The sequence below is a fragment of the Clarias gariepinus genome, chromosome 9 (genome assembly GCF_024256425.1).
Source record: "Clarias gariepinus isolate MV-2021 ecotype Netherlands chromosome 9, CGAR_prim_01v2, whole genome shotgun sequence".
Taxonomy (NCBI): Eukaryota; Metazoa; Chordata; class Actinopteri; order Siluriformes; family Clariidae; genus Clarias; species Clarias gariepinus.
Genome location: NC_071108.1, coordinates 10,346,497 through 10,490,675, shown reverse-complemented (window position 1 = coordinate 10,490,675; position 144,179 = coordinate 10,346,497). Strand labels below are relative to the sequence as shown.

Sequence of the window (144,179 nt, the reverse complement as noted above, 5' to 3'; positions counted from 1 at the left end):
ACAACTGAGGTATGCAGCAAAGCATTTGTGAAGCCACAACACGCACAACCTTGAGGCAGGTGGGCTACAACAGCAGAAGACCCCACCGGGTACCACTCATCTCCACTACAAATAGGAAAAAGAGGCCACAATTTGCACGAGCTCACCAAAATTGGACAGTTAATAACTGGAAAAATGTTGCCTGGTCTGATGAGTCTTGTTTTCTGTTGAGATGTTCAAATGCTAGAGTCAGAATTTGGCGTAAACAGAATGAGAACATGGATCCATCATGCCTTGTTACCACTGTGCAGGCTGGTGGTGGTGGTGTAATGGTGTGGGGGATGTTTTCTTGGCACACTTTAGGCCCCTTAATGCCAATTGGGCATCGTTTAAATGCCACAGGCTACCTGAGCATTGTTTCTAACCATGTCCATCTCTTTATGACCACCATGTACCCATCCTCTGATGGCTACTTCCAGCAGGTAATGCATCAAGTCACAAAGCTTGAATCATTTCAAATTGTTTTCTTGAACATGACAATGAGTTTACTGTACTAAAATGGCCCCCACAGTCACCAGATCTCAACCCAATAGAGCATCTTTGGGATGTGGTAAATCGGGAGCTTCGTGCTCTGGATGTCTGAAATCTCCATCAACTGCAAGATGCTAACCTATCAATATGGGCCAACATTTCTAAAGAATGCTTTTAGCATCTTGTTAAATCAATGCCTCGTAGAATTAAGGCAGTTCTGAAGGCGAAAATATATATATAGTGTATATATATATCATAAATACACTCAAAGCATGCCCCATTTTATGTTAAGTTCTCAACCCCAGGTGTGTGCTTTTACACTGTGGTGATGATTGAGTCCATGTGTCTTAGACTAATAATTGAGTAAAATAGTAGGTGGAGTGTGTGCTGGCAAAGGAAATGGAGGTCAGCACTGAATTTAACATTGATATGGCCTTTTAATTTAATTATTCTAATTCAGATTCACTACTAATAATTTTCTGACTGTTGACTAGCTGAAGGGGATTAGCTGAGGATCTGGGTTGCTAAGGGTTTGAGACCTACCCCTGACAGTTCACGCCTTTTAGGCCCTACACCCATACAAAAATATCCACCATCGCCAGGTTCCAAAGCCTGGGTAAGAAAGGAGCTGGATTGGGCGTTGGGACATAAAAATTGGCAATTGTAAATGGCAATAACTGTATTTAGATTTTACAATTTATTGAAAGTACTCCAAAATCCATCCATCATCTACTGTATAAAGGTTATCCTATAGTACGGTTGCAAAAGGGCCTATCCTAGGGATCTTTGGGCACGAGGCAAGGTACACCCTGGATTCAGTGCCAAGCCTAATCATACACAATGGACAAAAGGGAAACATCAATGTGCAAAGATTGGAGGTGGATTTGAACCCCCAACATGGAGGTGCAAGGAAAAAAGTGCCAACCGCTCCATGCTACATGTACTCCAAAATGTATAAAGTTTTTGCAGTTGATGTCATTGCTTGGCCTTGATACATTTCATGCACTCTGTTTTCTGCACCAACACCATTTTATTCATCACTGGAGTTGATCTTGGAGTTGAATCCCAGAAAGTGTTTTGCAAATTGATGTTCCCGGCAGAAGGCCAAAAAAAATGAACATCTCAATACCTCAGTAAGATGTAGAACAAAAATTACAAACTGCTAAACCTTGACATCTAGTACTGTAGGTTCATAGATACTTCTCACATGCCAATGCAATTACAGCACAATCATCCGTATCGGGAGTCTTTCTCCTGATAAACAAGTCGAACGGCATTTGGCAGGCAGTGTGGGTGAAAATTTAATTGAAGGGAGCTGTAAAACAATGATGCGGAAGGCTGAATATTAACCGAGACCACAGGCTTCATAATCACTGTTATCATCTTGCAATAACACAGCTATTCGCTTATCAGTAATGCTTGATAAAGTTCTCAATCAATATGCAGATGAGTGATGGTTTGAATTGCACCACTTCATTTCTAGCCTACCGTTATGGCTTTCGAAGGCAAGATCAGAAGTGCTAGAATTATTATTTTAGTAAGATCTTTTCATTTAAGCATTTATATTGTACCCTATATTATGTGAGTTGCTGTCATTTTTTCTTTCAAAAGTCAATAGAAGTGCTTCATAGCAGCTGCAACCAGATTTCACCGGTCTTTAATTGCTTAAATTTTTTATATGATTTCAGTATTTTAAAAGGCTTACCACTGGCTGCATTGAATCCATAGAAAACTTGGGAGCGTCTTGGATGCAAATAATCTTTGTAAGTTATTAAACTAACTTAAGTTAGCAAAGGACCAGACACGAATCATGTGCATATTTTGGTAAAATACACAAAAAAGTGTCATTGTTATGCAGGAAGAAAAAATAAGACAAAGTAATGGGGTCAAATATCAAACCATACAGTAGAAAGAAAGTCAAGGGTGAGCAAACTGGACATACAGTAGAGACTATAACTTACACAACCAAAGAGAAATGCAAGATTTGTAATTACAGGTGTAACTACTGTAATGCACAACATCTGCTTAATACTGGTTTAGCTACATTGGAATATATAGTTCAATCAAAACATAAAGTTATACATGCCTTGCTAAGGATTTAACGAAAAAGAAAAAACAGACTAAGACATATTTTTTTTAAAGCTGGGTTTAACTCCAAGAATAAATTTATGCTGTCCCAAACCGTGCACAGGAATGTCATACTGCCAGACAGTGCCAATAGAGTTTTCACATTATATATCATTCTGAAAGAATGACTTTAATAAGGACTTTTTGTACTGTGAGCTCATTAATAATGATATGATGCCTTTCTATTACCTCTTGAACCCCTGGCTTTGGTCCATTAAATTTAGCCCAAAGTCACATAACCTGCCCGGACCTGTAAAAATTGTTAAACAGTTTAAAGAGAATCATTAAGGACATTATAATGTGCCATATTACAGTACATGTTTATACCTTGGAGTTTTATATTCTTAAAACATCCTACAATGTGCCTTTTTTGGCTGCAGTTGACATCAGTATGCAGCTTTTTTATTATTATAATTTTATAGGCGCACAATAAACAAGGAGGCGAGTCTATTACAACATTATATATCCTCTCCTGACATTTGCTTTATGATCGGTGTCCCTGTAGGGCAACAGTGTGCACCTCAGACGGAGTGGGGGATTACCTGGAGACCGCAAAAATAATATTACCGCTTTATGTCTGTGCAGGAAAACTCAGGCAGAAGTTACACAAAGCTCCCTCCAGTACTTCTGTTGTGCATGTGTTAGAAGACAGTTATCTCACAAATCAGCCACCAGCACCACCAAAGTTGTCAGTGATGGAAAATAACTGCATTCAGTTTTGTACATTATAACGATGTTATATCACTCAACTGGTTTTCTCTTGCAAAAGGATACATGAAACTCCTGCTCTTGCATCCAAATTACAACCTTCACCATAATTAAGTTTTTCAACTTGACAGCTTGACAGACTTGTGAGGCGCAATCAATCCATTTTGTTAGTGTTTGTATGTTCATCAAAATATGATTGATTGATTGATTGATTGATTGATTGATTGATCTGAGGCACTGTGGCATATAGGTTAGCACTGTGGCCTTGCACCTCAAGTGTTTGAGTCCAGCCCCCGTGTGTTTGCATGAAATATGCATGTTCTTCCAGTGTTTGGCAGGTTTCTTCTCAGTACAGTACGGCACAAGAGCAGTTTCTTCCCCCAGGTAAATCTATGCCATTAACAGTTAAATGTTCTCCCCATTATGCAATAAAAATAAGTGCAATATTATTATGTGCAATACTGTGCAATACCAATAATATGTATTTAATAATACCCTACATCTTATTCCATTTCTTGTTAATTGTATTACATGCAAAGTGGGCTAATTGGTGTTCCCAAATTGCTCATATGTGTGAATTAGTGCGTGCATGTGCTCCCTGACCAGGGTGTACCCCGCCTAATGCCCAAAGTCTTGTGGGATAGGCTTCATGCCTCTGGTGGCCCTGTACAGGACAAGTGGTATGAAAAATGAATTCTAAAACTTTTCAGATTAATAAACCTTTATAGATTTACAGTATTTGCTTACAAATTTCAATGCTTAAATTTGACCCTTTTTCACGTTTTCTCAATAAGTCATCTAGATAAGCACATCTGCTGAATTAATAAATGTAACTGTTTAAATGATCTCCATGGAATAACAATTTAAATAAGTTCTCACTAATTTCCAGTAATCCACTTTTACTCATTCCAATTGCTATGGATTGTGCATGAAATCAAGAGATTTATTGTGATTGGACTTAATCATTTTTGTTCTTAATATTGATATCTTCGGTATTATCTTGGGTAAGAGAAAATCCCTGCTTTATAGAAATAGTTTCAATAGAATAAGCTGATTGTCTGTAAAACTAAGAAGCGTTTAAGTAACTTGAGAGAACAAAAACTTATTCTTCAAACTTTTTAGCTATAAAAAAAGCTAAAATAAAGCTGGAATTTCATCCCAGTTTAGCAGGACAAATATCTACAGTACATGCTTATTACTGCATTCATACATTTTAAAAATTAATATTTAAAATAATTGTTTTAAATATATTTTAGGAAAAATACTCTACATATATAAAATATTAATGTTTAAAGCATATTGATTCTGCAAAACAGCAGCGGTCGGAGAGAAATTTAACTGTACGATAATACAAGTGATAAAATGTATTATTCATGGATTACTTCCTTCTAGAAACTTATTTTAGCAGAATAGCAAAAGTTAGCATATCAGCTGACTTTTTGAAATGCACATTTAAATGCAATGTTTGTATAACATGAACTGAAAAATTTACACATCTAAAGAACTGGTTCTTAAATTACTTTTTTCTCCTTTATACCAGAGAACTGCTAAAGCTTTGCATTGCTGACTGGCTGGAGTAAAGTGACTGCTCCATCTCACTGGCATATAAACTTAGTAAGCTTTATTAATACCTGCTCAATTCATCTGAATTGACCAATCTCATCCAAGAGAGGTGCAATTGGGCGAGCAAGCTCTGAAATTGGGGTAAAAAACATCAAGACACTGTTTCGACAAGATAGTGGTTTAGTTATTAAGGAACTGACTTTCTAATTTGGTTCATGGACAGAGCAAACACAAAGGCCTTGAGTCAGTAAGTATTGTCACATGAATGACCAAAGCTATGACTTATTCCTTCCGATGTTGTCATTGTAATAAATCAATACAATTAACAGTCCTGGGTAATCAGTGCAACCCCATTGTGGCCATAAAGACGTGCAATTGACGTTACTGAAGGGTTCTCCACACACACACTACTCATCTGACTGGATCTTCTGTCTCAGATGAATGGGTTGCTGTGGCACAGATTTGTGGTTTATTGCAGGAAGCACATAAATAAATTTAAATATTAATTTTGCACACTCAGACCAATTATACACTATGGAAGCAGCAATCAGCCTACACCACTTTGTACAGTAAAAGGAAACCAGAGTACCCAGAGGAGCCAGGGGAAAAAATGCATACTCATGAACAAGAATTCTTTGCCTGCCCTTATTTCTAGTGATCTAGTTCACCTGCAATTCCTATCCTCAGTAAAATACGTCGGTGCCAACTATTTTACTATGGTACTATTTTACAATTGTTGGTATATTTATTGATGATCAGCATAGGGTAATGGTTGCTAGGTGACTTTTTTACTGGTACTTTTCCAGCTAATAATCAATTGTAAAAGGTCTAATAGTTTCAAGGAAATTGCATCAGCAGGCATGTTTTAACAAAAAAACGTCGGCCCACCAAGTAAAATTCTTTCCTAATATGGGCCCATTTCTCACATTTCATATTGAAAACCTTAATGGTATTTCAGTGGTATTTGCTGGGATTTTTGTGAATTATTATTGCACAATAAAAATTAAAAAAATTTTTTTTTGTTTGTTTTCTTAGATTTTTCCTGTTTTGATCATTGCGTGTACTATTTTACAAGTAAAACCCTTCACTCATACACAATTAATCAATTTGATTGAAACCAAGGATAAATTTTTATATCTGTATTTGTTTGAATATGTGTATATTTCAAAAGTGATTGGTATTTACAGAGATGATTGTAAGTTAATATTGCACATATGTTCAAGTTTTGATGCATGATAAAAGAGAAAGAAGCTGAAAGTAGAATGTGAATAACATAGCAGATGTTTTTTTTGTGCTGATTTTTTTGTACTTGTGCCAGATGAATTCACTCTGTTGAATAATTAAGCTTCAGGGGGGAAAAGAGCCAGGGATTTTTTCTTGTGGCATATGTGATATGTTTGTCAGCCAGAGTTAGATTGTGAGAATCTGATTAGTCATTTCCTGTTAAAACAAAAAAGTTGCTGAAGAGTGAATTTCTCAGAATAATTTGTTAATTTTAATAATTTTATGACTTGGAAATAGAAACCACAGATATTTGGATTGAAGAGCAATGTTTATTTATTAGGAATGGTTTTAATTGACTGAAAATAAAAGCAAACAATACTGTAGGTATGGATCCAGACGTACCAACTGACAGAACTAGACTTCATGTTACAAAGAGAAGTAAATTAAAAGAAACCTGAACAAAAATATTTAAATAATCAATATACTGTACTAAGTACTAATTTTTCAGTGTAAAAGGTCACAAAGGTTAAATATAGCTATTTCTTTTTCTAAGGGCATCAGCAGTGGCAAAATAACATCAATCAAAGGTTAGTTCACTTGGTTTGAAGAACCATCCAGACACTATTTATTGGTCAATCCCCAAACAGCATATATTAGAATTTCTATTTACTAGTTTCCCATAAACCACCAGTCACCAGTGCATTTGATCCCAACACTCCAGCACTGACAGTGCAGACATACACTCAGCACTGATTTAGCACAAATAAGGATGAGCCAATATTTCATCCTTGGATTAAAATAGGGATAGTACAGTACATTGATTCATTATTTTATAATTTAAAAAAATTCCATCCTACTCATCCTGTGGCAGGTTTGGTGGAAAGGGCTTGGGGAGTATTTCAGGATGCCAACCCACTGCAGGGCACACACGCACACATGCAACAATTTTGAAAACAATCAGCCTACATCACACATTTTTTACTTTAGGCCCCTGGAGAAACTCACAAAAATCACCCACAAAAAAATAGGAGAAAGATGTCAATTAAAACTCTGCAGCTGTGAAGAGTTGTAACAATGCTAACCACTGAACCAAGACGGGTCCCATACATACATACTTGATCATTTATATAGCCACCCATCCAACCATCTAGGAACCTCTAGTACAACTTGTGGAGGCCAATAGTGACCATTGTATTTATTCCCACTGTGGTAGGACCACCGGTCAACTTCACACACTGTCCATTTGGGGATGCCAATTAGTTTTGTCTGCATGTCTTTCGACTGTGGGAGGAAACCAGAGTACCCAGAGGAAACCCACCAAGCATGGTGAGAACATACAAACTCCACTTAATAATTAAAAGCACTGACACCACAGATTTTTTTTCCATAACAATATTCTAATAAATTTTTAGGCTTAGGCAGTGTGGAGTGTTCAAGTTCTCTATGCACACAGACACTAGGTGGGAAGCAAAACCAGATCCTGGAGGTGCGAGGACAGTGCTAACCATTAATTCAATGTGCTGCCAATTTGTATAGCAGATTTAACAATATTGCTAAGCTGGTATAACAAATTGAAAATAGTTCAATAGTCTCCAATGACCTTTTTAGTTATACAATTTAGAGAGGTAAAAAGCAATCCTATCAACAAACAAAATAAAAAAAAATAAAAAATAAAAAAAATAGGTAAAAGCTCCTGTGCATATTGTTGTGCAAAATCAGTGGTTTTGTGCATATAGTGAGGATGTTATGATACTGCCTGACTGGACTGCCTGACATGGCAGGACTCTGAGTTGTACTGGAAGTCTGACGTCTACAGGGTGAACAAGACTGGAGAAAGCACAGTCCCTTGCGGCGCTCCTGTACTGCTGATCACTGTGTCAGACCTGCAGTCCCCCAGCCGCACATACTGAGGCCTGTCTGTCAAGTATTTATTCATGTAATACCTTGATCAACTTGCTTTTAAATTATAACACAAGATGTTTCAATATCTCAGCATTATTAAATGCCTTGGGATAGATTTTAATGCTTATGAATAATATTTACACTTTTTAAACTATCTTTTTTTTTTTTTTTACAATTTAGCTTGAAGGTTTATGGCCATGATAACAGTGTCACTAAAGAGACATGCTCAGAATTGCACCAACTGATCAAAACAGTTGAAAGTGTGGATCACTTGTGGAAGGTTTTATTATGATGGGGACCTGATAAATTAATAAATCATTAACATTATATAATGACATAACACATATTAGACGGATAAATAATTAGGTTAGTGAAAGATTCTCATAAGGACAGAAAGGTGTGTGGGATGAAGTATTGATGTGAAGTATATGCATTAGTAGGTATTATGGCTTTCTATCATTTCTTTCTTTCAATCACCTGTTCATTTATTCGTCTTCAGTAACAGCCTCTCTCTTTTCAAGGGTGCAGTTGACCTTGAGCCCATCTATTGCGTTAGTTATATTTGATTAAGACTTTTGACACAACTTTAACTTTCTAAAAGAATCAGGAAAGATGTACAATAGTAATGAGAACATTTTAGAGAAATGCCAAAAACCCTTTAATTAAACTAATGAACATATAGTATTGACGCAGGAGGTACATTTCTGTGAAGAGAAAAAAAAAAAAAGAAAACACAATATGGGCTCAGTAAATTTCAAAAACCTCTTCACACCACTTCTGCCTTTTGACTGCTCTCCTGATCTCTCCCAATCAGTTTCAACCGTTTTCCAGAAAGTGTTCCTCAACCATGAAGACCTTTTAAAACTTTTAGAAGACATAATCACAGATGTTGATTGTCTCTCTTGTTTGATTGCCACACACTCTTTTTGATTGTCACGCACTCTCCAGTTCACTCAGACAGATCTGAAGTTGCAATTTCAGCCTGGATTTAATGAAGCTTTCTGAATTTTGTTTTGCCTTACCCTTGCAAAAAAAAAAAAAAAAAAAAACAAGTCTGCTTTTTCCAGAAGTTTGAACATAAGTCACATTAGGTTACTTGTGCTGATGGTACCAAGGAAAGTTTCAAAGAAAGTGTTCATTGATCATTAGGAAATATCTTCATTTGCTTCAGGTCAGAATGGACCAGCTTGCAAAGGAGTCACTACACTACTGACTTTTCATAACTGTATCAATAGACCAAAAAAATATTAATATGTCTGCTGAAAAAAAGAAAATCTTTATTTTGAATTTTTTAGTGGTAAAATATTAAACAGGGTAATAGGCTTTGAGATTTATTCTATGCACAAAAAGCCCATAACACTGAAGTGTGAGTTCTTGATTGCTTCCCTAATCCCCATCTTTGAAAATTTCAAAAAGTGATTCGAAAACAGATCCATTAATTAAGACACCTAGGATGAGGCATTCAGTCATTTTATTCATTTATCTTCTATACAGATTTATCCTGTATACAAGGTTGTGTGTGAGTGTGAGTGTGTTAAACGCTGGATGGAGTGCCACGCATCTCAGGGCACACATGCATATTCACACGCTTATTTACACACTACGGGCAATTTGATGAGGCCAAATAGGGTCAATCTGCATGTCTGTGGGATGTGGGAGGAAACAAGACAAAAAATTGTGGACTACTGTATGATTGTCACATGAATGCAATTACAATTTTATGTTACTTAAATAAGTAAATGAGTTTTTACTGTCTGGCCAGTCTAACAAGTTATTTAATTGGACTGATTTTAGCTTTGATATATACACAATATATATATATATATATATATATATATATATATATATACAGTATATATATATACAATATTGCAATGTCACAATATTTATTAATGCAGAAAATTTTACTCCAACAAAAAGTTTTCTTAAACACATCTCACAGACTTTAAATGGGGTCAAGGCCAGAACTCAGTGATCACCATTTCATCTGTAAAAAAAAAAAAAAAAAAAAAAAAGTTCCTTCTGCTCCCAGAATATGGAACCTGATTGTGCCATCAAGGCATAAAAATGTATAGATGTGATAACTTGGTCATTCAGTACATTAAGTGAGCCACCTGACTTCATTTCATGGTCAAATAACATTGTTGAGCCAAGACCTGAGCAACTGAAGCAACCAGAGATCATAACACTGCCTCTAGAAGCTTTTACAGTGAGCACCATCACTTTGTGCACTTTCCTTCCTACTCTGATGCAACCATCACTCTGGAATAGGGTTAATCTGGACACATCAGACCAAATGACATTTTTCCATTGATTCATAGTCCAATCATTGCACTCTGTAGAAAATTATTGCCTTCATTTCTGTTTATCCTCACTTACAAGAGATTTTCTTATGGCTAAATGCTGTTCAGTTACAATCCAGTTCTCAACACATTGTGTGTGTGTGTGTGTGTGTGTGTGTGTGTGTGTGTGTGTGTGTGTGTGTGTGTGTGTGTGTGTGTGTGTGTGTCTTGTTATTAAACCAGGCTTAAATTTTTTACTCCAAGTTTGTTATCATGCAACTTTATCAAGCATTTAAGTATTTTTCAGTTTGGCCCTTCATGATTTTTTTTTTCCACAAAGTTGACAGTTTACCCCTACACTTTAAGGCTTTAATAGTGCATTGGACAGGACTTATTCCAGTAATTTTAGCAAACTGTGAGACTCAGCAAAATGTTTGATACAAGCCAATAAAACAGGTGAAAGTCCAACGGAGCGAGATCAGGACTATAGAGAAGATGCTTTAACATCTCAAAACAAAGTTCTTGCAGAGTGTCGACAGTGTTACTGTAGATATCAGTCCCCTGCATTTAATCCAAAGTTTAGGCTTCAGCTATTTAATAAGCATCTTGCTGTAACAAGCACTGTTGGTTGTTGAGGCTTTTTTCCTGATGATGTTCCGGTACTGGCCCTTGAAAATCCCAGAAAACTGTGAGCATAAATTTTCCAGCTGATTGATGACTTTGGACTTTTTTATTGGTCGGTGATTAAGAATGTTTCCATTCAATACTCTGTTGTTTACTCTCAGGATTGTAGTGATCACCCCATGTCTCATCACCAGTAATAATTCTCTTTAAAAAACTTCCCTAGAGTATTGGTCTAGTTTTGTTAGCAGATACCCAAATACCTTTTACTGTATTTAGAAGTGGGGCTACTGTAAAGTTCAGCCTTTATTCGTCACATATACATTACTGCACAGTGAAATTATTTATTCTTTACATACACCTGCTACAAGTCATGATACATACATACAATAATAATAATAATAGTAAAATAATAATAATACCAATACTAATAATAGTAAAATATAAATAAAATAAGTAAAAAAAATATATATATATATATATATTAGGTGCCCACAACAATCTTAAACTATTTGTATACCTTTTTGCTCAAGAAATTGTATAAAAGGGTTCCACACACTTGCAAACTCTGCTGCCTTTCCCTTAACTATGTAAGTTAGTTTTTCTTGTTTTAAAGACATATCCATTTTCCAAGAAAGGGCTATCATTCTTCTGACCTGCAGAAGTCCAAAATCAATTAAAAGTGACTGTTTTGGACTAACAATAAAGTCATGTGGATATATAGCTAAAATACACAGGTTCTCATTAACCATTTGTGTTGTAATAATTTCATTCTAGTATTAATTGTTTGGTTTTAAGCTTTTAGACACGCCGTTTTTCAGTTAATTTCTTCTACTTGTAAGTCTAATTTCCATGCCTCCAACCTATCAATAGAAGATAGGTTATTAGTAGACATCAAAACTGTATAGAAAATAGAAATCTGGCCTTTCCCCTTAATATTTAGCCATTTAAGGTTTTCCAGATGAGACAATTGTGGTTCAGTTAACAGATTCAGCAGCCCTAATAGGGATGGTCTATGGGAATATGAAAGCTTGTTGACTTTTGCTTGCACTGCAGTTCAAAATGAACTGATGTAACAGGATTTACACCTGCACAGCAGTGACCGGGGAGACAGTAGTCTTAAAGGGAAAATGCTGATAGGAAAACTTTTAATGTAACAGGAGTGCATATAATTTTTGACTAACCCTCATGTTTAGTTGTTCTAACAGTAGGAATTTGGTTATTTTATATCAAAACAGAGACTTTTCCTTTTGCAGTTTATTATAAGGTATTTTGTGTGGATTCATTACATGAATTCATTGACGTCAATTTCAGATTGAGGTTGCAATGGTACAAAATGTAAAAGTTCAATCGACAAATACTTATAAAAGACAGCATCTGCAGTGCTCTGGTGTATGCTCATCTTGTTTTTATTTGGTTTCCACTCGAATCTTTCTGCATTTACCGTCAATACCTACAGAACCTACTGTGATTAAATCCGACCCATTTCTGCTGTAGTCTTTGCTAATACTGTATCTGCTCTCTGTGTTAATGACAATGACCCATGAATTAACTCATCATGAATTACTCTGTGATTCATCTGGCATGTTTTGAAGCAGTTTACAAGGTTACAGCTCTGTGTTTCTAGGCTTTAGTAAGAAAGACAATCTGGCAGCTGTTGTGTATTCGAAGAGTCGCTGGGGACTTTGGTGATGTAAAGAGGGTTGCCAGATCCATTATTTGACCAGATGGAGTGGGAATATACATGCGAAAGGGAAAGAGAGTACTTTCTTTGCTGTTGTTTAGACTGAAAGGGCAAAAACGTATCATTATGTTTCACTTACAGTATTATATGTATGTGAGAACATCAAGGTAAATCTCTTATTAAAGATTATGCCTTAAAATAGACTGCTAAGATGAGCTGACAAGCCGAAACTGCTTACTGTACAAAAAAGTCAGGTCTTGTTTTTCAGATGGCTGACTTCAAATGACAGCATTTTTCTCCACAGTACAAATTAAAAATGCTAAGAATGACAGACAAAAACAATGAAGAAAACATTGACATTCAGGCTAAGGTCATTTGTTAAACTGCCTACATGAGAACAATTACACGGCAGTAGTTCATAACATTGTAACTGTAGACAGAAACAAATTAATTAAATTGATTGATTGATCTATATCTCTAGAGCTTCTATTTATATTACAGAACTACTCTTCTAATCAAGCATTCACCCTTTATAAATCATTCTGCCTCCAATTTATCGACCAAAATGCTTTAGTGTGCTGTTAGGGGATAAGATGAACAGGGAATGTCCCCGTTTTAAATAAATAAAAGTATGCGGTATGACATCCGTACATGTCTGCTCCAATTATGCCCAATAGTTGTGTATATTGCTGTAAGTGTGCACACTAAATCTCACGGAGGCTAACGTCATGACAGTTGTAGTGCCCATCAATCATTCTGCTTTGACAGTCAGTTAATTTTAGAGATGAAAATGGGCATGTGAATGAGCCATTCACTTTGTACATACTGTAGGAACTGTATTCTAGAGTTGACTTTGGTTCAAATCATTTTCAACACCAAAGCACATTGCCCTCTCTCTTTCCCTCTTTTTCTCTCTCTCAATACACACACGGATCAGTCATAACATTATGACCACCTGCCTAATATTGAGTAGGTACCTTCTTTTGCCACCGTAACAATTATGCACTGACACAATTATAACCAAAACAATTATGCACTGACAGATCCCTTTCTATCACAACCAACATTAAAATTTTCATCAATTTGATCTACACTTGCACTTCTACTACGCAGGCCAGCTTTCGCCTCCAATGTGCATCCATAAGCCTTGACCCTGTCACGAGTTCATAATTTTTCCTTCTTTAGATCACTTTTGGTATGTCCTGACTACTGCAGACCAGGAATATCCCACAAGAGCTGCTGTTATAAAGTCACTCAAATCCATAGGCTTTAACTCATTAACTTTAAGGGAAAAAAGTTCACCCGCTTAATATACCAATCCACGTTAAGCCACCATTTTACTGAGATATTGAAAATGTAGCTACTGTGAGAAAGTAATGGTTAGACAACTGAGTCAGAGCAACTTCAAAACTACAGCTCTAGTGGGATGTTCCCAGGCTGCAGAGGGTCAGGACATACCAAAGGTCATCCAAAGAAGAAAAACCGGTGAACTTGCAACAAGGTCATGGGTGGCCAAGGCTCAATGATGCACATAAAGATTGAAAGCTGGCCCATGTAATCTGAACCAATAGAAGCACTAATGTAGCTTAAATTGACGAAAAGATTAAAGTTGGTTCTGATAGAAAAAGGTCAGAACACACAGGTCGCTACTGTTTTGGAGGAAAGGGGGCAATCTACTCAATATTAGGCATGTGGTCATAATGTTATGGCTGATCAGTATACACTATTTACCATTAAAATGTACTTTTTACTTTATACTATATATACTACAAACTTCTATAACTATACTATAGAAGACAATTCACTGTGCTCCATTTCAGGCTAAAACCCTGGCCCCTCAGATAACAGCAGCACACAATCCATTGTATCATGCTGTTACTCCTTAAATAATGGCCTGCAGGATTTATTATTTCATGTTGCACTCAGGATACAAATCTCACAGGTGTTTAGGCAGTTTTCCATCAGCAATGAAAAGACCAGCTAGTTCGTGGCACAGTCTTGACACTTAACATCCTTTTCTTTCAGATGGTCAGTGATTGCAGCCGCAGACTCCCTCACGATTCAGACTCCCAGAGGAGGTTCTGCTTTGATTCAGAGATGGACTGAGGCCATGGCAGGAGCAGAATAGGTCTATCATCAGATGTCTGAGCCAGACAGTGAATCCCCCTGATTAAACTCACCTGGGCTCAGTGTCAGGCCATTAGCTTCTGTCCAGATGGATTAGGTGGTGGTGATTTGTTGGCTCTATTTCTCTTTTACATCACTCCTGTGTGTCATTTCCTCCAATAAAGGTCCAAGTTCTCCCTCTGTCCTTCTCTGTTCAGTGACTCCTCACTGTATTTCACAGAGGATCATGCAATGTATTCGGACACCCTGAATAAGTGACCATTCGTTCTGAGTGGCATGACGTTTTGTTTTTAAATGAATTATTTTTGAACATTCTATTAAAACTGGATTTTGTTCTGTCCCTGTATGACATATTGGAGAAAATTAAGAGTTTTTAGGAGGTGTATCAAAGCTCATAAGTTTTAATGTGCATGTGGTCAGGAGTACAGGGTGACTTGTTCATTTCAATGATGTCGCTGCACATCATAACTGTGATGGCAGGGTAGCAAGGTAATTGGGTGTCTGATGGACTGAAAAGGGAGCCATTGATATGCTCCATAAAGCAATCACTCACTATTTCTTCTTTTCTTTCTTTTCCTGTCTCCCTCCAACTGCGCTGTGCTGCAAATGTGTCATGTATCCAGCTGTTCTGGGATCAGTGGAAACAGCTAATTAGCATGACAGCAGTTCAGTTTGATGTTAGTAATTATCCAGGGAGTATATAGGTGTCATAGCTGCAGATAAAATCTGCAATAATGATGCTGTTAAAATTTGACTGCTGTCATGATGGCAATCTTTCTACTTTACATATACAGTACAGTTCAGGCAAAGTGTGCTTGTCAATACATACTTTACAGCAAAGGTTGCATTTTTGGGTTGTTTTTGATAATTCAGCATTCTAATGAGTAATTCATAGCTTTCTGCTTGAAAGAAGTACACACGATGTGAGTCCACCAGTGAACAGCTTGCAAAGAACTACAGGAATAAACAGCTATCCAGCTACTGATAAATTTTCCAAGACAGTAATGTGATACGATGTGAAGATGGCACTTTTATGAATGCTTCATGACAAATAACACAATGTTTATAAAGGTCAATTCCAACAGTCGTCATTTTTCATAAGGAATGCTCGTATCAATTTTGATGTCAGTTTGACATCCAAGTTGAATTATATTATTATATATTATTATTATTTATTATATTTCACATTTCAACAATTTGACAGCAAAATGAGTTATCTATATTTCTGCAGTTTTGAGAGAATTTATTTATTTTTTAATGAAAAAAGAAGTTCTGCAAACTGATGGAAAATATTTTAAGTATCTTTTCTTTCAAAGGTGTTAAAAAGCACAATATACGGTAAGTGGGTGATATACTGTAGGAGTGAACAGTGACAGCTTACGATCATAGCATACAGTAGGTAAGAGTGGTACAATCATCGGCAACTTCTCATGTACACAAATTGCTTGTTAGGCAAGTCATACGTGTCTACGTGTACTACTACTACTACTACTAATAATAATAATAATAATAATAATAATAATAATTTGTAGTATATTAATAACTAAATTATTTTGGTTAATTAAATTGAAAGTCTGGAGAATGGGATTTTGATCAAAAATCTAAATGCTACATATTATGGTTTGCTCAAAATTTGAAGGAGTAAGGCTTCTAAAATCAATTAAAGGTTCTGATTTAGACAACCTTGTGTGTCAGAGCAGATGAATTTGTATAGTTAAGTAATATACATACAGTATAAATGATATACTGTAAGTGAGATATTTCTGTCATTATTAGCAAACTTGAAAACTGATTTTGTAGCTCATGATCCTTTAAATCTTTCACATAATAGTAATGTAGTACACTGTATGGACAAAGATCTGTAGACGTTCGGCCATTAAATCCTCATGTGCTTTTTTGGCTAACACATTTCAGATTTAGTCTGCTGGCTTCATGGATTTGCTTTGTTACCAGGAGCATTTCATGGTGGAAGGTTTGGGCTCAACCCTTACAGTATGCACCAGTCAAAATAAACTTTAATGCTATGGCAGACCCAATAATCCGAGACAAATTTAGTTTGACCAACTTTTTTTCCCTCCGTAGGCTTAGACATAAACATCCTTATGCAAATCCATTGTCATGACATTCTTATGTTAGTCATAAATGTCAACCAAACATATATGAAATTGAATTCACGTAATCAGCACAACTAAAAAAAACACATTCTTTCTAAAGATTTTAATGGAAGCCAAAATAATGTATCATAAAAAAGCTTACATGTAAACCATGTTTTACCAAATTCGATAACTCAAACCTAACTTGATTCAGGGTTACTACCTGAAATACTATATAATCATTTCTTCTAACTCTGATGGAAAGATCAATAAGGCAACCTTTAAAAAAAGTAAAAATTTGCATTAGAAATGAAACAACATGAAGCTAGTGCTGACATTTAAAAATGGAGGTGTGCTATTAGTGAGCAGTGTCTTGCTGGCTTTTACATAAGTGTGCCTATTACCTTTATGTTGTTATAATAAAGGCTGTATGAATTGGCACTCTGTAAAATTGCTTATGTTGTTCCATTTTGATAGCTGACTGGCCCACTTCTTTTTTATGCCACGCTATTTATAGCCTTCCACAGCACATTCATCATGGCTGACCAGCGTGCCCATAATCTCACCAGTAATGAAACATCTGGGTTTAGAGGAGTGAGCCTGGAGACCACTCCATGCCCCTTACCACTCAAACACACACACATGCACATGCACACGCATGCACACACACATTCAGGCCCAGAGATGGGCGCTATTCCAGAAGGGAGGTAACAATCAACACTGCCTATATCATTAGCCTCTTTTTTCCCCACGAGTCAGGAACAGAAAATAACTTTCCCTTTCTCGCTGTCTCTCTCTCTGTTGCCCTGCCATCTGCAGATACTCTGGTAAATGAAGACATACGGCCCCCAGGTTCTCTCGCCTGCTCAAGGTTACCTCTACTGTCACCATGCATTTACTAATGCTGGCCCGCAGCACTTCTCACAAATAATATGCCATTGAAGCGATGCCTGGCCAGCACCAAAAGAAATAATAAATAAAGCAGATTCATCTTGATGAGTGAATCTATAAAAGGTGGATTAATCTTTTGGGTCTTACCCAATTTGTTTCTGCCTACTGCATCAATTTAAGTGTTTCAGGTAGTCCACACTGTATCATAACATAGCTTGTGAAACAATAGGAGTGCCAGGATATAAAACTCCATTGGTGTCCATTTATATGCATCCTCTATTAGCTCATTTTTTTATTTATTATTAATTTATTTATTTTTATGCAGCTTAAGCCAAGTCTTGGGCTAAATTACACATCCACTAGGGGTTTCCCATTGAAAATCCATTTTTACACATGGCATAGACTCCATCTATGTTTAGGACAAACACCCCCATAAGCTTTACAGAACAATATTTCACACTACTCCGGTCATGCTTAGACACCGAAATGAGAAAACAACACCTAGCTATTTAACACTGTTGCATAAGCCAGCACATCACAACCGCAGTTCCAACTGCGTGAGAGCGTGAGGAAGTCTGGTGTCTGGTGATTGTCAGTGAGTGAGGCAGAGAGACTGTGGAGAGTGTGGGAGTGTAGTTAAACATTTTAATGAACTGCGAAAGATTTTTCGTCACAGGTGGCACATGCCATTCCAGTAACCTGAACTCATACTGCAGCCATGTTTATACTTTGTCTATAGGCAAAATTTATAGAAAGTTGGAACATTTCTGAAAGTAGGGATATACCATAAACAAAATATAAATCTATTGCTATGAAACATTTCTTAATCTCCCCATATTATTCATCACTAATATACAGTAATGTGCAAAAGTCTTGACCCAGCACTAATTTTTATTTTTTCACATTTTTCTTCCAAACAGTGAAACTGTCTTGTATTTTTAATGTACTCTTGAGGAACAGTTCCAGGCTTCCTGGAGAACCTTTTTGGCTCTCATCTTTGGCAACTTATCTGGCTCTTATTTCCAGGACAGTCCCTGTACCTGACCAGGTCCAAAGGAAAATTTTTGTTTGTTAAGCCACATACTGTAGTGACCACTGACTCATTCAAGCATAAAAGAAGATCTAACTTAAAGCACCTCCAGAGTCCGGGTTCGATTCCCGGCCAGGTTCAATTCCCATCTCTGTGTGCATGGAGTTTGCATGTTCTCTTAGTTCTTGGGGAGTTTCCTCTGGGTAATCCGGTTTTCTTCCACAGTCCAAAGATGTGTACTGTAGGTTAGCATTACCAAATTGCCCATAATGTGTGAGTGAGTGTGTGTATACTGTATGTGTGCCCTATGATGGATTGGCACCCTGTCCAGGGTGTACCCCGCCTCGTGCCCTAAGTCTCCTGGGATAGGCTCCAGGCCCCCGTGACCCTGAATACAGGATTAAGTGGTATAGAAGATGAGTAAGTAAGTGGTGTAGACGGTGTAACTTTAAGCAGGTGAAGGTGAAGACATTGAGAATTGAGGAGTGAGTTGTGCTATTTAGTGCTATACAGTACATAACAAGTAATATTCCGCTTTGTTAAAATGCCGTCAATTAAAATAATAATTTTAAGGATAAGAATTATTTTTCCGACTATCAATTTGTTAAACACTATCGCTCTTTCAGGTTAGAGAGAGGCTTAGAAAGAATATATAAATCTGTTCAGTCTCAAGGTTCTGTGGGAAGTGAAGCCCATATAGTGGAATACTACTTTCAGCCAGAACTGCTGTCATAAAAATAAAAATAATTATAAAAAATTGACAGGGTTGACTTTAATCAGAAAAAGGGACCTGTGCTGTTTTATAAATAATGTTAGCTAAGGGAATGTTTCGATTTTAAGAAAACCTGTTCTTTTTTTTAAAGACCACAATAATATTCTGATCATGATAACTCTACCAAGGTATATGACCTCTTTAACTTTTCCCCTGGGTAGGATTATGCAGCATACACACTGGACTGAAACTAATTCAGGCACTACTAGTACTGTATGCTACTCTATCAAAAACGAAACACAAGAGGTTTGGCAAGGATGAATGACTTCATTGTATTTCCCTGTCAGCATGCATTAGTGCCTGGGTCTTTATCAGAGCACATTCTTAAAAAGCTCATTGGAGAAGAGTATGTGTCTTGTGGTGATGTCAGCATTCGCCCAACAAAATGCCAGGAGAGGGTTCCTATGCCATTTTCATTTAAATCCTTTTATGAAAATGTATTTTTCTTTGAGAGATAAATAGGGAAAGCATAACTGAGATGCAGCTGTCATTTAGAGAAGCTACCGCAAACATGTTTCTCAACACCTTTACAACACACATTACAGAAAAATAGAACAAAAAAGGAGGAGATGATTGGACAAAGGAGGCTGGATAAGGGCACAAATTATTTTTAATCATGAAGAGAAGAACATAAAACTATTAAAACATTGTAGTAAAACAATTGGCTGGCATGGTGGCTTGTCTTTAATGTTGTCGACTTACACCTACTGTACAGGGTTGATAGTTCGAATCCTGGTGGGTGTTCTGGTTTAGTCCCACAGTCCAAAAACATGCTGATTGCTAATGGATGTTTCTAAATTGCCAATAGCGTGTGTGTGTGTGTGTGTGTGTGTGTGTAGCTGTGTCCTGTGATGGACTGGCACCCTATTCAGGGTATACCCTACCTAGTGCCTATAGGCTCCAGGCCTCCTGTGGACATGGATAAGCTGCATAGAGGTTGAGTGAATGAGAATGTGAGTAAAACAATGAAAGCGTAGAGCTTTAAAGATTTTTTGGAAAATAAGGTCAACGTATCAGGAGGAAGCAGGACACAAGCAACGCTTTTTATGTTGGTACTCATTCATGGTCACCACGACAATGTTAAACAGCCTTTGGCTTAACAATCTAAAAAACATTTCTAGACTTTCTAAGAACCAGTGATTTAGTAGACTAAATTGGTCTTTTTAATTTTTCAGCCATAATATTAAAACCATTTACATTAAATTCAACTACATTTTGGAATTTCTTTTTAATGCTCTAGTTTTTACGCATATCATAAAATGTACTTGCTGTTGATTTGTAAGTATGTAAACCACAAAACTGCTTTGCATGTAAAATGACCTGAAGTAAAATCCTGATCAATCCCCTTAGGTTAACAAAGCAGGTCCTAATATTGGCAGGGAAGCTAAAGGGCATAATGTCAGCTTTATTAATACTTTGTTCTCGTTTTGTAGTATTAGAGACATACTGTATTTTATTAGAGCAGTTGTGCTTACTGGAAAAGTCATATACTATTTCACATATGATATTTTCAATTAAAATGTATATGCAGTTTATTGAGCAGGAAATGCTTTTGTTACAGTACGTATCCATCCGTTGAGCAGAGAGCTAGTTATTCACCACTTCCAGACTGCTGCTGCTTGTTTTACGCATTCTGTCGCTTTTAGATCACCCCATATGAAGATCAGCAGATCAGAAATCTGATTCTAAGCCTGATGAGCAGGACCACCAACATCCAATCAATCAGGTCTTGAAGGTGTCCCTAATTACCTGTCATTCACACCACCGGTTAATTTACTGCAAATAGCTGCCCCCTCTCTTGGACTAGCGTTTGGTAGCGGTGGGAATTTAGGGCAGTGAGACAGAGCAATCCATTCCTTTCTCTAAAGCAATTTCTTACATTGTTGATCCTGGTTTATTTGTGCTTTTAGTATGAATAGTTTTTTAGCATTTAAAAATAAATAAATTAATTAATAAATGGGTACCTCCATGGTCTGGGTTCAATTTCCACCTCGGATATGTGTGCATGGAGTTTGCATGTTCTCCCTACAGTATGCTTAGTGGGTTTTCCACCAACAGTCAGAAGACATGCAGATTTTGCTAATTGCGTTCCCAAATTGCCCATAGTGTGTAAATGAGCATGTGTGTGTGTGTGTGTGTGTATGTGTGTGTGTGTGTGCCCTGTGATGGATTAGCACCCAGGGTGTACCCTGCTCATGCCCTAAGTTTCCTGGGATAGGCTCCAGGCCCCTGCAACCCTGTAAAGATAACAACTAGGTGTTTTGTTTTTTTTCTTTTTTTTTTTAATGAAAAATAAATGTAGACAATGTACATGGTCTGCTTTGTATGTATTATTTCACAATCAGTGATAATCCTTTTAACAGATCAAAGATGCCAAGGAGAATTGGTGCTGCACATAACAAAGAGGTGTAATATCTCACCTCATGATCATTATGTTTACACACCTAAAGTGCATGTGAAAGTGCATGTGAAAAGGTGAGGTGTACCAAAACATCCAATATGAACCTTGCAAACCGCCACTTCAATCTCCTCACCGCTCAGGTCAGAGCAGCATTGATTTTCTAAAGATAGCAATGACGTTATTGTTGACCCAATAGTACTCATCCAGAAACAAATACAAAGAGGCTTCGAGAGTTTGGGGCAGAGAGCAGTCTCTGACAAGGACAGGCTAAAGCCAGAGTGTGTGTGTGTGTATATGTGTGTGTACTTGTGTATGTGTGTATGTGTGCACAAGTGTGATTAATGTTTTGCCATCTTTCTTGTCATCGTGTCTTCATGATGCAAGGCTGCCATGGTTGATGTATTGAAGTTTTAAGCCTATATCCATTCTGCTAGCTGACAGAGGGTGGTAACAGTATTGAGGAGAGTCAAGAGATGATTCAGTAAGTGTTTGCACATTGGCAGTATCAGGGCTATACTGCATACTCACTTGACATAACACTACTTTTTTCGGTGATTTGTGCTGCATCGGCTTTTCTCTGGGATCGGACCTCGGGTCCCTCTTGGCCTGGGTAAACCCTGGATGCCCATCATCCTGTCACCAGTTTCACATGATCAATGTTGTTCAGTTCACCTACTGTAGCAGTGCTGTTGATGGTATGATGTTGATCAGTGTACAATATGAACAGAAAAAAGACTGAGGCCACATCAGAGCTAAAGCGGATCAAAAAGAGACATGAGTCATCTTTTGGCTGCTCCCATTAAGGGTGCCCACAGTGGACCATTTGTCTTCAACTCGGTCTACCACGTCTTCTCTTGTCACTCTAATCTCCTGCATGTCCTCCCTCACTACAGTACATCCAATAAACCTCTCTTGGGCCTTCCTTTTTCCTCCTGCCTGGCCATTGAAACATTTACAACTTAGCCATTGCGTAGTCTTAGTGTCGGTCCCAAGCCCAAATAAATGAGGAAGGTTGCATCAGGAAAGGCATCCGGTAAAAAAAACAAAAAAAACAAGCCAAATCAATATGCAAATCGAATGAGCACACAGCATGAACACAAAAGGTCTCTTTTCTGTTGTTTAGCAATAGATTTCTTTAAAATATTTTTTTTTAAATAGGAATGAACTTGATTTGTTTGAAACGATCCATATGTGAAAAGTCACCTTTAACCTGCGCAAATTCCTTTATTTTTTCTTTTAGACTTACTGGTTATAATTTGATATTTACCTATTTGAAGTTTTGACAATCTTTTTTTTTCTCACAGTGACTGGCAGTTACTCAACTACTCTCATAATTAACAGACAAAATGAGACACCAATAGGCCCATTTTTTACAGTGGAATGAAGTGTGTGAACATTTCACAGCACCTCATGCTGTGCGAAAAGCATTCACACTTCACTAAGAAACAGACAGACAGACAGAGAAAGCGGGCATTTAAGAACTTTTTGGAGCTTCCAGATTAAACTCAGCAGCCCAGAACAGGAGGAGAACATTTTGTTTTACAGCCATGCAAATTTTCTAGAAATAACATTTTGGTGAAAGACAGGTGGAGGAAAGGCTACATTTTGTGACTTTAGGTGCTCTGAGTTCTTGTTATTTGTCATTTGCTATATACAGCATTTAGGTGCCAACACTAGAGGACACATAATTACGGTACAGGAGTGTATCATCAGTCATGATGCATGGAAGTAGTTTAGCCTGCACAAGGTTACATTTTTACTGATGCATCAGTCACGAGTGAAGAAAATAATGAATTCAAAACCACGGCATCGGCAAAAACATAAATGTCTATACTCTGGCTATGTAAATCTCAATCTTGCTTACTTGATATAAAATCTGGGACATATTATGTTGTTCATATTAAAGTAAAAATTAATACACTGGAGTTTTGACTACATTTAACATTTACTGACTTTACTTAACAATTAACTTATAGTATTTTACATTATGATAAAGTAACCGTACAGTAAATTTAAGTAGTATAGTAGCCCTTTTATTGGATCGGACTACACGGGCCAGCCTTCACTCCCCATGTGCATTAGTAAGCCTTAGCCACCCATGACCCTGTTGGTAGTTTATCCTTTTTTATTTTTTTTTCTTGGACCACTTTTGGTATGTTCTGACCACTGGAGACCGGAAACATCCCACAAGAGCTGCAGTTTTGAAGTTCCTAAGATCCAGTGAACTAGCCATCATAATTTATTCTTACTCAAAAATTCTTACTCAAATCCTTATGCTTTCAACACAACAACTTCAGGGACAAAATGTTTACCTTGCTGCATAACATATCCCTCTTCCAGGTGCAACCGTAATGAGATATTGTAATTGTAGGTATTGTGACAAGGGACAGATTGTAATGGGTGATGTAATGGATTAGAGCAACTATAAAACTGCAGTCTTATGGTATGTTTCTGGTCTGCAGGGGTCAGGACTTACCAAATACGGCACAGTCATGGGGAGCCAGACTCATTGATGCATATAAATAAATGTGTTCATGTAAAGATGACCTCAAAGTGAATGTAATTATTATTTTTGAGCCCTTTGGAAGGTTTTCCAGAGGTTTTTAAAAAAGGGCAGGAAACTAACAGCAAACAATTGTATGCGTGTATTTTGGTGAAACAAACTAAACACCACTGATTTGGAGAATAACATATAATGTATTTTCCTTATTATAACCATTGTCACTCAATTGACTCCATTGTAACCATTGGCAAGAACATGTCAAACCTGTAGAGAAGAAGGGTTTATGGAAACACCTGGGAAGAGGTAGACCCGGTGAATATTGAAGCCTACATGAATGTGTTGATTTTGTGTTGTGTCTACAGATCCCAGAACAAATCTGCATCCAGTTTATGGGATGGTGACACTGATCAGGCAATAATAGGTGATAATATATGTATTATTGTGGATTGATAATAAAATAAAATGATCTGATTAAAAGTGACCAGGAACATTAGGAGTGTGAGCCAAAAACGAACACAACATGAGGGCTAAGCTTGAAATGCATTGTGGGAAGTTTAAAGAAGATTCCAAAGAAGTCATGACTCAGGCTACATAAACCAATTTTTATCCCCTTATCCACAGTGACCCACATGAATTATGTTTTTTTTATACATGCAATACCAAGTGTTTTACTTGAACATCAGAGCCTGAATATTTGTGAACATCTACATTTACATTTACATTCAGGCATTTGGCAGACGCTCTTATCCAGAGCGACTTACATTTTAATCTCATTACACATCTGAGCAGTTGAGGGTTAAGGGCCTTGCTCAAGGGCCCAACAGTGGCAACTTGGTGGTTGTGGGGTTTGAACCTGAGATCTTCCGAACCGTAGTCCAATGCCTTAACCACTGAGCTACCCCTGTCCCCAGTCTACAGTAGGTGGGATAGGGTATATTTGCCATTCTACAACATGAAATGAAAGGAAACAAAATGAGGTACTTAGACTGTGGTTCAAATACAGTAAAAGCAACAATAAAAGCAAAATCAATCACAGAATAACACATATTGAAAATAAAAATAAAATAAAAAGTAGTGTAAAAATGGATAATAGTACTATTAGCCTTTTTCTTTTTTTTATTGTGAGGATGTTCAGTAAAAACTCAATAATGTCAAGTCATAAAGTGCAAAATGATCAGTCCTAAATTGCAGTATTGCCTTGGTATGCAGTAATAGCGATGATAACAGCAGTTATTGTATTTAGGAAGATGCAGAATTTGTCAGACTCAAAGCATCAAAGAAAAGGTTGTTTCTCAGGCTAGAGGTTTTGGCCCTGCTTTAGCAAATTGCATTGCATTGTTGGTAGAGTAACTGTTCCTCTATACAATTGTACTACTCAACATAGTCTTCATTACAAGTTATACATTTGTGCCATCACTAAACCTAATTTCTAAAACCCTCTTTTTAAAAAATCGGGTGTGAGACCATTAGCCGACCACTGTCATGAAAGGCAGTATCTACTACAGTATACCATTGCACTGCATATATATATATATATATATATATATATATATATATATATATATATATATATATACTATACTATTGCACAGTATCTACTATACCATTGCACTGCCTATATATATATATATATATATATATATATATATATATATATATATATACTGTATATATATATACACTATAGAGAAAGAGTTACTGTACTAAAATGTTTCATTTGAAGGGCATAGGCAGATATGGGTAATGTAGCCAAAAATTGTACTCAAGTAAGAGTAGCGATACTTTAAAATAATATTACTCAAATAGAAGTAAAAAGTAGTCATCCAAAATATTACTCAGGTAAGAGTAAAAAAGTATTTAGTTAAAACACTACTCAAGTACTGAGTAAGTGTTTCAATGGTAATGTCCGATTGTGTGGTGTCTACAGATCCTGGAACACATCTGCATCCAGCTTATGCGATGTGGTCAGGCAATGTGTCACGCTACAATGTCTTTGCAGACCTACCATATCCTGTCACGTGTGATTCACTTTAATGGCCACCACACAAGAGCAGCCCAAAGTCAACGAGACAAGCTGGGCAGTTTGGCAAAAATGGGCAGAGCGCCTGCCAATCATTGCAGGGATAGTTTGAAATTGTAGATATGTTCATACAGTGTATGGGTCAAGCATTATATTTGTAGTATAGTTTTCCCTGTGAACATTTGGGCTTTTGTTTTTAACAAATAAATCGTACCGGTCAGTTTTTTTTTTTTTTCAACACACATTGTATTACACTAATTATATCTAATTTTTGGGTTATAGGTCTAAAGTAGAGTTCACTTTGTGTTAATTTAGCACTTGCTATAGTCAGTGACTTCACTCAAGCTTGTGGAATGGATAGACCTACTAACCCATTTACCTAGATATACTTTAAACTCAATTGACTGAACATGTTAACACATTTTCAAATGAATTGGCATATAAATTTAAGGCCAGATTCCTTGCTGGACTGATGGTCGACCTGAGAGCTCCATAGGCCAGGTGACATAAAGGAGAGGAAGTAGAAGCTGCCAGTACTGTGCGCCATGTGAGCCATTAGAGAGGCCTGGTGAGTGGCAGACAGCTCTCGTGGGCAGCTCCCAGTGCTTAATTTCACCACGCTGAATGTGCCAGGCTTCCTGCTCTTGGCAGCTGCTGCCTTCCTCAATAACAAAAAATAAGGACCTGAGCCCAGGCTTGCATAATGCCAGCTAATAGATTAACAGACTGGTGAGGTGTCTGTGTGGTATTATAACGAATGAAATGTAGAGTGCAATGTGTATGCATTATTCATGTGGGATATTTTCAAAGTGAATAGCGGTGCTTGAAGCTCAATAAAGGTGTTTGAAGCTCAATAAATGTGCTTGAAGCTACATAGCTATTAACAAAGAGACAGAAAGCTGGAATCTCTTAATGCAGGGTTAGTGAGAGCAATGAGAGGGATAGTATTTAGAGTAATTTGTCAGGGCTCATATTAATACCATGTGGCAAGGTTTCTAAATTCCTGGGATCAATAGGGAGGTGGATAGGTAGAGAGAGAGAGAGAGAGAAAGTGAGAGAGAGAGAGAGAGAGAGAGAGAGAGAGAGAGAATACTTTTTAAATTGAGCATTGCTACTTTCACTTTGCAAATTGTCTATCACTCAGCTTCTTCTGGAGGGTTAAACATGTCCCTGCTCTGGTATGAGCAGGTCAGAAAAATAATGAGCTGTGACAGCTATGGCTTCATCTCTCTCTCTCTCTCTCTCTCTCTCTCTCTACCCTCAGTTTGGGAATGCATCCCATAAAGGAAAAGCTTTATCAATGTGATTCCTAAAATTACATTGTTCTATTAAGAATAGAGTAGCCATGAGATGACAGCTCTAGTTTGGTCTTTGCCATCTCAAATACATGCATAAATGCATCATCACTAACCACTTTATCCTGAGCAGGGTGCTATTAAAGCTGATGCTTATCTCACAAATACCTGGCACGAAATTGGAATATACACTAGGTGAAATGATGTACTGTACAAGAGGTGTAGTCAAAACTCACATGATTAGTCAAGGGTTTAAGAGACAGTGAACCAAGGCTGAAAACCACTGATTCTGTTTGTTTGATTGCTTGTTTTTTTTTATTGACTTTATTTGTGCATTACACTAATGATTTTATTCCAAAAAAATGTGTATTTTCGAATTTTTAAGAAAAAAAGCATATTTAGCAAATGCATTGGCCAAGATTGAGATGTCTAATTACAAATGCCAAACCTAACACATCTCTACTGTAAGTCAATATAAAAGAAAAAAATAGTGATACTGCACTCCAACAGCTCATACCTTCACACATGTTGGGCGGTTCAGCCATGTACTGTACCTACCAGCATGGCAGGGAGAATATTCCCAATTTAATATCTAATAAATTATTCAACCAATATTACAAGACAAGTAAGAATTTTAAGAGTAAGAGAATATTAACCAAATCATATTTCTTTATAACCCCATCCCTAAATGCTAGCATTTTGCCTTTCATGCTTTTTAAACTGTCCTTAAGGATTTTAATCTTGTCTTTGCCTTCACCAAAGTAATTCATACCACTAATTGACCAGCCAAGCCTGCAGGTGTTCTGGTTTGAGTCAAATCAAATGAATCAAAACGTCTTGGGTTACTTTGCTGTAACCCAGTTCCCTGAAAAAGTGGGAACGAGATGCTGCGTGAAAACAGAATGGAAAAAAGGTCTCCGTTGACCAGTTGTTGAAGCATGTGTGTCAAACACGCCAAGAACTTGGCTTACTGTATATAACCTTGGGCAGATGATGTCATCTGATCAGGTACACCTGGAGGTTATAAATAGGTCTGAACATGAAACATCCTTAGGTCAATTTTGTCTAATAGGACGTCCAGTCACGCCATTCAGTGCGGCAATGGAGCGCAGCATCTTGTTCCCACTTTTTCAGGGAACAAGGTTACAGCAAAGTAACCCGAGACATTCCTCTTCAAAAGCTACACTCGATGCTGCATGAAAATGGTATGGAAACAAGAATACCAACACCGGCGAACTGGAAGTGTCTGGACCCCAGGGTTGTGCAGCGTGTGCGCACAATCATTAAAGAGGTCTAGACCTGATTGTGGGATGCTGACTCTAGGACCCATGAGCCTGGAGTAGCATGGACATCCAAACTATAAAATCTGACAAATGTGTGCAGATAGGACCAACCTAACCTGGATGTAAATCTGTAGAGCACGTACTGGACACAGTAGGTTAAGTATTTCCTGCTCCGAAGCATTAATAGGGCGGAGGACAAAAGCCTTTGAAAACAACTGCTTGCATCGTCGAGAATGGAACTTTCGGAAGATAATTCAGGTGAGGATGCAGAATAGTTATGACCAGCCCAGGGGCAAAGTCTGGGCAGGATGACGAGATTGACAGAGCCTGCAAATCCCAAATTCTCTACAGAGAAGTAATGGTAAATTAGAAAAACCATCTTACAGTAAGGGTTAAAAGCCTAACAGGCACAGATTCTAGAGGTTTGAAAGGGGTCTCAGCCAAGTCTTTAAGCACATTAGCTAGGTCCCATGAGGGGCTGTTGTTCTAGTGGGCGGCCTCAACCGTTTAGCTCAACGAAAAAAGTGGGCAAGTAACGAGTAATTTCCCACAGAAACCCCCACAATCAAAACATGGTAAGTCCGAAATAGCGGCCACATACAGTACATTCTGAGAGTGCTAGGACATATGCCTGAGGACAGTTTCTCCTGCAGAAACTCCAGCACTGAAACAATCTGGCAGTGGACTGGGTCTACATTGTTTGCCATACACCAATTTTCAAAACCATTTCATCTGAGGTTCTTCTATTAAAGGAGCCCTAGAACTTAAAATAGTTTATATTACCTAGGCTGGAAGACCAGGGTCTCTTAATTTGCCCCCTACAGGGGCCAAGTGTGAAGGTCCCAAAGCTCAGGCCTGCGATGAAACATTATTCCCATTGCCTGAGACAGAAATTGAGCCATCAAGGAGGGCTATAAGATCTAAGAATCATACTTTGGTCAGCCAACGGGGTGCTATTAATAAAAGGTGGAATCCCTGTTGACAGACTTTCGCTTGGACTCCAGGGAGCAGAGCTTTTGGAGGAATTGCACCTTTGCTACCTAAATTCTCTCCCTGATTGAATGACCACTTCGGGATGGGGTTTCCACTCCCATGTGTCACAGCTTGTCTGGACAGCAAGTCTGCTCCCACATCCATATGCCCTGGAATGTAAATCACCTTAAGGGACAAGATCTTGTCCTATGCCCAAAGCAGAATCTGCTGCACTAGCTCGTTCAGGCAGCACGGATGCAATTCGCCGTGGCGATTTATATAAGAGACTACCATATTGTTGTCCACCCATACTAGGATATGGTAGCCTATCAGCTGGAGGAAGTATTTCAGGGCCAAAAATAAAGCCATCATTTTAAGGCAAATGGTGTGCCATGCGAGAAGATGACCTTTCCAGATTCTTTGAGCTGGACTATTATTTAAGACCGCACTCCAACCCAAAGGAGAGCGCCTGTCGTTAGCATCTTGTGATGACAACAGAGACCTAGAGTGGGACCCAAAATCAGAAACCGGGGGTCTAAACCACATAGAAAGGGTACAAAGCCCCTGGCGCATACTCTGTTTGTCTCAGGGGATTGGTCCTTGAATGAAATCCCATGGCTCTCAGCCACAACAGAAAGGGTCACATATGCGAAGGGCCCAAGGGTATCACCATGGATGAACCTGCCACGAGACCTTGGAGTTTCTGAAAGTAATAAAATGTACAGGAGACAGTTGTGCCTGTATTCTGATCAAATCTCATATGACACCCAAATACGTTGTCCTGTAAGCGGGAGAGACTCAACCCTAGAGATTTGAGGTGAGCTAGGACGACATGCCGAAGTCAAAGCGCTAGCTCCCGAGACTGAGCCAAGTCATTTATAAAATTCTAATTACGGATGCCCTGGAACCATATAGGAACCAAAGCTGCATCCATATCTCTTGTATATGTGTGGGTTGCTAGGCCAAATGGAAGGACCCGATACAGGTAAGCTTTGCCCCCGAAAGCGAACCTCAGGAACCTCCTGTGTTGTGGCAATATTTCTATATTAAATATGCATCCTTCAGGTCTGATCAGGTACACCTGGAGGTTATAAATAGGTCTGAACATGAAACATCAGTCTTTTTGACTGTCAACATTTTAAACTTGTTCGTCATCCTGAAAACATGGCAGGAGGCAACTGAACACCTAACATTTCGTTTGTCACCACTAGCAAAGATGTTAGTCTACAGTGGGGAGTGTGGGCTTCTTCAATGAAGATGAGCACCCAGGAGAGAGAGAGCCTGCAAGTGTCTCTTTAATCTGGGGCATCATCATGTAGCCCCATGTCTTTGCATCAACGATCGTCAAATAAATCGGCGTTGATGGCACAAAGATACGGGACGAATAAGGTTTATTCCATGAACGAGTTGAGTGAATCTCGTCATGGAGGTCACCAAAGAAGGGGAGAGACCTTCGTTAAGGTCCCTCACCCCGGCCACCTGACAGAAACCTGTCGTGCAATCTTGAGTGTTTGGGGTCTCCTGTTCCTGGGGCCAGTAGAAATGTAAGCATTTGACTGCCCTAGTTACCACCTCAAGTAATCAACTGAAAGAAGGGAGGAGGTCTCCTGAAACTGATCAGAAGACGAGCTTGAGAAGAGGACGGCAAAAGCGCAAGAGAAAAGGGCAAAGTCGTCAATTGCGCTTCCGTCAGATCAACACGAGATCCCCAAGAGTGAAGCATGGCTTGTGATTTATGTTTAAAGAATGTGAGCCGGGTGCGAAGCGCTTTGATCGGAAGAAGATGTCCCTCGAGCCAGAGTATAGCATCCTCTTCACCCAAACATTCAAAACAGAAAGAATGGCAATCATCATCGGAGAGAACTCCTTTACAGGTAGGTAAACATCTCTTTTTTAACTCAGCCATTTTATTTTCACTTTCTATTTCTTTTTAACCGTCGCGCAGTATCGTTTTAGACACACACACACACGCAAACACAATGCAGTCCTTAAAGACAAAAGACCAAAAGACAAAAAGGTCTTTGTGGGCATTTGTTATACAGTTTTCTTACCCATAATCTTGTGTAAGTTATGTTAAATTCGTATACCATTGTTTCTAAAATGTTTTGTATTACCAAGGGACTTGTCTCTTTAAGGACCATTTCTAACCCAAGACCATTTCTTCACATTGCACATTTATAAAACAAGTTAAATCTGAGTATTTTAAAATTGTGATTAATTGTGAACAATTAGTAATGACTGTAATTAACTAGAAAATTTTTAATTGATTGACAGCACAAACATAAATTACAAAAATTAAATAACTTGTATATAAGTTGGAGCCTTAAGTTTAGTTCTAGTTACAGTATAGCATGTTGAAGGTTATTACTGGTCTTTCTGTATTCACAGGGTAAAAATTTTAAATACACATATACTCTATGAGGCAGATTAATTTTAATTAGAAAACAGTTTAAAACTTTCTTTATACAAACAAATGTAGCATAATATTTATTTTAAAATATGACTTCATTAAAGTTCCAATAATACTGTAGATTAAACCGGTGACAAACAAATAAGCCAACAAACAAAATAAATAAATAAATACATAAATTAATAGTCAACAATATACCTTGGGGGGAAAAAAGCAACGTTTGTTTTTAAATAACTTTTATTTTCAGTATCACTCCATCATCATTTTACAAACATTTGATCATTGTTTTTTAGAAATACAGCCCATAATGTTGAACATTTTAGTAATAGCAACATGAGACTACTTAATGTACAGAGTCTCTGTGGTGAGAGATGCATTTACAGTGGCTGAAACACAGAGAGCTTAAGAACAAGAGGAATTAAAACCAGTATCACCTGGAAATATACCTTTACCAATAACTGTGTGTGTGTGTGTGTGTGTGTGTGTGTGTGTGTGTGTGTGAGAGAGAGAGAGAGAGAGAGAGAGAAATAAAAAATAATTACATCATACTGAGTTTTGACACAGTCCCTGTGTGTGCATGTGTTTTCCGAGCTATTTATAGAACTTGTACAAAGGAAAAAAGAGGTACTCATCAATATAGTAAACACAAATATAAAAAGATGCACAAAGTACAATTTTCTTCAGTTTTATGGCAAGAATATTGGGATATGGGGTCTGGCTGTTTTATGTGTTGTTAGAGCATGATTTAAAAAAAAAAAAAAAAAAAGAAAGAATATGAAGACTTCATTCCTTAATCCTCAGAAGAATCACATGATTTGGGGTTTGTTTGCTCAAACAGAGCAATGTCCTCTTATACTGCAATTCTGGGGAAAAGTCTGTCACAGTGTACTTTTTACTGGACATGTAGTTAAGTGACATGATGCTTTCTGAGGGAAGATCAGTCTTATAAACTTATTGTTGAAAAAAATGTTATCGTGATGTAAGTACAGTATGTTTGTTAAAATAAACTTCTCAGATGGAAGAAACCCTCAATCTACTATAATATTTGTCGGGAATGTTTACACTGCCAGTTGACCATTTTGAACACCCAGTGATGGTTACTATTATTGTGTCAGTTGCTTTCAGGTCCTAATGATACTGCATTTAAATGCTTTATCAAAACCAGGCACTGTCTGAGGATAAACTGCATAATAATAATAATAATAATAATAATAATAATAATAATGTGATGTGTTACTAAATAGATGAATAAAAAAAAAAGTTGACCTTTTTACATTTAGCAGATCTATTTTCTTCCAATAAATTAAATTTAATTAACATTACTTGAACAGTTTCAACATAAGGTAAATTTTTAACATCACTTTTAGTGTTCAATAACTTTTTCACTTGCAGTGTAGGATCATGTGTACATTATCAGATGAAAGCAGCATAGCAATATACTTTGAAATAAACTTGGCACCTTAAATAAAAACATACACATATACCAAAATCACCTTTGCTATAACCGTTAAGATGAGTTCATTAGGCAATGCTTTGCTGAAATGCATTGCTGATATGCTGAACATTTGCTTCCCATCTATCTCAAATATGAACGTATTCGCAATCTACCGAGTGGGAAGTCTCTGCATTGGCAGTCAGCCATTAGCAGTTAGGACACGACTGGAAATTAAACTGACTGCATGGAAGTAGATCTGTTTGGCAGTGTTTTTAATCCACTCAGGTGCTGTCTTGAATGATAAAATCCTATAATTCCTGCTAGAGTAATGTAAATCATATGTAAGTTTCATCGAGGGACTAAAGCTCTTATGGCTCAGTGTAAGCATTTACTATTTAGTCCATTTCAACTTTTCAGTGTAGGAATTTTGTCTTGCATGTTAAGTGCTGATACTTGTGCTAATACAAGAAATGAAAAGGGCTATAAAAGGCTGAATATGTTTAGAGCACAGATGCACTAATTCCACTTGAAAGCTCAGAGTAACATTCGATACTTCATTCTTGTCCAATACCCTCTGAGTAAGCAGGTGCTTTGAAGGATTCTATTGCACATGTACACAAAAAATCAAACACATGATGAAGGTACAGTATGTTTTCAGACAAGAACTGTCTTGAGGTGACATTAGTGCAAAATAAAACATAACAGGCAAGTCAATATAGGAAAACATCATAGATCCAGATGTGATAGATCCAGATGGGAAGCTTAAGTAATTTTTTTTCCTATAACAGCACAACCCAACGTGCTTTATTTCTCTTATACAACAGCAATTTTGCAATCAATGATTACAATATTAAATTTATTAAAGAGTAACATGTCTTACTTGTAGAATTTTGTAGTTGCATTTATTGTTTTGGTCATCAGTGTGAGATGTTTGTTATATCAGTTGCAGCATTAAAGCAGCCATAAACAGTCAAGCGGGATGGTGGCATAGTGGGTAACACTGTCAACATCAGGTTTAATTCCTGCCTTGGGTCTGTGTGTGTGGAGTTTGCATGTTCCCCCTGTGCTTGGTGGGTTTCCTCCAAGTACTCCGGTTTCCTCCCATACTCCAACAACATGCAGATTAGGCTAACTGCCATTTTTAAATTTCAGATCCCAAGGCAAGAATCGAACCCTGGAGGTGCAAGGCGACAGTGCTAACCATTAAACCACCGTGCCGCTGTATTTATTGTTTGGCTTCATTTATTCGATGATGTGTCTGCTCTACAAGACTCATTAGTAATTACTAAATGAGTAAACAGAATATAATTAATATAAACCTGCACTGTGAATTACAGCCACGCCACCATAAGACCTGGCGTTATAAAAAATTATTCGACACCTCCAGCCCAGTCAGATTAACGATTACAGTACCGCTGTGGTATGAGTCAACAAAATCAACAAAGACATTAAATGCATGAGAGGATTAAAAAAAAAAGAAAGAAAGAAAGTAAATCCAATCAGATACCAGTTCAGCATTTAAGGATGGATTTGTCCCTGATAATGTGTGCTAGTATTCCATTCCGCTCTGATTCCCAACTGTGCTACTGTAAATGTGATATTTCCTGAAACTTTTTTCCAACCTATGCAAATTAGTAAGTGAACTCAGTTTCCATAGAATGATGTCTCAGCAGGCATCTGTTTAGGTATTGCACTGCAAACTGAAATGTCTGTATTTTACACACACATACACACGCACACAAGCACGCACGCACATACACACTACAAAGCAGTGTCAGAGCTGCCACAGTTGTTTTTGCTCTGTGATCATTATATATATATATATATATATAAAAAAAAACTAAATAAATAAATACAATAAAAGATCAATCACAACAATGCCATGCAGTCTAGTCAAAAAGACATGATTTAAAACTATATAGAATAAAATTGAACCAAAATACAAAAATAAAAAGGTGTGACTACAAAAGGAATTTCTGTATGTATGTTGCCAGTACATGAATAAATGCATGCGTGATTTTTCTATACTACAGTGACATATTCACATGGAGCCTGCTGTCGAAAAGGTCAATTAAAATTATGGGCTGTGACATTTTAATAAAATAAATTATTCATAACTAAGCTCTTTGTTTCATGAGATGCAATCAGTGATATAAACACACAATCAGGCAGGCATTATCCTTCTCATACCACAGCAGAATATAAGCTAGCAGAGCTTTTATTGACTGGGCGCAGTGTTTCAGTGTTTACTTGTGTCCAGCTGCGCCTATATAAGTATCTAGATTTTAATAGGACACTGGGGACTTTTGTTGTTTACCACGTTGTATGCTTTTTGCGGCTATAAAATCCGAATACACAACGTAATCCTGCATTCAGCACTGATTGTCAGTCTCTACAATCTCAGAGAAAAAAGAAATTTTGATTTATTTCCTGAAACAACAGGTCATCTATCCGGTATCTCCAGCCTTTCCTCTATGCAACACACCTTCACATTTACTGCACAAATAAACCATAAGCTTCAGGTTTTAAACTGTAACTGCACACTATTGCTTTGCATCTCTGTGCAGAGTCAATGTCTACAGTAAACTAAACATGTATACACAGTATTCACTTACTGTCCAATTCATTATGAACATTGATGTTCAATTATGTGGAAGCAGTGCACGTCAAGGATACAAATGCAGGTCAAGGATTTTTAATAAATGTTAACTTCAAACATCAAAGTGGGGAAAATAAGATCTCAGTGACTGAGTGACTATGGAATTGTTGTTGGCACCAGACAGGCTGGTTTGAGTATTTCAGAAATCAATGATCTTCTTACACACAGGAGTCATCAGAGTTTACACTAAATAATGCAAAAACAACATTAAAAAACATGATGTAAATTAAGTGGCATTTCTATAGACAAAACCATATTATTGATGGCAGAAGGTTGAGAAGAATGCTTTGAGCTGACAGGAAAGCCATGATACCCTAAACAATCACACTTTTCAAACAACAGGAGATCCTGTTGAACCTTGGGGTGAATGGGCTACCGGAGAACAACTAAAAATCATACAAGGATCCACTTTTACTGTACTGTATAATCAGAAAACTAGAATCTGAGACCAAAGTGGGCAAAAGCTCAGTGAATTTATGTACATGTGTGTACATTGCCACGCACCCTATTAAATGTACAATTACGTCACCTACTGCACAGAGCCTTATCGGGAATCTCCTTGAGTTATCAACTATAAGTTGGTCACCATCTGACACCACAGGACTCGATAAGAGTGTAAAACAGACCGCTCGCTCCAAAACTAGGATGTAAACTGCATCAAACTAAATTGGTAATATTTTAAAAACCGTGGAAGAACAGCTCTTAGGACTGCCAGATCAACGTATTGTTCCAGTCTTATGAAAGATGACAAAAAATAATGCTAAATTCTTATTTAATACTGTAAGAAAAAAAGGACTAGGAATAAGACCACACATGCACTCCAATAACAAGTAGTAGTGAGGACTTTTTTTTCACTAACGAAATTCAGACTTTAAACAGACAAATAAATTATGATATAGGTGATAATCTAACTAAATTAGATTAGTAGTTATTTATTTATTTACTTCCCTTCAAGATGCTAAACTACTTTAGCAGAATCATCAGCTTGAGGACTAGATCTTGTATTAAGGGTCGCAGGTGTCCTAGAGCCCATCCCAGAAGAGTAGGAGCACGAGGCAGGGTACAATCCATCGCAGGGCACATACACATACACAGTCACACACTACGGGCAATATGGGAACACCAATTAGCCTAATCTGCATGTCTTTGGACTGTGGGAGGAAACTGGAGTACCTGGAGGAAAGCCACCACGATTGAGGAGAACATGCAAACTCCATGCATACACAGACGGACGAGTAATGAACCCGGATCCTTAAGGTGCAAGGTGACAGTGCTTACCACTAAACCTCTATTCTAACAGTATTACAAATACTCAATTCTTCCCTCAGGAATGGCTATGAACCTAAGTAATTTAAACTAGCCGATAAAGAAACACAACCTTTCAGCTGTCCAACTATAGACCAATATCAAATGTCCTCTTGAGTTCCTAAAAATAAGTTTACCACAGCAGTGGAACTCATGAACTGTATGAGCCAGGTTTTAGGCCTAATCATAACACAGAGACAGCGCTGGTTACAGTGGTAAATGACCTACTACTGGTATCTATTTTATTCTCCATATGGTTCCTCTGGGTAATCTCTTTTGAAATCATGATATTAGTTCCCACTGTTAAGCTGATGACACACAGTACAGTATGTTCCAACAAAGCCAGCATAATAAAGTTAAAGAATGTGTAAAGGACATTAGACATTGGATTCTTATTAACATCTTTTTGCTCACTTCTGACGAAAGTACTGGTACCACAACCACATGCAGCTAGTGAGCTTTTTGGTCACATATTAACACTGGATGGCCTTTTTGTTTTAATATTTTCATCAGAAAAAGACCTTGATGTGATTATTGTTTCAAGTCTTTCATTTAAAGCTCATGTAGACAATATCACTAGGATAGCCTTATTTCATTTCAGAAATATTGCTGAGATAAGGAATATAATGTCAATACATGATGCAGAAAAAGTTAACTCTAGATTGGATTACTGCAATGCTTTACTATCTGGATGTTCCACTAGATGCATCAAGCTCCAGTTTGTTTAGAATGCAGCAGCCAGAGCCCTTACTAGAACTGTTTATTTCTGTCATAGTTAGTCCTGCCAAAGTCCCTGCTTTCACTCTGCACAAAATCATTGTCTATTCTATCTTTCTCTCACTATACAAATGTCAATTTTAATCTATATAGTCGAAAATTGGTAAAAGATAATGAATTGTTTTTCATCTTCGACAGTCCAGTTTGAGTAAGTCTGTGCACATTGTAGTTTAAGATTTTTCTTCTTAGCATGCAGGCAACCTTGCATAGTCTTCGGCTGTTATAGCCCATCCACTACGATTGTAAAGAGTTGTTAGGTCAGTTACTGAAGCCTTCATGTCAGCTCAAACCAGTCTGTGCACTATCCTTGAAATTCTCCCACCAAAAAGGCATTTCTACCTACAGAACTGATGCTCAGAAGATGCTCACTGAGATGACCATGAGATTTTTTTTTCCTCATTTTGAAAGTCTGATGTAAAGATGAACTGAAATTTTTGACCAATGAGTGTGTACATGCTGCTGTTGCCACACAATGACATGACCTGGTGTAAAAGCATCGCTTTTAAAAAAGCGGAAGGACAAATGACAAATTAGAACGCCCACGGGCCAAGTTAAAACTAAATGATGCTCTCAAATTGTCTAAAAATGGTCCTTAATGGAACATAACATGTATTGCCAGCTAGTTTGCTAGTTTTAAAATAAGGAATTAATTTTTACTTGATGTTATTTGGCAAGTAAGATGTTAAGGGTTTGATTTCTCTGGATGTTCAGCCTACTTGCCGACTTAGCAGCTACAACATATACTAAATTTTAACATGTTGTTAAGAACCTCACAGGATTGACTTAATATTTTAACTCATCCAGTGCCTCCAGGTCCTACACATATAAAATGAATTCAGAAAATGTTTTTTGATTATTAATATCCACATATTTTGCAGACGATATGTTGATATGCAGTGGAAATGGAGGTACTTAAATCTATCATTATGTTCATTTTTCAGTGTGATGGATTTTTACATCTATATGCTTTTGCAAATGTTTGCTTTTGCACAAAGACTTCTACAGTATATAGAAATTGTAGGACCAGTAATGCATTTTATATCACAATTTAATTGTATTCTATTATATTGATATGGACTCTATCCTGTGTTATTATTTTGTCTAGTCAAATAATAATAATTATTATTTTTTTATTTTCCTTTTTTTTTTTTTGCAAAATTACCCAAATAAATTAGTCATCAATTATAATTCTTTGGCCTTGTATTCGTTTGCAGTGATTTGTGAAATGAAAAACACACAGACACAGAAAGACACACACACACACACACACACACACACACACACACATACACACACTTTCACATTTCAAGTGCTACCCTGGTTCATTTCTATCCTTTTCACTATTTGGATAATAAATGAATTTTATTTACCACTGTTCAACCAGAATAATATTTGAGAAGAAGAACAAAGTGAAAGAAAACCTTAACAGCAGTACCGTTTTAAATGAAAATTACATCAGTATCACACCGGGTGACATTTCTGCATTTCATACATACGTTTCCTGAAGCACACTGATAAATAATATAAATGTTATGAATTTGTCTTTAAATGATACAAATGACATAGACTTGGCACTCAACAACGACTTGGCACAAAATAAAGCATGTAATGTTTCTGATATTAAGCCCTAGAATACTGATAACTGTACACTGTTTCTGTAAAAAAAAAAAAAAAAAAAAAAGTAGTCTTTTAAATTCTGATGCACAAAGCATGAAAATGTATTGCGTACCATTGTGGAAAAATTAGACCAACCCATGACTAAGGCTCTTTGACAGTATAGATATAATACACACACTGTGACCATAGCCACACAACAAATCAACTGTCATTTTTAAGTAATGGCACCCCGTAGCAATTAAAATGGCTTCTATGGATGAACAATCATCAGGAACGATGATTACTGAATCATCAATAATAATGACGAGGGTCTTAAAAATGTATCTTCCCCCCGACTGAATATCATATTAACAGTTCCAAGAGTTGATGCACCACAATGTGATGTGTGTATGTGTGTGTGCGTGTGTGCGCGTATGTGTGCGTGTGTGTGTGTACAAAAATAGAGAAGACTATTCTATTTAAAACAAGGCCTAATAACAATACATTAAACACAAAAGTTGGCCAAGGTTCTTGTTGTTTTGTTTCTTTTACCTAATCAAACTCAAATAGTGCTCCTTATAAATATTTTTGGACGTCTGCAACACATTTTTGTTCAACTATTTCAAAACATAGTTCAAATACATATTTATACTTTCTATACAAAAAAAGAACAGGTTAATATAGAATAACTGTCACAGAAATTACTTGTCACTGTGTCTGTAGTTTTTCAGGAAACTCCCAGACGCGTCCCATCTGTACATATTGGCACATATTGGCGTTATTGGCACATAGTTCTGAAAAGTCTGTTCATCCTTTTCACAGAAAGCAGCCCATCGGGAAACAGCATTCCAAAACGTCTGTGGCGGTGATCTTCCTGTGATACTTCTACACATACAGTAATATATGTATATAATATATTAGCTTTAAGTATATCGGTATCATTTCTAAATGGCCCGAAGTCTTTATGGAAAATAATCTAGAGAGGGATCCATAGAACGACTCTCATCTGTGGTCGGCTTAGAAAAATAAACATCTTCACTCCATGTCCAGGAAATCCATTGCTTGTTAAAAGAAAAAGAAAAAAAATGGGTACGTTCTTCTTTCTGAAATACATGGGCTTTTGTTTGTTTTTTGTTTTGCATTTTCCTAACTTGAGAATTCAAGGTGTTCCAATGGGATTCTGAAATTTTAGAAATTGGGAAAAAGTTAGAATTAGGATGTAACATTACCAGTACTTTGCAGCACAGCAATTGTTTCATAAAATCTATTAAAGCTACTAATTACCATGAGCCAAAAACTTCTAGAAAATACCATGTAATTATGGGATGCTTTTTTCTAGTCGTAAACCCTACTTCGACTGCGAGTGATCTCTGGAAATTGTTCATTTGCTTTGACTTTATAATTACAGTTTAAGTGAAGTAGTGTATGCCATAACTAGTAGTTCTCCCACTAAATATCTGCATGGTGTTAAACAAAAAAGAAACATTCCCTGTTTAAAGCATTATGACTCTGTGGTAAGCCACAGACCACATCTTTAGCTGGGTAGAATTGTAAAACAGCTGAGAAATACCATGAGACATACCAGGGTCCATAATTGAGAAAGCTGCAGTTACCCATGGGTACTAAAAGGTCCTCAGCAGGAGATCTCGAACCATTTCTCCGACACAAAGGCCACAGGGATTAGCTGCCGTTCTGTTGGCGATGGTCTGGAAAAAACACAATTATCCCTAAGAAATCATTTACCTCTTATTATTGTTTTAAAAAAAATGCTAGAGTTCAATAACTACACACAAGACGCTAAGAGACATTCAAATACACTTTTTACTGTATATTGAAACGCTTTCAAGTGCTTATCACATATCCTCCCAGGGTCATTTATTCGGCAGCTAAACACTTTACAAGTTTTAAGCACCCATAAGCACCCATTCATATCAGTTTGAACCATTAACATAATATATATATACTGGATATGCAGCAGCATGGCACAACCATTCACCTGGTGACATTTTTATATTTTCTATTATATGCAGTTTGGAAAAATAGAGGCTTAGCTAAACTGAGTGGAAAAAACAAACACACATCCAAACGAAGAGAACAAAAAATTGCATTTAAAGATTCCATTCTGACTCCACTCCACTCACACAAATTCAATGTTTAACTAAAAGCAATGGCTCTGCATTGGATTCATTTAAATGTAATTGAACATGCAGTAAACATTAAATGTATACCCCATGTAAATAGTACTGTAAATGTGTTTATCGAAGACTTTATTCATAGCGTGTAGAATATTAGTGAAATTTCAAAACAGTAAGTCCCCCAATAACAAACATTTGAAAATATGATTGGATCACGTGCAGCATACATTATCACGTGCATGCAACCAAGGATGTCCGAAAGGAAGATTAAGGAACATGTTACAGAAGTTTTATTATGTTTAAAGCCAATTGTGTTAGTATTTTAGAACCTAGACAATTTTTGTTGAGCTTATGGACAAACTAGACTTAAGAACAAGCTCTTGAAATGGAACTTATTTGTATGTTGGGAACTTACTGTATGTGAGATTTTATCATTTTTAGTGATTTATTTTTAACAGGAGCAATATGTTTTGTGCTTATAACTGTCAGGGAGTTTCTACAGGCAGGAGGTGCATACAAGTGCAAAGTTTATTTCAAAGTACAAACAAAAAAAATGTGAAAACAACAAGCAGAATCTATGAATAATCAAAATCTTTGAACTATGCTATAACTAGACATGCTATATATGATAATGTTCATTACAGTACAGTTCAGTACAGTCATGTGATGTATCATCTTGCAAAAGAGCAAAGCTAATGGGAACTGTAATCAATAATAGCTAGAGATGGTACTCAAGTGTTATTCTGGTTTTACCGCTGCACCTCACTGGTTTTACGTATATACAGTATATATACACCGTACTGTGCAAAAGTCTTAAAGCACCCCTTATTTCTTTATATTTATTCAATGAAATTATGTTCAAATAAAAAAAAGAAGCAAATGTTATACAAATGTTCTGCAAAGTGCCTAAATATACTATTTAAAAACTGGTTGTTTATGTATCAACCTCATTTCCCTTCTCATAGGTTCCAACCACTCAGCATTCAGCGTCACGAATATACTAATGACAGGCCTGATCACAAGTCATCATTTGCACCTGTTTCTTATTGTTATTTCTCACTTGTTTCTATATGTTATAAAAAAAATTTTTTTTTTGAATCCTTGAAAGATTCATACTGTACTGTAGATCACACTGTGGCTTGGCAAACAAAACCATGTGTCTAAAACTTATCACTGAAAATAAGAGTTAAAAGCTCGTAGAACTCACAAAAAAAAGTGTTGGCTCTTGGAAAAAAATAAAAGAGGTTGGTTTTAGCACTGTAGTTAGCAGAGAGATTAATAAGTTCCCATGTGTTTGTGAGCTTAGATGTATTGTTCTATCAAAAATACTGTTTACTGGATGGGTGAACAAGATACCATATGAAGTTAAATCACATCTGCTTGTGCTACCTACTGTATATACAGTAGTTGCTTTAAACAGTAGTTGTTATGATGCAAGATTAGTATTCCCACCTTGCAGCCAGCTATACATAAAACATGATATGAGACAGAGAAACAATGCTCATTTAAAAATTACATTTTGGCACAGAGAAATTAAGAACCTTACATTTTTCCATTTTTACAGATGTACAGATATGCCTTGGGTTATTAAATGTGCATCTGAGCTGTAAATTGGAGAGCATGAAATCAACACACTGTTTCACAATGTCTGCTCAATCCACCTCGAAATGAAACAAGACGACCCTCCAAGCCGGGCCATCCAGGTCAGACAAGAGCTGAATGCTGAGAGTGGAGGAGTGAGTAAAGGAAAGTAAACTCTGAAATGAGTTTTGTTCCATTATATGTAGCAAGTTTTCTTCATACCTTTTCTCGACTGTTTCATTTTTGCTGTGCAATATAGTGCATCAAAGTAAATGACACTATTCCACACCCACCTTTGAATGGATTTTACTAGTCTAATGTCCTTTATATACAGTAATATAGTAACGTCAAAACTAATAAATGTTTAGTTGTTGTTCAAAATGTCACACCTTTTCATGCATTTGAACTAATTGCTAAGTAAAACATAATATTCTTTAGGGTATGTTTGAGTCTCAGGCTTTTCAAATAACTGAAGGGTAAAAAGCAACCAAGCTTTTACATAACCAGCACACACAATTAAAACTTTGAAATTTAACCTTATAAAAAAGTCCAAAGAAAAGTTGTTGTCAAGCAAATACAAGTATGTACTGTTGGAAAACAACGTTACAATGCTTGAGGCAAGATTTACTGTTCGGAAATAGAGAATGAAACCCATCATGCACTACTCAGTCTACTCAGCCTATGTTTTTATACTGTATTTAAAGGCTAAGTTTTATAGGCAAAATAGAATAATAATAAAAAGAACATATAGGTGTGTGTGTGTGTGTGTGTGTGTATATATATATATATATATATGCACAGACAGATAGATAAATGATAGATTATAGATAAATACATTTAAGCAATTACAAAATTGACATTTAAAAGTTCAGTCAATTTTGTCTAAAAGTGTGAATGCCTGTTTGTGCAACACAATGTTACTACAATGTTTTTTTTTTCTTTTTGTTTTTTTTCCTCCAAAAATATTTCTGTTAAATTTTTATTCGAATTTAGTTGGGCGTAAAACTGCATTACAGTTGGAATTGCATTTATAACATTATATGGAAATATTTTACAAATGTTTTCTTTAATTAAATGTGATATTAAACATGATAATCTATTCTGATAAAATTGTATTCTATTATATTACATTCTTTTCCATTACATTCTATACTATTCTATCCGGAAACAATCAAATAGCATCTGCCATGTTTAAAAAAAAATGTTGGCCATTTTTATATGTGCTGGAATGAATTTGACATGTTATAATGTCTAAATTTCTACAGCAGTCTAGTCAGACAAATTAAGCATAATTAAGCTTTTAAGCATAAAGTATACCATGCTCAAATAAGTTTTGGAAGTGCAAGCAAGCGCTCGTGTCAAGAAATTTTCAGGCACTGTTCAATATGCATAGGCATTTTGTGCAGGATGTGTCTCTCACCTGCTCCCGTTGTAGGTGGTCTTGTAAATTGGTGTGTGTTGGATCATCTCGTCTGTGTAGACGGGCACAGCGGTGCGCACACACTCATGGGAGCACTGTAAACTGTCATTGTAGGCGGTAAAGATGTCCACCTTGCTGGGCACGCGTGCTGGCGTGAAATCAGTCAGGTTCTGGCAGCTCTCTTCCTGCTGGTTGATCTTCCTCTGATGGCTAGTGTGGCGGCCATTCCCCGACTGTGCACAGCTACAAAAACACGCACCAAATTCACAAAGCCAACATAAAATCATACCTTGAACCCCTGTGCCTGTTTGACACTTAACATATATATAGGGGTAACATAGAGAAAAAGCTTGATCTGATGTAAACAAAGATATGAGAATGATAGCGAGACAGACTGAAGGACAAGGACAAGGAGAGGCAGACAGACAGAGAACACTTAATTGCAAATATGCTAGAAAAGAATCTTTCCTACCAGTTTTTAAGGACTAGTGTTGTTATCAAGGCGGCAACGACCATGATGAGAGAAACAGTGATAGTGATGATCTGATGCAGTGCCAAACCTGCAAGTAGAAACACAAGGATCAATGTCAGATCAATGTCATTGAACTGTGGTCAGAAGTGCATCTACACCACATGTACAGTAACAGTTAAAAGTTTGTGAGGGTAGAGATGCATTTGTTTCCAGTCCACTTTAATCTGATACCCCTAACTAAAATCCAGTGGAACCTATTGCCTTTAAAGGTCATCTAATTTAAAAATACATTTTACCTGTGTGTTATTTAATTTCAGTATAAATACAGATGTTCTGAGAAGCCCTCAGAGGTTTGTTAGAGAACATTAGTAAACAAACAGCATCATGAATTACAAAGAACACAGCAGACAGGTCAGGGATTAAGCTGTGGAGAAGTTTAAAGTATAATAAATCTGAAGCTTTAAACATCTTACAGAGATAACTGTTCATAATCCAAAAAGGAAAGTGTATAGCACAATTGTAAACCTATCAAGACATGGCCGTCCACCTAAACGGACAGACCGGGCAAGAAGAACATTTATCAGAGAAGCAATGAGGAGACCCATGGTAGCTCGGGAGGAGCTCCAAAGATCCAAAGCTCAGGTAGGAGAATTTGTTCACAGGAACATTTGACATGCACTGCACAAATCTGGCCTTTATGGAAGAGTGGCATGAAGAAAGGCATTGTTAAAAGAAAGCCATAAGAAGTCCAGTCTAAAATGGCATTAAATTATTTTGTCTACACAAAGTTCTAATAAACACCTAAACCCCTGAAGAAGCATTTCTGTCTTGATGATGACTGCGACCCCATCCAGGGGTTAAAAGGGCTCACTAAATGTCTACTAGCAAGTAGAAAAAATGATGGGGAAAAAAATGCCATGTCCTTCACATTTACCAGACATTTATGCAATTAAAAATGTATGTGAGACTCTGGAGTGTAAGATATTTATAAGACACTGGTCTCCAACAGCATCATTAACATTAATAAAATACTGTATGTTTTGGTAAAAAGGGCATTCATCATACCACAGAAAGGAAGTCAAAGAAAAGAAAAAAGTTAAACTCCACCATGATCTGCTGCTATTACCCAACAAAATTTTCTGCAGTTATAGCCAAGTATACCAAAAATGACAGTGAAGGTTATTATTATAGCAAACTACACACACTAAACAGCCAGAACCGCAGCTATGATATTTATACCTAGAGCCCCAATCCCTGTACCTGACATGAAAAAAAGCTTTATGATTCAATCATTTTAGCAAACTCATGAAATCTCGTGGTAGAACTCAGTACATCAACCTATTTCACTCCTGGTAACAGATACACCATAATGTAAGGTCCTGAGGCTTTTAGAGCTAAGCTATACAAACCTTGATCTGTCGTGTCCTTTTTGGGCAAATACTGTACGCATGGCTAGCACCTGAGAGCATCTTCAGCCCCATTGAATGATTAGGCAGTGATCTTCTAAACAAGGCAATCTTCCACCAGCTTGAAATAATTGTCCTACACATTAGCAGAAGTGGGGTGATGCTGAGCGATATGGGCTGCCATGGAGGGCCACGGCTTCATAAAGTCCTGCTTCCGAAGCAATAACACACGTCATGACCTAAAGACACCTGGAATGGACACTTCACTTGGCAAAGAGGCAAATTGAGCATGGAGGCCAGCAGGAGTTCACTGACAGAATATCATCAGTAACACTTGCACATTCTTTACATAGTCATCTCATTTGTATAGTTTATGTGATATTCCTTGCACTGGCAAAGATACAAAAGGAGACAATGCTTTGTAGGCTAAATCGATACATTTTCTTGTGCAAACATAACCTTTTAAACGTGTTTGAACATGTCATATTATGAAAGATTGAGGCTTTGAAATGCCATAGCCAATTGTCATTCACTGGCAGTTCTCTGGAATGCAGAGCAGACAACAGGTCACAGACTCAGCTTGTAGTGATGTGACTCAAACTCAGATGAGTGGGATAGAAAGAGCAGTGGGCCTTGAACTCTGTGTTTATTATACGATAGAGGTTATGGGCACAGCAGGAGAAAAATAACAAAGGTTTGCAATCCAGGGTGCTGAAAACTTGGTCTTGGCTGAAATACCTCCTATCACTGACTTCCTGTTGTGTTATGAAAGCCTCAATTCAATTTTCTTCAAACATGAGTAAAAAACTGAGGTTCTTTAAACTAAGTTATGTGCTAGACACACAGTGCTTCACAATACACAAGTACCAATGCCTCAGGTTATGGTTTCTTTTCCGAAAGACAACTTGATCAAATTCATGGAACATTTTAGCCCAGCACATGCCAAAATACCAGCGTTATTTAATATACTTTAACAAAAGGTTTAGGTCAACTGTGGAACAGGGTCCAACATTGTTGCAGAAGCATCAGTTCAAATAAATGCAATCAATCGCCACTATCTTGCAGTTTTCACTACTTCTACACAAGAAGTAACAAATTCCTCCCAAACTTGTGTGTCTAGCTTCTAGGTACTCTGACTTCTGGTTTATCTGTGCATCAAAACTGATTCTCACATTCCAGTTCCTCCTAGGGATCCCCAAAGGTTTCCATGCTAACTGCGAGATACAATCTGTCCTGCACATCTAGGGTCTGCTTCACAGGTCTCAATATGTTGGAATGTGCTCAATGCACTCTTGGAGGTATGCTTCTACTGTAAGTTGAACAAACCACCTCAAATGGCTTCTGTCAGGGGCAAAAGCTCTGCTCCAATTCTCTAATAAATTGTTAAGCTTCTTAATCTATCATGAAGAATAAGCCCAGGAACCCTGTGCAGAAACACCTGTTCCAACTACATGTAATTGAGGCTACCCTCAACTTATGACTAAATGTGCAGACAGGGATGTAGACTGACCAGCTATTATTTAATGAGAAAAAAAAAAAAACATTTTGTAAACAGTTTTGGATGATCAGTATGCCATTTAGAATGTCGTTTTAAAGGGAACTGCTTTAAGCCTGATTTGAAGATGATTAATTGAGCAGTAAATTCTAATTAGAGGAAAAAGAATCCATAAATCCTGGCATCATAAAAAAGCTCTGTTGGAATGACTTGAAAGAATTAAACATCACCACGAGGACACTACCATCCTGGAGAGATTCTGGGCACCTTGAAATCCTAGCATGCTGGGCCCAAAACCATGATGAAGCCAACACTTTTTAATTGCCATAGCATAATATGGGCCCTAGATAGAGAAGAGAAACTTTGGAACTTTGGGGGCCTTTGGAATCTTCCTTACTTGGCATCCCCTCTATCACCAGTAAATACATTTTCTTAACATAATCTCAAACGGTTTAATCAATCAGAAGCTAAAACAATTGTGGTCTTTATCTTTACTACAAGGTTAATAAAATAACATATTTATAATAGATTATATATACAAGCTATTTGATGTAAAAAAGGAATAAATGCATTTGAGAAGCGGTTCATGTTCCATTGCGAGGCAGAGTCATCAACGCATAAAAGTGAAGGTGATTCATGATTCAAAAAATAATAATTGTGACTCAACAACAAGCGCGTTGAACTGAAATGCTGTTTATGCTTCCTCACTACTTACAAAAATGCATGTAGTCGAATCAAAAAGAATATGTAAGACGCAGAAAATATACAATAATGCAGTTTATTATATATACCACTCACTCACTCACTCATCATCTATTTAACTTTATTCTGTATACAAGGTTGCGGGGGGCCTGGAGCCTATCCCAGGAGACCTAGGGCAAGAGGCGGGCTACATCCTGGACACGGTGCCAATCAATCACAGGGCACACACACCGACACACTTGCACACTCCATGCACACAGACCCTAAGGCGGCAATTGAACCCTCGACCCTGAAGGTGTGAGGCCACAGGGCCACCATGCCACCTGTATATACAGTATCACATTCATTAGAATACATTTTTGTCCAATGATAAATATGAACAATCAGATCTAAACAAGAAAGCTGTTATGCTTTTGGCATTTGCCATCTTAGACTTTCTAACACACAAATGTGCCTGTGCTTTTTTTATAAGCTGCTATTTTATCATTGCTGTTGTTGTTGTTGTTGTTGATGCTGTTGTGCTACTTTCTTGTTAGTGCCACGTCCTAATTTCTGTGCAAGGCTTCATCACTGTTGCTAATTAGCTTTGAGAATGTAGCATCACCATTAAATCGATTTATGTGCGTCAGTGTTTCTGATTGCAGGGTTGAATTGATAACCATATGTGGGCTGGTAGATTAAGGCAGGCATTCGGGATGTCGCAGTAAGCCAGGGCAGGCTGAGCCAAGCACCACACGATGCTGCACATGTGCGAGTGCATGTTTTGATTTCTGCGAAAACCCCCTCCGATTAAGCAGGCTTATTGCAGCAGTCTTACAAAACACAGCGCCTCAGCACAGCTGTCAACATGATGGTGACTCAAGTGGTGCATTAGTGAACACAAAACAAATGTTAGAGGCAGGGTGATGTCCAAATCATGACAAGAAAAAAACACCATCCTTTATGATTTTAGTCAAAGTAGGCCATTATGTGCTGTTTCTTTGAGGGAAGGAATAAAGCATGACAGGCATACAGTTACAGCAAAATAATCATCAGCAAAGCAGTCTGATGCGTTATTAAACACATTAGCCCAATGTGTCTAATAATCCTTTGTTAGTTTGCAAATCCTTTTTTTTTCGCCAGATTATTAGAAATCTTTCATCAGTGATATTAAGTATGCCTCAATGCTGTGTTATAATACGCTGTGTATATACTGCGGAAATCTGTGTATATACAGTACAGTACATACTGAGTATTGATGTCCTAAAGTGCTTGATACAACAGCAAAATAACAAATCACCATGCAGAATATTAGAACTGAGCCTGTGCTCGGGAACAGTAAGGTGATAAACAGTTGATTTCTACAGTCGCACAATACTATTGAGCCAATTCTGAAACACTCACAGCACTATAACCAGCCCTGACATTTCATTGACTTTATATAACAGCAGCCCAGATTGAATAAGCAGCTCTACAGAAGTTTGATTGCACCTACGAAGCAATGTTCTACAGTTTGACCGTGTAGGTAGCCCTTTGTAATGTTCTTGTTGTTGTTGTTATTTTTCGTTCTCCACTGCACTGTATTACCTGCTGTCAGGTGGGTTCAAACACTCATTTAGCCCATATCAATGTGAGCTGTCCTGATTGCTTAGCTGACACTTGGTCTGTGTGCTTCTGCATATGCATGAGGACAAGTTCACTTCCGTTGCCTCTATACAGTTCTGCGGTCACAGCAGGTTAATGTCATCTCCTTTTCACTTGCTAGAAAACATCCTGCATCCAGGATGGAATGCAATGCTACATTAAGGGTGATATACACCACCACCACACACTGAAAACTAAAACGCTATTATAAAAGGTTGTTCCGGCGTGATGTTCCACTGTGATAAAAATACATTCCTCTCAGGAAGTACAGCAACACCGAAGTAAATCCTTTTGTTTTTGCTAGACACTGAAAATATCTGGGTTCGGGATCAATAGAGGAACGACAAGTTATAGATCATAATTTCAGTTTTCATTTCCTGACAGTTACATACAGATGTGTTAATCAACCTGGAACATGACACCTTTTGGGGCAGACCACCCAATTTTTAGGTGAGCAAAAAAGTACAGATAATTCAAAACTAGGGCTGCCAATATTAACACTTTAACATGTGATTAATAAAAAAATGTTAATATGTTAAAAAAAATAAACGCAAATTAATCATATGACCAAGTTTGGCCCTAATGGCTTCCCACAATAGCTTGTTACTAAGAGTTATTCGGCAGTGCGTGATAATGGCACATTTAACGCAGATAATAAGATAACTGAGGAAACATCATAGCAAGTTTCATTATAAAAAAGCTTCTAGATGTGTGTTTAGATAAAACCAAAGTTGTATGCTCAGGCTACCTTCAACAGGAACTATTTTCACAAGAATACATTAAATGTAAGACACTGAAAAAGGTTATGAAAGTGATGCAGTGCAGAAGCTCCTTTTATTGCACTTACTGGGGACCCTGGACATCAGTAAATAACCGTAACTACCTCTGTGTAACAGGACTGCACTCATTCACTCTGGGCATGCTAAAAATAGAAAAACAACATTCTGCCGACGCTAGCCAAATGCGCAAACCAAGTTGAAAAGGAGATAACAGACATGGTCACCACTATAGGAGCAAACAGGGCTCACAGTATAATCGCTGCTGCAAGAAGTTTATTATTCGAAAGATTTTAATTTACTATTTATTAAATGTTAATATTTGAGATATTATAAAACTGTGCGTTTATAAAAAACGAGTTTCTCATGCATTTCTTTATTCCACCATTGCAAGTTTATAATACAAATAAATCTAAGTATTTTAAAATCAAGATTAATCCTGATTAATCATAGTATAGATTAACTACTGTAGATTAATTTTGAATTGATTAACAGCACTACTTAAACTAAAACAAATAGCACTTAATAGTTGGTTACTTATCCCTTGCTTGTGACCTGTTGCATTCTTCTATTGTAATGCTTTTCTTGGCTTTTCTGACTGTTTTTTTTTTTTTTAAATGTTGATTGTTTTAGGAGATTTCATTTTTTAGCTGAGAGCAAAAATTTGCATATACATGCATAAGCAATTTACATAAAAGGTTTCAGGATATTTATTGGTTACATTTTACAGATATTTCTTCATCAAAAAGAGTACAATAAAAAATTAGTACAAAAAAAAGATGTATTTTAGGTTATTAATAATGATAATAAATATTTAAAAAATTTAACTTTTAGTTTGCATTATATAATTACTTTTTAATAACCAGCATGCTCATCTGTTAACTTTATAACTGCCCTCAACTTCTGTCATATCATTCAAGAAATATGTTTTAACCTTGCCAGATTTCTTGGCTAACCATCCCCAGATCATCTTGAAATATGTCATAACCCAGCCAGATACCCTACACTGTCTCCTTCAAATCAGGTGTGGAGCCTAACAGTGTCATGGGCAAATCTTGAAGACATGGTCTGCATCAATCTTCTACCCTCTTCTCCTTCTTGTCTCCCCTCCTCTTTCATGGTCCAATGAAGGAGTAAGAGATTCTTGTTTACGATGGAATGCCAGAGTTTTTATGAGACTTACTTGTTTTGCACTCGACCTTGAACAACGCTCAAAATCTAACAGGCTGATTCACCTCTTGTTCTATATATCGATTTCTATCAGGGGACTCATTCCCCAGCCGTCATAAGTAGCCCATCACATTCATGAGACAAAGCCATATAATACCGAGAGGGACTGGTGCTAAAGGTATGTCTATTACTCCCTGGTTTACAGAATCGAAGAGAAGGGCAATGTGTCATTTCATTCATCCTGAGTCCTTAGTTTTGTAACCTGAAAGTAATTTTGAGAGAAAGTTTTCCTAGAGTTTTACATGGATGAATGAATGAATGAATGAACTTTAAGTCAACACTACAATCAATTGCTTAATAAAGTAAAGGTCGCCATCCAAAACATCTCTGACTCATCAATGCATGTACTCCAGAAGACCCAGAAAGTGGAACTCTGTCTGGCAACAAGAAAGAGCCCAGGTCAGCACCTTAAACTCTTTGCCATGTTCCACAAATCATTTCTGTACTATTTCTGTAGTGTGGAAGAGTGCAGTATACTTCTGAAAGAGACTACTGACATTAGTGAATACTGTTGCCAAGAAGGGGTGTACTTTGTCTGCAACGATGTTTAAGTAGGTGGTACAGTACATGTCATAGTAACTCAAGGTTTCCCAGCAGAACTTTGCTCAGCATCACTCTGCCTCTCCCGACTTGAATTATTCCCACAGTGCATCCTGGTGGCATAGTTTGCCCTGGCCTTCCAATTGAAGTACTCAACCTAGCCCACCTTTTTCCATTGCCCCATAATCCAGTTTTGGTGCCTATACATATGCCTATAAAGTATTAGACCTAATATACTAATGACATTTTTTTTTCATATTTGTTACACTTAAATGATTCAGATACTCAAACAATATTACAGTTAATATTACACAAAGATAACGAGTAAATGCAAAATTATTATTTTTTAAATATTGATCTTATTTATTTAGAGAAAAAAGCTTTCCAAATTTACCTGGCCCCATGTGAAAAAGCAATTGATAAATCATGAATGAATTTTAATTTTTTTTTTTTTTTTGAATGCTGAGTTAAATTTTACTTGCCACCCCCAGGCCTGATTACTGCCAGACCTGTTGAATCAAGAAATCACTATAATAAGCCATAGTCCACAAATGGCAAAAACTTGGATCAGTGGTAATTCTTCCCAGGAGTGACTGGCCGAAAAAAAGGACTTCAAGAGCACAATGACTATTCATCTATCAGCTCATAAAAGAACCCAAAACAACATCTAAAGATCTACAGGCCTCACTTGCCTCCGTTAAGGTCAGTGTTTATGATTAAAAATGGTGGTATAGTCAATGTCTGAATTTAAGTCCTACTGTGATGGCCTTAAACAGATTAAACCCTCTAGTGTGGCTAAACAAAAACAATCCTAAATAGTAGAGTGGGCCAAAATTAATTCACAGGAATGTGCAAGACATGTTTCCAGTTATCACAAATGCTTAATTGCAGTTTTTACTGCCAACGGTGGAACAACCAGTTATTAGGTTTAGTGGAAGTTCCTTTTTACATAGGGACAGGTACAGTAAGTTTGGACAGCTTATTTTCCTTTATAAACGAAACCATCTTTTAAAAACTGAATTTTGGATTTACAACTTTTATCTTTATATAATATTACAATTTGTAATATAATCTAAAGACAAATATACAAAAAAAATAGCTTTTTCATCCTCATCATTATGACATTTATGTTCACACTGTGGGTGCCCTCTGCAGTGGACAGGGGTCACCTCGGGTCAGTGAGGCCTCGCAACCAACATACACAGCAAACTTTTTTTTTTAGCAAATTTAGGCAAATCCTTCTGTGGGATTAAACAAGACACAGAAGTGTTAAACCAACTAAGTGCCAATTTAGCAACTTTTCTAAATTAACATCATCAGTTCAAAAGTGTAGCAACAAACCTAATGGCGTTTTGTTCATAAGGGCCATGCACCGATGGCCATTATCTTGACAACCAGGCACTGATAACCACTGTTCCTAACAGCTAATCATTGTTTGTCAAATTCGCATATTACGCTGTTCTTCATTTTAAACTCTCATTTCAGCTGTATTTAAAAGCAATTAAGGTAGTTATTCCATTAATAAGCATTTACTTCATGTGTATGTTATATTAATTTTAAAAATACTCAACTTTTATTTATTAATGTGTATATGATTTACACTCACTCACTTACTCATCTATCATCTTTATCCTGTATACAAGGTCTCGGGGGGGCTGGAGCCTATCCCAGGGGAGTTTGGAAGTAAGGTGGGGTACAAAATGGGGTGCCAACCATCACAGGGCACACAGACACACACACACACGCACAAACACATGCTTATTTACACACTACGGGCAATTTGGGAATACAAGTTTACCTAATCTGCACACCTTTGGACTGTAGGAGAAAACCAGTGTACACGAAGTCTACCAAGTACATGCAAACTCCATACACAAAGACTGAGGTGGAAATCGAACCCAGACTAAAAGGTGGCGCCATGTAATTTATGGTTACTTTTTTTTTTATAAAATTGCTAAGTTGTAAAAAATATCAATATGCAGCACATGGATTAAGTGTGGTTTTCATAAAAACATGTAACACTAGTTTTTGCTAAAGGCAAACTCGTTTACAGTATATTTATATTTAGCATTCATGGTGGCTATGTCTTAATAATATAAAGAGAAACATATTTTTTTTTCTAAAAGAAATCATGTACTGTATGTCCATATTTGCTATGCACAATAAAAACATGAAAATGCACGCCAATTGCTTTATAAAGACCGTTATATATCCAATGCATGCATTGCAAAATAAGCTTATTTAAATACATGTTTTCTTTTTTCGTGACAAAGTGTTGATAATGATCGTTCCCAAATGAGAATAAAGCCTGGCTCTGCAGCTCCACAGTGTCCTCCTACATCATGCAGTCACCTTGCATTTGATGTAGTGATAGTCTTCATTTCCCAGGCAGTTTTGCCAATAAACAGGACAAAAGCACTGAGGGACAGAGATACAACTCAAGGACCATTACTCGAAAATTGCGGGTGTGTGCTGCTGTCAGCTCTATAGCTAATAACAGATATGATGATGACAGACCACACCATTCCCATCATATAGTATACATACCCTAAGGGCAAGGCAAAGCTGGACCGGAATTTTAGAGAGCCGTTCAGAAAGACATTATAGGTGCAAGGCTAAAAAACACTGCCTAGTGTTGTCTATCTATAGTAACAGGCAGACACAGAAATGTCAAAAGGACAGAGTAGTTGAAATAGGACATTTAAAAAAGTAACACGTTTGTGGGACAAATACACTGCAGATATAGAGCGTACTGAGAATTTTTCATACTGTAGAGCTTACAATTTCTTCTGGCAGACCTATGCATTGCACATGGAAAGATTATAAAATGTGCCTTGTGATTGTCATGATACCTGATTTTGCCATTAGTTACTTTAAGACCTGATTTTGAAGCATTTTCATATAGCATACATAATTGCCATCCTTACCTTATACCTTCTACTACTGTGTATATGGTCAGGAGTTGCTCAGTGGTTAAGGCATTGGACTACGGTTCGAAAGATCATCTGCCAAATGCCTAAATGTACTGCTGAAAAGTTTAGGATCACTTTCTAACTCCATAGTCGTTCGTCATTTTTATTTCTTTTTAATTTATTAAGCAATGCTGAAGGCGTACAAAATATGCAATGATCTCCTTTGAACAGTTAATGTTGAGATGTATCTGCTACTCATAATCTGTAAAGCCTTTATAATGGCTCTAATCTGATGTTTGTCAATTGGTGATTTTTAAACCTGGTAACTCTAAATGAGCCTGCAGTAGAGGCAAGTTTTGGTCTTGTTTTCCTGGGGTGGTCTTCAAGAGATCCAGCTTAATCATGGTGTTCGATGGTTTTTGCAAATGCACTTGACAGTACTGTTCTTGCAAGATCTATTCCAGACAGGCTGACCTCCATGTTTTAAAATACCAAGTGACTGTTGTTGTTGTTGTTGTTGTTGTTGTTACATAATTACATAATTTCATACATTTAATTTCATCGTTTTGAAATCCCCAGAATTGTTGTAGAATGTAGAAAATGAATTGCCAAACAAAAACAAAGAAATTTGCGAGTGTTTTGCAAGATGAGCAAAATTTTTTTAATAGGTTTAAATTTGTTTAATGAGATAGGGCTTGATATACGAGTACCGTAGTACATATGTGCTTTGTCTGCCGAGCGTCACATGACCACAACTGTGCCAACGGTTCATCTCTCGTGCACGCTGTGGGATTGTGGGTAATCATCTACCATGGTTGGTCTTGCCATGGTGCGTGTGCATCACTCGTATAGTCAACATCCGTGCGCGCGTGTACTGTTTATTGTAACATTGTGACCACGTGTGTGTGCATGTGCATACAGTAAAGCATTTTGTTTTATTTTGTTCCCAAGTGTGGTGCCTGTTCCTTAGTAACTATACTGCAACAACAGCCCTCATGGAGAAAAAAAAACTTTAAAAGGCTGTAGCAGTGCGGGAGATGATTTTGTTTAGAGGAGTGATTCTGTTAGTGTGTGTTAGTTTTCATGTGTATGAAAGCCATCCTACACAGTAGCCCCCCTTCTCCTGCTTCATCTCTTGTCTAACACCAGTCACGATTCTTTTCATAGGTAAAGTGCGGGGTCTTTTTTTTTCTTTTAACTTTATAATTTGTATTAATTATTTTTATATGAATATTTTTGGGCTCAAAAAGGAATCATCAGAGTTTCTATTATTTATTTTGGGGAAATTGGCTTTGATATATGAGTGCTGTGATATACAACCATGCTTCCGCAACGAATTATGCATATACTATATATATATATATAAAAGGGCCAGGGGTAGCTCAGTGGTTAAGGCAACGGACTACGGTTCAGAAGATCACAGGTTCAAACCCCACAACCACCAAGTTGCCACTGTTGGGCCCTTGAGCAAGGCCCTTAACCCTCAACTGCTCAGATGTATAATGAGATAAAAATGTAAGTCACTCTGGATAAGAGCATCTGCCAAATGCTTAAATGTAAATATATATATATATATAGTATGTAGAAAATGCCAAGTAACTGCACAAGTTTGCTCCACAAATGTCAACCTCAAACTTGTCAATGTAAAAAAAGTTGCAGAAAATATTTTAAAACACCACAAAATTATATATTTGATTTATCCGCATCAGCTTGCAAGGTATCCTCATTTTTCTAAGCAGTGCCTTAGGTGCATTAGATCACCAATTAACAAACACATAATTAAAAATTCATGTCATGATGTTGTTACAAAAATGTTCAGTATAGGGACTAAACTAAGCCACAAATATACATGACACATGAACATGGGCAATCTGGAGCAGATAAGCAATCAGAGAATTCATCCTCCTACTCAAACAATATACTGTAAGCTCTTACTTTTGAATTTTCTTTTGTAAGCACACATGCATTTACACACCACTGTTTATGTGAGGATAATTTTATTTTATTTATGCACACAAGTAAGTGCATACGTGTATGTGTGTATGTGTGTGTGTGTGTGTGAAAGCAAGAGAAATAGAAAGCACACGACTTGAGTGACAAAGACAGCAAAGAATGAAATGCTATTGATTAGTAGCTAAGGTACAACCAAATAACGCACAAAAAAATGTTCATGACATCACCACATGCAACAAGCATGGTAGCATGTGCCCACAACCTAGATCTCTATGGCATGCACGTGATGTACATGCCAACCTCTAATATATTTATTATGATTAAAAGGATGTTTTAATATTTTGGCTGGAAACGAATGATGTCATTGCATGCGGAAAACATATTACGGTTGTAACATGCAAACACAACATGGACCTTTATGGCATGCACCATGATAATGTACAATTCTGTATATGCACATCTCATGATCTACAAAACATGCATGAATGGACATGCAATAATTTTCTGTTTTTTGTTTAAAACACATATTATATTGCATATTTGCTATCAATGTGTACATTTTCCGATTTTATTTAAAAAAATAATTATTGCAAGATGTTTTTTCATTATGATTCTACCGGCATTTAAATTGAGATGCATGCAAATGGGATCACCGGCGATCTCACTTACTCACTCATCTTCTATACCGCTTTATCCTATATTCAGGGGCGTGGGGGGCCTGGAGCCTATCCCAGGAGACTTACTGCACGAGGCAGGGTACACCCTGAACAAGGTGGCAATCCATCGCAGGGCACACACACATACACACAACAGACAATTTGGGAACGTCAATTAGCCTAATCTGCATGTCTTTGGACTGTTGGTGGAAACCAGAGTATATGAAGGAAACTCACCAAGCACGGGGAGAACATGCAAACTCCATGCACACAGAGACAGGAATCGAGCCTGGCCAGGAATCGAAGCTAGACCGTGGTGGTTCACGGCGACAGTGCTAAACACTACATTTAGGCATTTGGCACACTACAGCAGCGCGCCGCCCACTGGCGATCTCTGCGGTGTTGAAGGGTTAATTCTTGGTAACTTTGAGACCTTTTCCTTTGTCTGTTTTTAGTTAACTTCCTGTTTTAAAATGATGGATTATCCTTGTTTGATATTACCTGCTCGTGTTTTGATCTCTGTTGTAAACTCTATGAACTATGATTCTTGAAATACTCGTGTTTACACACTGGAGTTAATGCACATGCCTCTTACCTTAAGGTCTAAAAGCATTTTCACACTAGGTCCCTATACTTCTACCAGTTTTGGCTTTGTGTAGAGGAGATGCTTATAATTTCTGATTAACTTCCACAAAAATACCTTATGAAGATAACTGTACTAATCTGCACATTTTAAAAGTTACAGTATGGTAGGCATCATGTTTATCTATTTCTTTTCATGAATTTCCCTCGGGACCGACACTCATTGGTAAAAAAAAAAAACTGCAGTTTTGGAGACATAGATTACCATTGTGAAAGAATAGGTGCAAATGAGGAACCATTTTCATATACAGTAGGAAGATTTTTAGTCATGCAGGCAAAGTGCTCAAAGCACAAAGATGATCCAATTACAGTACTTATGAAAATGTGTTCATATGAAATCCTAGTTTTACATATCAATAAAGCATTCACTTCCTTTGACAATCACAGCCCTTTACCCGCCATCACACAGCTTGAAACAAAAAGGGAAGGAAAGGTTGAAACAATCACACTGCTCGGCATGAGTGGCAAGGGCAAATAACTTCCATAACTGATGCAGTCCGCACTACGGTTCAGTGGAAGCAAGCTCAGGACCACCATTTTCATGGGGAAAATTGATTGGTTCTCTGAACCACTCCTGGGCACGAAAACCGCTTTCACACTTCACCAAACGTACCAAGTTCTCAGCCCTTCTCTGGAAAAAGAGTGTCAAAATGACCTCTGTAGAGAAGATGGGTTGCAGTTTCTTTGAAAGGACTGATGTGGACAAGTCTCAATAGGCTAATTTAGCAGGACTAGCTAAGTAAAGCTCTACAAAGGCATACATAAACTTTGATCTTAAAGGTATACTATTATATAATAAGAGGTTAGATTGAGAAAAGCATACACTAAGTGACATTGAACCAAACAAACTTTAAACACTGACTCTTAAAAATGCTTACTATAGCTGTCTATTTTTGGAGCTCTCTAAAGAGAAAATTCTCTCCATAAGCTTTCGCCCTGAGCTACAAACCAAAGATTTTTTTTTTTTTTGATGTTGGATTTTCTAAATGTGTGTTGCTTAGATACAGTTATTTCTTTTAAGTTTTGATGATTGGCATAAACCTGACTAAAGCTGCATGTATATCCCTTAATCAGTTAAAAAGATACCAAGTATACAGCAATGTACCGAGATACACTGTAAAAAATGTTTGTGATTTTAACAGTGAAATACCGTATAAATGCTACAGAATGAAACCGTATTTTACAAAACTTGCAATAACTGTAATTAGTTTTACAGAGTAAGACCTTAAATTTAACAGTAAAAAACATATGAAAATATGGTTTATTGCAGTAAAATTTATGATGTACTATATTTATAAAAAGGAAACTCTCAGAGATGGTACAGTATTTGTAACTAATATCATGAAGCATCAGTTTATATTTTACTTAACCTTTGTTGATAGAGTTTAAAAATCAGAAAAATAACTGCTCTGTAAAAAATAAACCGTAAATTTTACGATAAAATATTGGCAGCTGTGGATGCCAAAAATTTACCATAAAAAATACGCTAGCAACATTATTGGTTGTACAGGATTGCACTCATTGTACTGTATATTTTAAGGATTTTAATAGTTTTTTCTACAGTTTATAGCCGTCTAATTTACATTAACCAAGGACTTCAAATTCGTGAATGGTATTCCGCCCTTTGATTACTGTGGCAAGGACAGCCGCTAGCACGCGCCACTTTGCCCGCCGCCACCGCTCACCAGCCTGTGCTCGCATGCCAGCAGGGCACTTGCTACCAGACCTGCATGTGCACACCTTTCCTTCCCTTTTTCCCTTCCTCCCTCTTCTAACCCTTTTCGAACCTAAGTAAAATTATGCCTTTTCCTTTTTTAAATTGCCCCCCTTGTGCCAAACCCATTACAACATACATGAACATATTTAACACCCCAGTGCAGTGTGCACTTAAAAATCACAATGCAGGACAGAGAACATAAACAATTTAAACATATGTGTGAAATTCTTTTTGTGTAAAGTTGTAATAAAAGCCCTTCTATAATATTATATGCTTAGATTTAGGTCTGCCCAAAACGCTTAAAAATGTCCACCCTGACATTTGTATATTTGATTTTGAAAATTTTAATATTGTTTTGCTGTTTTTATTAAAATATACATGGGACCATGCTGATGTCTGAGTCTTTTTTTGATGGGTTTTGATAATTTGATTTAGGTTTGTATTCATTAATTAGTATAAAAGTGCTCTTAATAGTTTCTTAACCTTAAAATCCGAATGCTTAGCAATGTAACTTTCTATTTTAGCTCCCAGCTAGTGTGATAAAATGATGCTATCACAGAATTGCTAAATGAATTCACTGTGGTTATTCATAATAAAAAAATTGTCCAACAAAGACAGCAATTGTGTAGCAAGCATGGTGGTGTAGTGGTTAACACTGTCGCCTTGCACGTCCAGGGTCCGGTTTCGATTCCCGGCCAGGCTCGATTCCTGTCTCTGTGTGCATGGAGTTTGTACGTTCTCCCTGTGCTTGTTGGGTTTCCTCCAGGTACACCCCCACCCCCTCCCCCCAATATACAGGATAAAGTTGTATAGACGATGAGTGAGTGAGTTCTGTAAAAAAGATGAAAATTATCCATTATTATTACAACTTTAAAATCTTTGAATTAGGCAGTTCTGAACTGTAAAAAACATGGTTATGATCCGTATTTGTTACAGTGTAAACCCTGGAATTTGACAGGAATAATTTAAATTAAAATCTGTAAAATATACAGGATAATGAGTGCAATCCCGTACAACCAAAAACTTTGCGACCATATTTTTTACGGTAAACTTCTGACAACCACAGCTGACAATTATTTTTTTACAGCGTACAGCAAGATACAGTTATCACAGTAATAATTGTTCAAGGCAGGAAATGTCTGATGTATATCAAAAACGTTCCATGCAATACTTTTTTAAAAAAGAGAGGATAAATTCTTTTTATTCTCTCTCTCTCCTTTTCTCTCTCTTTTTGAAATGTCTCATTGAGCTAAGTCTGCTTAGATGAAATTTTCTACTTAACAAACATAACATTTTTAAATTGCACTACAAGCATAAATTAATTGATTTAACAGACTTTGCTTATCCAAAGCTGGTGTGCTAGTGGTGGAGTCAAGCAAATTAATGGCCAAACTAGCTGGAAATTTTAAATTACTAGATGCCTCAAGGAGAGTTTGGCAGGAAAGTGTATAACGTTGCATCAGAGTAATATTTAAACTTGATATCTGTCTGCACATTTTGTGAAACTCGGATGTAGCTCTATTATGGTCTGACTTCAAGGCTTGAAAAATAATCTTTAAGAAATGCAGGCGGAAAAAAAAGGAATTCATCTGGTTGTAAAAAAATCAAACTTTGAATTGGAGAAACGATGGTATAAAATCCAATAACGTGGTTTGAATTACTACCAAAATTCTTTGCTTTAAAAAAAAACAATCTTAAACTATATATCACATAAAACCTAAGCAAACATATACAATGTAGTCTTAAGCAAGAGTAGCAATAATCTCTACAAAACAAAGCATGAACAAATTAGTCAATGTGAACAGTGAACATCGGAATGTGAGCTATAATTTCAAGACACACACAAAAAATTAATCCAAATTCTAATTTCATCTGATCACTGGTTTACAAAATATAGAACGAAATGACTAGGAACAAAATCTTTTTTAAATAACAGCTTAAAGTTTCTTTTTTTCCCCCCAAACAGCCAATATGATCAGTCCGCTGGGCCCAAAACCCCTATTGTTTTTATTGTTTTCTAAATTTGCTCAGCCAATTATAGATATAGACAGTTGTGCTTGATGTAAAATATACTGTACAAATTCCTTAACAATGTACCACTCTTTGTGCAGGCTTTCTCCTTGCACAAATTATCATCACAAGCCATGCTCCACTCTCTTAAATTTTCTTGGCAAAAAAAAAAAAAAAAAAAAAAAAAAGAATTTTGGAAAGTGTAAGCGGACTGTATTATCCGGCAAAGATGTTATATATTTTCGAGGAATGACGATTTTTGGCTATGTAACTTTTGGACATTTACCTAAATCATTTAATTCTATAAACAGTCCAGAATCAAAAACTGACCCAGCACATCATTGGTGAGCAGAACTTTAGCGATGACAGAACCCTTGATTACAGAAGGAGAAATGAGTAAGGCCAGAAGAGGAGCTCTCCATGGTGCTAAAAAGGGGAGAGACATCTTAATGTCAGAAGGGCGGAAAGTTTCTTTCCAAAGCAAGGGGGCAGCAATGTTCCCCGCATAAAAAGGGAGAAGGATGTACAATGAAAAAAAGCTGAGTAGGGAGGCCAAGTGACACCCAAAGTGGAGTTGGGTGGTGTGGCAATGTCCAAGAAACACAGGGATATGGACTGTTGCCCATGGTGAGCCATGAGCCAAAGCACATCCTTTGTAAGGCAGAGGGCTTGGGGATATCCTCAGTGGAGCAAAAAAGCAGGGTGACTTCCTCAGTGAAGCAAGAACGGTGTGAGATTGCTCTCTCCTGGTCAGTGGCACACTCCTCAACAAATTTCCTAAGGGGGTGCATAGTGTCAAGCCATTCCAACATGGCACTAGTCCATTCTCCTCTCCAGGTCAGACTGTTCCTTTCTATGATGGCTTGCTGGAAGTAAAAAAAAAAATGCATCCATTTATAGATCCTGCTTTGTGTCATGAACTGGAGGGGAGGGTGCAGAAGTGCAGATTGTGTTTGACTTTAAACCTCAGAACATGAACTACATAAAACATTTGAGATTAATTGGCACAAGCACATGACAATCGTATGATGTGATCCAATGTGGTACAATGGTAGATACTACCAGGACAGTACTGCTTCAGCCCCCTTCGGTCTGATCACTGTTCTCACCAGTTCTAATTGGGTTACTCCCTTATGTTGTTGTTTTCTACACCATTTTGTATAAATTTGTTGCTCTGTTGTACGTTTATGAAGCTCATTACACTTACTCATAGTATTTATTTAATTATTTGTTAAATATGGATGTAATTAATGATCAACATTGCGAATAAAAAAAAACATGGCTAAATTAAAGAAAACATCTACTGGGTTTCAGTTCAATTAAAGCTGAATTTCTGATAGCTGAAACATAATGCATGTGCAATTTGTTGTTACATAAACTCTCTGCTGTTCTGAGAAAATTCCAAGCCTTATATTCACATAAAGCTTCAAAGAAAATTACAGTTCCAATCCTGATGCATTTAATGTAACTCCATAAATGTTTAGGATGAACAGTACTGAAATGAAAGAAAATCCTGTACAAAAAGCTTCTATGCATCGGCCAGATTTGATTGGCTTTTTTTTAATACCTACTCTGATCCAAATGCATGTGACAGACATTTCAGATTCTCTCCCCAGTAATCTCCAAACTCAATTTACTTTTTAATACGAATGATGAAATTTTATAGCGCAAGAAAATATGACTCACTGTGGGAGAATAAAGTGACAGAATAATTTCTGATGAGATCTGGGGGTCTATAAAGATTTCTCTCTTACCCTCTTTCTCAGTCTCTCTGTAACTATAATAAAATTATTAGCTTGAGGAAAGTCTTACAGACTCCCCATGTGCCTGTCAAGGGCAAAAGAGTCGAAATGTGCGGTGCTTAAATGTATTTCCAAAAGCGATCATATGTGCGTTTAGGAAGCCATTTATAAAATAACTTATGTTTTAACTTTACTTCTAATGACATCTAGCAACCAATAATAAAAAAAAAAGATTGAGAAAAAGAATCCATCGACTCTTCTTTTGGCATTTATTTAGGACATTTTCTTAACGCGTCACATCATTGAAACTTATGGGAGAAATAAGAACATGAGTCTTTTCTTAAACAAACAATTCGGCTAAGCCTCTGCAGAAGCTTTAAGAAGCCACACAGATAGAGAACTATATCTTAAAGAAAATTACATCTGTCCCGGTTTTCTAACTGCATGTGGCTGAGCCTCCAGCACTCTATTCCTTATAACTGAGAGAAAGCTCACATTTTCCATCTTTATTTGGAATTGGATAGCACCGTTATCTGTCAGAGTGTGGAGGGTAACTTTTGAAAAGCTCTTTCTCCCATTTGTCTGAAAGAATAGACAAGATAGAAATCTTGCCAACCAACAGACCCTCAAAAGTAAGATAGCCAGCCATGCTTTTTTTTTTTTTTTTTTATTGCAGGAGAGCCGCAGGGGAAGGGTATTGCCCTCACTACATCTTAACCTTCACTCCTCGTTCTGCTTGAACTTTGGGTAAAAACTTTTCGTGCATGTTTCTAATTATAAGAAAAGGATGCATTCTGTCCTGTCCTTCCTTGTCAGGTACAAAGCACATTGATACTGTACAAACGCACACTTTAGCCTTTTTATGGTTGTAACGACCTTTTACTGATTAAACAGCCCTTTCACTCTATGACTGCATCCAAACCTAACCGTACCCTCAGTACCCTTTCAGCACTAACCCCGTAAATGGCTCCACAAGGTCAAGTCTATCTACAGTAATATTTCGTGCAGTCCTTGTGACCTTGTACTGTATATAAAGCATGCCCCAAGTTTCTCTCTCACTCTTATCCATCTCTTCCTTCTGCTTTCTTGAGGGCCACATCAGATGTTCCTCTTTCTGCCTTTTTTGATAGTGAGACTGTCAGCACTAAATCATAATCTGTATCTGCTTGTATCTTACACAGTGCTCATTACAAATTACAAATAATATGCTCTCGCCAATCCATACCCTTTACTTTAAAGCTGATATCAATCAAATACATTAGTCTAATCTTAAATTCCCACCTGACTCATTGCAGCTATGATACAGAAGTGCTTTGTCACATTTGTCCCTTAAAATGACTAAATAAAAACGTCGTTATTTGGTTATTCATAAACATCATTACTACACGACCTCTACTGGTGATTCTACTGGTTGCAGTTAGGTCTTATTTACAGTTAATTATTTAAAATTAAGTTATTAATATGTTGAAAGTGTGCTTGATATGTGCGAATGGAAAAAAAATACACAGATCAGCCATAACATTATGACCACCTGGCTAATATTGAGTAGGTCCGCCCCTTTTGACACCATAATAGTAATGTACTGTGTGTTCTGATACCTGATACCCCACAACCAGCATTGACCATATTATCAGTTTGATCTGTGCTAGCAGACACGGGCCAGCCTTCGGGCTACACGCGCCAGCCTGTGCCGCTCATGAGCCCATTGCCAGTTCACAGGTTTTCCTTCCTTGGATCACTTTTAGTATGTCCTGACCACCGTAGACCAGGAGCAGTCTTCTAGAAATTACAATTTGGCCTTTGTTGAAGTCACTTAAATCCTTATGCTTGGCCATTGTTTTATGGTTCCTACACATCAACTTCAGGAACAAAACGTTTACTTGCTGCCTAATATACCCACCATTGTAACAAGGTATTGAAAATGTAGCCATTCTGTGAGAAGGGGCAAATGTTTCTAAAAAGAGGTTCAGTGCATCCTCAGCATAACAAGCCCCCCAATATAAAAACTGAAATTTTGTGTTCATTTACCTGAAACATTTAAGGCATACAAGCACATGAAGCAAGCCTTTCAGGAGGCGTTTTTTTTTTTTTTTTTTTGCAAGAATTAGTAAAGAGTTAGCACCAAGATTGTCAGCAAGGACCACAGCAGGAAGAAAAACGGAGCCACTCTCAGTTTAATTCTTAAAGCAGCCAGTGCCAAGAGGTTACGTGAGGTCTACTAAATATAATTATAGTGTAGGAAATTGGTAATGTTGGTAATATTTTTTTGATATCACATTGAAGTGGAAAACAGAGTAAGTTTGGTATCACTGTATTTTAATTCTTGATCCTCGAGTTAATATATGTAAACACATATCATATACTTTACATCAAAAAACAAGAGCCATTTAACATGCTCTAGTGAAAGACAGGGAGGACAAAGAGAGAGAAGTTGCATAGATACAGAGAACAAAGAGAGAAGGAAATAGGAAATTTAACATTGTTTCAGGGAAATGCACAGAACAATGCACAGTCTCTCTCCAGACATTTGTCACCAATTTTTATTTGTTTCTTCTACATGTATGCATTTGCTCAATAAATGGTTTTCTTACAGCATCTCTCCACCTATCCAATCCACTCTTCACCCCTCTTTTTTCCTCTCTTTCTTTCTCTCTTATTGATCATCTTCGCTCTTCGTTGTTCATCCCACACTCTCAACCTGGCCAGAGGAAGCCTCTTATTGCACCTGCTGATGTTTTGCAATTGCCAATTAACGCTGATGTCAGTCTCAGTTGATTGCCACTGAGCCATGGCAAGCCAAAACACTTAATGCTGGTGAACGCAAAGAGAAAGGCAAAAAGAGAGCTGGAGAGAAACGTATGAAGAAGAGCTGAGAAGGAATGGAGAGCTCAGCATCAATTACCGTGAATGCCTTGGTCTCCAGTGTGGAAGGCTTTACTGCATAATTCAATTACTGTACAGAGTATGTTCTCTGGAAGACAGAGGGAAGTGGTCAAATATGTGCTCAAGTGACCGTGATTGTATTACTTAAGACATAATAAAGTTACTCAGGACAAAGCTACTTGATTTCTTTCATTGCCTTGAAAGCTTACCTAAAAATATTAAGTGTCTACCTGCAATAAAACCAGAAAGTCCATGATTAAGTCTTCATGTACAAAATGATATACTAAATACACCATGATATTGGGTGTCCCAAAAGTGTCCCCTGGCTTTACAGTTTAGTGCAGTCTTAAAGTGATGACTGGATATGGTCACATCTCTTCCCTATAAAAGGCATTTTGAAATAATCAAACTGACCAGAAGATTTGCATATTGTAGGATTATTTTAAATTGGATCATTTAAAGTCTATAATAATTGTAATGCTCAAGACTGGCCAAGCTGTGGTGGGATGTCCCCCTGTAGCGTCATCAATATGTCCACTGTATTTTATAAAGTGCCTTTCTGAATTTTATCCAACTTGTTAATATTATCATCAATTCTTAAGCACACTTCATTTCAGATATATGCATAATTTAGCTTCTTACAAAATATGTAATTAGCCTATAGACCAAGGAAAGGGATGGGTGGTGTGATAAAGAGCTCACTGAGGAGAACAGCAGGTATGTGTGAGGCTTAAATCATCACAGCCACGCTGAGTCTGACACTTCCATCTGGCAGCATCCACAATACGTGCTCCAGTGATAAAGACAGACAGACACGTACACACACACACACACACATATGCACATGCATAAACACAGTATAACTCTCTAGCTCTATACAGAGTTGAGCTCAATACTTTGAAAAAGTATTCCTAAATGTATTCTGTAATATATTCATTTACAGTTCATAAAAAAGTTATTTATAATAAATTGAGAAAACATGCATACACATGGGAACTAACACATTTCTACTAGAGAGACTGTTTCTTTGTCTTATTTGTAATATGGTGAGTATGGAATATACACAGAATACATTGCAAATCTGAGAACAAATACTCAAGCTATCTTAATGAGAATTCTTTTATTGGAATTTTTTTTGTACTACTGTACCTACAGTAATTAAATACACTAACACAATAAAGTGGCATTAAATCTGTATACCATATATATATATATATATATATATATATATATATATATATATATTTTTTTTTTTTTTTATGGTATTGCACAATATACAGACCCAATAAAAAAAATTGAGCACCTGTGGATTTATTAAAGTTTAATCACTATTACAGCCAAAGAACAAACACAATTATACTAAATTGAAATTAAATGAAGAAACCTAAAACTTTGTGTAACTGATCACGCTCGGATCCTAACGGGACTCTAAATGAATGTTTTATTAAAGACAGGTGCGCTATAGATCAAACTAGAAAGGCTTATACAGTAGATAAAATATACAGTGTGACATAGACACACTTAATTAGAATAATAAAGATGATGGCTTTTTGTGAATAGATTGTATCTGGTTTCTTCCATTAACTTAATCATTAATAACATTTCTTAACTCACTCAATATTTTATAAAAATCTGTTTTGTTATAAATGGATATAGATTGCATTAAATGTTTAATATGTGCACATTCTGTGACATGACACATGCCAAGTCGGTAGTCCAGCTCCAACACATTCACTTTAGTCGAGCCCCTCATGTGCTGTAGCACGGGGATTTTTTTCCCCCTTAAATGCTAACATTATGAATTTGCCATTCGTATGCAATGTGGTATCACCGCTGAAAGCAAGATGCTTTTCAAACTCCTCATCTTCAAGTTCCTGTTGCATAGCAACACAGAATTAAATGTAAAACATAAGTTTAACACAGATCATTTAAGCGAGAATCGGCTATGTTATTAGACTACAAAATTACGTAAGTTTTTAAAACACCCTGTATTTTCGAATGTTAAAGTATTTAAAATGACGCGACGTACAGTAAATGGAAATTATATTTAAAAATCTAGCTGGATGAAGTCTGTGTGTCAAAAAGCACAGAAGGGAGAATGCAGATGCTGGCTTAAGCTTTATGAAAACAGATTTGAACCAAATGGGGAAGGCAATAAATGTAAAGCAGAAAAAAAGGAAAAAGGTCAGCTGAGCTGCAAAACAGGTAAGCACCAGGGGAGACTTAATGAAGAATTAAACGGACTAAGGTTAATACCATGGAAACAGGCTTGCAATGAGAAAGGCTCAGTAACTCGACAGAATGGAATCTGGGACAAGACTTCACAATAGCTGAGTGTGAGTCTGGGTTATTTCAAGAAATGTGAGAAAGTGAAAACAGATGTTCAACAGCAGGTATGGATGCTCCCTTTGACCCACCACAACTGAAAAGCTCTTTCCAGGGGAAGACACGTAGCTGTTCGTGAACTGAACCTGTCTTGTAGAGCTGCACGATCTATTGTAAATGTCAGGAAATTCGAAGCCTGGGTCCTAAACAGAGACCAAACTCCTAGTATATGATATATTAGAATAGCCTACATCTTGTATTCAGGAGACATGGTAGACAAAAGCATCAAGTTATCGTATAGCGATAATGTATTGGGGCATAACTATTTTTTCTAAGATATAAGTACAAGTCAAGACAGAGTCCTGCAAGGCACAAGGCAGGGTACATCCTGAGTGGGTTGCCAACTCATCACAGGACACAAGCACAAACAACTGATACAACTCGATACACTACAGGAAATTTGGAAAGGCACGTCTTTGAACTGTGTACATACCAAAAGCAAGATTTGAACCACTAACTATTAAATGTTTTTTAAGGCTAAGCCTTTACTTCAAATTCATAAATGATTTTAAAATGAGCAAATTCTCTTGTGTATTTAAGAATTCTGCAGAATATTTTGGGCAATAGATTTTAAAAATCAGTCAAGACAAATATCATGCTTTACAAGACCAATTACAAATGTTTATAAGTCCAAGATAGGTCCAATTAAAACAGCAAGACCTGAGTTCATGAGACATAAGATACCATTTGTCCCTGATATTCTGAAAGTATTATGATTCTATAAATATCCTGAGTGCATATATATATATATATATATATATATATATATATATATATATGGATAGGATATATAACAAACTAAGCAAATATTCCGCCCCTACCACACAGAATGCTGTACTGCCTGCCAATGTGTTTGTCAATTGTAATGCAATATATTACAATTTCAAATGCAAACATAAACAAATAAAAAATCTATTTTAAAAAAGTCAGTGTGACGATACATGAATTTCCACACCAAAAATAGCTGAATCTAGACTTCTCTAGTAGATAGCCCCTGGTTCATACAGTATATAGGGCTTTCAAAGTAGCATTTGTCAGCAAATTGTCAGATGATTGGATTTGAAGTGTCTATGGGCCTTCTCCTAAGCTCTTTTACTTTTACAGAAACCTACGTCCACTGTAGCCGGATTAGTGAGAAAAGTCTTCAAGTTAATAGCTTAGTACACATTGAAAAGTGAGATTGTATAAATGCAAATTCTTTCGGCATGAAGCATAGGCAGAGAACACAAAAGTATGTTGCGGTTTATTGAAAATTGATTAAAGCAGACAAACTAAAACGAGAAGGCAACAGGCCAAGGTAAAAGTTACTGTTTGCTGCCTTTTCAAAAGTTATCACTGCCTTTATATACCTACAGTTATAAATGCTGATTTTATTTCATCCCAACCTTGGATATCTATTTATTCTGATACAAAATAGCTGATACATTAAGATACATCACTTTTTAGTGACAAGGTTGTCACTGGGTTGAGGTTGTCACACCTCAGACTTAAAGCCTTGGATAAGATCTGCACTGAGACTTGGCAAATGTTCGCTTTTGATGGAGCAGCTTGCATGCAGTAAAAGAGCTCTGTGTCCTTAAGAGACACACAACAGGTGAAATTCAGCAGAAAATGGATATATGAAATTTCTAAGCAGCCTTGAACGTTGATAAAATGACAATGTCACCGGCTGTGCTTTGAAATTGCTAGGATCAGCAGTGCAGACTCTGGTGTCACTACATTTCATTATGCAGTAATTTTGACAGCTGTTTTCACAGAAAAACTTAAATCTTGTTTGTGTTGATTCCACATGCACACACGTTTGTATAGAAAGTATAAATGAATAAAAAGCTTTCTCTGTACTATATTAAAACATAATTTATGATCAATAATACGCTCACCATCCACTTTACAACAAACACCTGCTCATTTATGCAGTGGTCCAAATAGGCAATCATGTGGCAGCAGCAGAATGCTCAAATAATGTAGGTGCGGGCCAAGAATCAGAATGGAGAGAAAGTCTGATATCTGTTACTTTAACCGTGATATGGTTGTTGGGGCCAGATGGGCTGGTTTGAGTATTCCAGTAATGACTGATCTCCTGGGAACACTCTCCAGGGTTTACACAGAATGTGGAGGTGTACAAATCTCTTAATAAGTGGACACTAAGTGTAACTTAATTAAATGAAGTTTAAAGTGAACAGTATGATGCATCCGGCAGCACTGTGGCAGAGTAGTTAGCACTGTCGCCTAGCACCTACAGGGTCCCGGTTTGAGTCCTGCCACAGGTCTATGTGCAAGGAGTTTGCGTGTTCTCCCCGTGCTTGGTGGGTTTCCTACGGGTGCCTGGGTTTCCTCCCACTGTCCAAGACATGCAGATAAAGCTAACTGGCATTCCCAAATTGCCTGTAGTGTGTAAGTTAGCGTAAGTGTACAAACGATCCAGGGTGTACTCTGCATCATGCCCTAAGTCTCCTGGGATAGGCTGCAAATCCCCTGAGACTCTGTATGTAGAATAAAGCACTATAGACCATGCCTGAGTGAGTATAATGCATCTCTAAATAAAAATTATATTATTCAGGAAAGGAAAACAAAAATAGAATGCCCTTGAGCCTCTGACACCGTAAATTAGAAAAGTCACCAAATACAGTAATTCCAGATGTTAATCCAAAGTTTATTTGCAGATTGAAACTTTTAGAACAATAAAACAATTAACAATCTTCAAACCGGGTACAGATTTTTTTTTATTTAAGAAAAAAAAATTATAATGTAAAAAGTAATTAATAGAACTGTGTGCTTAAATTGATTAGGCAATTTACTCGATATTTTGTTGATTAAATCGATTAATTGAATTCATGGGTCAGATTTGATTTTTCTACTTTTTGAATTTATGGGCATTAGTGCAATTATGCCACCCCCTGGACTGGAGTTTTGTGCAATAGATTATCAGAAAAAAAAAAATTAGTTTGTATAAGATACTAGTTCTACAGCACTTCAATCCATATAAGATACGTTAACTAGTTTTAAATGGTTTAAAACCTGTAAAAAAAGAAGTTAAAAGAAATAAATCAGACAAGAAACATTAGTGCTATCAAGTCTAAATGATTTAAAAATCATAATAATAATAAAAAATCTAATTGAATTAAATTGATAGTCTGCACATGGTTCACTGCTCTATTAACCAGTGGTTTTAACTAATGAAATTGACCTTAAATAAAAAAAAAATATATATAATAATAATAATAAATATAATAATAATAATAATAATAATAATAATCATAATCATAATCATAATCATAATTTGACTTGCTGCCTAGTCAAGAATATTGGGAACTTATGGAATATATGAATAGCATAACTGGACAATAGTAAACAGGCACTTAGTTAAATAAAGCATATTAACTTAAGTAATTACCAAAAAACCTTCCTTACTTCAGCATCATATTAAAACGGTTTACTAAGAAAGTGCCATCTACACTCCTGCTCAACACCACACCACATTCCAATGGCTTATTCAGATCCACACAGATAGCTACAGTACTGTACATGCCAACTGCAGTCACATTTATATCTGGAAGTTAATTTAATTCCTAAGCCACGCTTCTAGGCAGGTTTAAACGTTATCAAAAAAGCAAGGACGAGTACAATAGAAATATTTCAATTGTAGATTCTGTACAAATTTTTTTTTAGGAAGGAAAACAGAAAAAAATATTGATTCCCAATATACAGTACAGTATACTGTAGGACCTAACATGGTTAGGTTTGTAAATCTCCATATGAAGTATGACTTTCATAAACTGAACTTAATTATGTTGTGCTTTTCATCTCAGAGTGATTGTGGGTATTATCACCTTTTTACAGCCAGACAGTTTATCGAAAGTTAAACTTTCATTATTCATTTTAAATCTCAGGGTAAAGACTTTGTATATAGTGAAAACTGTCTGCAGAGACTATAAAATCTTAAACAAATATATACACAGACAAAATATAGTAAAAGCATGGACTGTAATAGCTCTTGACACCTTGTCTGCAATGTGAACTAGTCTGTAATATAAATTAATCCTGCTTTCAGGATTTAAAAAAATTATAGACAAACTGCTTTTAAGTTTGAGAACTTAAGCCATACAGAGAACAGTTTCCACTTCTATAATGACAAGCTCAACAAGATGCCATTTTTTACTTGATTCATGTCGATGCTGATAATAGATTTCTTGTGGTGGCAAAAAGCCTGAGCATCAACAGGTTAGCCATGATACAGTATGTCCACGATCTAGGCTATGTGACAGCGGAGGCAAGTCTCCATGTGAATACAGGATTTTTTTCTTTATCATATCATATTCATAAACTAATAAATTTACTTTAGTATTTTTTTTTTTAGTTCTGCTGTTAAATTACACTCAATGGTCAGTTTATTATAATATTAAAATGCAGATTTATGGGAAAATGACACTGAATATTAAATTTATTTAATACAGTGTTTGAAATGAAGTGAATGTTGTTCATTTAAAAGCTAAGAAAAATGCATTTGTAATCGAGAAACGTCATTTCGTTTAAATGGCTAAAAATATTATTCAGTGACAAACATAATCTGGGAAACAGATAATCCTTTAGCATCCTCTAATAAAATCTTTATGCAGAATTTAAACTAAACAATTAAGCAAACATAATTATTAATTAAAGATAAATAATAAATTTTGGGTTATGTGTATGATTTGTATGTGTCAAGAATTTTCTTAATTAGTGTACAAAATTGAATATTGGTATCATAAACCATATGTAGCATTATCATGCACTGCTATAGTTTTCTTTACACATATCACGTATCGCTCTATCATGTAATTACTAAATGCAAGTGTCCGTAATATACCTTAACGCTATCATACGTGAACAAGATCTCCAATATCTTTATAAGTTGCACCTACTAAAATTTAGCATAACTTTGTAAGTGTTCTTACCTGGTGTGTCTCCAATTGGCTTCTGTGGCTTGGGGGTCACACCGAGATTAACAGCAGACTGTGTGGTACTCAGCCTTTTCGGACGAGTGGTGGTGACCACCACGTGAGTCCTTTGTGGGCTACGTGTGGTCGTGGTAGTTGTAGTGGTTGTTGTAGTGGTGGTAGTGGCCTTTGTAGTGGCCGTGGTTTTAGGGATAATTTTCACCTCGTCGTCCGCCCCATCATCCGTCCCAGTGGGCCCCCAGTCGATAAATCCTGCCACTGTAGTGGTCCTTCCTTCCTGTGAATAACTGTCATAACTATCCCACTTCAACTGCCTACGTTGTCGCAACAAGTGCTGCACAATGTCGGCTTTACTCCCCTCCAAAAACTCCAATGATTCACCTCCCTTTGAGGCATGAAACCTGGAGGTGCAGTTCTCACAAAGATTACGTTTGTGCCTCTGTGGCCGTAGTTTAGACCCTAACCCCTCTCGTCCGTCTCCTCCACTTCCTTGGTGGTTGAGTACTGGTACAGGATGTGAGATACCACGCTGCCATGTGGCCAGAGTCCTCCAGTGTGGACCAGTGGGTACATCCCGGTTAAGAAGACGAGGGCGTAAGCGGGGCAGTGACCGAGGGAGCAGCCTAAGCCCAGTGCCCACTGGCGCACACATGGAGAGATCCATAGTGAGGTGTACAAGGGTAAAGAAGACCCACATTCTGCATCCCAGTAGTCCCAGTGGTCTCAATGCAGCCATGAAACTGAACAGAAGAAAAAAGAGGATTATGAGTCTAATTGGGGCACCTTGACAACACTTATACTACACCCTCCAGCATCATCAGCATCACCTTGAAAAGAGTAGATGAGAGACAGGGTGTTTAAGAGGCATGTATCATTCCCTAGGATCAAAATTATGCTTGTTGTAGTTGTTTTGTATTCAAAATGTGGCTTCACAGCTCCCTGACTCTCTAACCCTTATGAATTCAACTCTAATACTTAGTAATTTTGTATTTCTCTTCATCCTTAAAGGATAAAGTGAAAAATTCACAGTCAAAGACTTGAATTTCTTTAATCCTGAAATATCACTGAATTACTCCAGAAATGTCCTGTATATTTCAGCTATGGCAAAAAAAACAATGTGTGTGCATTTGTGTACATGGTTTGGAGGAACAATGAAAAGAGAGCTAAAGCATCACACAGTGACACTAACATGCATTTATAATGATAAAAGGATTACAAGCAGCATTCAGTTTTTGATTCCACAAGCCACATAGATTGTCAAAGAAAATTTGCCAGTCCTAAAGAGAAATAACACGTAGACAAGGATTTAAAGTACCAAACATGTATCAGATTGCAATATTAAGGGTGTATAGCCACATAGTATTTGTACAGTTTTTTTTTTTTAAATCAGATGAACAAGTCTATTTAAAATATAATTCAGAGTTCCATTTTAAGAAATCATATGCCAGTCAGTATTATGTTCTTTCCTGAGCTCGATGAATTTGACAGACAAAGTGCTAAGTGGACATTCACGGACGCAGTCAGTGTTTTGGATTTAACAAACAAATACAGGGGTTGGACAATAAAGTGTGAAGGCTTAATTAGCGGGGTAAAAGCACAGTTTTGCTTAAAAAATTGCAATGCATACAACATTATGGGTGACAGAGTTTAAAAGAGGACAAATTGTTGTTGTGCGTTTCGCTGGTGCATCTGTGACAGCAAGACTTTGTGATGTATCAAGTACCACGGTATCCAGGGTAATGTCAGCATACCACCAAGAAGGGCGAACCACATCCAACAGGAGTAACTGTGGATGCAAGATGGATGACCACGTCATAACCTAGTCTGTATCAAAAAACAAAAACCACTGCTGCCCAACTCACTGCAGTATTAAATGTGCACCTCAACTCTTCTGTTTCCACCAAAACTGTTTATTGGGTCAATGTACATGGCCGGGCTGCTATAGCCAAACCTTTGGTCACAAATGCCAATGCCAAATGTCGGTTTCAATGGTGCCAGAAGGGAAAATCTTTGGCTGTGGACAATGTGGAACATGTATTTTTCTCTGATGAGTCCACCTTCTTTGTCTTTTCCACACCTGGGAGAATTACGGTGTGGAAAAGCCCTAAAGAAGCGTACCACCCAGACTGTTGCATGCCCAGAGTAAAGCATGGGGGTGGATCAGTGATGGTTTGAGCTGCAATATCATGGCATATATTGACTGGTGACAAAGTGGATTGATTAACAAAAAAGTGTAGTTAAACATCTTCCATGGCCTGCACAGGCACCAGATCCAAATATTGAGCCACTTTGGGGTGTTTTGGAGGAGAGTCAGGAAACGTTTTCCTCCACCAATATCATGTGGTGACCTGGACACTATTTTGCAAGAAGAATGGCTCAAAATCACTGTTGATATTGTTATAACAGCTAAAATAAATTTATGTGTGTTGCAATGTACTGTATTTGCACCTTGGCTTTCCTTCAGGCTTAACAAATCAAAACATAATACAGTATATGACATTACATTACTTTCAAACATCACCAGAGTGAAAAGGCACATCAAGCATGCTTTTGTCTCAAAACTGCAAGTGTATGCATGTCTCTAAACTGTATATATAATAATTTATATAATTTATATATAGGTTACACCCATGTCCACCTGCCGGTGTTTTTTTCCTTATTTATTTTATCATTTTGAACATTGTACATTGAATACTGAATTATGAAAGAACATGTATGGAATTATGTACCGAGCATATGTTTTATATTTTCTTGCCCAAAGTGGTTACATTTAGTTTTGATAACAGCTTGGTATACATTTAATTTAAGTAATTCCTGGCCTTCTTAACATGCTTTTGACCATCAGATGTTTTGTGTAGAGTATGAGTGGGACAATAACCCAATTAGTGCTACAACCCACATGGAAAGAACCTATATGAGGATATATGCGCATATATGAAACCTATATGCAGTATATATGCACATATATCCTCACCTATATGAGGATATATGCGCATATATGAAACCTATATGCAGTATATATGCGCATATATCCTCACCTATATGAGGATATATGCACATATATCTTCACCTATATGCAGTATATATGCACATATATCCTCACCTATATGAGGATATATGCGCATATATCTTCACCTATATGCAGTATATATGCACATATATCCTCACCTATATGAGGATATATGCGCATATATCTTCACCTATATGCAGTATATATGCACATATATCCTGACCTATATGAGGATATATGCGCATTTAATAAAGGCCTATATGCAGTATATATGCGCATTTATCCTCACCTATATGGGGATATATGCGCATATATGAAGCCTATATGCAGTATATATGCATATATATGATAATATATATGCTGCATATAGGCAAAATTGAGGTGCATATATGTGCATATACAGGCCATATAGGTCTCCTGTATCGCTTCTTTATATCCACATATAAGCCCTATATGTACATACAAGATATGTCTCCTATATAGCTCATGGCAGGATCTGGTCATTTTAGCTCATATCTCACTTTGGCAACTGTCATACATGATGTGCTCATATTTTCTATTATCAAGGCAATAACTAAGAACTAACTAAATAAAAAACACATTTTAGAATTTCTGTCGCATTATCTGCTAATGACCCGAGGCAGGACACGCCCACACGCCAATCACACGGAAATCAGTCCGGCTAATTTACATACTAGGCCACGCCCCCGGACAAGGAAACTCTTCAGAATGTTCTGGAAAGTGGGAGGAGTTTACATTTACCTCAGAAGAAGACTGTGTGGCCCTGACGACGAACGGGGAGCATTTTGAATGAGAATCCAGAGAATCCAGGAGGTCAAACTGGGTAAGTTATTAAGTCTTATATAACTCTTATTCTGATTATATTAAACTAATATTAGTAAATATTTTCCTCACTTCAGCTAGCTCTTGTCAGCTTGTGTGACACATTGGCTTTTAATGCCATTTACATAGTTTAGGTAAATCATGCTAACATGCTGCCTTTCTGTAAGTAGCACAAACATGATATTTCCCGGTGGCTAAGCTAATGCCTTATGGAGTTTACAGATGTTTATAAACGTTTTAATAAATAATCATTTATTATTATTATACTGTCTTATTATTTTTGTCTTTTCTAGATGCTACATTGAAGAAGTGGCCGGCAGCCACCCGAGGGCAGACAGGCACATCTATCAATTCAAAGCTCACGAAGCTGAGAAGGTCCTTAAAATATATATATGTTTTCTTCCTGTTGAGTTTTTTTGTCTTATTTTTGTTCTTTTACTATTTGATTGTTCTTAAAAAAATAAAAAGAAATAAATTTCTACATTTTGGGCTTTTATTTATGTTGTCTAACAGCTATAGATTTTAATAATTTTACTAATATCTAGGTAAAAATATAGGTGCATATATATGCACATAGGTACATATATGCACGTATATATGTACATATATATGTACATATAATATAGGAAAATGGCCAATTTTGTATATGTCACATATATGTCTATAGGTACATATATGCACGCATATATGCACGCACGCGTATATGTACGCATATGTACATATAATATAGGAAAACGGCCAATTTTATATATGTCACATATATGTCTATAGGTACATATATGCACGCATATATGCACGCACGCGTATATGTACGCATATATGTACATATATGTACATATAATATAGGAAAACGGCCAATTTTATATATGTCACATATATTAAAAACCTATATCAAACCTATATTAAAACATATATGTTTTATATAGGTTTTTTCCATGTGGGAACATACTGTACAGATCCATATTATGGCAAGAAACACTAAGTTAAGAGAAAAGAAAGTGCCTCATTACTTTAGAGAAATGTAGGTCATTCTGTCCAAAAAAATTTGACAATCTTAAATGTATCCCCAAGTGCAGTCGCCTAAATGATGAAACTGGCTCTTATGAGGACCGTCAAAGGAAAGCAAGACCAAGAACTACCTCTGCTGCAGAGGATAAGTTTATAAGACTGACCAGGTTCAGGTTAGTTTTCCAACATCATATTTTCCAACATTAACTGTTTAGAGTGAGTTTGGCCTTCATGGTCGGCAAATAAATTATTACTTCGGAAGAGCAACATGCAGAAGAGACTTGCTTAAATATTAGATCAGTGAAAAACAGCACAGCTACAACAAATATAATTATTTAGTGTAAAACTGGATTTATATAATACCTACAAAAAAAAATCTGTTTTGCAATATATTATTTATAATATATAAAAAATATATAGTGTTAGTCATAAATAGTGCTATGCAATAAAACTCTTTCTGCAGTAAAACTTTGTTCAGTAGTTGCAATCAGAGTACAAGGTACTGGCACACTTTAACTTCAGACGAATCCCAGAATATCATAACCCAGTTTTTTTAATAGTTAAAAAAAGTTAATAGTTTTTTTTTCAATAGCAGATCATGTTTTATATTCATATTCTCTATCCATCCTAAAAATATGCCCTGTGCATGTCTGTAGACTGTTTCGAGTTAAGGAGTCTTTCAGAAAAGAAAAGATAAATAAATTACATATGGCATGGTGTCCTTCAGTTGCTGTCATCATTTTCAGGTCTGGGCCTTTAATATACCTCTACAGCAAAATTGGAGGTTTGGCACCATGGCTCAAAAATAATTTATTTCACAAGCACTCACAATATCCACTTACAAATCCTGCCAGTGAAGGAAGCCAGAGTCACTCTAAATGTAGGGGAATTTTACTGATCAGTGGTGTTACTACTTCATCAAGATCTGTCGATTGTCCCAGTTCAACAGATAGTTAAAGGCTTAAGGGATTAGCAACCACACAGTCATTTTAGGGCATTTTCACATAATGCACGATTGATTTGCATCGTACCTAGAAATGACTGCGCGCCCTCCTCATATCCTTGTTTTTTTGCCTCTGTTCTCGGGTACACTTGCATATTTACGTTCTTTGGCACAACAGACGGCACTATGAAACCTACTTGGTTTGTAAGCTGCTATTAAACACAAGAGAAGAAGAGAACAAGGGAGTTAAATTTCATGCTATAACTAATAATATTCATATTTTAGAAAATATGACAAGATCAATACTCTTGTGTGCCTTCCCACTTCATCAGCTATGGCTGCATAGGTCAAAGGCTGAGATTGGCGTGTGCTACGCGGACATGGAGATTGTGGAAGTGACCAAGGCACTGATGGCATTGTGTCTAAACAATTTTTTTTTTTTTCCGTGCTTATGTACGATTGGCTTCCATATCTGGAATGCTTTAATGTGCCTCTTCAAGCATACTGTTGGGCACGGTTCCTGAGCCTGGATTGATAGTGTTCTCACTGATCAAAATGAAGCAGACTTTAGGGCCAAGTGTTCTCAAAAATGATCCCTAATGTGAAAAAGTCCTTATTCTCACACACAAAATTGGGTGGGGGTAATTGGCAGGATTGCTCCTAGGGTGCTGTGCAACATTTTTGGGACCTAATATGTCTTAGGGTATAATGACATCTCTGGTCATCATTGGGATCTAGGTTGTCTGTTGATTATCAGTTTCACCAGTGTTTCTTTTGTGGTTCATTATTCTCTATTGTATGCATTCTACTTTTTTTTGCTTTAATGTTTCAGTGATGTTGTGTTAACTTTTTTGACAACATTGATCACCAACACTATACCAGCAAACTGTTAACAGGATCCTGGGCACCCAAGACTTGCACATGACCATAATGATCAAAGGGCAGCCCACAAAATCCTATTCCACAAAAAAATTCATTGCATCATAAAGCACCGGAAAAAGTCTATGCTGGCCATTATAAAAAGGCACCAGAACATCCAGTGCACCACAGCCCTTCACAAATGGAGCCTAGAATACGGTACAAAGAGCCCAAATCTGATTGAGCACCCATAGGATCCACCGGCCAAACAGGATTTTTTGTTAAACTCGGTCCAATCCACGGAGGCTTCACACCGCAACCAACATTACCTAAAGCATCTGCTGCTAATACCCTAGTGCAGACACCACAGCACACCTCCTGTCCCCTAGAGCCACCCCCAAGGAACCAAAGGTGCCTTGGTGACACAGGGGGAACCCAAAAACCTATGAGGTTTTAATGTCAATGATTTTAATGTATGGCTGATTGGTGTATGTTTAATAAAGATATATTCTCACTCACATTCCACTTATCATTTCATGACACATCATTTTATAATTTTAAACATCTGAAAAAAAAAAATCATGTCATTAGTGCAATTCTTGGAATTTAAATAGTTAAGTGTTCCGAAGTCATCAGTCATTACAGTGACCTATCTTCTTGATTTATACCTGTGAGGGGGGAAAAAAAATGAAGAATTATGGTGTTTTGTGGATGGTTAAATGTTTGGAATGTTTCAAGAGGTTCTATATAAAAACATTTTCTTAAAGTAACCCATGTGGCATAGGACTCCATATGAGAATAAACCAAAGAATCTTAGTGTCCTTGTTTATGATGTCCTTGTTTGTGATGTTTAATTCTTCTAGATATTTAAAGGGATCTATCTGAAAGCTTTTCTTAGAGTGAGCCATCTGCTATTCAACTCCTTAGAGGAATTCATTTTAAAGCAGGAGCTCTATAAAAGCTCAATAGTTCTTATTCCTCTGTTGGATGCTACTTCAACAATACATGAATAATGTTCTATGATCTCACCCCCTGCTAAAGCTTCTCAGAAGTTGGCCCTCTGGAGCTTTCACCCTTGTGATCATGAGGTTCTGCCAAATGTGCCCCAGTGCCCCTTCACTCAACAGATGCATTTGATGTTCTAGCCATCTGCCACACCAAGATGAAGCTCACTCAATCAAGAACTTCAGCCAACGCTCCAGCCTCTCAGAGGTAAACCCCCTGCAGTTTCAACCTTATGATTATCAGGGGCTGCCAAAGGTTTTGTTGCCCTTTTGTCTGACAGACACTGTTCATGCTTCAGCCATCAGCACAATCAAAGGACCTGCTAGCTTTGGCACACCATTCATGAAGTCACAACAAGAAACAACTGAGTCAATTCTTCTTTCATACAGTACAGTATATGTAAAAATTGTTGAATTTTGCATACTTATTACATCCTACCTATGCACCAAATCGTTGGTAAGGTAATTACTATATAAATATGTAATGCCTATGCATAAACTACAGCTTGACGGAAGTTGTCATGTTTTAGGTTCAATTAATAAAAGTATTTAATTTCATGATCCCAATTTTATGAACTTATTTTAATTTGTCTGTGATGAATAATGCATTCATCCATCCAACTAAAACTGCACTCTCTAGAGCTAGTTTCAAAAACAAGAAGTGTCAAGGCAAATAATGTCCCCTTTAACTGAACAGTATAAATCTTTGCTCGTCATATCTATCTAATTAAAATGACTTATTTAAATTGCATTTCCCCAAATGTCATTAAATTGTTCTAGAATTGACCAGAAATGCCATTTCATGAGTCAAACAATGAGTTTATTAGCCACAAACAAGGGGGAAATGAATTAGTAAAACAGCTCACATTTAGCTTGTTTTCAGGGTTGTAGGCAAGAACTTGTCATAATACATAAATTTAAAAAAATACTTTGAAATTCAATGTCCTGCAAGGTTTAAAGTCAAAAATTGCCTCTCACATCAACATTTACAACAGCAGAAAGTGTTAAGGAGAAATGAGCAGCGCATGATCGTGTGTTTCACATTTCTATACTGTTGCGTAGTGACAGATTTGTCTGAGAATAATTAACATTAAATCCTTTTAACAGTTGACATGGAAACCTTTAAAGCAGGGATGCTAAGGCCCTAACATGCCAGGCATTGAATGTAGCTTTTAATCTCCCAGATGCATATATGGTATGCAGGGGAGTAGGGAGTATTGATGCAAGCACTGTGAGAATGACTTATAAACCAGGCAGCCTACCAATATAAAGGCATACGGAAGTTCTTTTATAGGGTGCAGTTACAATTTTGAAAAATATAACTGTAACAGAAATATTAAATTAATTCACATACTGGCATAAATCCTGTGAATGGAAAGGCGGTTGGGAATATTAAATAGGAGCTATATCTTTTTATTTGTCTTCTTATGGGAGCAACATCTTCCTAATACATACATTTTCTATTTTAAAACTGTATATGTGTTACTTTAGTATTTCTTGACAAAGAAGCTTTATTTTTTTAGCAAATAGGCATTATTATTATTATTATTATTATTATTATTATTAAGCAATCAGCATATTTATACATTATTATTATTATTATTATTATTATTAACTCAATGATGTAAACTAGAAGATTGTCCCAGTCTGAGATATTGGGCTATTAATTAAAAAATTTTTTATGAAGCCGCACAGGTGGCTTAGGCTCTAAATTGACGATTTGGTGATCCGAGGATTCGGGTTTGCGCTCTGCTGCTGGTCGGTGGTACTGTAGGTTGCCACACTCAATACAGGCATAAAACCTGTGCCAAGTTGTGTGCAGATCGGATGGTTTGCTGTGATGACACTTTGACCCTTTGACGGAAGCAGCTGGAAAAACGTTTTTTTATGCATGCTAACTGAGCATTAGACTAATACTCATTTTGCATTTAAAACTGCCTCAGTTATTTATGGCATGGATTACACAATATATTTTTTTTATATAGTAAAAACCTTCTTTTAAGTGTAATTCGTTGACTGAGAAGGCCACTGAACTCATAGTCATGTTCATGAAACCGGTTTGAAATGACTTCTGCTTTATGTCATCATACAATATCGTGCTTAAAAACGCCAATAAAAGAGGGAAAAAATGTGGCCATGAAGGGGATTTAAATTGTCCACACTCAAATAGGCATTGTTGATTTATTGAAGTGATGATTCATTGGTGTTAATTGACAAAATGTGTGCCAGCAAAACATTGTCCACATCATTACGCTACCTCCACCAGCCTAGACTGTTGAAATGAAGCAGGTTACATCAATAAATGTATGATGTAGGCACCAAATTCTGACCCCACCAGATGAGTGCTTCAGGAAAATTGAGATTCATCAGACCAGGCAACATTCTTTCAGTTTTCAACTGTCTAAAAATGGAAACCGACCTGGTCTTCTGCTGTCGTAGCCAATCCCACTCAAGGTTGGACATGTTGTGCATTCTGAGATGCTTTGATGTTTTGATTTACTGTAGACTTCCAGTCAATGCAATCCATTCTGGCCATTCTCAGTTGACTCTCTTATCAACAAGGTGTTCCCTTCTGCAGAACTGTTACTCAGTTGATGTTTTTTTTTTTTTTTTTCATTTATTACAACATTATGAATAAATAATAGGGACTGTTGTGTAAAGATACAACTCAGAATAGCCTGCCTTGCACCAACAATAATGCCACAGGCAAAATCATTGAGAACATACAGTATTTTTTCCTCATTCTGATATTTGATCTAAACATTACCCAAAACTGATATCACATACAGTATTAATATGATGTGGGCATTGCAATGCTGCCACATGATTAAGATACCTGCATAAATTTGTAGATGTATAGTGCTTCTAAAAAGTGCTCAGTGAGTGTATGTATGTATGTATGTATGTATGTATGTATGTATGTATGTATGTATGTATGTATCTATCTATCTATCTATCTATCCATCTATCTATCTATCCATGTCACTATTCAACCATTTACTCATAAAAAAAAGAGTGTGTGTGAGATTTAAGGTAAGTGCAGTGGGCCATGACTCAGAGTCAACTGCTTGTCTGAGAGCTCGCACATCATTATGCGGGGAATATAATTCCCTTTAAGTTTAATCTTTAAGGAATGCCTCACTCTCCATGTTCCTGCCAGTTCCCATATTAAACCTGTGTCAATTTATCCTAAAGTGGGTAATTATTGTCCAGTTGTGTTCACTACTTTACATAAATCATGTTTGCCATGGAGATATTCTATGTCAATATTTAATTTTTAGAAGCAGTCTGTCATCTGCTTGTTATTAATAAAATGAGCCAAGCTGAGAAGGATGCAACCACATACAAACTGTTACCTAAGACTGTAATTTCTAATTTAAGGTATGTTTTCTAAAAAAAAAAAAAAAACAGAATAGGATATATGTCAGAGCTGTCAAATCCAAATCTAGTCTATATCTAATTTTCTTTTTTTTAAACTTCTGGACTTTGGACCTTTTGTTATTTGTACTGATCCACATGTCGACTAATCTAGCATGTTAAAAAATGCGAGCTAATAGGTATTTTTCTTCTTCCATCCTAAGAACCTCTGTGGTCCACCATGGAGGCCAATTGGAACTATCGCATTCATTCCAATTTTTACAACAGTGGTGAAACCTCTGGTCAACAATCACAGATGCATTTACACACTACAAGCACTTTGAAAATGCCAGTTAGCCTAACCTGCATGTTTTTGACTGTGTGATGAAAACGGAGTACCCTGAAAAAGCCCACCAAGCACAGGGAGAACATGCAAAGGATGGAATCCCAGACCCTGGAGGTGCAAGGTGACAGTGTTAACCAATAAGACCACCATGCCGCCACTAATGCATATTACTGTACATTTTATTATTATTTTGAATGCAGTAGAAATGTCTAAACAAATAAATAATATCGGCAATACAAAAAATATATGAATAAAGGATGCTTCTGTGTAGAGCACAGATTTCTATTTCATAATCATGACACGACCTTCTTTTAGTACTGCTACAACTCTGTGTCATATAAAAATCAACCTCAATCATTTACATGGCACTAATTGTACTATCAGAAGTGAGAGCTAAATCCTAATCATAGCCAGAAACAGTGCAACTGAATTAAAGACGTTTATTCCTAAACTGTTGTGCAGAAGTTCTGTAACTGGTGGTGGGATTGGGGATTGGGGTGTGGTCACTGACCTCCCTAAATTAACGACTAATGCTGTTAGATTAGTTCGAACATGTACGTCAAATCTCTATGTTACAACCATAAAGCAAAAACTTACAGCTAAACACACTATTGTTGGCCATTAGTGTGAAAACTGACCAAGGGAAAAAAAAACTAGAATATGATTAAAAGGAACTGATAGTAAAAAGTAAGTTTCAGTACATTCAGAGCACATTTACTTAAACAACGTTTAACATATATTATTTTTGCATAATTAGTTTTGAATTGAAGTAAGTTTTACCTTTCAATGAAGAAATCTATTGATTTCCCCCTTATGAAGCTGCTTAATATAAAACCAAGAAGAAGAGCCTAATGCAAGAATCAGCCAAAATGTGAGGATTAATGCATCAGGGCATTATGTTTTACTACAGATGACCCCTGCCATAGAATACCCACAAAAGAAATAACATTACTTTAAAATTAAAGCATTATCTCGTGAACTGCATTATAACCTCAGAGACAATTCTATTATGCTCGGTTCTTTTTACTGCTCGCATTTTTCTCCATCCTGCTGCTACTGGGATATTGCTCCTGGTGGGTCACTGCTCCAGGGACAGCTTTTCTGCTTACATTACTTACGTGCATGCTTAAAGAATATTGCATGCACTATATTTTGTACAACCCTGATATGTATTTGTACTTTATGTAGCCCTTGGATCGTGCATATTTGTAAATGGTTCCAAATTGACATTTTTCCCAAGGTATAATTAAGGAATATCAATAAAAACTCACTTAATGTGACTTGAAAATTGATTTTATACTTCACCTGAAACAAATAAAGACTGCGTCTTCCTGTGAAAGGTCTAGCCAAAACCTGAACCTGATCTGTTGCTGATCTTATATTGATTTAACACTGAAACCTTATTACAAGGGCTTAACTCAATCAATTAGATAATTAATTATAGATTGGTAGAAATAAATATTGGCTTAATAAACATTTTTTATATACAGTTATAACAATTATTTATGCTAATTTGACGGTCAATTCGGACTGATTATATGAGAAGTGTTCAAGTCAAACAGGGACTTTTGGTTGTACAGAATGACAAAACACAAAAAGGTGTTTAAATGGTGGTAAAGACTACCTTTTTTTCTGTGTAATCACCTGCTACAATAATGCACCTATCCCTGGATTTCACAAGTGCTTAGATACCATCAAGGTAAAATGTTCGGAGTACGCCAGAGCCATGATCGAACGGCAAAACTTCCGGTCGAGGTTTTTTAATGTGCAACAGAAAAAAAATGTTTGGTCTATGAATGATTATGTTTACCACTTTCATGAACTTTCATTGCATGTCCCAGTTTGACTTAAACATCCCTCGTATTTAAATAAGCATTTCAAGGAATCGTAAAAATGGGGCTCCACAGTTGTTCTACAGAATATGATATATGGGAATAAAGGAAAAGATTAACTAAATTAATAAATAGCCTTGACTGCACAATAAATATATAAATACAGGATAGTAGATAATGGCTGATTTTTAATGATGGAAAAATTTATATGACCAAGCACCAAGGATTATAAATTCACATTAATTTATGCACGTTGTCCTTGTTATAATCAATAATTGCTTTCAGTTCCAAGTTTTTTTTTAAACAGTTGTGTAATGACAGGCACCATAACACATCTGCAGAATACAGTACATTAAACCAGTCGATCAGCGCAGAAATTATTTGTATTTGTATTGTTATGATTGCGCAGAAGTATAGGTGAGACCATGTGAGTCACTGTGTCCAGTGGGAGACTGGAATTCTGGAATTATTGCAATGACCTGCAGGTTTCATATCACCGAACCTGTAAATCATAAAAAAACAACAAACTTGACACATGTATTATGACAGCCTCCAGGAAAGATCTCTGACAGCAACACTGATAAGACATGAGCGCATGCTGTGATGATACATACAGCACACATGCCTTCACGTACACTGACAGAGAAACACACACACTTGCGCATTTCAAGATTATAGGGTATGGATTTAAAGTACTAAAGCACTAAAATAGTATGATGATTTATTTACCTATCTATGCATACATAGTATTATTTTTTTAAAGACATTTATTTTACATTTAATCCAGAACTCAATAATCATAAAAAGATCAGCTTTGTTGAGTCTATATTGTACAAAATAAGGATTGTGGCATATCAATTTAACTGCATAAAATAACTGAATATACTTCTGTCATTATGTTAAAAATGATAAAAATGAGAATGTCATTCAAATATTAGTGTTTACTTTTGTCCTGGTACTTTTGGCCACCACTGTAGGGTTTATAGCAATGGTTGTGATAACAATGTTATTGTCTGTATTTATATTCATTTACTGGAATCTGTTTTCAGATTTAAATAAGATTTAGCATTTGCTAAAAATAAGGGAGGAAAAAATCATGTAGGAATGCCAGAACATAGCCTGTGACTTCTTACTAATAATGAATAAAACGAACACCAGACATTCAATGTAATGATTGTAGCCTCAGTTTCAAGCACATGAAGGGAAAATCTACCTATCTTTTTGAATCGAATTCAATTGCATCACTAGCATGTTCATAACCTTCTTCATCTTAAATCTAATGACAATGTAGGTTATCCCTGTTAAACACACAAGCTTCTGGCTTGTCTCACTGTGAGTAGGGTTGGTTCTCAGCCCTGGGGAAAACCATCAGAGAGATACGTCAGCCATTTTACAGTAATTACATCAATAAATCCCAGTAGGAGCAGAACAGAAAGGCACACTTGTGTGCATATACAGTATATATGTAAAAGAATGTGTGTGAGTGCGTGCGCGTGTGTGTGTGTGTGTGTGATTCTGTGGATAACCTACATGCACGTGAAAGCCTGTCTGTGATGTGGTGTAAAAAATAGACAAAGTTTTCGCATATTCTGGGTTACGCTGTCATCATCCCAAAGCCTGTGCTCAAACTGGATAAGGGAAACAGGCTGCTGACATGTAGAGCCATTAAAATGGGATACTTTAAACATATGGCCAAACACTTGAAATGATATTAATGGTTAAATAGATTTGCTTTTTAAATGAAAAAATAAGTTTGATGCATACATACAGTACATGCAATTCTTAATCCATCAGGTTTAATATGATGTTGTTTCCACAAGGGTTAGGGGTGTGTTTATGGGAAATTTTAAAACTAATTTTGGACAGGAAGACCTGGTTCGCAGTCTCCGCTCTAACTCATCCCAAAGGTGTTCTATTGAGTTGAAGTCAGGACTTTGTGCAGGCCAGTCACGCTCTTCCACACCAAACTTGCTCATCTATGTCTTCATGGACCTTGTTTTGTGCACTGGTGGGACAGTCATGTTGGAACAGGAAAGGGCCTTCCCCAAACTGTTCGCACCAATTTGGGAGCATAAAAACATCCAAAATGTCTTGTTGTGCTGAAGCAGTAAGAGCTCTTTCCAATGGAACTAAGGGGCTGAGCCAACTCCTGAAAAACAACCCCATACCAGTTCCAACATGACTGCGCACCACTGAACTACAACTTAAATGCCCTGCACAGAGTCCTGACCTCAACCCAACACAACACCTTTGGGATAATTTCTAAATTAGAAACTGCGAGGCAGGGCCTGGCTTCTCGTCCAACATCAGAGGTCAGTGACCTCACAAATGTGCTCCTGGAAGAATAGTCAAAAATTCCCATAAACACACTGCTAAACCTTGTGGAAAGCCTTCTCAGAAGAGATGAAGCTGTTATAGCTGCAAAGGGTGGGGCAACATCATGTTAAACGCTATGGATTAGGAATTAGATGTTACTCAAGTTCATACGTACAGTATGTCAACGAAGGCAAGCGAATACTTTTAGCAATATAGGGTATTTGCAAACCTGCTGTTATGAGGTCGCCATACGAATTCAAAAGAAGTAGTTGTTGCATTTTCTTTCATTTCATGCAAATAAAGTCATTAGGGAAGACACAGATAAAAATATGTATCAACTAAGATCTGCTAATATTATTAGTGAGAGAGCAAGATGTGATAACTGCACAAACAATAACACTTGGGGTTATTAAACATATTAGTCTTAGCCTGGTAAATAAGGAGCAGTTCCTGCCATTAATATCCTAATGAATATGATAATTGTACAGTAGAGATAAACTGTTAGAAAGGAATATAGGAGAGGATCAATCACACGTCCTGGCTTCTGAAGATGGAATTACTATACCAACTTACCTAAGTCACTGGATGTCTTTAAATGACGTCTGGAATCCTACAGTACCTACTCACTAAGCACTCAACTTCTACTCTTCTGTGTGTACAAACTTGTCAAGGGTTCTTTGAAGGGAAGGTCCACAATAAAACACAATAAAATATTTATAGTTGAAATATATGTTATGTGTTAAGCAATTCTAGTGCTAATTTGTTAGTTAGTGCTGAATTCACGTTATTTCCTTGAGAAAGCACATACATACAGTACACACGCAATGGCTCCCCTACAGTATGTCTGCAAAAAAAAATTGGTAAATTCAGTTAGAACTTCTACAACTTAAAGATAAAGTATTGTCTCCCTTGATGTGGTGCTGCTGTGCATTTATTAAGGATGTTTTTTTTAAAAGCCTGGTATACAAAAACCTAATAACAGCACTGACCTGTTAATGGCATGACAATGCTTCTTAGTGATTGGTCTTAGCTTGGTCAAGGCATTGGACTACTGATTGGAATTTCACAGGTTCAGTCCAAATTGCCACCGTTGAGCCCTTGATTAAGGTTCTTCACACTTAATTGCTCAAATGTATAATGAGATAAATGTAGGGATAATGACCATGATTGTAAATGTAAATGGGAAAGACTGGATGGCGTTCTGACTGAGTTGCCACTGGGATGTTACTGTGTTGTTGCTACGTCAAAACCTCTTCAAGACCACATTCAGTTCATATTATACCCTTCTGCTGCTTATCAAAGGTGAGGGCAGGTTCAGAGAATTTAGTGTAAATACTGGTTCCAATTCTTCACGACATCAGTTCGCAATGAAAAGCACAGCGTGTGTCGTGGTATTTATACCAGCCTGCCAGCCGCAATGACAATGTTGTAAGTGCGTGATAAGCGCCTGGTAAGAGAGTGGCTGATATAGTAATCTCATCACACGTGGTGAACTCATGATTATGTGCGTGATGGTCAATTAGTAAAAACGTGATAGCCTGACAGGGACGTGGCTTTGAAGCATTATGAACCTTATAAATTCACATTTTTCCATTTTGATCATGTTCCCATTGCGTTTTTTGATATTTTTAGAACTCTGCGGGAACCTCATGGTCTCCATCGGCGTGTGACGGGGCCCTCACTGTTTCATCGATTAAACGCAGGGATATTGCTAACACAGTTACAGTTGAGTTAAATAACGGATGCACTGTACGATTGCTTCTGCTGTTAGAGCCAGAAAACAAAAGACACCTCACTCACCATCATTTTTGGTTATATTAATGTCATGTGTAATGTCATATTATTGAGAAATACAGTTGAGAAGTAGTGAAGACAGTAACCACCAATCTCAAATTGCCAGACTGCACTACAGCTGCTGTATATGACGAAGATGAGCTGAGTTACTTCGGAGATTCGGCTGAGCCAGTTAGCGATTTATGAGATGATAAGCATGATAGCCCTGATGGTGGTATTACCATAAAAGCTGAAGCGTGGTTAGACTGGAGTCTACAGATGAGGAGGTGAAAGAGCTGGATGAAATCAAAGATTAAAGTGCTGCTGCATCAGCTTCTTATGTCGTAAGGAATCTATTTTAAATCAGCACTGCAAAAAAAAAAAAAATCCCTTTTTTTGTTGTTTTTTTCTTAAAACTAAGTTTACTTTTACTTACTTATATTTAACCACATAAATTGAGCCTCTATCTCTCACTCTAAGTTTGACTTGCCTCTTAGATTGACATGTGTTTACATAGTATATATATATATATATATATATATATATACACATGTGTAGCCTGCACTTGCATCCGACCCCATGCAGTTATATGTGACAGGTGCCAAATAAAATGATATTAGAAATCGGAAATGCAAAATAATATGAAGTTTTTCAGACGAATGGAATGCAGAATCCATCTACAGTATATAAGACTGTACACGAGACAGGATGGAACACCAGTCTATAACACAGTAACGCACACCTTCACATGGTCACATAACACATCATCGGTGAAAGTAAGTAGTAGCCATAATTATACCTGCCCCACCCACCCTATTTATTAGTGTTTTTGCAACAAAAAAATCCAAATTTAAATCATTCCTTTATTCATTCATCTTCAGTAGCACTTATTCTGTACAGGGGGTCACAGGGGGCCTGGAGCCTATCCCAGGACACACAGGGCTCAAGGTGGGGTACATCCTGGAGGGGGTGACAATCCATCACAAAACATACACTAATTACAAGCAATTTGGAACAATTTCAATCATAACTTGCTTTTTACACCTATCTGTATGTCTGATTTGTCATTCATTTTTTTTTCTTCCTTATAACACACATGCAGATGTCTACACCTAATAACAGATATGTAAAATAACCTGGATGACTAAAGACCTTTACAGACAATTCCTTTTTTATTTTGTGGAGAATATTTAAACAGTGGTGCTTCAGTATATAAGCATGAATAGAAAATATAAGCACTGTAAAAAAAAAAAACCCTGTCAGAATTGGAATGAATCTAACCTCTATCATCTCCAATCAGCAGCTGGACTGTGATCACAATTAAATCGGATTATTCCAGGAATAATGACGAATAATACGGACTCACTGACCTCTTTAACAGAAACACCTGTACCCCTGTTCTTTCATGCAATTATTCAATCAGCCACTCATACTGTACGTCAGCAGCAGAATGCAGGGGGGGAAACATACAGGTTAAGGTTAAAAGCTTCACTTAATGTTCATATCAAACGGCAGAATGGGAGAGGGGAAATGTGAGCGCAGTGAATTCGATCATGGCATGATTGAGGTACCAGGCAGCTTAAAGAAAGGTTACAGTTATTCAAATAACCACTTCATCATTTTTGTGAGCAGGAAAGCATCTCAGAGCATGTGAAACACCAGACCTTGAGCACACATTTGTTTAATGTCAAACAAAATCAAGAATCTGAGACTACAGTGGACAGAGGTTGGAGTTCAGAAAACATCTCCAGAGTTAGATCTCTTAGAAAGTTGACTTTTATTATTATTGGTGATTTGTCACTTTATGGTCAATTTGAGTTATTATTTCTCTGGACAGACAGTTTTATTTTTTTAATCTGGTATGAGTGACTATTTGCACCAGGAAGACATCTGTTAATTTTCTACTGTTCAAGTATTAAGATGTAGATAAACCCTAATACTGTATATGAGATCTGCTGTACTCTAATACTGTAAAAATATACTGTATATTTCACGTGTTGTTTCCCTGAGAGCACAACACACACACACACACACACACACACACACACGCACACACACACACACATGCACACACACATGCACACACACACACAAAAAAAAAAACACACACACATGCACACACACACACCACCACACACACAAACACACATGCACACACACACACACACACACACATACACACAGACATTCAATTAAACAATGTTATGCTGAGTAATGGCTGCTCGCATATTTAAGGTGTATGCTGGTAAACAGGCTGGGAATACTGGGAATACTGGGAACTGGGAACACATGATGATCTCTCTCTCTCTCTCTTTCTCTCTCATTTTTCTTGCTCCCTTAATTCCACATCCACCTTTCTCCTCCTTCAGAGGTTAGTCAGTGATCACATGCCGTCCTTGCAGCATCTAGATCATACACTTCGGATGCAGTAGCAAAAAAAGTAAAAGGAAAGATGTCATCAGTTTTCTTTTCTTTTTTTTTCTTTTCCTTTTCTGACAGCACGATTGCTTCGTCAAATGGCAACTGTAGCAGCTGTTCATCTGAAACAGAGGACGCACTGATGGCTTCCAGCATGCCTGTCTTGGCATCTCGTTTGCTCTCCTTCTCTTTTTCTCCCCTCGGATTTTAAGTAGACATATTGCCGTGTTAGGCATCAAAGTTTGTTTTCACACACACACACACACATACAGACGCGTCCCACACTGTGTAAGTCTCAGCACAGCATTCTTCTTTAGGATTACGAGCTCTCTAAACTACTAGAAAAAAGAAACCAGTTTCCCTTACGCCCGTGCCCATCATGTCACCCTGTAATAAAAAAAACATATGCGTCCCCGTACAAGATGGGATTTGTTTATTGAATCTAGCACAAGTTATAATTTATTGATTGGCACTTAAGATGGCACAGATTAGGTATTAATTATACAGGTTCCATATGCAAAGTGACATCCAGATGATGCAGAGCAGCTTTTTGATTAAATTATAATGTGCAATGTTTCTACCAGAGCTGAAACTCCAAAATAAAAATGTCAGATATGAAAATTGCAAATATCTGTATCATTATCTATATTCCAGTTTAAGCTCCAAGTGTTGTAGATATCCTTTTACAACACATTATGCATTATGTCTTCGGCTGCATCCTCGATACACAAGCTCTAAAGGACTTTTTTCGGCTAACAGACAACATTCGACACTCCAACACAGACCTATTGCTTAAAACAGTTCACCTTCCGTGTGTTATTAAAGTAGATATGATTGTGATGGACAAAGGCCTAGTCCCTTACATAAAATTAAGTTATAAAAATGAATCAGGAAACATGGTCTTTCTCTCTCTCTCTTTCTCTCTCTCTCTCATACACACTTAGTACAGCTTAGAGGCATCAACTGTAATCTGTTCAAATAAATATCATACCTACAGGCACTTAGCGCGGGCGTGAGAGCAGCGCAGATAGATAACAAGGGTGGGAGGGAGGAAAAGATACCCATGCCAAGCCAGCTTAACCAACCCACATTTGAAAGAGAAAGAGGAAGAGGAGGCATAAAGAAAAAAAAAAAAGGGACGGATCTAGTTTACGAAGCATGCCATGGGAATCACCATGGCAACTGTGCACGGCTCTTCTTTCTATATAATTTATAATCACTACGTCTTTCTATGACTAAAAAATAAATAAATGAGAAGGCCAGCTTGTGTGATGTAATACAAATGTAAAATACTCACACAAGGACTTATTATCATTATTATTATTATTGTTATTATTATTATTATTATTATTATTGTTTCTAATGATAATAATAATGATAATCCAGAATAGAATGTGATCACCAAGGTGAAGAAGAAAAGCAGAAGCAGAAGATTGTGTGTTTGAAGGGCTAGCTGACCTGAAATAATCAGGATTTGTGAGCCTGGAGTCAGCGCTGCTCAAGCATCTGAACTAAATGGCGCAGAGCTGCTGAGAGATCAACACATTAGGAGAAGAGCTTTAGAGCGCCGGCTCCATTTTCCATCCGACTGCTCAGCATCACATTAAAGACACGAGCATGGATTAAAGCACCAAATCTCCCATCGCATGGCCTACACTACAGAGTGCATGTGTGTGTGTGTGTGTGTGTGTGTGTGTGAGGGAGAGAGAGAAAGAGAGAGAGACAGAGAGAAAGAAAGAGAGACAGCAACCACATTATTAATGAAGTAAAACGAAAGGGAGAGAGAAAGATAAGGAGGGAAGGAAAAAAATATGGAGCATGATGAAGGAGAATAAAGAAGAATAATGCCAAGGAAACGTTATGCAAGGAGGAACGGAAGGTGGGAGGTGAGTGTAGGAGGATGTTTTATTGTGATCTTTGGCTGTATGAAAAGGATAAAAAAAATAAACATTAGGAATGTGCCAATAATCAATTATATGATAAACAGGAATATTGGTATGCATACGACATAACATGACCAGTTCATATTAAGATAAAAGTTATGAAATCTTACAACCATAATGACACTCAGTCACATAAATGTCCCACAAACAAATGTCATGTAATTAAAAGAATTATCATATTTTATTAACTTAATTATACTCTCTTTCCTTCTCTCTTATTCTCAATAAGGCTTATCCTGCACAGACTCGCAGGAAGCCTGGAGGGGGTACAGACGAGGTACAGTACAGTCTGGACTGGGTGCCATTTTGACACACTGCACAAGCACTCACACATTCACTCACACATCCCAATTAGCCTCTTCAGCCTCTTTAGCCCAATTAGTCCAAATCTTTAAACTATCTAGGAGAACAGATCACTAGAAGGAAACACAAACTCCACACAGACCCGAAGTCCGGACTCGAACCCTAGACCCTTGGTAAGTGCAAGGCTATCAAATTCTAATTCTAATTTTATTTGTCACATACACAGTTATACACAGTACGATATGCAGTGAAATGCTTTTATATCCGCCAGTGACCTTAAAAAAGAGAATTAAAGCCTATAGATAAAAAATAAATATGAATAAAAGAAATGCGATAAAAAAATTACATTTAACTAGGATGAAAATTGAAATAAAAATAGAAATATACTGGACAACAGAACATTTACAATGTGCTAAACAGTGCTACAGTGCTAAACACTACTCCATCATGTTATTATTATGTTATTTTTCAAATGATGCGTAGCAGCAAATTTATAGTTACATTTAATATTTCTGTATGAAACATGTTATAACTTGGGTTACTCATAAACTTCTCTTTTCCCTTTATCATTATCTTCCCTCGTCTGCTTATTATGCAAAATGTCAGTTTGTCATGTTATTCATAAACTACTGAGCTTTTCATTCTGTGAAAGCTGCTGACTGCTACAAAGTGCTGACACCCAAGACTCCTTCCACAATTAATGTGTTAATGAACTTTCTGCTGTATCATTGGCTAGATTCTTTCCTTTTGTCATCATTGTTAAAAACGTTTTTCCATCATGGGTATTATTAGTGTAAGAATAAAGAGGGCAGTGATAAAATGCAATGGTATTCTAAGTATGTATGTTTTTAGGTGTTCAAAAAATATTCAAATAGTTTTTCATTTTTGTATTAAAACTGGATATACATTGGCAATTCCGAAAAACAGTACATAAACAGCTGACTACTATTTCAAACAATAAATAATCATTTTTTAGTATGTAACATTTTTCAACTCCTTCAATCAATGTCCTGTGAATGAGTAACATACCCCAGGAGATATCCTGCCCTGTGCACCGCACGTGGTCTGTGTGGGATATGGAGCACCAGGTCAATAAATGAAAAAAAACTATTTCTTTTATTCATACGGAAATACTGTATGCAGCTAAGTGTTTAGGTCCAGCAAGTAGAGAAAACTAACGGAAAACTATTAGTGAAATTAATTTCAGGTTCCAATGTATAATGGTCTCATATTCCACACAATTTGTTGGCCACGAAAAAGACTGAGAAAATAAAAGTGTGCTTGTTTGAGCCGTAGCAGCTGAACCACTTTAATCTAAATAATGTATTCGTATTCCGGTATACATCTTAAGTAGAGCATCTTCTATACACCTCCATGTGAATGAGCCAGTTGCTATAGAAATCATAGGATGTGTAAATGAGGGAATAAACCTGTTATTTGTCTTGCAGCCAGAAATACTGCCAGAGCTGTTGTTTTAGAAATTAATTAACACCTTATTACCACTCAGTGGCGAGAATTTAACAGCGCTGTGAGATCATTTAAGTTTGTTTCTGGATATACAAAATGTACTGTATCGTCATCATCATATTTATTAGTGCAAGAAGTGTTCAGTCAAACCGGGACTTTTGACTGTGCAAAATAATATAACACAGGTATTAGAGTAAAAACTCCCTTTATTTCTCTATATAATCCCATAATGCACTTTTTCTGGTGTTTCACTAGTGCTTGAATACCATCAGGGTAGAAAGAGCTCTCTGTTCTTTGGACTGCCTGTTACATGTCTGTAACGCTGGCCTCCCAGGAACTCCATTAATCCTGTAAAAATGGCTTGGAGCAATGTAAGGACTATATGGAAGATGTTGGAATACCTCCCAGCCAAGTTTCTAAAATTTGCAATGGGTGTTCATGACTGTACAGTTCTCACAAACAGATGCGTCTCTTCTGCATGTTGGTGACAAGTTATCCGTCGATTTTCAAGGATTAGGCGTTCTACTTGCTGAATGTTCACACGAACATCTGCAGTCGGCTCAAACCAACTCCGCTGGGATTGTCATGAACAGTCATCCGGCCTTATTAAAAACTTTCGCACCATTTAAATATCTTACTGTGACTAAGACTCTCATTACCGTACTGTTTTTAAAGTCTACTGTAAATTTCAATCTGTTTTATACCTTTATTCATGTGAAATTTTATCACAAGTCCCGGTTTAACTCGAACATATACATTAATTGCAATCAAAAGTGTATTAGCAGTTTTACATACTGCTATGCCTAGATTATTAAAATGAACAGAAAGACATTACATTACATTCAAGCCAATCTTCTATAAACAATTAAAAAATATTTTCCATATTTAGAATTTATACAATATCTCATTTAGCTCACAATAAACCGATCCATTGCGTCAATACATTTCTTTTTTTATTTTAGTTTTATCCAAGCTATATCTCTTATACTAAGGCCGATATTTAATATTTAATATTTAGCAGGTATGGATTATGGTATGAAATTAAACTGAAAAGCGTGGTGAGGAATAAACTCTGCATGGCTAACATTTCACATGGTTGTCATTTATTTTGCATTCACCAGACTCAACTCAGGGCACAACTGACTGCATTTAGCCCTAGAGCCTGTCCTGACTTTTAGACAGCATTTTGGATTCATTTTCTTTCCAGCTGACACACAAACACTCACACACCAATTCTCTGCAGCTGCTGCCTGGCACTGTTCATGTTTGGTCACTGGGATATGGGCAACTTTCCTGAAGCAATACCAACTCATTGCCAATGAACGGCTGAGAACAAAATGCAGAGAATAGTCCAATCTGTTGTGGATTCTGGCTTGGCTATTCAGGGAGTAAGAAATTCTGTTTCCATTTAATAAAAAAAAATGACTCAAGAGACTGTAACACTGTCTACAATGCTATTAATTAAATAACCGTAGATGATGTGCATTTTATGGGGCCATATTTCTCTAGAGAAATCCCATCAATAGTAATTGCATGACATTAATACTGTTTGTGAGCTTCACCTTCACAGAACTGTGGATTGAACTTGACACTCTGAATGGACAAATAGGCCGTATGGATTTATTTCATCTTCTGATCCATCTGGATGGAAGCGCAATGGAAGTTTCAGGATAGAAGCAACCCAATTCGTTTTTACAAGTCAGATTTTTTTTTTCATATGAATACAAGTGATGAGCTGTCAGCTAGTCACTCAGAGGAATCCATCAGTATTTTTAGAACTTCATTGTAACCTCAGTGGTTATGGTACTATAAATGTATCCTTTGCTTGTCGGTCCTTTCTACAGTACACTTAATTCATTGCAACTGTTCCTGGGCAAGCAATTAAGCATTCTAAACTATCTTAAGCTACTAGTAAGAAAAAAGACTGCATCATGTGTTTATATCATTGCTTAAAATTTAGGTATAATCTTCTAAATTAACAGCTAAGCTGTTGTGCGTTATCAACACAGACTTAAATAGCAGCTGGAGAGACTAAGCTATTTTTCCCGATAAGTATTACATTGGCAGTGCTGGATGCAAAGATCTGATTAAAGACTCTAGAAAACTGAAAGAAAATGACAAGAAGGTGGATGTATATTTATGCATATTTAAAGCCATTTATTATAAAGCATAAAGACTGGTCCTGTATGAGCTTTGTTGTTTAGTGGATGTTTTGTTACCAAAATAACCATCAGAACTTGTTTGATTTTTCACTAATCTTGCATTTTTTGTTTGTTTGTTTGTTTTTATTAGTTAATTGGTCTAACTTTTTTTTTCACGGGTAATCTAGAGATAATGTTTTAATTGGATGATAAATCCCTGAATTGACTTTATAGTAAAGAATAATTATAACTTTAATTTTTAATATTATGATTTTTAAACTTTTTATTTAAAACAATTCTCACAAAAATAATTGTTTTACAAATAAAAGTCCATGAAGTAACATAGTTATATAGAAAAAAAATTATTTGCTCATAGTCATATTAAAAAACAACACAAAATAAAATTTGACATTTCACCAAAAAAATCTTTTAATAATATTAACTGCATTCCCCTCAGAAAGGGTCATGCATTTATCACTAATTTTAACAGGAAATATAAAGTTTATGTATAGTAGTAGGCAGCCATTTCAAACTTTATTTTTATGTCGCTTCATTCTTAAAGTCCCTTAAACTGTTTGCAACCTGCCAATATGCTGGAAAGTAGCACTGCCAGACTAGCCCTTAGCATCTGCTTTGGAGAATCTTCCATTGAGTTCTTGTCTGAAACCAAACTGATAAGAGTGGAGCGACTCCCAGACACTGACACCCAACAACACTCAGACTAAACTCACTCTAATACACACTTAGGCTGCCGTCTTGTCGTTTTGAGGTCAGAGAGAAACGCAGTGTTTTCTTTTGTGATGCTTGTGGTGTGTGTGTTAGTGTGTGTGTGTGTGTGTGTGTGGTGAGCCATTTCACTTCAACACAGCGCAGAGCACCATTTTATTAAGTGTTTCTTTAAAGAATCACACATCAGACGATCACGCTTAGATTTTTTGGGACAAAGTCTCATATTCCACCATACACCAGCAAAACTGTGGACAAAATTAACCTCTGTGATGCATCGATCTGCTCTTTAGAAGTTGACGCTTTCACATAAACAAAGTAATCGATTACTGTAGACTGACACATGGTTGCAGTCCTAAAATACACATAGTGTGCGTGATAAAATACATTTACATTTAGGCATTTGGCAGACGCTCTTATCCAGAGCGACATACATTTTTATTTCATTACACATCTGAGCAGATGAGGGTTAAGGGCCTTGCTCAAGGGCCCACCAGTGGCAACTTGGTGGTTGTGGGGTTTGAACCTGGGATCTTCCGAACCGTAGTCCAATGCTATCCTAAAGAGATCTACTTAGGAATTAAGTCAAAAGTATCTGATACATGCTGTATAGTATTTGTGGCATTTGCATTTATTATTGTGGATTTCAATCTACAGGGTGACCCAACAATCTCCCTACATATAGGAACTTACCACTTATTTAAAGCAAAATGTATCTCTCCCACTCATGATGAACCTATGTTAACACATCTGGTGCTATGTTAATTGTAAACGTGACAGCTCTCCAATCCCGCCATGAGAAAAAAAGAATCCTCTTTTTTTTTATTTAGAAGAAAGGGATTGTGCAGATTTAGTTTTTTTTTTTTTTTTTTTAACAAAAATATATAAATTATTTAAAATATAAAAAAAGAATGAAAAAAATGAAAGACATTTTGCTGAAAAGTCCCTATGGGTGTTTAATACAGGTGTCTGGGACACTCTCTCCAGCCTGCACATTTTGCTTTAAATTTATACAAAAAAACCTCCTTTTTTCATGCTTTATTGCTCGCTTTCTAAAACGGATCTGCAACATGGCTGCAGTGTCAAGTAAAATGTGTTATTTTCCCGGCTGGAAATTTCTCCTGTGCACGAGGAGGTGTTTAATATGTTTAATACATTTTTCTCTATATCTCAAGAGCTGCAAATGTGCCTTTTCCTAAATTCAAATATTACCTTTTTCACAAAACATTATTAGCCTGTGATAGCCGACACACTAAGGCATTGCCCCTTATGAACGCAGGCTCCTGCTACAAGAGCTATTGTTTGAATTTGTTGATGCCACCAGATTCACCCCTGGCTGCTCTGAGTTAGAATTTACAATTATGGCTTTATTGGAATTACAAAAGATCATGTGTGCTTAAGCTCTTATCCAAAGCGACAAAGCAAACAGCACTTGGGAAAAGAATATGGTATTCACAGAGTCGGTGTGCTATACAGAGCCACCATGATCACTCTCATTCAGTCACTCGCTCATTGTCTATAACACTTTATCGTGTTGCGGGGGGGCTCTAGCCAATCTCAGGAGACTTAGGATACGAAGCGGGTTACACCCTGGACAGGGTCCAATCCATCGCAGAGCACACACACATACACACTACGGAATATGTGGGATTAGCCCAATCGGCATGTCTTTGGACTGTGGGAGGAAACCCACCAAGCACGTGAAGAACATGCAAACTCCATGAACACAGAGACAGAAATCGAACCTGGCTGAGAATCGAACCCGGACCCTGGAGGTGCAAGGCGACAGTGCTAACCATTAAGCCACCATTTAACCACCAGGATCACTTTAAACCTCAATTTTAGCCCAAGGATCTTAGATTAAATCCCAAAAGTGTTCGACAGAACATAGTTTAGCATCTTTCTCTGATCAAGCTTAGCTGGTAATTCAGCTGATTTAAACTGGGAACTTGGTGATGAGCTGAATTAGGTTTAAGAAAAGCAAAGGAAACACATACAGCCATGTCTGAGCTTTGAGGAAAATCCTGTACTTAGCAAAGTATCTTTGTTCAGCTAGGGCTTGCTTTAATGGAAGAACAGTGGCTTGTCCATGTATAACCTGAACTTTTTTATCCAGTATATTCTAACATTACAGTAAAGCATGGTACTAGTAGCATCATGGTAACATTTACCCTTGGCCTCTAAGTTGCATCTCTGACTAATACCTTCATGACCTGGTCACTCTGTGTGGACAGCTACTGTAGCTAGTGTGGAGGCAGAGTCATTATATAAGTTTGTTGAGAACTTGTTTTGGTAGCTTCTACATCATAATGATTCTGCCTTTCAAAAACAGGTTTATTTATATTGACATCAAGCAACACTTCAGCATTATGAAAGATGTTATTCCAGTCTGGCTATATGTCCCTTTTTTTTTTCAATATTTCATGTTTAATTGCTGTTAAACTTTTTGGCATGCCACTGTTTTGTCAGTGTTTCCACATCTCTGTATCAACTAGGAATGTCAGAGAAAACCCGTTCTAGGGGGTATTGGTCTCACTTCCCTCTGATATGTCTGATATCTAAAAAGCAGTCCACTGTTTATTTTTTTTTACTTTAAAAGAAAAAAAACTCGGCAAATAATTTAAAGGACAGACAGCAAAGGTGTTTTTTTCGTTGTTGTTTTTTTGGTGATACCTTTTGTAATTACTAAAATCAGGTTCTACTACAACACTGTGAATCTATTTCTGATTTTGTCAGAAGATGTTAATTAATTTTCCAAAACAGTAATATAGTTCGTAATACATTTCTGGTTTTATATATATCGTAACTCAATATACAAATGCCCCGTCTTATGAAGCTTTTTTTCGACATACAAGTAACCGAACCGAGCCGAGCGGACCACCAGATAAGTTGCACGTATGTCCGAGAACCATTTACAACGTTTTGCAACAATGAAAATACATATTTTTTGTGGGACTTTTGCATTTTGTGCAAGATTTAGTGAAGACATAGCAGCATGGGTCCCAAGAATGTTGGGAAGAAGGATGGTAGCAAGAAGAAAAGGAAGCCACTTTCAGTTTCATTTTAAAAGAATTGGGGCCTAGGGAACTGTAATGTCTTTTCTAAAGTTTTTCTAAATGTTTTGATTGTTTATATGCAAAAATATAATTACAGTGTTGGAAATTGGTAATAGTGGTAATATTATTGGTGTGGCTGGAACAGATTGTCTGCATTTACATTATTTTCAATTGTAAAATGCAGTTTACAATACGACTTTTTACCTCTAGAACTTACCTCTGGAACGGAATAAATTTGTATGCCTATGTACCACTGTACCTTCCATAATAAAGGCTCATTCATAGGGATTTGTATGATGAATGGTCCACATACTTATCAATATATCATTTTATTTATTTTTTTAAGTAAGTATAAAAATACTTTTTGTAAGGAGTTTTTTCAATTCATTCATGGAAGAAATTTTTGCATGTGTGTTTGTGTGTTTATTTTAAGACAGAAAGAAAAAAATAGAAATGACTGCTAACAGGACTAATAACAGGAGCTGACCTATCTAGTAGACGTTTCACACAATTAAACTTTACTATTAAAAAAAAGGAAAAGTACACTGTTCATTATGCATAAAAACCTTGTTGGGATATGTATCTAAGAAAACAACCAATAATGCAATAATGTAAAGCAGATCTCCATGACCATGCTAAAATCTATTTTTCTATAACAGCAAATGCAGAAGTATTTTATTCCTTTATTAGCATAACCATGATGATATAACTGTTTAGACTGTTTTAATATCATCCCTGTAGCCTGGAATAATCTTATTATAGATAGTCTTTATTGAACTCATTCAGATATTCACCACTGACTGTGTTTGTTCTCGTTGTCTCTGTAAAAACCTTTAAAGACATTGAACCATATAGGAATAGTGAAACTCTGTGTTCCTATTTGTGTTACTGTCATACAGTATGTAATTATCCTCTTAAATAATATTACTCATACATAGCTAAGTTGTAATTAGTGATCAGCTAACTTGAAGCTAGCTTTTCCTGTCAACTGTCATCCACGCTTTATTGCAATGACTCATTGGCTCGTCATTACAGGACATGAAGTAGCAGGCAGCTATTTACCAGATGGCCCACTCGCTATTTATGCAACATCCCTAAAGCATCATACACTTTATTAAACCTGTCTAAGATGCCATAGTACTCTTATTTCTTACAAAAAGTATGTGAAGAAAAATGCGATGTTCTTCACGAAGGCTGAAAGAAATAATTAACATTACTAATTTAGCATTTACAACTTTTGAATAGACCTCCAACTGACTTTGAGTTAATGACTCACAAATGGCCCCGTTATACGTGTTTATCTACATGGAAATACAATAGGCTTTTACGATAAGTATTTAGCCTGGAGTTGGTTGTAGTTCACTTATTCTTTGTAACTTTTAACACCGTTAACAACTGGAATGCCTAAATTGAGTTAGCTTAAAAAAAGTAAACAGTTCATTCTGTGTGCCTGCTCATATACATTTGCAAAATAAAGCACAAAAACATTAAGATCATTAAAGGTTATTGCAGCTGAGAGAGATATAATGTACAGAACCAGTTAAAAGTTTGGAAACAAGGTTTGATTTATTTTTCTAGAACAATACTGGAAGTTTTAAAACTATTAAACAACACATACAGAATTAGGCAATTAAGTAACAACAACAAGTTATTTTAAAACATAAAGGTCAGCTGTCCTGGAACAGTTCTTTCAAGAACAGTATTATAAGAACCTTCAGAGGAGAAGTTGATTTTGAGTTATTAACAAAACTTTCAAATGGTAGTGAACATATAGAAGGCTTAAAAAGCTTCACTATAGTGAAAGTCTATAATTTCTAATTGAAATGTCCTCATCATTTAATAAACAGTATATATTGGAAATATTTATTTTTTACTCATTTGCACATTCAATGAAATATGACTTATTTTTTTACATAGTGCAAAGTAAGACACAAGAATAGACATCTTTTTTTCGAAGAAAAGTTTAAAATCCCTCACAATGTGACAAGGCAAAGTGTGACATACTTTCATCTTTTAACCCTGTTTATAGAACAAGCAGTGACTTATTCCTTTTATACTTTATATGGTAACGAAGGTCCTAGAACCTAGCCTGGGGACACCCTGAATGATGGTGTGCCAACCCATCACAGGACACAGGTACACTAAGGTGCAGGTACACTAAGAGCAATATAGAAATACCAATCAACTTACATCACAAGTCTTTGGACTGTGTGTATGTGTGTGTGTTGGGAGAAAGACAAAACTACCCAGAGGAAAGCCACAAAGTACATGGAGAACGTGCAACCCTGGAAATGCAAGGCATCAGTGATCACTTAAGCCATTGTGCCCCCAAACAAGTTAATTTAAAAATCTTGCTTATTGGCAAAATTTGGAAATGTAATGTATACATTACAATGTACAAATACAGCTTTTGTACAAACTCTGTGGTTATAAATGAATAATGATTATTTTAAGTCAATGTACATGTACTGCACAGTTTAGTCATCATATTACCACATCCACAGTAATAACCAGGCGTTTGTCAAAGCACTGAACTTCTTCATCAGTTAAATGAATGCAGTGATGAATAATAAAATGCCAAATCCTTGTGACAGCCCTTATTTACCGAATCACTTGTGAATTAACAAATAAGCCAACACTGACAGTAAACTATCTACTTTCATACTCATGTCCATTTGGACAAATACACAAGCAGATACAGAGTACACCAGTTGCCTGCAGGCATGGGATCAGCTGTTACAATTGGTAAATAAAGAAATACTGCATCAGGACTGATGGAACATCCTTGTTCCCTCTGACTAAAATTTACTAATAAAAAGAAGCAACAGCCACAGGCACCTGAATGACCCAGTAGCAAATCCCCTCACATAACTGTCCTTAAATCCCCTAAAGTAAATACTCCTGCACTCACACTTACACTTACACAAATGCCAGAGTATAAAATATCAGTGAATGGCAAAAATTTACTTGCCTCCATCAGATCCCACTTGAAATAACAAAAAAAAAAACCCTGGTTTGTATTATATCTGGAATTAAAATGTCCATTCATCTTGGACTACAAGGAAATGTCCACAGTGTGCTTTCAAAATCAGCTAGGAAACATTTTCACTTTGTTTCCATGTGAGTGGAGAGAGTGAGGAGGATAGCAAGCCCAAGAGGACAGCAGGACAAGTTCAAGGAGCAGTGTGGTGGATAAATCTGAGGCTTTGTAGAAGCAATATTGATCGAACAAAAGCTCCAAAATAAATCAGGTATATGTAGACTCCCTTAGCCCTATCAAAGAGTTCATAGAGGAAAACTGAGGGCACCCCTCAGTCACTATGACTCATCCGCAACATCACTCGCTGATCTACTCGGGCCAATATTTCTGTGTCTTTACGTTTAAGGCTCCCATGAGACAGTGCTGCAACTCCCAGGACACGTTTTGATTTAACAGCATGGGCGCTCAGAGAACAAAAACAACGGCAGCAGATGAATGCAAGTGCAAGAATTAAAGGGAAACACCAGCCGAAATAAAAAAGAATTATCATTATTTTACCTGCTTGTTTCTTGTGTCTGGTGAATTCGATTCATGCTGGGAGTAGCCTTAAAAACACTATAATCATGTAGTATTATTATATTATTGGTTGTGTTTTTATTATTATAATAATTATTATTATTTCTTCTTCTTCTTCTTTCTTTTTTATAATCTGACACACTTGCTATGTACTGTACACAGAAATATTTAAGGTGCATTAAACAAGGGGCTGAAATTTTAATATCTATCTAAATCTATATATTTCCTATTATGTGAAATTATGACAAATTATGAATTTTTTTGTTGTTGTTTTTTTCTTTTCCTATAATATCATAGTGGATTAGAATGGTGGTGATCATGCATTAAGTGTTTGCATTTTAATACCTCCAACTATAATAGTTGGTTTGCTGAACATACAGTATATAAATCCACTATATGCAAAACATCAAATCAGCTCAACCTGCAGCCAGAGCAAATCAAAAGTATTCTAATTCTGTAAGAAAACCTGGCAAACCTCACCTTGCACCTCCAGGAATGGGTTTGATTCCTGCCTCGGGTGTATGTGCATGGAGTTTCCACGTTCTCTGTGTGCTTGATTCCCTCTGGTTATGCAACAATTTTTAACTGATAGTGTGTTATATAAATGTGTGCTACAGCTATCAACTTAACTATGCTATTCCAGCAACAGGTATTTGAAATCAGAAGAACATAACTCACACTAAATATACAGTATGAGCGAGTTGAACAGAGATTAGAAGTCTAAATTAGTTTTCTGCTAATGAGATGCTACAGCTGGTGCATTGGTCATAAATAAGCTATATATACAATTATTTAACATTTTTCAAAATAGCTTTCCTTTAAAACTTTACCAATATCCGCAAACATAAAATGAACAATAAAGCAATTCTCACTAGTGCTTATCATTTATTTCCCTCTAGACCCCATGCCAAGTCCATCAAACACAGAACAGTTAGATTGTTAAAAACCACTGATTACTTTTCTATAGCATCAGCTTGGTCAAAAGTTCCAGCAATTTAAGTGAGATGTTTATATTAATGCACTTGTTCTAATATACTGTATAATGTTTTCTACAGTAACATCTCAATCACAGGGACTTATGGTTTGGTTTGGTATGGTTATTGCTTTACATTATCTAAGGGGAATAGCTGGATTTTTTATGTGTTGCTATTTAACAAAGAAAAACATGTACTTGTAGATATGTCAAAGCTTTCTGTTAGTAAACATTTCATTTACACGTATGGTCGCCAGTGTTATTGGTTGGTAATTTTTCATCACAGGAGAGTTTTCATGTTAGAAGACTATGAACTTTTGGGGGGACTTTTTTTGGTGACAAAACAAACTCTGTATTTTTGTTATATTATCTTAAAGTTAAATAATATGAGAAACTGGTGATAGAATTTCTATTTATAGTTGATATTCGGTAATGTGCAGAAGTCTTTAGTCAAAAAGTCCTAAAGAAAGCCTGGAGAACTATTCCTTAAGACTCTAAGAAAAAATAAAAAAATACAAGACTCTAAGAAAAAATACAAGAATAGTTTGGAAATATGTAGAAACTAGGTGTGTGAACAAGAAATGGATTTACAGTATACATGCCTTTAATTAATACATTTTCTATTGCAATTCTAAGCAACTCACTGTGGTCTAAGGGGAATAAAACATGTTTTATTATATAAGTAATAACCATTGGTGCAGTTCCCTTCAAACATTATTACACCACCCACTTTGGATTATTTTACTGTAACAACAAGAACTATCATGTTTTATTCCTTACATATAGCTATTGCAGCCCAAATCAAAGGTAGAAGCATGTATCTTGCTTGTAGCTTTCTTAAATAGATAAAGGATGGCAAAAACAGCATATTTTTTTCTCTTTTGCCCTGAAGAATAGGTTGTTTAGGAGGATGCAACAAACTATCATCTTTTTCCCCCCCCAAGTATACACCTGGATTGTCTTTGTCTGCCAATTCAAAAAGCTTCATGATGTATATCAGGGGAAAGTATGAAAAAGCATGTGATAGACAGTATTAACACCGAAAGTCCTCTTTCCCACCTTGTGCCATAAAGAACTAATGTCTCTAGTTAACCATGTAACATTTTGTACTAAAAACACCTTACATAAATCGAAACAGTCGAAATTATTTAGTGGGAGAATGTAGGCAGGCAGCCTCTCTCACACTCTGCTGCTCACTTTACACGCCAGTAATAACTCTCTGATCAGAGCTTTAACAACGAGGTCCTCACCAGACCACTGTATTAAAACCCTTTCTTTCTGTTTTTTTTTTTTTTTTTTTTTTTTTTTATGAAACAATGTGCTGCATTTTTTTTGTAAAGACTGAATCAATGAGGTACAGAATTTATTTCTTTATTTATCTCTGTACACCCACTGAGAACTGGGTATTCATCTTTCTTCACATGATTAGTAATGATTACGTGGCAGTGGCAAACCTAGAGGTGAGAGATATGGCTAAAAAACAAAACAGAAAGAAAGAAAGAAAATAAATACATAAATAAATAAATAAATAAATAAATAAACTGTTTCGTTCATGTTTTCCTATGAAAGAATCGACAAAGCTTATTCCAGGCTTATGTAATGAACTGTTCATAGAACCCAAAATAATATATAAGACATAATATATTCAAATATCAATACTATATCATAAAATTGCTTGGCCATTGTTAATTATTACCATAGTCTCTTTTTAACAAAGGGGACTATTTAATAATCATTTAAATATTCAATCAATAATTGTGATGAACTTTTTTCCCTCTCTCTCTTTCTCTCTCTCTCTAAAGTATGTAGCCATATTGACAATTGCATAACTTTCATGGAATCCCCAAGACCCTGTTCTTTAATAAATCCACAAATGACAGCAAGACTTTCACCTGGCCCATAGATGAAGATGTGATATACGAATACAGAGTCATCAAGAAAAAAAAAAACACTTCCTATGTCAGAATTGTATTTGGATGTATGTAATTTTCTATGATTTGATACCAAATGCCATTGGGGTTGATGGAAAGTCACCCTAATAGTGAGACATTCTCATGCTTATAGAGGATAGCAAGGAGAGTTTACCTCTTAAATAAATAATTCATAATAGCTTTTAAAAGTTTCATAAGCTTCACGTGACTCTTGTCAAGATTTGTCTGGTTATCACTAAAATTATGTGTATGTGTGTGCATGTGTGTGTGTTTAATTGACAGTCCTTGTCTGTGAGCTGCTTGACAGGTATTCACAGCCAGAAATCATGCGTGGGCTGATCATGTTTGCACTGACAAAATACACACTTCCGCAATGTGTTCTCCTATCTGAGATGCCATAACATGAAAAGCAAACACTTCTTCATTCCTTCCAGCACACTGTTAGATACAAAACACCCATGCAACTCCAAATATGTTGCAAAATAGTCGTGGTGACAAGGAATTGATATAAGAAGACTAATCCCCCAGTGCAAATCTCTCTCTCTCTCTCTTTACATGTAGATTAGACACACCTCGTGGAGACAGCTGAGGGCTGATTAATTTGTACCTTCATTGGGTTTGACCCTTCCTCACTCAAGCATGTCTTTCCACTGGCGGCTCAAATAAAGCTTGAGCCCTATAATTAAAATGTAATTTTCATAACTCTGTCTTTTGATGAACCAAGTAGATTATATAATAATCTTAAAAAGACAGTACGGAGCACGGAGTTAATTGCATTGTGCTGTGCGTGCGTGCGTGAGCGTGCGTGCGTGTGAAGCAGGTAGCCGACCTAATTGCCAGCGCTGATGTGAAGCGCGCGCTTTGCGGTTGTGTGGCGACCCCCAGCGAGCGCGGACGTGAAAACTTGCTTCGTAATTGCGTTATATGTCCTTATAAGCCTGCCAATAGCTATCACGGCGTCAGATGGAAACACGAAGAGCTGAATCGATTAGATCGATCCGTGAAAAATAAAAAATATATCATGCACATGAAGTAGAACGATGACTTAAAATGACAAGTTGGAACAGTGCAACTGTTTGATTGCATAGTTTCCCTCCTCCTCCTCCTCCTCATCCACCTCCTCATCCTTCTTTTCCTTCTGTGCATCACTCAAAACAGCATATTGTTAAGCTTTCCAAAATGATCCAAACCGTTTGTGCACAAATTAAAGATGCATATGCATACAAATATGTGTATATTACCTGCGTTCTCTACACCACTTTATCCACATAATTCACGAGACCGATCCAGAATCAGCCCAGCTCCCATTTACGGTGGACTCCTCAAATGTCGACGCTCTCTCTTGTGACACCTTCAAGTTAGGAATCTCCGTCCAGATGACATTAAGGCTAACATCTTCAGCCAAGCAACATCAGATAGCTCCAGATTTCCAAAAGCGCACAACAAAACAAGCACGCGTTAGATGCTTTTTTTCCCTTCTTCTTCTTCTTCTTCTTTTCCCTCCACCTTAATTTCTACACCAACTGAGGATGGGCTGTTCAAAAGCTTTCTTCTTTAGCCCGAAGTTTATGAAACATGGCTATAGACTCCGGCGCTACAGAAAAGTCAGAAAGCGGTAGAAGCGTCATGCTGGATGCAGGCTGAAAACGACAAGTGCCGCGCATAATGACCGCGCACTTTATTATAAGCGCGCGCTCGTCTGTCATTAACGGGAAGCACGATATTTCAAGCGCGAGAGGAAAAAAAAGGAATAAAATGTATTTTAAAAGAGCCGTCCGCGGCGCGCGGAGTCCGAACGAGACGTCACGTCAGCTGGGGCACATAGTAGTCGATGAAGTTCAAGCGATGTTTTGCGGAGGCGGCTGGAAGGTGTGATGTGACGCGGTGGAGAGAAAAGCGACGGGCGGCGGGAAATGAGCGCCACTTCAGGCGCGCGCGCTGACGGGGAAAACACCGCGCTTAGCGTGTGCGCAATTGCGCAGTGGTAACAGCCCGCGCGCGCTGCTCTGCTCGCTTTCTCGTCTCGTTCTCTTCCCTCTCTTTGCTCTCTCTCTCACACACTCTCTCTCTCGCTTCCCCGTCCAACTAACAGCCCAGCCAGTGCTGCTTCGGCTCACACCCCCGTGACGTCATTTTAAAGTACAATATCGTCGATGTTCACTGAAACCGAAAACATAAAGAAAAACAGGCACAGCTAAATGTTTAGGGATTTGCCCCAAATTCTGCCTTATATTTCACACATTTTAATCTAAACATATGAAATATGTAAGTTGGTCTGGGAAACCTCACTCATTGTCTATACCGCTTTATCCTGGTGCCTGTAGTAGTGATGATGATGATGATGATGATGATACAATGAATTTGGGAATGCCAAAGATTACGCCTAATCTGCATGTCTTTGAACTGTGGAAGGAGTCCTGAGTACCTCAGAGTAAACCCACCAAGCATGGGAGAAACTTGCACACAGTCTCAGAGGCGGGAATTGAACTAAGACCATAATGGTGCAAGATGATAGTGCTAGTTTCTGACAGTGCTAACCACATCCCCATCGGTTTCCTCTAGGTTCCCTATTTTTCCCCACACCTCACAGTAACATGTCAGTAGGTACGCTGGTTAAGATAAATTGCTCACTGGTTGTGAATGGGTGTGTGCTTCATTGTTGGAACCATTCCTGGCATTGGGTCCTGATCAGATACAAGGTGGATCTAATCCAAAGGCCAGGAATGGTACAGCATTCCATCACTATGAGAGATAGATGCATAGATGAATGAGTGAATGAATAAAGTATAGCATTTTCTACCAAGCTTGGTTTCCGTATAAGCATATATCACTCACTCATTATCTATACTGCTCTGTCCATGTGTACAGTGTAGTGGGGGCCTGAAACGTATCCCAGAAGACCTAGGGGTACACCTGGATGGAATGCTCCTCTTTCGCAGGATGCACACACACACACACACACACACACACACACACACACACACACACACACACACACACACACACACACACACTCATTCAAACACTACAGGTAATTCGGGAATGCCAGTTAGCATAATCTGTATGTCTTTGGACTGTGGGAGGAGACCAGGGTACCTGGAAGAAACCCACCAAGCACAGAAGGAACATGCACGCTCCATTCACACAAATGCAGTGACAGGAATCAAACCCGGACCCTGAAGGTGCAAGGTGACAGTGCTAAGCCACTGTGCCATGTCTGGATAAATTCATTACAACCAAAATGTGACATCAATCATTCATGAGATACTTAGTGTCACAGCTCCCCAGTTAGATCCAGAGTTGACTGTCTGTGCAGAGTTTTTGTGCATGTTCTTTCCACATACCCATGGGTTTCCTCCAGGTTCTCTGTTTTACCCCACACCTCACCCTAACATGTCAGTACAGTAGGTGGGCTGGTTAAGATAAATTGCTCCCTGGGTATGAATGGGTGTGTGCTTCATTGTGCTTAGTGATGAAAGGGCGTATCATTCCTGGCATTGGGTTCAGATCCACCCTGAATCTGATCAGGATAAAGCACTTACTGAAGAAGAATGAATGAATGAAATATAGCATTTTCTACCATGTCTGGTTTCCCTATTTAAAAAAAAATTATAGTTCAGTTCCTTTGAAAGATGCCAACATATACCTACATTTATAATCTAATCTGCATATGGAAAAACTGCATATCAAAAAAGATGACAAGAGAAATTAGTTTCCACTTTGATTATCAAGATTATCCACAGCATTGACTGTTATCAAAAACGTCATTCATGGCATTCATCGCTGTCCCTTCATTTGATTTGTTCTAATTAAAATTGGTGGGAAAATAATGACTGCTTGATTCTCTCAATTCTGTTATTTTGACCAAATTATTACCTTACCTAAATTTTATTACCTTTTATTAGGGCATTTAAACAATTTTGAGCTTTGTCTGGTGTCATCTTGATATAGTAATGTTACTGACAACTTGTCAGCTGGTATCTGACTACAAATAGAACTGATTAGGATTATGCCTACTTTGCTCTGATAACGATTTGATCAAAGCATGACATTCATCCTACAAGTTTTTACTCCTCCATTTGTATTGGTATGCAGACAATCAAAGCAAGGGTAGAATGCAACCTAAATAAAAATATTGCTTCTTTGTTTTGGCAAAAGAAATTAATTTATTTATTTATTTTTAAGCTTGAAATTTGGTAAAAAAAAATTTGCCTGTTTTCCAAATTTCATGACAGATTTTCCTACATCACCAAATATACTAATGACCGCATCATGTCTCATATGATGCTGAAGGGTTGTAAACAGGATTTGGATGGTGCTCTGTAACTTAATACCACAAAATAAAGGGCTGCACCAAAACCAAGTAATTAAAAACAGAAGATCAATTATATCAGAAGATTATGTCCCATTTCCTCCTACTTATAGCTTTTTATTATTTATTTATACACCGATGTATGAAACAATCTATACACAGTCCTCTGTACCTCTGTTGCTCTCAGAGGATTTGTTAAATATAAAAGCTGCTCCTAATCTTTATTAACCAGAGCATTTAGACCTTAGATGGTAATAAAGAATATGTTCTGTGGATTGTTCTAGAGAGCAAGTCAGAGACAGAGGATATCAAGTATGCTTAATGAGGAAACCTTGAAACTCATGTCTAGAGAGAGAGAGAGAGATTAGAGCACCATAATACATTTAGGGCTAAGGTGGTGGGTGTAAGTAGCAGTCACAGGTTGCATGTTCTGTGTTGTTATTCTCAACTTCTAGGAACACAAAAGCCTCTAATGAAACATCTGTTTAGGGCTCCTGCTCAGCCAAGGCTAAGGGAAAACATTACAACAGCCTTCTGGTAAGTAGCACACTTATTCAAATCAACATGGACTTGAGACATGCTAACAGCATTAAATCTAACACACTTTCACAAACAGTAGCCTTAAATGGCTGGCAGGGAAAAACTGAATTTCTCAATGTGTTTGAAAGTGGAAAAATACACTTATTAATGTTAACTATTGTGCAACTCAGCAAGGATTTGAACCATCCCAATGGCTTTAGAGGATCATTTATTATTCTCATAATTGCCTAAAGGGATGCAGTTTCTTCTTTTTTAATGTTACATATAATGCAGTCATCCATACAGTTATAAGATCAGGATGTCAAACTAAAGCAACTTGGTGGAGGCCACTGGAAAAGCCAGTAACCATAACCATTAAGCGTGAAATGAGAGTCTACGGAACAGCCGGATATTTATGAGAACTTCAGTGTGCTCTGCGGGATCAATATATGTCCCCTCTGGTGGAATGCATTTATGTGAATGTGAGGAACTTTGGAAATGTTAATTGACTATTAGACACCAATAACAGGCTTCATTAGCATTCTCCAGTCCCCGTGAACCATATTATTGCCAGAGAATTTTCCATTTTAGTTAGTGAGAAATGGATCTCACTTGATGTGATGTTCATTCATTTCTTATGAAATAAGATAAAGAAACAAGGTTAAGGGTGCTTTTACATTTGGCCTGAATATTCTGTTAAAGAATGAAGTCTGGACACATATAGGAAAATATTATTATTATTCCTATTATTATTATTATTATTATTATTATTATTATTTCTATTATCATTATTATTATTATTATTATTATTGCAGGTCTGTCTTCTCACATACAATTTGTTTGCAAAAATGATTGTAAAATTAACACCCCTTGATTGTTCCTAAAATGCTTATTTAATGGAATGTATTATATATTTATGAATGTGTTTACTTACAATGGTCAATGATTAAAACTTATTTTGCATTCTTTAAATGAGCTGATTTCTAAAAGAAATCAGGCATAATATATGAGTGACTGGTAATTTACAAGGGTAATTTACAAAGGTCATTTACAGGTAATTTACAAAGAATAATTGTGTTAGTTTCATTACGTACGGAAAGTAATTATGTATTCATGGTTGGTGAATCAATAGCTGTTGTGAGTTCTGATATCTGATATCTCCTTAAAGAGACATTCTGAAGTTAAAATGTGAGTACAACACGGAAGGGAAAAAAAAAACTCTATTAATCTTCTATAATATATATAATCTATACTGTACAAGAGTGATGACATACTGTAAGAGTGAATTCTATCATTTGAAACTCTGTAAATGCTGTTGGTATCAGGGTTCAAACATCCATCAAATATCAAAATATGGAATCTAATTTAGTGTGGTAATATTAGCTCATCATTTTATGAAACTTTCTCCTTTTATTATTAGAAGGTAATTCAGTTAGGAGTTAGGAAATAGCGTAATTTTGCCTTCATCATGTAGAAACACGCTTGACCAAATTTAATACCTGTCCTTCTTGCATATTAACTTGTGCACACAATCAAATTGAATTGAATTATGGGTACGCAAGGTATAATTTTGCCTCTGCACTGGCCTGCATTTTTTATCTTTAGGAATAAATGCCCAAAAAATTAATTCATTATAGCAAAAAAGATTTCATACAAAAAAGTCATACAAAGTGTTTTCTTTTTATGCATGCAAACTTTAATTAAACCAGGGCAACAAAAAAACTCCAACAGAGTACGGTGATGAAACATTCGAATGGTGCAAACATTTGAACGTAGGGCAAACAACTGTGAATCGTGATCCCGACTGAGGTAGCCCCATAGCTCACTGCAGTTGTTCATATGGACATTCAGTGAGTGGGATGCTTGATAATTGATAAACAACAAATAACTTCTTACCAATTTGTAGGACACAATTATTCATGAACACAGCATTAACATAAACTTGACAAAAGTTCTGGTTTAAGTTAAATGGCCGTCATATAATTAGCAAATTACTTATAACACATTGCAATATTTAATGGGGTTAATTTGGAGTAAATTGTTTTCATGTGGTTCACTTTAAACTCAAAAACGAACGAAACAAATAAAATTCTCGACCAGTTGAATATCTAATATATTGGGTTCCCAACCTTGATGACGTAAACTGCCTTCTCATTTGCCATAGCATTTTTATCTTTAGTCACTCAAACGGACCTTGGAATCCCTAGTCCTTACTAACCCCACTCTTTATGGCACCCTAAATAGAGATGTTTTCCGGTGGACCAGAGATTCCTTGGATCACACCAAGGTTTGAAAGCAACGTTCAAATATGACTAGACATGTCAAGTGACCTTTGGCTGGGGGAAAAAACTCAAGCGTTAAACTGTTTTATGTGTGACAAAAATTCCATTATGTGGTAAAACAGAGGTTCTCACCTCCAATTCAGAGGACCTGCTGCCCTCCAGAGTCACAAGATTTTCCTTTCTCTCAGTGCACCTAACACACCTTAGTAAAGGCTTAGCTGATCAGCTGAATCAGGCATGTTGGCATTTAGAAAACCTTAAAATTGTGTAGGTAAGTGGGTGCTTGAGACAGGAGATGGAGTTGGTAAAATATTGCCTTACTGGTCACATGCACAAAAAAAAGAAGGATTGTGTCAACCATTAATGGATATATTAATCATATGCAAATGTACTTTAGAGCCTACTAGCCATGATAATTACTCTGAACTATAATAAATTCACTTATCAGCTTAGAACAGGGCAGTTAGGCAGTTATTATATAGTTTACACTGCAAAAAGAGACAGGGGTCATGCTTAAATCTGCCCACATTCAGCATTAGGTACTGTATAAGGAGGTATAAATATTTTAATATCGTTTCTTGTGTTTTACATCCTATGTAGCAAAGCTATATGGACATTATTGAATAATCATAAAAAGACCACACAGACAAATATACAGTGTCAAGTGGTGGTGGCAAAAGGATTCTCTCTGTAAAGTCTTTTTTTTTTTTTCTTTGCTGAAGCTGATGAGACATGACAGAAGCAGAATAAAGTGTCATCCTGGCATTCATTTTGATAACTGTCAACTACATTGAGCCCGGGAAGGGAAACTGGGGTGTATATTACAGAGCCATGAGAACAGGCATGAGGTTCTTACAAGAGAGGAAAACAACAAAGCATTTAGATAATAAGGAAGAGAGAGAGAGAGAGAGAGAGAGAGAGAGAATTAGAGAGAAAGTGAGAATGAGAGCGAGAGAACCTTGGTTTAGTTGAAGCATAAATACATTAAATATGTCTGGCACTATGTAAGACTGTTCCATATTCCAGGTTTTACCCCTCACAGTCCTGAAAGAAAATAATCTTGTACACAGATAATAAAGACTTTATACTATAAAAGCGACAATACAGTTTGTGTGTGGGCGGGTGGGTGGAGGAGTGTGGCTGTTTTTTGGACTCTCCTGCAATAGAAACTGTGAACATCAATAGCCTTCAAAACATATTTTATCAGGCTGCTGACTTCACACAATTCTTGAGCCTAGCCATGAGACAGGCAACATATCTCTTATACTTTCCTTCCTATTGCATATCAAGTGACAGGGCCACCCCTTTGTCACAGAAATTGACAGAGGTGTGACAGGGGGATCATTTATAGTTAAGCCCGAAGGTTTGCATACCTTTGCATTGAAAGAGTGAAGTAAGAAAAATAGCGCCTGTGTTTCTTCCATCTTCGAATGATGGCTCTACTGCCTTTCGTTCCTGACCACCAGGATGATTTCTTTCATAACTACTGGAATATTTCTGTTTCCTCATTTCCCTGCCAAGCCGTCATCACCTCATGACTGTGACCTCACGCGCGCAGTCTATAAATGGTCCCCACTGCATCATTCACATCCTCTTTCCTATTATCTTCTGCCAAGGAGATTAACACCAAGTATAGCATTATAATCCTTAACTTTTATTCTATGACTATTGTACAGTAGTTCTTTAAATTTGTACTGTCTGAGAGTGCACACTAAGGCACATGGCAGGTGAAGGTATTTCTACTATTTAACGTTTTGCTAATTTTGTGACAGTAGGGTGTCTTTCTGGCAAAAACATTTCCTATTGTTTATGGTAATGTGGATCAGCATGGGTGCTGTAGACACAGGAAATATAAACCTTTGTAATTCCTTTGTCTGAGTCTATGATCTTGATGTTGACTTTCTTTTTGGTAGCTTAACATCAATGCAGACTAACGTGGCCCTTAAGTACAAACAACACAACAACATTTCACAAAACATGACTTTTTCCAAAACACAACCACATTTCACAAAACAAAAATTTGTGCTTGTGTTGTGAAATATGTTGTGTTTCATAAAATATGGTTTGTGTGTGTGTGTGTGTGTGTGTGTGTGTGTGTGTGTGTGTGTGTTTTGTGAAATGTGGCTGTGTTTTGAGAAATGTTTTTGTGTTTTAGGAATTATTATTTTGTTTTGTAAAATGTGTTTTTTGTGAAATGCTTTTGTGTTTTTGGGTAATGTGGTTGTATTTTGGGAAATGCCTTTTTTTAAATGTTGTGTTTTGTGAAATGTCCTTGTCTTTTGGAAAATATCATTGTGTTTTCAAAAATATCCTTGCGTTTTGAACCTCAGGGCCACATACCACTTTGATGCCCTGGCAAAAGTTAAATTAGATTCTTGAACCAATACAGACATTTATTTATTTATTTATTTATTTATTTATTTATTTATAAGTTTGTTTGTTTATTTATTAGTTTATTTGTTCATGTAGCTATATCCTGGACAAAGTTCTAACTTCAATGTTGAGCCCTGATGTGCATTTATAAAGACACTGAAGTTGCCCCCAAAATGAATGGGCTAATGAAGCTTTGCACATTATCCCATTACGAGTACAATAGGTTTATCCTTGTAAAGCATGTGATTTAATAGTGAGTAGAAGTTGGCTCGCCAGTGCATTGGCACTTGAGACTGACCCTTGAGGAAATAATGCACTCAGCAAGAGATGTAATAGACACTGAGATTTTAAAGACAGCACTATAAAGCTGTTGAAGTCATGGCAACAGGGTGTGGCAAATCACTGGGACTGTTAATGCACATAAAGAATTCAGTGTGGATGAAGAGAGGTTTGGTAAGCTCAAGTGTCATTCCTCACATGCCACAGCCTGCTCCAGATGCTACTGATATCTTTATTTGGCACAAAGAAAAAGAATGCTAAAAAAATTGACCAGAAGCATCTCTTTTTGGTTTTATCTTCGTTATATTTGTGCAACACGGGCAAAATCCTCATTTAGTTTCAGTTGCTTAGCAAGCAATGTAGTGATGAAAAATTATTTACCCTGAGAAACTGGAAACTGTACAATTATTGGCCCCCAAATTAAAAACTTTGCTGGAACATGGGTTAATGAGGATAGGCTGAAGGCATCCAAATATGCAATAATACACATTTAAACAGGTAATATTAAGATGTGTCTGCTACTTGGGCTCTGTAAAGCCTTCATAACAGCTTTAATCTGAGGTGCTATTAACTAGTGATTTCTGAGGCTGGTAAATCTAAATAAACTTCTCATCTGCAGCAGAGGTACTGTAAGTTTTGATTTTGCTTTCTTAAGATGGTCTTCATGAGCCAGTTTCATCTTGGTGCCATGGCTGGGCACCATGGCCCTTATAAGTGGCCTCCAAGAAGTCCAGATCTAACCTTCATGTGATTTTTTCATGTGGGCTACAAAGGCATAGGTGTACATAACAAGGCCTCATAGACTGGAGGATTGGGAGCACGGTTTTATAAGGTTTTCAGCAATATCCCAAATGACTTCATTCTAAAGACATTCCATTCCATTTCCAGCCATTTGAGGAAACACGACTGGTGCCTACGTTGAAATAGTTAGTTTTATTTTATACATTATATGCATTTTAGGTTAATAATCAAGAAGACAGTAACCAAGTAAATATGAAGTTTGTTAATAAGGAAACAACCATCTCAGTTTCACAAAGCATGCAAGGTATACTGGTGGAAAATGTTAGGGTTGTTGGACGAGATATCACCTGAACATGCTTTTTTGACAATATGCTCATTTATGGAGATGTCGTCTATAGATTTTTAGCCTAATTCTGGTCATTGCTGACATGAAATTGAAAAAACATGGGGAGAAGGAGAGTTTGTTATTTTACCCAACATCCCAGTCTAGACAAGACCAAGCTGAGGATTTTAGAAACTTTTTTTTTTTTTTTTTTTGCAATTCATAAACTAGTTTCTGGGGAGAAGCGTCATTTCCATACAATACTTAAACCACCTTGCTGCACTTCTGTCTGCTGAAGCTGAAGTTTAAAATAGGAGTTAAATTTCCTTACGCTCTGAGAAAAATGTGACTGGAAGGAGATTTCTTCTCTCTTCAACCTTCATTTAAAATTCTATTCATCTTGTCTGCTTGTCATTTCTATCACCAGGTCTTGAAGGAACATGAATATATGCAGGTGAGCAAATATGTCATAAGGCTGAGATAGAAAGGGCCCTTGGTCTTGAAGCATCTCTCCCGATCTTTGGTTTAGTCATACTGCTGCTTTTATAGGCGTTTTTCAGTTAAAGAACTTAAGAAACACAAGCCTAAGTATGCCCTGCAAGGTCTTGCAAGACACATACTGTAAACACCACAAATACTTGAGTGTGACTTGTTATAAACTTGTAATGTGAGAGTGGGATGAGGTAATATTTTGTAAGCTGTCTCAGATAGTTCTACTACTGTAACGCTACTATTTTGCAGAAGTACTGCTTATGTTTCCAATAAACACTGGACTACGCCCATATAAGCTTCCCCCATCCGGCAGAATGTCTATGGAAAGATCATTTGTGCACTGCCTGGGAAAAAAAGTTGCACACTCCAACATTTTATTGACCACCTTTAGCTTTGATTACAGTGCACACAGTGTGGTGGCAAATTCATGCACTGAAAACCCTAATAAGTTAATTGGACTAATTTGATTGAGTAAACTCGTTGCCTCAATTTAATTGAGTAATGGAATCTTCCAAAACTTGCATATTTAAGTTTATTTAACTTGGTGGTTTTGTAGACTGTACTTAAATCATTTAGTTCAACAAACTTAGCACTTATTTAATGTACTTAAAAAATTGCGTTCACTTGGTATACATTTTTTAAATGTACTTATATATTTAAGTTAACTCAACATGAAAATGTAACTTAAACCTGTTAAACAATGTTCTTATATTTGACTGCAAGCTTTGTGCACACCGAACTGAAATAAAACAATGAACAGCATTTTTAAGCTTAGATTTTTTTTATTGACAAAATGCCACAATTTTCCGCCGGAAAGAATGTTGGAGAGTACTTTATTAGGCACACAGCATGTACGGCATGAGCAGCACATTCACACAGGAACCACCATCCAATTCAGCCTCAGCATGAACCGGAGCACGTTTCACACATAACCTCTTGCCCCTGCACACAAACAGGGCCGAAGCCACTAACCCAAACACCCTTCCTCAACATGGTGAACACACCGACATCCCCGCAAAGCATGCTGGTCGTCAGCCGCCGCCCCGCCCACCCCACATTCACATTTGTGAAAATTGACCTTTTGAAAATGTTTTTTCCCCCAAAGGATTAATCATGATTTTGAGTTCACAACACTTAAAATCTTAAGTTTATGCATTTTGATGGTAAATAAGTTAAATGAACTTATATTTTTAAGTGATGGGTCCAAAATGCAAAATTTTAAGTAATGTTTAGTCAACATTACTTGATTGTATAAGTAAAGACAACATTAGGGTTTACAGTGTGTGTGAAAATGATTCCTCATGCTCCCAGAACCACAATTTCACACTTTGAGAATCCTAGTTTGAGGAAAGAAAAAAATATATATATAACCTGGTCATTTAGTACATTCAGGTCATCAGCTGACCTTATTTTACTGCCCGATAATGCTGCTGAGACTAGTCCTGACCAACGGAAGCAACCTTAGATTATGACACTGCCTCCAGAGACTTGTACAGTGGCACTATGCATGATGGGTCATGCACTTTCCTTATTACACTGACACACCCATCACTCTGGAATGGGGTCAATATGACCTCATCAGACCACATGACCTTTTTCCATTGCTTCAACATCCAAACTTTATGATCCCCAGCAAGTTTCATTATTTTTTTTTCCTGATTACCTTTACTAATAATTGGATTTTTTTATGTCCACACAGCTGTTTAGTCCTGTGAGTTCTTTGTGTAAGGCAACGCAACAATTAAATATAGTGTAGCTGTAATTCCTACTGTTCTTTTTTTTTACCATGCAACTTTACTAAGTGATCTTCGTTAATAATTTCTTCTGACTATTTCTTCCACACAGGTTCCGCTCTATCCTTGGAGGTTTTAATAATGTGCTAGACAGTTCCTAACCCAGTTAAAGTTATGTCAAATTTATGAGAAAATATGAGTTGTACTAAATTGTAACCTTTCTCTAATGCATAAAGGGACAGAATGATAAAATAATGATCTTGAATTCCTTGAATACACATTATAAACAATTCTACACATCAGATGCACAGAATTGTCTGACTCTGTACTATTCTTTGTCTCAGATTCCCCCAGTGGTGTGACATAAGATCCTCGAAAGCCTGATGACACAAGCACTTACCTGCAAGGAGTTCTAATGCTGAAGCCCAGAAAAAGTCATTGCTATGGAAACAGGCATAATGCACAAGCATTGTGAAGAAGAAGAAGCATTGACTTGGGGGGGGGGGGAATGAAACTTAAAGAGACAGTTTCTAGCTGAGACACACTAGGCTTTAGATTTTAAAGATGGATAAAAGTCTTTTGTGTCTATTTTTTTTACTGATTGTCTACAGTATGTATACTGTAGGTACTAGAGATGTAACAGAATATTAATGGTTTTGACTTTGCACAGATTTAAATTTAAAAAAATGTTTTAAATGAATGTAATTACAAATATGAATGAAATGCAGACTACAGTAGGTCCCTGGCTTACAAACATTCAAGTTACGAAATTCCACAGATACAAATGGACCACAGATTTATGATCATTGCAAACCAATCGTGGAAGTAGCTCACGTGTACTGTACAAAAGATATAGACATTGCAGTGTTCCAGATTCCAATATATGTGTAAGTCAATGTATAAAATGTCTGAATTGCTGTATTTTGTATGTGTGTGTGTGTGTGTGTGTGTGTGTGAGAGAGAGAGAGAGAGAGAGAGAGAGAGTGTGTGGGAGAAATGAGGTTTCAATAAATAAGACTAAGAACACGACGATAGAAAAATGGCATGGCTGGTCGGTAAAGCTGTCTTGTTGGTGAATATTCCTAATTTCGGAAAATCCTTAATATAGCAGAGTTTACTGCCTGAAAAACAGCTATTTTTTATAAATTGGGGACTTACTTTATTTATTTTATGTAATTCATATTGTAAAACTCATTTATTTTTTTGTTTGTCTAATTTCTAAAAGGTTTTATACTTTCAGATAGGCCAGTTTAAACTAGCAGATATGAATCTTATAATAACTACTTGGCCAGGATTGTGGTGGTTTACAGAACATGCTAATAGTGCTGACATTTCTAGCACTAATTTCTTTTCCATTGTTTTCAGGGACATTATGGTTACAAAAAATCCTGGAGTGACCTAGAAGTTCAGAAAAAAAACATTAATAAAGCTACTATAAATAAGTGCTATCAATTGATACATTTTTTATCCTAGTTAATCACAGTCATAGTCTGTTATTAATTTACAATCAGTTACAATTTTAAAATACTCAGATTTACTTCTAATATAAAGATGCAATGTTGGAATAAAGAAATGCATGAAAAACTGGTTAGGGGAACAGATTACTGTGTGTAGTTTCATAATATCCCAAATATTAACGAATGTTACATTAAAATCTTCCAAATGTGAGTGACACTGCATAGGGTGCGGCAAACTCCCCATCGGCAGACCTCAACCCCGGATTCTCAGATCTGAAAATCAACAACCTAGAGCCTTATCCGCCCAAGCCATCGCTCCCACGTCTTACATTTAATGTATTCTTATAAAAATGTTTCCCCTTGAAGGTAGCTCAAGCACACAACATCAGGTTCAGCACACCTGGTAATGTTGAAATGGTCATCTTATTATCCACATTAAATGTGCCAATATCACACAGCCACCTGACCTCGCTGTGATTGTGAGAAGCCATTAGGGTCAAACTTGTTCATATGATTAATTTGTTGTAAAAATATTGTAATGCTTTAAACTTTTTAGTTAATATTGAAAGCCCTACTATAAAATAAAAGTGAGTATTTGGTATGAAACTATTTTTTTTTAATGTGTTTATTTTAAGGTAAAAATTAGTTTTATAGGAAAATTGGTTGGTAAGCATTTTCACGGATCTACCGCAGTTCTTCCGAAGACTTTCACTGTCACACTTACTTTTGTTTTTGCGCCTACTTCCTGACAGCTTGGTATATTTTAATAATGTACAAGTCATAACATAAACATCTAATAAAAATGCATAAAAATTAGTCTCCATGGTACTGCATATATTTGTACACCAGGTTGTATGCTGTAAAACTTACAATGAGAGTCAGCAAAAATCTAATGGGAGGGCATTATTCTTCCTGCAACAGAGCAGAGATTTCTACTTAATAGATATAACAGTAAATAATTGCACTGTGAACCAAGCTTTTTGAATTAATACAGAAACATACAAACAGACCCGACACATTGATGTCCAACACACACTTGCCATGTCTTACTTTCACATAAATTTACCACGTGTGGAAGTTGCTTGCAGTCAGAGACAGGTTTTGCAGCTCCTTAAATTGATTTTCTTGGCTCCCGAGTCAGATTATTAAAATTGCCTTTGTAACGTTTATGCCTCCCAGGTTGCCTAATTTTTCTTGCATCAAATATGATTTTTTTTTTTTTTTTGTATCATCAAGATGACCACTTTTTAATATTAACACTTGCCTTTAAGCAAGTATATTTGGGGGGGAAAAACCCACTGTATAAGTAGGTCATGTTTTTTTTTTGTTTTTTTTTTTGGCTGTCAAGTGTAAAACAATGTTTCATTAACAACAAAGACCAATTAAAATATGCTAGAAGCAAGAAGATAGCAAGCAGTCAAATAAATATCTAATACTACTGTGTGAACATTTCGACCTAAAATGTCACGGGAGAGATTTACACTTTATATTTTCACCTTCTTTAGTCATTACACTATGCACAAAATATCATTATTCCTTTTAACACAACAATACTACTACTAAGACATTGGCATGTCATGCCGCTTCCAACGCAAACCCCTATTAAGCGAGAAAAAATTGACAAATACCAATTTTTTTTTTGGCGTAGTAATGTATACACTTTTAGAAGTAAATCCTGACTATGCATGGATATCTGATTTCAGATTGTGTTTTTCTGTGACCAATGATATTACAATATCTAATTATATAAAATCATGAAAATTATTTACTTCCTTCTTGTTTTCCAGCAGTTTAACCATGTACCACCTATTACCTATACTTCAGTGACACAGTGAGAAAAAAAATAGAGCACTGTTAAACTTTAAAATGTATGTATAGCCAAGTATAGTTTGACAGAACAGAGACCTAAAAAAAAAAAAAAAAAAAATATATATATATATATATATATATATATATATATATATATATATATATATATATATCAGATTTTGGGAAAGAAAACAAAAACATTAATCATTAAACAACAAAAAAAGACAAAAAAATGTCATAAATTTTAAGAGAATGTGATGGTATAATGTCAAGGCTGTCTTCTCAGGCAGCCTCCAGGCAAACTAAAGAGGCCTTTTATATAATTATTTAATAATTTATTAAAGTGCTTTTTATTTTTCCAGGAACTGCTTCCAGGCAGGTAATCAGTGAAAATGCATGACACCTGCATGTGCATCTTCATTAAGCCTCATGCATTGTTCTGTGGCTTGAGTTATGAGACATTACAAAGAGAACATTTAGCTCAAATCAAAGCTTGCCGTCATTTTCAGTACTATCTGACATTTTGTTTTGAGAGAAAGTTTTATTGAAAACCATTTTTTAATTGAAGAATTTTTTAATTTTTTGAAAAGTAAAAAAAAAAAAATTGACGTTTTGTTTGAGATAACACAGTTGGTGACAATAGCGTTTCTTATCTATGAGCAAGTCACTTCTGTGTAAGCAAACATTGTGCATTTGGCCTCATTTTTACAAAACCACCAGCACACTTCACATTTTATTCTTATATTTTATAAAAATGTATTGTCCGCAGCTGGTTACATTGTGCACAATGTTATTTTTTAGGAACCTACACAATAACTCATCTAAGGCTTCATGGTTACTGTATGACCCTGTGAATCTTACACTACCCACAATTAACACTAAAATCAAATAAAGCAGTGTTTCCTTAAATGGCAAAATATGTTATCTATGAGGGCCGAATAGAAATATGCTACATATTTACCAGAAGGTACTTTTATATCCCAGTGCACCTTTTAGAATTTATATCCATGTATTGATTTTTCACTCTTTTAATCTAATAGTTTTGTGTGTGTCATGTTTTGGGGGGATGGGGAGGGGGGGTTTTACTGTTCTCTTGAGATTATGTTTTCTGTTCTTGGCACGCAGGACTTTTGAGCTCACTCATATATTCTTAGGAGCAATTCATTAGTGCCAGATTTAAAGACAAAACTGAAGCAAATTGATTTTGTGTCTTTTATACACACATTTGTGCGGTTGCGAGTTGGCAGAAAATTAAGTACTGAGGGCTTTTGTTGCTCGGCACAAGAGTTGTTGTTTTCCAACTGTGCACTTAAGGGAAAGTGGTTTTCTCAAGGGTTGTGGGTTTGTAGCCTACTCTCCAATGATGCCCTGGAAACATAGCTGTCCTCCTGGTGACGATTACCCCACATAGGAGGTATGAAGAAGAAGCTTTGAAGCCAATATTGATGTCAGGAACAGGAATATTTGAAGGAACCGTTTCAGCAATAAGCCATCACTGGAGTCAGAGTACTTGCATGCACATTGTCAAATGATTTAATTATAGTGCACGTGTGCTTTATGTGCATTGTGACGTCACACAAACCAGAGGCTCTGCTATCGTCTATTTTAGTTTTGCCGAGGGGCTTGTCTATTCTCGCCCTGTCTGATGACACAGTCGCAATTTTGCTGACAGCACATTTGTCTTTTATCAGCACTACATTTTTGTTCTAGCCTGTGGAAAAGATCCCTAAATACACACAGGGTGTGATGGCTGCACTTTCCTCTGCCTGGATATCTGAATATGTGTGTATATGTGTGAAGGTATATTTACATATTACTTACTGTGCATCTCATGGTGTACTCTCTGGATGTGCTCGCATTTGAAATTGACATGTGATTGTTGACATGTGAGCGCTAATGGAGTGACTACCAGAAATCCCAGCAGTCTACCCTTAGTGCCCACGGTGCAAGCTGTCACCAAAACATGAAGCTTTTTTTCCAGCTTCTTCTTTAAGTAGGTTTGGAGTGTGAAAACCACTGGCCTTATCTCAAATGTCCCCTATGGCACTTCCATCCTCACTCCGCTCTAGCCCCATGACCTCTGAAGTGCAGCTACAATGTGTGATACAATGTGTCTATAGCCCTGGGGTATGGCTTCTGCCAAAATTACCACACTGTCCGCAATGGAATGGTGAATAAAATAAAGCATTTATGTGCCAATTAATTATCTGCCAACATTAAATGGATTGCCTGAAGGAGAAAAAAAGAAAGGAGTCTTATTTAAAAAAAAAAAAAAAAAAAAAAAAACTCTCTTGGAATTGCATGTGTGAGACCATGTACAATGAAAAAAAAAAGATTTATGTAACAGCTGGCAACATTTAAATTAAGGGAAAAAAGTTAAATTTAAACAAAAATAAAAAATTTTATATGTTTATTGAATTAATTTTATATTGACATAATATCTCACTTTCTCTCACTCATTCTCTATACCGGTTATCTTGTACATAGTTGAGCGAAGTTTCTAGCCTATCTCAGGGGACTCAGGGGAAAGGGCAAGTCACAGTCTGGAAAGGGTGCCAGTTAGCTGCAGGGTAACAGCACACACACTCAATCATAGCCTACAGGCAATTTTGAAAACTCCACTTAAACTAATCTGCATGTTTTTGGAGGAAGGAGGAAACCAGAGCACCCTAAGAAAACCCATCAAGCACAGGGAGACATGCAAACTCTATGCACACAAACCTGAAAGCAGGAAAACACTATTATTATTACAGTGGTTCCTTGGCATACTGGAATTTAATCTGTTTTGGGAGGCGATTTCCTAATTCTAACTTTTTTTTATTGTAAAACCCATTTACCCATAGGAAATAATGTAAATGAAGATAATCCATTCCAACTAGCTAAAAATATTACCAAAATTACCAATTTCCCACACTATAATTATAGTTTTGCATATAAAAACAATAAAAACATTTAGAAAATACATGTAAATGAAGTAAAATATGAATTTAATAGACATTAAACCTTACTTAACCTTAAAACAACGATTCCTCTTGGCACCGGCTGCTTTAAAAACAAAAACTGAATGTGGCTTTTTTTCCTTGTTGCCATGCTTGCTAATATTCTTGGGACCCATGGTGCTATGTCTTCACTAAATCTTGCACCAAATGCAAAGAATAAATAAACAAATATGTTAACTTTCTTAAGGTGGCACAGTGGTGTAGTGGTTAGCCTTCTGGGACAGGCTCCAAGACCCCGCGACCCTAAATACAGGATAAAGCGGTATAGATGATGAGTGAGTGAGTGAGTGAGTTACCTTGCTTTACTTGCCATTCCAGTGACACAAACAAGTTTGGAAAGGCTTCCGGACGTACTGCATGCACAACTTAGCTGGCATTTGGTTTGGCTAGGTTCCTGCCCTTATATGCTAAAAATGTTTTTCATAACGAGGCAAATATCCTGCAAAATTTTAGTTCTTAAGGCAAAAATTTTTGTTTGTATGCTGTACTGTATATAGAACCTACAGTACATTCTGTAAGTTGTGTAGTGGATTTTTAGTCTTGTTCATGGTCAGGCAGTTTTGGGATGACATGAAGGTGCCTTACATTTATTATGGATTTTTTTACACTGACCTTGTCTGACTAACTCCTGACCCCACAATATAAACAGTATTATGTCCTTGGAAAAAATTTAATAAAAAACAGATCCAAAGAAATCCATTGTGGTACACAGACAACCAGGGACATAGAATGTGTTTCCCAGAATGTCTTTAAAATATATTCATCAGAATCAGAATCGGGTTTTATTCACCAAGTATGTTGAGACACACAAGGAATTTGGTTCCGGATGTTTGTTACCCTCAGAGTACAGACAAACATAAAACTCTGTACAAAAAAAAAAAAAAAAAAATTGCTTCATGCTAGATTTAGTAGATCAACCAAATGTCTATCAATGTACATGTCATAACTTACATAGATTACATTTTACAGTTAATTACCAGTAGTGACAGAACATACAGTTCGGTTAAAGTAATTGATTTCACTTTAATGCGTCACTTAAACTGTTATAACCATGTCGTAAACATGTCATATAAAAATTGTCCATTGACATAACACAGTCAAGTTATAATTGCTGTTGGATTAGTCATACTATTAGCCATAATTAGCAATATTAGGCGTAAAAACGATTATGTCTAATGTTTCATAGTTTTTCTGAGAAAATGTTTCTTTTTATGTTTTGTGATGATGTTATGACATAACCAGCATGACATCTTCTGCAGGATGTGTATGATATGGTTATTTCAGACTTTCACAGGGTTACCAAATGATTTATTCCTTTTTGAAACACAGCAAAGAAGACGTTGTAGTAAATGCTTTTCATGTGGCAAATCCTCTTTAACTCGGATAAAAGTCATTTAGAGCGGCAGCTGGTATCATGACAGGCCAGGCCGCTTCACGCTCTCTAACTGACATAGCCAAAGATACACAGCAAAGATTACTCTCCAAGATTATTATACACCGCCCTGGTAACATCTCTCTCTGTTTCTGTAAATGTCAAAAAAAGTTGGGGGGGGGGAGAAAGAGAGAGAGAGAGAGAGAGAGAGAGAGAGAGAGAGAAGAAGAAGAAGAAGAAGAAGAAGGAAATTTCCATGTACCACAAATCTGTGGTTTGACATTTTTTATAGTAGAAGTGGGAGATGATTTAACCTGGCCTCATGGCAGCAGCAGTCGAGTCAAACTATAAATCTGAACTAATTCTGTTTCAATTGCAAACTGCCATTTCTCTCCCTGTTTTATGTTGCGAAATTCACTTCCTCTGGAAGTGCCCTGTACCAGATGATATTAAAAGACACAAGCGCAGATCCACACAGAGATCCACACTCATTAATCATGCAAGTCTTCTGCTATTTTTGCCCCACTCTAATCCTTATCCCGACGCTGAGAATGTCTCAGTGTCAGGTTCAATTAGTTAGAAGCAATTACATACAGCATGAAGTTGTATGTCTGAACGTTTATATATGAGGCTACCTATAGGCCGAAAATAGGGAGCCATCAAGTGTGTGTGCAAGCGCTAATGATGATACATATACAATATCGATATCAAGCTCACTGGGATAGGCTCCGGGCCCACTGCAACCCTACACAGGATAAACAGTATGGAAAATAAATGAATGCATCTTCGAAGAAAAAAAAGATGCTGCACAGTATGAGGTCCTAGTTGGTGGCCTGCATGACGAAGACCATAAAGTTCCCACTGCGTTCTTAAAATATCAAAGAACACAGCATCAAAATGAAAAAAAAAAACAAAGACACATGCGTTTTTCAAGTTCATACTACTTCCTAGCCATGTCCCTGTCAGGTTCTGAATGTTTCTATCAAGTTGTTACAAAATTCTTTTCACATACATGATCATGCACATTTACCAGGTCTAATGAGACCGAACTGAGTTATTGCTAAGTCCGATCAGATAGCAGAACGCTCTTACCAGTGCTTATCACACCTTTATTATGTTCTGATTGTCAGGCTGGGATAAATATCGTGACATGTACAATGCTTTCCATCAAAGTGATGGTATGAAGAATTGGATCCTAAATATGACAAAGATGACATAATCACGCGGCATGGTGGTGAAGTGGTTAGGATTGTCATCTTGCACCCCCAGGGTCCGGTTTCGATTCCCAGCCAGGATCGATTCCTGTCTTGTGTGCATGGAGTTTGCATGTTCTCCCTGTGTTTGGTGGGTTTCCTCCAGGTACTCCAGTTTCATCCCAAAGACATGTAGATTAGAGGAACTGGAGTTCCCAAATTGCCTGTAGTGTGTGTGTGTGTGTGTGTGTGTGTGTATTTGTGTGTACCGTGCAGTGGCATTTTAATGACAACACAGTCAGTCTTTCCCATCTGCACCAATGGCAATGAAGTATAAGATATTACTTACGGCATTAACTGGTCAGTACCATGATTATAACATCCTTATTAAGTTCTTTCTGCATCTTGTTTCCATCACATCCTCACCAAGCTTTTTTGAACATGTTCAAAGGCAGCTCCATGCCCCGCCCCCAATAACCCTCCCCACTCTGTTATTTCTGCTGTTATACCCCTATCTCACCTATGCGGTTTGAATATGCGACAGAAAAAAGGAAACCATAATCACAGCGGCAAAACTTGCGGTGATGAACCATGATGAACCGTACTTACGGCCACTGTGCGAAACTGCGTAGGTGAGATAGGGGTATTAGTAATTAACAGATTATGGGCCAAACTTCACAGAGTGATGATGGTAGAATAATTGTAAAGGTCTTGACTAAAACAACATGCATGAGGAATTACAAAGGAGTTTTTATTTTCTGCAATGAAAAAGTACTCTAGTTACTTTTATCAGAAAGTAACGCAGTAATGTAACTAATTACTTTTTAATGACAGTAATTTTGTAATGTAATTAGCTACTTTAAAAAGTAACATCCCCCCAACACTGTTTATAACAGTTGAAACACAAAGCATTTTTTTTCTGCCTTGGTTGAGCACAGTCAGCATCAGAAACTTTGATGCTGGCGATTCCCACAATTAGCAGGACACAGTCCTTATAGGAATAGAGCGATAGCAGTTAAGCGGACAATTAAGAATGTTTTTAAGTTACCTGTCATGAAAACTCACAAATTTGTAAAAAAAAAAATAAATAAATAAATAAAAATAAATCACATGCAGACTAACTTATTATGTGATATTATAAAGGCGTATGCTATGTGTTAGTTCTAAATATATTAGGTAATTATTCTAATAGATACAGTTGGCATCAAGGGGAACACCCAGAAAATGTCAGATCCGGTTCACGTGGGGGGGGGGGGTGGGGGGGGGATCAAACCAATCACCACAAAGCCAAATAATAAATGCTATGTGCACTTCTGCAAATTCATATTTCATATTAATTGATTGATTCATATTAATTATTATATTAATTCAGCATTTCTTGTAATTAACCCTTGGACATACCATTAAAGTTAAATGAGTAATTTAGCTTTTCTCGCAACACATTTTACAACAGCTAACAAATATACAGTCTCGCTAACAGCTACGGTCAAAATGGCAAAAATGCGCAAGTTCATTCTGCTTTCTAGCCACGTCCCTGTCAGGCACTTAGTGAGTCAATCATGCTGTCACGAATTTCCTATAATGATCCACATGATCATGTGCTCACTAGGTCCAAAGAGATCGTACAGACTTTTGAATATATACTCTGATTACCAAGTGCTAATCATGCTCTTACTATGTTGTCACTGTGCACTGTAAACCCTAATGCTCAAAGTAATTAAACATATTGGGTATTGTTAACTTAAATAATTACAATTAGTTCAAATTAATAGACCCTTATGAGTATTTAGAACTTTTTGGTATTTATGAGTTTGTAGAAATTACACTTTTCAAGTTAGCTGAACAAATTTTATTTGATGTATCTTTTAAGTACTTAAGTAACAGTAACTGTCACCTTAAAGTTCCACCAACTTAAAATCTATCAGACTAGCGATTTTGTGTCTGACGTCATCAGGGCAATGGGGCACTGGTGGCTCAGTGGTGGGTGTTTCACCTGCCATGTGAAAGGCCCGGGTTCGATTCCCAACAACTGGATGAAGTGCCTGTCCCAAGACCAGATAAAATGGAAGGGTTACGTCAGGAAGGGCATCTGGTGTAAAACCTGTGCCAAGCTTGTTTGCGGGACGGATTGTCTGCTGTAGCGACCCATTGCCAGGAGCAGCCGAAAGACCAACAACAATTTATTTGATTTGCAACAACAACAAAAAAATGAGTACAACAAACTCAAAAACTCATAGTTCCATTTACTTAAAACTGGAAACATCATTACTTAAAAAAATTGATGTAACTGATTACCTCAAATTTTTTGAGTTTTGCCAACTTATTCGGGTTTACAGTGTGTCTGGTGAGTCGAAATAAATACCGTAACTTGCACAGAGCTTTTCATTCCGTGTTTGTGGAACCAAAGTGATGGTGTAAAAAATCGGATCCAGTATTTATACTAAATTCTCAGAATTCGACAGAAATATGCAAAGAAACAACTGCATGCAGACCATAAACATGGTACGGACCCGAAGAATGTAATTCAGAAATCTTTTCCCATCTGCACCATGCTGACAGTAAGTCAACAAATTCCTTTAGCTCCTCATTCTCTTGAAGCTGGTTTTGAACATGTCCAAAAAAGCATGGCAGCTCCATGTCAAGGGAGACAATACATCATCCTTAATGGTTTCTACTGCATTCCTCTCAAGCTATACAAGTTCTTACTGCATTCACGCAATTTTTGCAGACATATTAAGCATGTGGCTCAGTGTGATGAGGTGAAATTTAATGTTACTGCTTTCATTACAATGTTTTAAATCGTCTTGCCTTAGGCAAAAATTGAAGACATAAACCACCTCAACCCCAACAAAGCCACTGGTAAACAAGTTACGAGTCTCCAGGGACCTGTAATTTTTAAGGCTATTCTTAACCTGTGTGATATAGAGTATTGTCAATAATAATAATAATAATAATAATAATAATAATAATAATAATAATAATAAAAAAACTAATAATAATAATGTGCAACACTGTACAGGATAAACAGTGTAGAAAATGAATAAATAAATATATTTCTCTAAAACATGTTAGTTAACCTTAATGGTAATGTTTCCCAGGTACTGATATTATGTTAAGTTTAATTCATCATATCTATCGCAAATGTGATATTGTCTTGTCAACTAGGTAACAAAAGAATAGCACTTTAGTCCACTGATCATTCGTCCAATATTTTAATAATGTATAGACAACAATTCGATCCCATTCTGTTTAGGTTATTAGTGCATCATTCTTTGTCAATTGGCAGTAATGGTTTGTTGTACTTCATGACAGTTTGTAAGCATTAGCGTTGGAGTTTAATATCTGTGCTTTCACGATGTTGCAGGATGAAAAAAAAAATTGCCTTCCTCCACATGGACACCCAACCGACTATGACACAAACTGACTGACCTTTCATCTAAGCCTTTAATATGCTGGATTTTTTTTTTTTTTTTTTACATTAAGATCAGCATTAAGAAAAAATAGCTGATCATTTTGTTCAGGAAAATACATACAATACAAGGTTTCACCAGCTGACAAATCTATATGTTTTAATCTCCCTTCACTTCTATTGTGTCTGGCTTTTTACTGTACGGGACCTTAAAGTCAGTTAACATTATAGCGATGCTTTTTTTTTTTTTTTAGGGATAAGCTGAAAAAGTCTTCCCTGGAGCTTTTCTGTCAACTTTCAGAGCGAGCATGGCAATTTAAGGTTACTTGTTGCCTTTTGTGTCCAAACAGAGGTGATTATATGGACAGAGAGGCTGTGGTGAGAGCTTTTCTCTGCCCCAGGTCTGAGTGAGGTGATGAATGAACTCCAAAGTGCAGGCCGTGTGAAGGAGATGATTTATAACATGCACTTATAGCTTGGTTTGGTCCTTGGAGAAATAAAACACGCCAAGTTCCATAGCACTTCCCTGATTGAGGAGCCACTTTCACTAAATGGGCAGCTGTTTCGTCAACGTACTAACATGAACACCTGATAAGAGTGTTTCATTATCTTTGAGCCTCTCCTAATTAATAAATAATGCTATACCGCAGTTCAATCATTATGAAGAGGTCAGTTTATTCGTTGCATGTTGCAAATTGCTAAATTGCATCTAAGTGGCAGTTTGTAGTGTGGATGTAAATTCCAGAATTGAAGGGGAATGAGCCCACTGTGTGTTTGTGGATCAGATATACCTGTCTGGCTTATATTTTTCATTTAAATGCAAAATAAAGCGGAAGTCATAATAGGATTTTGATCTCACACCTCTGACACCTCTGAAATTATACAAACCTGACTGCTGTATAAAACAAACATGCTAAATGTTGAAGAAATATAAATGAAGACATGCAGATACTCATAATAAGTACTAATTTTTCAGGGTAGTTCAAGGTTAAGGCACTTGCGCATGGACCCAAAGGCGGTAACTCGATGGTGGTGGCAGGGTTTGAACCAGTGAACTTAGACCTTAAACACTGAGCTTCCCCTGGACCATTGCAGAGATTTTGGGGTAGGTCATCATCCATACTGTGCTTTATATTAATATTATTTTAAACTATTTGTTTTAACCGTCATTTGCATCAACCAAAGAAAACAACTATGTCAAATGCAAGAAAAGAGAAGGATTGAAGACCGTGGCATTTAATTTTTAACTCTGAAGATGATACGGTAGATTTAACGTAATGCATTCATTCAAATATGTCATTATGTCTAGGGCAGCAACTCAACTACAGGGACAAATCAGAACCAGAAAAAGAAAATTTGTTTCTGTTTAAGAAATTAAAATATATAATTGCTGAAATGGTGAAGTTCTCTCTAAGGGTAAAGTTGTGTGGGTCCATAGTGCATTTTGTCTAATTACTTTCAAGAGTTTTTTAAAAAAAAAAAGGTGCTGAGGAAATGACTGTTTATACAGTAGCTGTTAAATATAAGTGATGGATTTGGCGATGTTAACGTATAACAATAAACTATTCTTTTTAATTAATTCAACCATGATTAAATATTGTAATAAATGCATAAGAACTTTTTTTTATGCAAATATGATGAACATGAGCCAGGGAGAATGACTGCATTTGAGAGACGAGGACAAAAAAATGAAATTTACTGTGATCTGTTTAGCTCTGCAGTACTTCTGCAGTATTAATCTATGTATTTAGTTATTTGGTAAAGCATGATTTAAATAAAACTAGGTGCAGAAAGATGGAACATAAATTTGAGCAGTGTAATGGAAAATGTTTTATGCAAATGCGGTTTCTCAGAATAACCCTCGCTTTTCAAATCAAAACGGCGTAACCTTTATCTAAAGCGAGAGTCACATTCCAGTTCTGTATGTCTGTTAGTGAGGGATCAAGAATGCACCTGGTAATTTATTTGTTACAATAAAGCCGAAATAGAGCAGCAAACGGGAGATGTGTGCTCTGAGGGATTGTGGGAAATGCTGTTATCTGTTGGAACGGCAAGGTTTGAAGTGCTCCCTGTGTTCATGCTTTAATTTGGGCAGCGCCATTGGCAATCGCAATAACTGCGTATTAGCAACAGGGGGATTTCTCCAGGGAGGAGTTCCATATGCTGAAACACACTTCCTCTACTGCAAATGATTCTCTCCTCAAATGCTTGTTTTTCCAAAGGCCACATTCCCTGGACTATCATGTGTTTTTTGCTCTCTCTCTCTCTCTCTCTCTCTCTTTCACTCTTTCTCTCTCTTGCTTGCTCTCACCACTCCTTCTTTCTCTTGTTTTTCTTTCTCTCTCTCTCTCTCTTTTACTGCTCTTTTGAGAGACAATTTGTGCACGCTGCCTGGAAGTTTTATTTGTCGGTACTTGGTGGAGGCGAGTGGAGGACATCAAATGAAAAACATTAATCACACGAGTGAGCTACAGGGAGATCTTGGAGAAAAGAGAACGAGGGAGTGAGAGAGGAGTGAAAAAAAAAGAAATAAATCAGACAAAGTGGAGCAGCAGCACTCCGATGAACCACATAACAACCAACAGTCTGGTCTCCTCCAAGCACACTGAAATAATATTGCTGTAGCCTGTCTTGTTGTGAATAAGGACTATGCTGTAGTGATAGATGTAGACAGAGAGGAAATACATCACATGCAACAAGAGCCTATCTGTTACATGTCTTTAAAGCTCAGTATCAGTCCCTCGATACAGCCGAGTATCAGACGTCTGTTAGAGCTCAGCATCAAGCCACTCAAATCGGCTCTTGAGAAATGAGCTTGGGTGTGTGTTCATACTTATTCTAACCTGGCTGACTTTATGAATGCACAAGTTGGTGAGTGCTTCTCAAACCTATCTGAGCTGTTTAAAGCCATGGTCCTTGAAAACACGTGAAGCCACTTTGAGTCAGTCCCCCTCGCCAGGGCTGTGCTCTTCACAGTCTGCAAAGGTGATAAGGGCTGAACCAGACCATGGCACAGATGGCACCAATACATGGGACCCACTCGCTCCTGACCTGCTCATCATCGATCACAGATGGCAGGCTTGTTCAAATGTGGAAAAGTGAGTGTCAGCCTCGGTGCGGTTCCTCCAGCCCGAGATACACGGCCTGATGAAAGCGATAGATGCCGTTCTGCATGCTAAAAACAAGAAAAGAGCAGAGAGAACGTCTAGATAAGCAAATGGCAGACAGAAATGAAGTGAAAGAGAGTGCATGAAAGAGAAACATTATCAGCTGTGGCTTTCAGTGTAAAAGTACGTGGGCTATGTGTGAGATGAAAGCAGAAGCTCTCAGCGCAGTGTGTGGTAGCGCTCCTCAGATGTGAGACAAACACAAAAGCCCAAAATCCAGATTTTTTCCTTGAGTACATATTTAGCTTGTATTCATTCCATAATTATCTGTGATTCTGAGAAAAGAGAAATCTGCTTTGTTACTCTGCACACCTTTTTCAATGTTTACAATAGTAAAACATATTGCATCATGGGGAGTTATTCTTTTTTTTCTGGTTGTTTTCTTTCCATAAGACTCTCGTCTTTCTCCTTTGAAGAGTTTTGAAGCAGTTTAAGAAAGATGAGAAATATCAGTAAACCAGTGTGTGAGATACATATGTGTGGCATCTTAATTTAATTTAGGTAATGCAATTAATATAATAGGTAATAATTTTGGGATAAATAAATTGCATTAGAATAATGAAGAGAACCACGACAATTCTCTTTATATCAACTTTTTATATTTATACTATACCTTCATGAAACATCTTTACCAGCTGCTTTAGCAACCGTTTTTATGAAGCTCCTAATTTCCTCAGCATGATCTTTTCAGAACGCTTAGGCAAAATAATTGAAAACATATTTCGGTATTATTTGTGGTGAAATGTTTTTAAGTTTCCTTGAAGTAAAAGTGTCAACATATGGTATAGGGACAAAAACTTCATTTTAAATTTTTCCTCTTTGATTGTTTGCAATAATCCATTTTTATAGCCATTAAATGCATTGCACTGAATAGGAGCTTCTTATAAGAGTACCCCTACATGTTTAATAATAAACTGAGAAATGTCAGAAATTCCTCAAAAAAAAAGAAGAAGTGTCTAATTCCCATCCGTCTCACTGTTAAAGCACTCTCACACCGAGACAACAACTACCATCCAGGTTGGGCAAGACCATCACATGCTTCCTCTGAGACATGTGATGTGAGCCGACTGCTAATTCAAAACGGCTTAACACACTCTGAGAAAAAAAAAAAACTTTCCACCCCTTCTGCTTGTGCTAATCTCAGAGACACCCATGATTGGCTAGTGTCATTATGATTGATGTGCGAGTGTGAGTATGCCACCCCTCCCACCCAATTTGCTCTCTGGATTCCCAGGTGCGGATGGCTGCAGCCAACTCATACAGTAAGCTCCGGATGATAGTGGTGAAAAAAAAAATCTTGCTAAATTCAGTCACATTTTAAATAAGCACTTGTAACACACTGCATGTTTATATTTTACAGTTCACACGAGTACCAACTATAATTACAGTATATTACACAAAAACATCAAGGATGTGCAGTATAGGCTGACTGCTGTTTCCAAATTGCCCACAGTGTACATGTTTGCTTGTGCTCTGAGATAAGTTGGCACTCCATCCAGAGTATAGTTTGCCTTGTGCATTTTCTATGTGTATATTGTAGATTATTTATTTGTTGTTTGTTTATTTGTTTGGTTGGTTGGATGATTGTTTTTTCATTTTTATTCACTTATATATCCAATGCAGGACATGCATGCATGACTCCCCTAGCTTTGTTACGGTTCATCGGCTTCATGCACAGTAGATTACCAGTTGACTAATTTAAGCCACGGGAGGGGAGCACTAATTTAAGATGTACAGCCCTTGTGTAAATCTATACAATTATCTGCATCTCCCAGCAGCTGTGTGTCCCAGAAGAAAGGTCACTTAATACAAACTATCCTACAAGCCACCTTGACTGTTCCTATCTACTAGATCAATGGGCATCTTGGGGCTTGACGATATTGCAGGTAGCACTCGATCCCCAATAGCTGCAGACTCACAGACTGATAGAGTGTTCTCATCTGCATCCTCAGTAGCTGCAGAGTAAATATCACGGGTTCACAATCAGTCTCTTCAATTGCCCCAATATGGGGTGGCATTTGCCAATAATGTGGTGGATTTGGATAAGGCTTATGGGAGACACAATCCTGCTATCCAGAAGGGTTTATGTGTAATGTTGAACAAACAGTGGACCAAATAAGGCCAAGATAGGAAACAAGTTTAATTATAAATGTTTTCTCAGCCTGTAATAATCTTTTTTTTTTTTCCCATAGAAAATTGTTTTGTTATTTGCAAACATTGCCATACCATTATCTGGCTTATTCTGGCTTCATTTACAAAAGCTTTTTGACCCGGAAATCAACCTCACGGCCAGCAGATGGCTCTGGAAATTGTCAACTTCAATTAATATTCACTTTAGCCTTATGGACACAAACCAAAATCCATTTAACAACTTAAAGTCACAGGACACACTAACAAGCCCCAATGTTTCTTTCTTTTATACTGTACAGTATACTACAAACAATATGATATCATAGTTGCATAGTGTTTTGTGACAAATGCTTTAAGATGAATAATCTATACATATATTAAAACTGTAAAGTTGGCATGTCTGCACATTGAAGAGATTTGCAAATAAAAACTACTGAACTACAAACCAGGCTTTTTTTTTTTACAGCTGTATTTGGCTAAGCTTGAGGTAACATAGGCTTCGTTTCATCGCATTCGGCCAATGGATATATATATAATTTTTTTTATATGTGCTTATAAGTGTGCAACTGAAATCTATATAATAAACGCGATCTCACACCTTAAAGATGAAGTTGTAAATTGTTTGAAACGCACTTTTGAGTGTGCAGTTAAATTCCATGTAAATGAAGTTGTGGTCACGTCTGGTAAATAATATACATTAAGTTAAATTCAAATTTTATTCATCACATACACAGTCATTCACAGTATGATATGAAGTGAAATGCTTATTCGACTGCTGATGACCTCAAAATTTAAAAAGAAAAAGTTAAAAGAGGTTAATGTTTTATAACTAGTTTACTTATTTATCACACAGATGGTAAGCCCTTTAAATGTACGGAGAAACGCCTAATTGTCAAGACCTAACAATATGTTTCTGACCAAAACAAATCCCACCCTACTATATTAACATGCTTTAAATCAGTCTTTTCTAATATTTTACCCTTGGGCATTGCATATTATAGTGGTTAAAAAAAAATCTAAATTATGAAGCACTTCCTGATTAATTATCTAATAAGAGAAGGGCCTATTTCAGTAATCCATCAGACTGTGATTAGTAAACTCGTGTATTTTCACTTTTCTTGATTTTGTTACACGGTTAATTCTTGTAATGATTAGTACACTACTCTACATTGACTCCATGAATAACTAATCACTTCTAGCTGAACATTGATAAAAGGTTACTTTAGCTACAAATATGCATAACACATTTTTTACCCAGAGGAACTTTAATCTATTTATCTCTGTCCTTTCCTTTTCACTGGATTCCAGGCTCTTTAAGCCCACTGTGTCAAGCTGGTCTGAGGGACTTGATTTAAAGCCCAATTAGCTTTAGAACAAATGACCCAACGGAGCACAATTCTCCCCATCAGCAAAATGTACGCGAGTGAGCAGAGTGAACATGCTTTGTGCTAATTGACAACAGTAAAATGTTGCCATGAAGGATCATCTGCAAATTAGACAGAATGCAGAAAATAAAAACCTGACATTTTATAATCAGCACCAGAATCAGATTTGTGGTTTGGAGCAATGTGTTATCAATAGTGTAACGCTTTAGCTAGTGTTATCACTGAAATACTGTCTTCAACCAATTAGTATCTATAGTCTACTGTATTTAATCATTTCTTTAAAAGAACTTGGTTTTTGTTTTTGAAAAAAGGTGAAAAAAAAAATCCTTTCAAACCTCTTGCTTTGTAACAGGTTCTGTTTTTATATTTGAAAGCAATTTAAATGGATATATTTTTCTCTGTTCTGCTCTATAATAAGAAGACCTTATTACTAAGCTGATTGTACTAAATGTGATGAGAAACAGAAATAATCATGTATTCTCAAAGAGCATGAACATATCAACAGAACATAGAAGAGTGAAAAACTGAACGCACATATTGCATTGCTTCTTTTTATCTATGTACATTTGATTCAGAGTGCATTGCTCCTTTAACGTGAAAACCAATATAGACAGTGTTAGAGCTTAGAACATAAACACGGAGACACACACAAAAAAGTGTTCTTTTATTTAGCAAATGGAGAAAAGGGATGAAGGGAGGGATTAGCTGTGTGTACAGTAGATGGTGTAAAGGTGAGGTCCGTATAGGAGGGCAAGGCAGGTGCTGGATGTCAGCTGGTGGCGGCAGTCTACCTTACATAGCGGCATGAGGTAGACTGACTGAGGCCGAAGGTAAAGAGGTTAAGGCGGTGGTCAGGTCTTGATAGACTGTTCAGAGGAAGAATAGCTCCAGGGGGGTCAAAGTCTGTGTAGGCAGAGGAGAGCACTGTAAGTGAAGACACACAACACACACTAGGCCTACTCACCGAACTGGTGGTCTTTTATAGCGCAGAAAT

The 144,179-nt window shown here is 36.8% G+C and overlaps 1 protein-coding gene across 1 annotated transcript; it reads right to left on the bottom strand.

Annotated features, from left to right (window-relative positions):
- Positions 1-41,308: 41,308 nt before the first annotated feature.
- Positions 41,309-112,903, bottom strand: ajap1 (adherens junctions associated protein 1). The gene is made up of 6 exons (XM_053504734.1): positions 112,453-112,903; positions 75,405-76,147; positions 45,799-45,886; positions 45,327-45,569; positions 41,773-41,896; positions 41,309-41,370 (listed from the first exon to the last, which is right to left on the bottom strand). The coding sequence occupies exons 1-5, from the start codon at positions 112,479-112,481 to the stop codon at positions 41,824-41,826; spliced, it is 1,176 nt and encodes a 391-aa protein (XP_053360709.1). The 5' UTR covers positions 112,482-112,903; the 3' UTR covers positions 41,309-41,370; positions 41,773-41,823.
- Between the last annotated feature and the right edge of the window lie 31,276 nt (positions 112,904-144,179).

Excerpts from the sequence above, each read along its gene's own strand:
- ajap1 (XM_053504734.1), bottom strand. The coding sequence starts at position 112,481 with ATGTGGATAAAGTGGTGTAGAGAACGCAG. Across the intron at positions 76,148-112,452 it reads AAGTGGTGTAGAGAACGCAG|TTTCATGGCTGCATTGAGAC; the intron begins GTAATATACACA and ends TCTTCTGTTCAG. Across the intron at positions 41,897-45,326 it reads ACCACCTACAACGGGAGCAG|ACCATCGCCAACAGAACGGC; the intron begins GTGAGAGACACA and ends TGTTTTTTCCAG.